A 144,179-nucleotide genomic window follows, 5' to 3' on the forward strand; every position below is an offset into this window, starting at 1 on the left:
CACATGAGCATCTCTTTGCCTTTCTGTTCTATATTTCAATTCACTGCCAAGACACCCCAATAAGAACGGGCATTTCCTCTCTCATTTTACTGATAGGAAAATTAAGGCATAGAGTAGGTGAGTTCGTTTGCTAATCTGGCAAATGAATGGCAACCCAGGGGATAGAATCCAGGCCTGCAATCCCCCACCCCAGGGCTCTGACCTATAAACAACACAGATTCTCTTAGATAAGGACTGCATGGTGCCTTGATGGAGAATAGAAACCACTATTATTAAGACCTCAAACTGAGATCCAAGTTTGGATTCTCTCCAGTGGGCAAGAGCCTGAAGACAGGAAGCATGCCCTGTTGATGCTCTCTGTGTCCCAAGTGGGACTGCCCAAGGCCTAAGGCTTTCTCCCACTACTCTCCAAACCCCTGCACCCACACTGACACCACACCCAGCCAGTCTTGTTCCCAAATGCAGGCTCCCTAAAACATACCCTGCCTTTGGTTGGAGAGAGGCCAGTAGATTTACAGTTTATCCTCTCCCAATGCCCCTTAGGGTACAGCCCTGCCCATGGCCCAATGAAAGGGGCAGGGACCCCAGACCCTAGCATGTGTGGCACCCAGTAGGCAAGAGAAGGAAGCCTAGAAAGAGAGGTGAGAAGAGATCAAGTGTCATCAATAGAGGGTGAAGCCAGTGGGAAGCTAGGGGGCTGAGGGTTCTCTTGGAACTTGGTCATTGGGCCCTGGCTGTTCACTTAACAGATGGAGATGTGACCTGCCAGGGTCACACAACAGCCAGAGAGAGTAGGAGTGAGTCCAATCCAAAGCCCAAGGGAATCAGTGGAAGACCAGGCTAGGATTCCAGAGCCAGGTTTCGTTCATTTAAAAAATACCCTGTGCCATCCTTGCTTACCAGATCTTTCTGTTCGTATAGGGCCAGAGTCAGTACGTTATTATCCTCAATTTCACCCCCTTGGGGGTCAGCGACCCTCATGGCTCAAATGGGAAAAATCTAGCAAGTCACAGGAGAGGGAGCAACTCCCTCTCCAGAAAAACGAACCCAATCTCCAATACATGAAACAAACCAATGGGCTGAGAGTCCAGGGATGTGTCCAAGTCCAAGGATCCCAGAGTCAGGAAGAGGCAGGGTTTGAGTGGCCCAGAAAGAGGGGTGTGCTATAAAGAGCTAAGAGAAAAACAGAAGTTCCCCTAAGTACAGTAAGCGTGCAAAGTGCTTAAGAAGTGGTGCTAAGCCCAGGTTTAGCAGTCCTCGTGGCAGGGAAGCATCCTTAAAAAGGAGGCAGAGAGGGGTTGTTTGGATGGGGCGAGTTGTGCAAATAGTGCATTTAAGTTCTGGCAACTGAAGACCAGGATGATGCTACTGGTACTTTCTGTAAGGAAAGGAGATGTCATTCGGGGATGTAGCCTCGAATGCCACAGGGAGCCTTTTAGGAAAAAGTACAAAAAGTATTGCCTAGAAGGAGACCTGTCCACCTGTCTGAGCTGGCCGATGACCAGATATTTGCTTCCCTGCTTCTGTGGGGTCCGAGCAGTTTCTTTGGAACAAAGCAGGAGAGGGGCAAGTGCTGGACAGAGAAGCTGGGGCATTTTACACCGTAAAATGAGCCCCTGTCACGCTTCTGCTGCTCTGGGTGCTGCAGGTGTGGCTCCTTCACTGCCACCCCAGTACCTCTCTTGTGAAGCAGCAGCTGAGGAGACTGCACACTGCCCGGGAGGCAAAGCCCCAGGAGGCAAAGGCCCAGGAAGGAGTCAAGCCTGAGAACCACCATCACCTTCATTTGGAGGCAGAAGCCTGATGGTTCCTTGGAGCACTGTGAGGTTAAGGGGCCTGCAGCACTTAGCTCACTAATGAAAGCCAGTCGCGAATGACAGGGTTTGTCAATGAGGCAGATCAGATTCTGATTTAAAGGGCTGCCAGTGGGCCCAGGAACTGAGCCTGTGGTCCAGGATCGAGTCCCACATCGAGCTCCCTGCGTGGAGCCTGCTTCTCTCTGCCTATGTCTCTGCCTCTGTGTGTGTGTGTGTCTCTCATGAATAAATAAATAAAATCTTTAAAAAATAAAAAAAATAAATAAAAACTGCAATCTGGGTGCATCACATCCTGACTCCAACGGCACAGCTTCCACTCTTCTTCCATTTCCCCTCCCCATTCCTTTATTGTACATCAGGTGTGTATGTACACAGGTGTATTCCATCTTTTTAAACAAAACAGCCAATGGTATGTTTCATTTGCTTTTCATATGTTTCATTGCTGTTTCAACAAAACAGCAAATGGAGGTGAGATGGGGAAAAATAATGATTGTATGAAAATAGCCCCTCTTTCCTTTAGTGGCCTGCTCCTGTGGCTCTTACCCTTTTACCCCAGTAAGTTCATTTGTCCTCATTGTTTAACAAAGAAAGAACAACATGTAAATTCTTACAGACTTTCTTCGACTGGAGAATTTTAATGTTTTTCATTTATCATTGTACAACCAAGGACAATTTTATAATTTTGTAAATTTTATAAATTATAATTTTTTGCATGTAGCTGTTACATGTGGGGCCACCGTCTTTAAGTAGGGATAAATTATTCTAAAAGAGGGATGCCTCAGTGGCTCAGGGGTTGAGCGTCTGCCTCTGGCTCAGGTCGAGATCCCGAGGTCCTGGATCGAGTTCGGCTTCTCCCTCTGCCTGTGTCTCTGCCTCTCTCTTTTTGTCTCTCATGGATAAATAAATAAAAATATTTTTTAAAAATTGTTCTAAAAGAAATAGATCTTAGTATCCTTTCAAGTCAAGTGTCTTGATGTTTAAATAAACTTTTTGTTTGAAAAAAAAAAAAGCAAAGTCATGAGCCTTCCATGCTTGCAAGCCCTAAATGAACTCCCATTGTACTTAGAATAAATCCAAATTCCTTAAATGCCACCCACAAGACCCAGTATGATCTCACACTGACCCTTCTCTCTCCCCTGCACTCATTTAGTGAAGCCCCACTGGCCTCCTCTCTACTCAAGTCAGCAGAGCTTTTTCTGCCTGGTACTTTATATCTGTGGCTCCCTCTGCTCAGAATGTCCTTCCTTCTGCCCACCTTCCCCTCTGCTGTAGGCAGGACTGGCTCCTTCTTGTGCTATAGGTCCCAGAGCCCAATGTGAACAGGTCACAGAAGGCCTCACCGTCCAAAACCCTTGACTTCTTCATCGCACTTAGATCACCTGGAAATCACCAGTTGTCTGCTTGCTTGGTATCCCCTCCCGAGCCCTGGCCCCTCCCACTTGTGGCTTCACCATCCACATTAGAATGTTCTAGAATGTTCCTTCGTGAGAGCCCTCGGAGCAGTAACTACAAGGGATGCAGTACTTGGCAGAGCGCTTGCCATTTGGTAACCATGCAGTAAATATTTGTGGAATGAATGGATGAATGAATAAGAGGTCTGCTGATTTGAATTTAAGTGACTGTAAGGAAACCCAGGACTCAAATTCCAAATGAGCAAAGATGAGAATCTTCAAATATTCCCTGTTGTTCCCCCTTTTCCAGTTGAGTGCCAGCACATCTTGCTCAGTTCCATCATCTCAGGTGTGTGTGGGGGTGGGTGAGCTGGACCAAGGGTCTGCTACCACGGTCTCCATGAGCTGGGACCCCTCTTGCTGTATCTGGAGGGGGGAGTGCAATAGCCTGGTTCCCAGTGAAAGGGATGCTGTCCTGCAGGAAAGGCCAGTGGGTGAGCTGGGGGACTGTACGGGAGCATGGGTGCTCTGACAGTGAGGGTCTATCATGCTTTGGAACCGAGTGTTAGGAGGAGAGGGTGGGAAGAGAGACTCCATCCTTTCCCCCTGCTGTCAACAACAGGCATGATTTCAGAGCTGAGGTAATGGATGGGGAGGGTACAGCGAAGGACACAGAGGAGGGCAGAGGAAGGAGGCAAAGCCTTGTGCAATTTCCTGGGGGAGCTCAGTGAAGGCTGCACTTGCTCCCCAGAGGCATGGGGAGTTGTGGTTGGCCCAGAATAGATCTGCTGACCCACTTCCGGGGGTCCTGGGACCCTAGAAACAGAGAGGAAGCCCTGCAGTATCTTCCATCTGCTGCTCTGCTTTCCCTGCCTCCTCCGAGGCTCCAGCACAGGCTCAAATGTCCCCTCCATTTCTGCCTTTCCAGGCAACTCAGTATTGGAATTAAACATATACTTTCCCTCTACCGAGTTACCCCTGGCAACGGGATTCCTGGGTCCCTGAGGCTGAGGTCTCAGGGAGGGGCAGAGCCTGGCTCTGGTGGGCCCTCAGATTCCCCGGGCCCTCCACCAGCAGGGAAAGAGGGTGCAGAAGCAGCCTTGCCCCAAAGCACAGCCCCTGCAGCAGCAGCAGCAGCAGCAGCAGCAGCAGCAGCAGCAGCAGCAAACAGCTTCCCTTGCACCTCAGGAGGAAGTGTTAATGAGGAGGGCCCTAGGGAAGGGGTGTGCCTGCCTGCGGTTATAACAGTTTGCTCTTTTCAGCTTGCAGGGACCGAGTCCCTTACAGGAGGTACACGCCTTCTTGAGGGTGGGACAGTTAATGCTACTAGAGAATGTGTGGACATTGGTTTGGGGTTGGTTTTTTTTTTAAGATTTTTTTTTTTTTAAGTAATCTCTGCACCCAACATGGGGCTGGAACTCACAACCTGAAGATCAAGAGTTGTCTACTCCATTGAGCAAGCCAGCCAGGTGCCCTGATTTGTATCAGTCAACTAAAGGAAAGTGCCCAGTGCAAGCATTTCTTAATCAAAGAGCCCTGCAGGAGGGCAGCTGACAGAATGGTGACAAGCAGCCTAACCTACGGGTCAGGGCTAGTGTTAAAGACTGAGCTTTGCCTCTCCCATGGTGGAGGTTCCTGAGGAGGACCCAGGCCCTCTACAGCCCCTGCCTTTGCACCCAGGTCCAAAGCAAAGCCCCTCCCATTTGTTTCCCCAGGGAGGGAAGCAAAGAAAAGCGATAAACCCACAGTTTCCTTTGGAGGCAGGGGACAGTCCTGCTTGAGCTCAGTCTCCGCCCATCTCGCAGCTCCCCCCCACCTCACACCCCCCCCCCCCCAGGAGCAGTATAGGATCCTCCTATCAAGCACCATCCCCGGGTTACAGTCCTGGCACTCTTCCCTTGGCCCCCATCTCACACACTTGCCTCATTCTATGGCACTATCTATGGGTTGAAGAGGACAGACTCCGGAGGCCTCCATCCAGAAACCAGAGCCAGGCAGGAAAAGAATGTAACAACCAGAGACTTGGGTTCAGAACCTACTACGTGTGGTGTGCACCCAAGGTCAGCACTAAAATAACAAGGCAGCAGGGAATGCAGGAAGGAAGAATCAAAACACGGTCCCTGCTCCAAGAGAGCTATGTCTAAAACGATGGGATGAGTAGAAAAAGCAGCTAACAGTAAATAAAGGTGGTGCATGGCAAGTCCTCACCAGGAACTGTATAGTCCTTGCAGCCAGGGACTGGGGGAGCCAGGGCTCGCTTGGCCACCAGCTTTTGTTTTGCTGAGGGGACATTATGATGACAGAGACCGGAGCCCAAGGGTTGAGAAGCTGAGAAGTTTGAGGAGAAAGAGAAAGAATCTAGCAACTCTGGGTGAGAGAAAAGTTTGGAAAAACAGAGAGATGTTTAAATGGGACTTAGAGAGGGGCACCTGAGTGGTTCAGTCCCTTAAGCGTCTGCCTTCAGCTCAGGTCATGATCCCGGGGCCCTGCCCTGGGATAGGAGCCCCACTCAGGGTTCCCCACTCAGCAGAGAGTCTGCTTCTGTCCCCACCCCTACTTATGTTCGTGCTCTCAAACGAATACATCAAGTCTTAAATAAAATCAAATGAATGGGACTCGGGGTAATTGGGCCCCACAGGCACTCTGTAAAGCTCTCTTCAACTTCCCATAAAACTTTCATAAAACCTACCTGTCAGTTGTTTTGGAGATGAATTCATGTCAGGGGCCCCAATAATGAATTGAAGGCGGCTCAGAAGGCCAGAGCTGGTGCAGGCCAAGAGGATTCAGATCCTCCTGCCTTACAGCAGGAAGTGGGGTCTGGGTTCCCGGGGAGGCAGGCAGCTGAGGGCCCAGGCAGCTGGGAAGGGAATGCTTTCTTGGCCTTGAATGAGAGAAGGGGGGAAGGCTCTGAGGGGAAGAACACTCTTATAAGAAAAAACTGAGATGATGCAAAACTGACAGAGAGCCTCAAGCCTGGACGAGGGAAAGGATTTTCTGGGGGACAGGGCTGGGGCGGGGCGGGAGGAGGGTAAGACGTAAGTCACTAATTCTAGTCTCTTCCAGCCTGTATATCAATGAATTTGACCTATCTCACAAAAGAACATAGAGTATGTATCATCTCTCACCTGGGCTGGTAAATAACCTCTAACCGGGCTCCTGCCTCCAGCCTCTCCGTCCCGCCAACATGTTTTCCACACACAGTGACACCAGCATCATCTTTTAAAAGTCCAGCTCTCATGGCTGCACTCCTGTTTAAAGTCCTTCAGTGAACCCTCATCACCCACCCAGCAGGATTAGCCTAACTCCTGAGCAAGGCCCACTGCACCTCAGAATCTTCCCAGCCTCATCTGTGGTCACGTCCCCCACATCCCTCACGCTCCATCACGCTCAACTACACTCAACTATGTGCAGTTCCTCTAACACAACTTGCTTTTCCATACCTCAGTGCCTTCGCATATGCGCCCCCCTCTTTGCCCAAAGTGCCTTCTTTGGCTCAACTACCAGCACCCCAGAAGCCTTCTGTGACCTTCTCTTCCCATATCTTATATTCACAGTCCTGCTTATAGGGCTCTGGGCTGGCACTGCCACGTTGTATCATTACCATGATCTTCATCCATTTATGTGTCAATAACTAAAGGACAGGACCAGACCCTACATACTCTTTGCAGCCTAGCAGCCAACAAAGGGCCCAGCTCATTGCTGGCATTCAGAAAATGTTCAGCAAATGACTGAACCCTTAACTTAAAAAGACCACACAGAAGCACCCTTTGCAGAGAACGTCTAGCTGACAAAGACCCCCTTTTCTCTGAGAACAGCCCCCAGATGTCAGCCGGAGCGAAGGTGGACATCTGACCTGAGCTGGGCCCAGTGTATTCCTCCTCAGGAAAGTGGAATTGTAGAAGTTTGTTTCTGGAACTACAACACGTAAACTTTAGAATTATAAGCTTTCTGAGGCATGTATACTCCACCGTTTGAGCTGTGCAATAAAGAAAGTCACTCCTAAAAGAAAGAAAATGAAGCACCAGTTAGAGGATTTCAGATGGCTTTCTGATTCCCAGGTGGCCCAGCCCTCTCCTGAGACCGTAAGAGATTCCTATCCCCAGGCTTTGTGAGACAGCCTGATTTCTAATAATCGGTCTTCTACTTTGTGTTTTAGCTTTACAACATTTCTGTTCCTGACCACATAAGCCAAACTTTGTCCTGGCAGAGTGGCTTGGGGCTTCTTTTCTTCAAAATCCTTTATTTTAATACATAAGCCATGCCTGGGCATAGATTAATCTGTAAATTAACATACATATGCAGAACTAGCAACATAATTTACAAGGCTCAGTGCAAAAAGAAAATGTGGGAATCCTTTGTTCAGAAAGTACAATAATAGGCCCTAAAATATAAAGCTTTTTCCTTTCTTCTGCAGTCTCTCTTTTGACTCATAATGGTACTTATTCGCTATTTAATGCCTAAGTAAATAAAGCCTAAAACTTTAAATCATTAACATGAATTTTATCATTTATCTTTTTTTTTTATAAATTTTTATTTACTTATGATAGTCACACACACACAGAGAGAGAGAGAGAGAGAGAGAGAGAGAGGCAGACACAGGCAGAGGGAGAAGCAGGCTCCATGCACCGGAGCCCGACGTGGGATTCGATCCCGGGTCTCCAGGATCGTGCCCTGGGGCAAAGGCAGGCGCCAAACCGCTGCGCCACCCAGGGATCCCTATCATTTATCTTTACATTGTGCAATAAGCGTATGGAGAATCACCTAAATTATGCACTCTGTATTTCTTGGCTTCTCCTGGAAGATGTCTCAAATTGACCAGAGAGATAAATCTAAGTCCCCCTAGGCACTGAGCTGTCTGATGGACTGGGATACTTTCCAGGACAAGTATAGACCCTCATAAAATCCCAAAGTTCCCAATCTGAGACTCAGGTCCTGCAAGCTTGACAAGTTCTGGGTCTTTCCTTCCCACCAGCCTCCAAATCTATGTGCTATGCCCTGGCTGGGGTCAGGGAAGTCAAGCCAAATGGCTCTCATTCTAGTAGCATGGCTGACCCCATCCATAGCAGACAGGTGAATCCTACGGTCTTTAAACTTCCACACTCAGTACGTGGTGGGCAAGAGACTCACTCTCAGCAAGTCACTTGCTGAATGTACCATGAAACTGCCATTCTGGGGCCGAGATGGCCGCCATTATGCCCAACTCTAAGACTCTGCTGAGTATGCACACATCCCTGACCCTCTCTGCATGCACATCCAGCCCTCACCAAAGGCAGAAGGCAACAATGCTGACTGGGTGAGGGAGGGGAAGTCTGGGTCTCAGGGCAGCAGCAAGCTGGAAAGTGAGTGGCCAAGAACCCATCCCATGAAGGAGGGTAGGCCATGGTAGTTGGTACCATGCATGAGCCAAGGTTCCAAGCTCCTAGCACATGCTCCAAAGTCCCATCAGTCTTCACTTATAAAACACATTTTCAAAGATAAAACTAAGAATTTCAAGTCATTGGCTACGGAGCATTAAACCCCAAATGCTGAGCTCTTTTGCACATGGAGCTCTGTGGGACTATGCTGGTTGTATGCCCATGAAGTTGGCCCTGTCACATGAAAAAGACCTCTAAACTTCATTAAATAGTGTAAGTACAGAAAGCGGAAGCAAAAGAAGGAAAACACATCTCAGGTAATATTAAAGAATTTTAGAGCAGTCAGAAGACCCACAAAACTTTAATATCATTCACATCTCAACCAAAGGACAAACTAAAGAGCAGATGTTTTTATTCCCTTCAACCTATACTATTGATTTGACCAGAAGATGTGGTATGTATGGATAAACCAGAATTAGATTTATAAGCATTTTCAGGTTTTATTCCAAAATATGCTTTTAGCTATTCAGAGGGCACTTCATGAAAGATAATAGACTCCTATGAAAACAACAAAGAGGAGGAAACATTACTAGTTTCCTTTGCCCTAATAACTTATGCTTTTAATGGCTTAGCAATTCAACATGAGCTTCACTTCACAGAGGCTTATATAAAGAACTTTCTGTTGGCATTGGCTCCAAACAATGCCTTTCGTATTTCAGGCATCTTTTGTTGGGCTAAGAGATCCAGTCGACTTTCTAGGGTATTGGAAACCTTTATTCTCTGATTGCCACTGTAGACCTCCACACCTCCAGCTGCATTCATAGACAGGTGCACCTCTTGATCAACTTGGACTTCCACACATTTTTGGGAGACTGCCATGTACTCAGGGATGGCTTTTAGCACTGCAGCCTCCACCAGGAGGAGGTCCTGTGGCCTGCAGCGTATAATTACCACGGGCTCCAGGAGCCGGAGCAGACCCTGGAGCACTAATTTATCCAGGAGCCCCTGGTAGACTTCTGGGTCGGCCACAATCCTGCTGAGTCTCAGCTTTGCATCATTCAGCAACTCTGAGATGAGGTCATCTCGGGCTCTTAGGACTGTCAGCCTTGCCTGATTCCTCATGGTGGACATCTGGATTTTCTTCTGCTGCTCTATTTGCTTCTCCTTCTTCTCATAATACTCCATAATCTTTAGTCGTTGGGTTTGCACAAGGCGTCCTTTCTCAATATTGAACTCTTCCTCAGACCTGGCATCTATTTCTTCTGCCTTTTCATTGGCTTCCTGTTCAATGAAAGCCATCATGTGCTTAATCTGCTTCTGTACGTCGCCATCACTTAGGGCCATGGTTGCTCCTGGAAAGGGAGGTAGAGGGAGAATTCGCGGGCCCTCTGGTTCCTTTGATTTAGGGCAGAATTTCAGGAATGACTTCAGAATGCCACTTCCTCAGCTATGGAGTGCAGAAGAGAGGAAAGGAGAGAGTGAGAGTCTAAAAGGAAGATCATGGAGACCATCTGTTCACTGCTCATTTCACAGATGAGGAAACTGAAGCCCAGAAAGGAAAAGCTACCTATCTGAGGTTATACCCTATAAGAACAGACGAAGAACAGTTGTGAACCCGGATTCCCTGAATTTTACTGCTCTTACACTCATCACTTTTTTTTTCATCATTAAATAAAAACAAAAAAATAGGGTAGACTTAGTCCAGAAGTTTTTTACAGTGATGGCCTAAGACTCGTATATCAAATTGAAGGGATGAAATGCCAAATTAATACAGAAATGGGAAGCGTAAGCCCATTTTGGGTTGGAGAGAGCTGGGGAGAACCCTAAGACACTCGTGGTCAGACAGGATTAAATCCAGGAAGGCTGTCTGAAGGCAGAAGTGTTTCAAGATAATTCAAATAATATAAAGGTAGGGGGTCCCTGGGTGGCTGGCTGGTTTAGTGCCTGCCTTCGGCCCGGGGTGTTATCCTGGAGACCCAGGATCGAGTCCTGCATCGGGACCCCTGCATGGAGCCTGCTTCTCCCTCTGCCTGTGTCCTTGCCTCTCTCTCTCTTCTCTCTCTCTCTTTCTGTGTCTCTCATGAATAAATAAATAAAATCTTTAAAAATAATAATAATACAGAGGTAGAATCCTGGTATGGTGGCATCTTGGAGAGAAGTAGGAGGGTTTATTGGAAGTGTTTTCCAAAACTAGGCATACATCTGAGTCACCTAGGGAAACTTTCAGAAATACAGATTTCCAGGCCCCACTATAGACTACTGATTTAGAATCTCTGCCATTAGGGTCTGAAAATCCATGTCTTAAAAAGCCTTCTTGAGATGCTTAATGAGCTCAGAAAAATTATACATGAATAAAATAAGACTAGCAACAGGGAAAGAAAATATTTTAAAAGAACCAAACAAATTTTGGAGCTAAAGAATATAACTGAATTGAAAAATTCACTACAGGAGTTTTCAACAACAAACAGTTTAGAGAAGAATGAACCAGCAAATTCAGAGACAAGTCATTTGAAATTATCCAGCCAGAGATACACATAAAAAAAAAAAAGGTAAGAAAGCCTAAGAGACATCTGGGATATCATTAAATGAATCAATATATATGTAATATGGGAGTTCCAGGGACAGAAAGCTTAGTGGAAGAAATAATGGCCAAACACTCCCCAAGTCTGAGGAAGGAGATGGACGTCCAGGTTCACAAATGAAAATGAGAAAGGAATCAGGCTGTGTCACTAAAACCAGTCAACAAAATACAAAGGAAAGCAGCAAGAAAGGAAGAGCGACAAAAAAATCTATTAGACATACAGAAAACAATTAACAAAATGGCAATAGCATGATTTTCCTTATCAGTAATCATTTTAAATGTAAATGATTAAACTCCCTGGAGTGGCTGAATAATTTTAAAAAATCAAATATATGCTTAGATATTAACTGTAGATTTAAGCACACACACAGGCTGAAAGTGAAAAAAATGGAAAAAGATATTCTGTGCAAATGGTAACCAAAAGAGAGTAGGAGTGGCCATACTTATGTCATACAAAATAGATTTTAAGTCAAAAACTGTCACAAGGAAAAAAGATATATAATAATAAAAGGTCAATTCACCAGGAAGATATAACAATCATAAATATATATATGCACCCAATATCAGAACACCCAAATATATGAAGCAAAGGGAACTGAAGAGAGTAGGGGCATCTGGGTGGCTCAGTCAGTTAAGCATCTGCTAACCTGGGATCCAGCTCCCTCTCCTCTGCCTGCCACTCTGACGACGTTCTCTCTCTCTCTCTCAAATAAATAAAAATCTTTAAAAATACATAAAATAAAATACTTTAAAAAAGGAACTGAAGAAGTAATAGACAGCAATGCAATAATATTAGGAGATTTTAATATCCCATTTCAGTAATGGATAGAATATCCAGACAGAGATCAAGAAGGAAACAGAGGTGCTTGAACAAAAATATAGACCAAATGGACATAACAGACATATAGACATAGCCAAAAAAGTCCACCCAACAGCAGTAGATCACACATTCTTCTCAAGTACACATGGAACATTTTCCAGCATAGGTCACATGAAGTCATAATACAAGTCTTAACAAATTTAAGAAGATTGAAATCATACCAAGTATCTTTTCTGACCACAATGGAATGAAACTAGAAATCAAGAGCAGAAGGAAAACTGGAAAATTCACAAATATGTGGAAATTAAACAACACACTCGAATAACCAATGGGCCAAAGAAGACATCAAAAGAGAAATTAAAAAATATCTTGAGACAAAGAAAAATAAAAACACAACGTATTGAAACTTATGGTATGTAGAAGAAGCAGTACTAAGAAGGAAATTTATAGCAGCCAATGCCTACGTTAATAAAAGATTAAAGATCCCAAACAATCTAACTCTACACTTCAAGGATCAAGGGGGGAAAAAAGAACAAACTAAGTCCAGAATTAGCAAAATAAAGGAAATAGTAAAGATTAGAGGGGTGCCTTGTTGGCTCAGTTGGTTGAGTGTCTGACGCTTGATTTCAGCTAGGTTTGTGATCTCAGGGTTGTGGGATTGAACCCTGAGCCAGACTCCACAGTAGGCATGGAGTCTGTGGGATTCGTTCTCTACCCCTCCCCATTCGCTATGAAAGAAATAATGAAATAAAAAATAAAAATAAAGATTAGAGCAGAAATAAATGAAACAATGGGGAAAAGGCAACAAAACTAAAAATTGATTTTTGAAAAGATAAAATTGACAAATCTTTAGCAGACAAAAAAAAAGAGAGAGAGAAAGAGAGAAGACTCAAAATCAGAAATGACAAATGAGTACTACTGCAGCCACAAAAATAAAAAACGATTATAAAAGACTATACTATCAACAGTTATATACTGACAAATTAAAAAACCCAGAAGAAATAAATGCCTAGAATTATACAACCCACCAAGACTGTGTTATGAAGAAACTGAAAATCTGAACATATCTATAACTAGTGAGGAGATTAAATCAGTAATCAACCCCCCCCCAAACAAAAGTCCAAGACCAGATGGTTTCACTGGAGAATTATACCAAAAATATAAAGTTTAATGCTAATCCTTCTCAAACGCTTCCAAAAAATTAGGGAATGGGAAGTATTTCCAAGGTCATTTTATGAGGCAGGCATTATCCTGATACCAAAGCCAGACACTGTAAGAAAAGATGACCATACGCTAATATTCCTAATGAACATAGGTACAAAATCCTCAACAAATACTAGCAGACCCAATTCAACAGCACATAGAATCATACACCATAACCAAGTAGTATTTATCCCTGTAATGAAGGATAAAAATCACATGACCATTTCAATATTTGCAGGAAAGCGTTTAACAAAACTCAACATCCTTTCATGATAAAAACGTTTAAAAAACTAGGAATAGAAGGAAATTACCACAATATAATACAGGCCATATATGAAAAGCCCACAGCTAACATCATACTCAACAGTGAAAAACTGAAAGGTACAAGTCTTTCCTTTAAGAAAGATTTAAGTCTTTCCTTTAAGAATAGGGAACAAAACAAGGATGCGCACTTTTGCCACTTTTATCCAACATATTATTAGCAATTATATAAGAGAAAGAAATAAAAGATTTCTAAATCAGGGGGAAAAAAGAGGTTAAATGATCACATATCTTATATCTAGAAAATCCTAATGTTTCTACAAAAAAAAAAAAAAACAACTGTTGGAACTAATTAGAAAATTCAGCAAGTTTGCAGGATATAAAATCAACATACAAAAATCACTTGTGTTTCTGTACAATAACAATGAGTAATGCAAAAAGGAAATTAAGAAAAAAATCCTATTTGGTAAAATGCTAAGTGAAATAAGTCAGTTGGAGAAAGACAAATACTATGCGATTTCACTCATTTGTAGAATTTAAGAAACAAAACAAGTGAATTAACAAAGAAAAAAAGAGTAAAAAAACCATACTCTTAAATACAGAGAACAAATTGGTTGTTGCAAGAGGAGCAGGTGGTGCCAAGATGAGTGAAACTGATAAAAGGAACAAGAGTAATTAGCACTGAGAAATGTATAGAATTGTTGAATTCTATATTGTACACCTGAAATTAATATAACGCTGTGTTAATTATACTTGAAGAATGAAAACTGAGTAAATAATGTATGCAAAGCACATAATAAGTGCTGTTATTATTTGTATTACTAAAAAAAGAAAAGGAAGAAAACAATCCCATTTTATAATATCATCAAAAAGAACAAAATACTAGGAATAAACTCAAGGATGCTAAATGCTTATACAATAAAAACTACAAAACACTCTTGCAAGAGTAACTAAATAAGATACAAGTAAATGGAAAGACATACTATGTTCATAGAGCAGAAGACTTAATATCAAGATGTCCATACTAACCAAAGCGATCTACAAATTCTCTATCAACGTCCAATGGAATTGTTTGAAGAAATAGAAAAAACAATTCTAAATTTCATACGGAACCACAAAGGGCCCTGAATAGCCAAAATAATCTTGAAAAAGGACAAAGCCAAAGGCCTCCCACTCCTGACTTCAAAACATATTACAAACCTATGATAATTAAGACAGTGTAGCACTGGCATAAAGACAGAAATATAGGGGATCCCTGGGTGGCTCAGCGGTTTAGCGCCTGCCTTTGACCCAGGACGTGATCCTGGGGCCCCGGGATCGAATCTCACATCAGGATCCCTGCATGGGGCCTGCTTCTGCCTGTGTCTCTCTCTCTCTCTCATAAATAAATAAAATCTTAAAAAAAATAAAATAAAGACAGAAATATAGACCAATGGAACAGAATAGAGAGCATAGAAATAAACCCACACATATATCATAACATGATCTTTGACAAAGGGGACAAGACCCCCAATGGGGAAAGGACAGTCTTTTCAACAAATGGTGCTAGAGAAACTGGATAGCTGAATGCAAAAGATTAAAATTGGACCTTTATCTTACACCATACACAAAAATCAACTCAAAATGGATTAAAAAACTTAAACATAAGACCTCAAGCCCATAAACTCCCAGAAGAAAACGCAGGGTAAAATCTTCATAATACTGGTCTTGGCAATGATTTCTTGGCATGACACCAAAGCAAAGGCAATAAAAGCAAAATAGACAAACGGGACCACATCAGATTCAAAATCTGCACAACAAAAGAAACAATACATTGATGAGGCAACCTACAGAATGGGAGAAAATATTTACAAACCATACATCTGATAAGGAGTTAATATGTAAGATATACAAGAAACTCCTACAACTCAATAGCAAGGAAAAAAATTTTAATGGGCAAAGGACTAGATGTTTCTCCAAAGAAGACATACAACATGCCCAGAAAGTATGTGAAAAAATGTTCAACTTCCCTAACATCAGGGAACTGCAAATTAAAGCCAAAATGGGATATTACCTTACACCTGTTAGCCATTTTAAAACAAAACAAAACAAAAACCAAAAAACAAAAAGCCCAAGTGCGCCAGGAAGAATAGAGAGAGATTGGAATTTGTGCGTTACTGCTGAAATGTAAAACAGAGTAGCAGCTATGGAAAATAGTAGAATTTCCTCAAACAATTAAAAATAGGACTCCTGTATGATCCAGCAACCTCACTTCTGGGTATTTATCTAGAAGAATTAAAATCAGGATCTTGAGGAGATATTAGCACTCCCATGCTAATCAGCATGGCAGCACTCACTATTCACAATAGCCAAGATATGGAAACAATCTAAATGTGCTTCCAATTAATGGATGAAGAAACGTGATATATACATAGAACAGAATATTATTCAACCTTTAAAAAAAAAAGAAAATCCATTGCAACATGGATGAGTCTTGACGATGTTATGTCAAGTGAAAGAAGTCAATCACAGAAGGACAAATACTGCATAATTCTGTTTACGTGAGGTATCTAAAGTAGTCAAACTTGGAAGCAGAAAGTAGAATGGTGGTTGTCAGGGACTGGGGATGGGGAACATGGGCAATTATTGTTTAATGGCTATAGAGTTTCAGTCATGCAAAATGAAAAAGTTCTAGAGATTTGTTGTGTGACCACGCAGATACAGTTAACAATACCGCATGATACACTTAAAAATTTGTTAGGAGGGTAGATTTTGTGTTATGTGGTTTTTTTTTACTACAATGAAAAAAAAAAAGAAAAAAGACAATGCTGTCCCAGAATGATGCACTTCTCACCGAGCTTGGAGGTAAAACAACCCAGCACTTGTGATAAAGACCAAGATTTTGGGTTTGAAGTCTTAGGCGAACTGTCCCCTTGTTCTAGAATGTAATTTTTCTTAAAAAACTGCATTTAAAAAAAAACTGCATTTTTTGTCAACAGAACACAATATTCTCTGCTCCTAAATAAGACAATTAAATGGGTGGTTTTTTTAAAAAAGTCTTCCTAGGTAACCCTGCTTGGTTACCAGCTTGGGGAGCCACAACATCAGAGAGTGGGAGAGAATGGGAGATCCGGGAAGCCCCAGGTTGTGTTGGAGAGGCAGAAGTGTACCAGACAAACCCTTACCCGGTGTCCTGCCAAGGGCCGGCCTTTGCTCTGGCGCCGGGAGTCTGCGCACGGAATGTGGAACTTGGAAGGCACGCTGGAACCTGGCACTGTTGCCTCCTTCTCTCTGCAGAAGACCCTCACAGCCAGACCCTGAGACTCGAATCCAAAAAGCCAGGCTGTCACTGGGGAAGACTGGCCAAGCCTGCCAAAAGGAGGCCAAGAGGGATTTCCTTGGCACACGGACAGGCTGGGGGCTACGCTCGCATCCTCGGAATCTCAATGAAGTTGGCACACGGCAGGCTCCAGCCCTGGGGTGGGCTCGCTTCATCCGGAAACAGATATGTGTGTGAACCCAGGCAGTCTGCCTGTTAATTGACTAATGAAAACTACAGCTGTCCTGTTGGCAGATCATGACCTTCTTTCCCTGTATGTGGGTCGCACGGGAAGCCAAATCCAAAGGTCGTTTCATAAGAAATCAGAGGAAGCAAAATTTGCCAGATGCTCTTTAAGAGTGCCACACCCACCACAGGGACGCTGGGCTGGGGTCAGGTCTGGGTCTGGGAGGGAGACATCCTTCCCAAGACTAGACGGGGCCTACGTGGGCACCGCCAGCTTCCACAGCTTGGGTGCTGGGGTCAGACTCCTGGAATTTAGATCCTAGTTTGGCATTTACTACTTCCGTGACTTTGGGGAAGCAGCTCACACCTCAAAGCTCCTGTTTCTTCATCTAATAGAAATGACAAGAGCATCCATGTGGTAGGATCATCGTGAGCATCAGATGGAAGAAGCGGATGTTGAGCCTGATGCCAGCTGCGGGGCTCTTCTTCATGCCTCCTAGTTGTCGTTCTCATTCCTACTACTGTTATCACTAGCTCTTCTCTGCTTTAGGCTTCATGGTCATCACAGTCACTCTTTGTGTCTATGTATAGAGTACTTAGGACTGATTTGATTTCCACTCCCAAAGAAAGTGCAAGCACACGCACGTCTTGCCTCCTGGTATTAAACTCAGTAGACCCGCCTGGAGCTTGGGAACCTCCCAACACTCTGTGGCCCCCTTATCCAGGTCTCAGGTGACCAGCCATAACCTTGGTGATGGTGGTGGAGTTCCGAATTCCAGGGCTCTTTTGGGTGTTGGGGGCAATAGAAGTCATCACACAGGCCGGCACCCAGGACCATCCCTGAACCTGCTGTCCCGAGTTCCTGCCTGCCCCTGCCCTGCCACCTCAAAACAGCTTGTCCTCGCTGGGCCTGACAGCAGCTGCCGGGTGGGGCAGGGCTGAAAGTCAGGGATTGAGCAAATGTCTCTGCAGGAATGCGCGTGCCGTGTAAAGTGTCTGGCAGATACAACTTCCAATCTGTCTGGGATGGGGATTATGAGCCCACATGGGCCTGTGGCTGGAGCTAAAGGACAAAACAAACCAAGAAATGTGAACCACACATGTCTGCTCTTGCTGAGGACACAGAGCCCTCCACTCCAACAAGGCAGGCTCACTCTGCAGTGGCGTCCACCTGGCCCATGCTTGGGGCTGGGGGCTGCATCCGGGGCTCTCCTAGCCAGTCCTGATCTCGTGAACCTGTCAGCACCAGGGTCTCTCTATCGGTCTCAGTCCCACCTAACAGCCTTCGATCGCACCCTTCTCTTGCCTTAAAAGCCCTCCTCCGCCTTTCTCTGAGTAACCTAAATCCCACCTGTGTCTTCAGGCCCAGTTTGAGCCCCACCACCTCCTGGACCTCTGGACTCCTCAAGATAATGACAGCATGGCCTATTTTCCAGATATAATTCAGGACTGGAGTCAGTGTCTTTGGTTGCTCCAGTTATTTTCTTTCTCCAGGAAATTCCTTGAGGACAAGAAGTGCCTTCTCTGGCAGGGGCTAGATGAAGACAAGAACTGGTTAAACAGGGATCGATTGGATTGAGGGCTCAGGAGTGGAACACAGGGCTGGAGTGGGGAGGACTTCCTTCTTTGTTTTTTTTTAAATTGTGAAATATAACACACATTCAAAAAAGTATGTGAAATTGTGAAATGTAAATATATGGCTTAATGAACTGTTATGTGGCAGATGTCCTGTAACCATCACCCAGGTCAAGCAATAGAACCTTGCTCACACCCCCCGACAGCCCTCCTTGTGACCTTGGGGAAGGAGACATTTTCAGAACTGATGACTTCGCATCCGTGGGCACGGAAGGGGTTCTTAGAGGAAGTGTGCGCTTGGAAATCTCTCTTCTCCAGCCCTCGCCTGTGTGGCCTGTGTGTACCCCGTGAAGTGCAGCATCCCCAGCACAGTGACACAGAGGAGGGGGAGGCAGGAACGCTTGGTGGGCAAAATACGTCTGTTAGTCTGGAGCCTTGCCCAGACCCTGGAGCAACTGTTCTTCATTCCAGCTGGAGTTTATAAGCAAGTCTGAGGGAAGACGTATCTGGGTGTGGGCTCCCGACTGTAGCCAAAAGAGAGGAAGCGCCAAAACTTGGGCCTCCAGACACTTAGAAATGACAGTGAGGGAGGAAAGGAGCTTTCCAGAGCTTGGAGCACAGGGTAACTTGCAGAGCCCAGGAAGCAGGTGAGGAAATTTAGAAGAATAATTACTGCTTTGGGGAAATTTCAAATACTAAGTAGGTGGGAAGGGGGCATTCTCTTTTTTTCCTTTCAACAAATATATGTTGAGGCCATATTGTGCCAACCCTGTCTCCCAAACCCACGCTCTAAAGGGGAAAAGGAACAGGTAAGCAGGTCCCCACATTACAGTCTGGTGTGTTAGGAATCAGCAGTTGCAAGAAAGTTAAGTGAATGAGGGGCTGTGATCCCTAAGCTCCCCTTCCAAGCTCATCGTGTGCTCTTCTCTAACATGCCACTCTTGAGACAGGTACACTGGGCAGTGGATGGTTTGAGACATGCCATCAGTGACCACAGATACCTCATTTTGGAGGCAGGTCCCCTGGAGAGCATAGCGAGTTGGTAATATTCGTTACGGAGATTTTATCCAAATAGATAAGAATTGCTCAAGGCTGCATGGACATCCTATTCAAAGCAACACCTTGAAGTTTCCAGAGAGGATCTTGGCTCAGAAATGTAGAGAGGTACCTGGCCCCCAAAATGAACTGGGATGGCAGCCAGGAAAGGACACGGGCTGCAGGCTTCAGCTGAAGGAGCGGTCCACCAGGCAAGGGCTCATCCAGGAGGGAGGGGACAAGACAGGCACAAGACAGGCACGAAGGGTGGACCATTTCGATACACAGAAAGAATGAGATAGTCCAGAGTGGGAGAAGGCTGTGCGCGAAGGCACGATGGAGGGGATGTGCAGGAGGAGTGGTTCTGGCAGCAGCAGACAGGTGCACGGTGGCAGTGGGAGTGAGCAGTGTCCAGAAAGAAGGTGGAAGATCAGCTGGGGGAAGTTTGAAATGTCCATTGCCGAGCGCTGGAGCATGGGGTAAAGTAGACTCATCACAGGCTTCTGAGCAGGGCTGTAACTTGGCCCAGCCTGGGTTTAGGAAGGTTAGCCTGGCTGCAAGCCAAACGCCGGGGCGAGACCACGTGGATGAGCGCTCAGACAAGAACACAGGGGCGGAGGTTTGGGATGGAAGGAGCCGAGGAAGAAGAGCCAGCAGCTTTGACGACTGGAGGGCTGGCCCTAGTGGCATCTGCTGCAGCTCCAAGCATGGGGCTGAGCCGCTCCGCTCAGGGTAAAGATGTGGGAAAGTGGGCATTATGCATGGTGCTCCCTCTGAAGCAAGCTGGGGGCAGGGAGTTGGGGGGAGAAAGCAATAGCCAGAGTTCATTTCATCAGAAAATAAAAGCAGACACCCAGAGAGAAAATCAGAAGTGGCCATTAAGCTTTATCTCTGCTTCAGTGGCTGAGGAATGATGGGCCACATACGGTCTTATTCCAGGAACGCCATCCCAGTGGCAAGGCAGGCTCTGGTTGGGGCCGGAGAAAGCGAATGCCAACAGGAGCCAGGCAAGTAATATGAACGAGAGAACAGGGCAGGATAAGAAGCATTCCACCCCAAATAATTTACGTTACGAATTCACAACTTAATTTCTCCTTTTTAAGCACCTGCCGGAAGGTTTCTTCAAAGCAGTCAGCTTCTCCCCAAGAGCCATCTGCTTCAAAGGTGCATAGCTAAAGGTTTTCAGTGATAGTTTCTCCCCCAAAGAGAAGCCCTTCCAATCCATCCCTGACTGAAGGGTGCCTGTCATCCTTCCCTCCTAGAAACACACTCCTTGAGCTGCCTGTGGGGAGGTAGGCACAGGAGAGTAGTCTTAGCCCCAGAAAGCCTCCCCAGGACCTGAGGGGGAGTATGAGGTCAGCGAGAAGCCTGGGGCCACAAGCACTTCTAGGAAGCGGGGTGGCCAAGCCTCCGGCCTGTGAGCCATGGTCAGGGACAGTCTCGAGAGAGTGCAGGTGCTCTGCTTGCCAAGAAACATATGGGAACAACGTTTGCTACCAGTCCTCTGCTCAGGGGACATATTCAGATGGCAGGTGCTGCTTTAATATTGATTTAACTCTCACTGTTACAGGTCCTGACCAGCCTCAGCCCTGCTGTGAGACTTAGCTCAACCCCTGCCCCAGGGGTGTGATTTGCAAGGAAGGGAACTATCCTTCCAACTCTGTCCCTCCCTCACCAGGCACAGATACTTGGACTCTGTTGGAGAAAGTACTGGTTCTGAGTGCCCCCCACTGGACTCACCTTAACCCTCCCCACAGAGTCCAGTACACAGCAGTAGGTTAACAATAATTATTTGTTGGACCCATAGATGAATGATGGATGATACGATATTGTCTCCCCCAAAGATTGTCACTAGCACAGGATTTGCAACCCTCTTTCAAACAAAAGAGAAAGGCACGTGAAATAGGGAAGAGGGCCTGCAGGGGCCCACCCCAGAGGGACACCTCCTTGTGTCCTGTCCACATTTCTGGAACACAAAGCTCAATAAGAAATTTTAAAATCAAAGTGATTTAAAGTGTGCCCACGGTCCTCTGTTTGAGTTTATTCTACTCAAACTAACCAACCAGAGTGATCCTGCCTCAGTTGGAACAGGGTCTTGAAAGACCTCTGCTCTGCCCCACATGAACTCTTCAGATGTTGAATCAGGAGGTCAGAGGCAGCCAGGTAAAGGTCTAGAGTGATGGGGGCAAGGTGGGGGCATTCAGGGCTCTGAGGGGCATTTACCAACCAACATGCATTATTTTAGGACATTTACAACCAGTTGGGCCCTGCCCCTTGGTATCTACTGGGAGCTCACAGTTCAGGACACAGCTGCTGTGTTGCATGTTCTTTTTTATTTCCCCAGTCTTTTGGTCTCTGTGTTTCTGTCTGCAGAGTTTCTAGTGCCATGTCTTCAATGCAACAGGTACTTTCCTCTACCATGTCCCATCCGATGTTAAGCCCAGCCAGTGAAATTTTCATTTCAGTTATTGTAGCCTTCAACTCTAAAAGTTCAGTTTGGTTCTCTCTCTCTCTCTCTCTGTCTCTGTCTCTCTCATCTGTTTCCTTACCCCCCCCCATGTTCACATTTTCCTTTAAATCCTTATATATATTTATGATGCCTTTTTAAGTCCTCATCTGCTAATTTCATTATCTCTGTCATTTCTGTGTTTGTTTCCATTGACTGATTCTTCTCCTGATTACATTTCCCTACTCTTCTGCACGTCTGGTTATTCTTGACATTCTGAACTTTGTGTTGCTGAATGTCTGTATTTTGTTGTTGTCCTTTAAAAAAAATCATGAAATTTGTTTCATCTAGCAATCATGGTCATACTGGGTGAACTTAGTTTTTATGGGGCTTGTTTATAAACTTTGTTGAGGGGACCTCTAGCCCTTTTAACTCAATTCTAATTTAGCCCTTCTACTCATGTATAACTTTTCTGGAGTTTCTACTGAATTTTCTGGGCATTCAACAAGGCCTCTCCACATTGGCTGGTTGAAAGTCGAACATGTTTCAGCCCTGTGTGAGTTTGGGGAACCAGCCCATGCTGCCTGGAGGTTCCTAAGCTAGCGTTGAGGGGTTTCACTGTGCGTATGCGCAGCGTAGTATCAGTAACACTCCCAAGAAGATAGTTCTGGAGATTTTGTTGCTGTTATAGTCCCTCTTTTCTGATACTCTGCCTTGAAAAATCTTCTTGGCCATCTCCTCAATTCAGCAAGACCACTATGGCCTTTAGATTCCCCTTCATTGTGCTGTAATTCACAAGGCACTTCCCCCAGAAATTTAGGGTGACCGCTGAGCTTGTCCCATTTCTTTCTTTCAGGAACCACAATCCTATGCTACGTGCTGTCCAATATCTGAAAACAGTGATTTCATATATTTTGTGCAATTTTTGGCTTGCTTACATTCAGAAGGTATTAGAGGCTGAGGGTGTCCACCCTAATGCCTAATGTGATGGTGCTAATAGGAGGGGACTTTAGGAAGTGACTGGTCATGAGGCCACAGCCTTTATAAAAGAGTGTGCACAGCTGTCACTCTGTACCAGGAACTTAAATATACCACAACCACCACCACTACTGCCTACCCTTAGGTGCTGCTTCCTCTGTCAGGAACTAAATTGTGTACCCACTGCTAAGCTATAACCCCTGTGCACAGTGTGCCCTGTTTTTAACTCTAGTTGCACTAGCTCTGGAGTCTGACAAGGAAAGCAAGAGTCTGTCATTTTCAGCCTCTCTAAGGGATGATCTTTTCTTCCCACCAAGACTCATGAAGTGGAGGATTCCTCCAATTCAAAATGTTGTTGTGATGCTAAGTAGCCCAAACATCCACCATGGAGGAACTACCATTAGTGAGTCTTGGATGGCTTTCTGGCACCCTTAGTACTGAAGCATGGAATAAAATCAGTGGTTTCATTTCTGGAAGAGGAATCTATGATCCAGTCCCCTTTGGAGCTTCTGATAGAGGGTCACTCCCAGATCATATGAGTATTCCTTACCAACAGCCTCTAGGGAAGTGTCCTATTCTATAGTTCAGCAATTGGTAGCAACACCATCAGTTATAATGACTGGTCTTCTGACCTCAGGTTGCAGGAGAAGACAGGAATACAGATGGCAAAATATTATTAATGGTTCTTGAACCAAAATTCTCAGAGACTAGGGCATACTTTTGAGTTCTTGGTATGTAAGGATCTGGGAAAAAAGGAATCTAGATGTATTCTAGGAGTTTGACGAGAAATGAAAACCAAGTGAATCAGTCTTACTGAATTTATTTATTGTTCTGATCATTAAGGACCACAGACCTTTAACAAATGCTGCAATGTCTAAGCCATTACTAACACCTTAGCTAAAGAAAATGATAACTGTGCGAGGTACATTATATCTAAGTCTTAAGAAAAAAGGATGCTGATAGGAGGCTTTGGTGGCAGGAAGGAAAAGAGGAATCGGTAGAGCATATGACATGATGCTGTGAAGTTGGGCCAGGTGGAGTCTGGGAAGCAGGTGAGCCCTTGGGAGAGAAAAGGCTCCAGTCTGAAAATATTGGGCATGTGTGGAGGAAAGTAGCAGAATAGAAGACAAGAATGGCCCAGGTAAAAGGACGATAACCATTCTACCTCCTTACCAATAATTCTAAGAAAGAGGTTCAGAGAGTAGAAGAGTAACTACTAGCAGTCAAGAATTAGGGATTCAGAGTGGGCACAGATTTATATGTTGACAAACCAACTCACCAAAATCTGGAACAATTGACTTGGATCCTTCTCACTTCCCTCTTCCCTTGAATTTTGTTTCTCCTAAAGGTCTTTATTTCTAGTGTATCTTGGGGATGCCTAGGAACTTGGGTGTATGATAATCCAGATGGAATGGAATTGCCCATTGCCTCTCCAGTTCACATCCCCTCCCCCCATACTTGCCACTTATTGTGTGGGAATCACAGAATCTGAATGGGAGCAAAATTCTGGCCTTTGGTTGGCCCTGATGGGCTTGATCAGTGTAGTCCCCCTTGTCACAGCAATGGTTTTAGGGATGAGCAGTAGCCCAGATATAAGGCAATAGCCATCGACATCATGCTGGCCACCATGACTGGTTCAGGGATGAACTAAGCTGATCTGATCAGAGGAAATCCAAGACATTTGTGCAATGAGTGAGTCAAGAGAAACTCTCTCTCCTCCTAGGCAGTATGGTGTAATGCCTGGATGACACAACAATTTGCCTTTTGGGAAAGAAGGCAACTTAAGTAGGAAGTTGACCCAAAGAGAAAAGAAAAACTGAGAGAAGTGTAGAAAAAATGGAACCAAGAGTTTTGATCAGGCCATGCCTGAAGCTCGAGCGACTTCTGGATGTTTTGACTTCTTTAGAAGTCCATATACTTCCTCTGCTGGTGAGGCCAAATGGGTTGACTTTCCTGTTTCTTACAACCCACAGAATCCTAGCCACTATACCAAATGATCTCTTGGAATCCATTTTTTCATTTCTGGGGTAGATGTGAGGGGCTACAAACAAAATGACTACAAAATGAATATATTTTAGAGCTTTACTGTCTTTTGGAATTCTACACTCAGCTTGGCTTAGGCAGCTGGTTGCATGGTTAGGAGTAGGAGATGGGAAAGTTGTTAAAAGTGAGCAAGAAAGGAGGAGTAGAGAAAATAAGAACAGGAGATTAAAACGCAAAAGAGAGGGAGAAGGCCAATGTAAACATAACATAGAAGCCTCAGAGTTACCTTCCTCTTCTGCATGCTGGGTCACCAAGCCCAGGGGATTCTGTGGTCTACATATCCCTGATCCCCACGGCCTCCTCTTTATTATCATAGCAATGCTTAGTTCAGACCTTCATGACCTCTCTCCTCATGCTCTCTGCCTTTGCTCTCATGCCCTCCAAATTCATTTTCTATACCACCGCCAGAGTGATCTTCTCAAAAGGGAGCTCTAAACTTGTCATTTTCCCACTGAAAAACTTTTGATGCTTCCCTTATGTGGAACGTGGGAAATAGCTGAGCTTTGAAGACAGATCATTTTGAAATCTATCCTTGCCACTTACCAGCTGTGTGACTTTGGGCAAATTTCTTCACTTCTCTGCACATCACCCATCTCAACTATAGTAAGAGTCCTTTGGTTACTAGTGACAGAAAATGACTCCATACTCATCAGGCAAAAGAGGAAGAGGAGCTCATTAAGTCAAGTGACCAGCTGAAGAATAGTACAGCAGAGTCCCAGGGATGACTAGAAAGAAGAACTCCCAAATAGCCAGTATTGTCTCTGCCCTTTTTGGCGGGTGGTGGTAAAGAAAGATTTGTATTTCCATTTTTGCTTCTTTTTGCATTTTTTAAAAGATTTTATTTATTCATGAGAGACACACAGATAGGCAGAGACACAGGCAGAGGGAGAAGCACGTTCCCTGCGGGGACCCTGATGGGGGACTCGATCCCAGGACTCCAGGATCACACCCTGAGCTGAAGGCAGATGTCTAACCACTGAGTCACACAGGCATCCTTCTCTCTGCGTTTTAGCTTTATTTTCTTGGATTGGTGATTTTGTGAACGATGAAACATGAAACATGAATGACAAAGCACTTCCAGGCTCACATCTTCTAGTTGAGTTAGCAAAGCAGGGGAGACTCCTGTTTTATTTTATTTTTTTTATTTTTAAAAAAGATTTTATTTATTTATTCACGAGAAACACAGAGAAAGAGACAGAGACACAGGCAGAGAGGAAGAGGGAGAAGCAGGCTCCATGCAGGGAGCCCAACGTGGGACTTGATCCCGGGACTCCAGGATCACACCCTGGGCCAAAGGCAGGTGCTAAACTGCCGAGCCACCCAGGGATCCCAGAGACTCCTGTTTTAAACCCCAAATTCAAACCTCTCAGGAAGGGCTCTGACTGTCCCATCCTGGAACAGGCACCCAATCAAGGCTAATCAACAGGGGTCAAGGGCAGGATGTGTAAGAAGATGGCAGCTGCTATTTAAAAAACATGATCACAGAGCATAAATTTGAGAGAACATTTAGCAGACGCAAATGGTACTGTTCTGGAGAGACAACCTAATAGATGTTCTCCACAAACTTTATCTTGTGTGGTTGTTTTGGGGGCCAAATAAGACACCCCACATAAATGAGCACCAAGTACTCACACAATACCTGGGCACAGTGCACAGCTCTGCAAATTCTCAATTAAATTCCCAATTCAAAAATTAATTAATTAATTAAAAAATAAACTCCCAATTCAATACAAACCAGTTCCCCTGCATCACTACTCCTGTACTCTGTCCACCCTAGATGGCTCCCCAATCCCAAAAAGTTGTGTACTGTTTCTTTCTACGCTGTGCAGGGCTCTTTCCCAGCCATTTTTATCTTGCTCCTATTAGCCTCTTTTTTAAAAACTTTTATTTATTTATGATAGCCACAGAGAGATTGAGGCCGAGACACAGGCAGAGGGAGAAGCAGGCTCCATGCACCGGGAGCCCAATGTGGGATTCGATCCCGGGTCTCCAGGATCGCGCCCTGGGCCAAAGGCAGGCGCTAAACCGCTGCGCCACCCAGGGATCCCCTCCTATTAGCCTCTTAAACCCCAGGCCAGTGATCCCCTTCTGCAAATCCCTCCTCAGCGCACCTAGGGCTAGGTACCAACAGCCTTCTCTGCGCTTCCAGAAGGCTGTTCTTTAGCTTCCAGTACAGCACTGACCGCATTATATAGTGATTACCTGTTTGCTCATCGGCTTGTTTCCGGCTCCCTCTCCAGTGATCGTGGCTTTCCAGCTCTTTGTCCCGCATCCAGGAACAAAGCCTGGCATCCAGTGGACCTCAGTAACTACTTGTTAAATGAAACACTGGATGAATCAATGAAGAGGAAGTAGAGGGAAAAGAGGAGAAGGCGAAGTATAGATTTCACTGTTCTCACACAGACCTGTGTGTGTTCTGACATTTGCAGTCACAAAGGGAGAAAAGCAAGCCCAGAGTCTATGGGACGCTTAGAAACAAAGTTGCTTCTTGTCCTTCCAATCCTGGAAATCAAAAACTGTTTTTGGGGGTTTTTTTGTTTCGTTTTTTTTTTTTTTTTTTTTGTATTTTTGTTTGTTTTAACCACTTAAGGCGTTATCTTCTTTGCTCATAGGAAAGTAAGCTTTCCGTTGAGATCTGGTCCTTCCAGCTCACCCATCCCGTTGACCTGTGCATCCAGGATAAGTCCCACCCACCCCCCTTCCACATACACACTGGTGGAATCAGCCCAGAGCTCTAAGTATTCCTGGCAGTCAGTTTTGGTTTTTCTATGGGCCAAAGGAATGAGGTCACCATTGCCAGTGAAGTCATCAGTGCATGATTCATCTGACCTCGGTTCCCCACTTTGAGGTCCTCTGACTTTCCCAGAGCTTGTGCCAGAGCATCCAGAACGTGGGATGCCATTTTCCAAGGTTCTGGAGCTGATGCTCCAGTTCCTTGGATCCCTAGTAAGTATCTTGGATCCCTAGTAAGTATCTGCCCCTCTGAGAAGTATTTTAAGAACTGAGACGAGGGACTCCTGGACAGGGTAAGCTTCTCAGAAGCTTCTCTCCTCCAGTCCTAGACTGACCTCATAAAGGCCTTCCTCATGTCTGCAGCAACTGCTTCTCCCCTTGTCCCAAAACTTTCACCAGGATCTCTCAGGACACATTCTGAAGGGCTCCAGAATTCTCAAGAGTGAGACCTGATTCCACCCTTATGGGTGAGCTCGCATTTATGGCTGAGAAAGCTGAGGTCAGGAGAAGAGAAGTGATATGCCCAAGGGTAACACTGTTACCTAATGTCAGAGCTGGGACACATGCACTTTCCCTGCTGGGGGTACTCTGGTAGCTCCTTAACCTTTTCTGATAGATCTTTCTTTTAGAACACTAGTCTCTATGAATGTTGCCTAAAGAAATGGTCCTGTAGGCAAAGGGGACAAGACAAGTCCTCCTTTCTTTCCCTCTCACAGGAAGTGGCAGGCACTGGCCTTGAACCAATACCTGACTTCAAGGCACTGTACCGCCTTCCTTAACCTGTCATTCAGTGCACACAAAGTATCTTCCAGATTCACCACATAACGCAAAGCAGTGGGGCAACGCCAATACCCACACTTAGATCCAAATGCAGAGGTCCTGTGAGATGTTCGGTGTGATTCCACGGAGACCTTCCAATAATCTAGGAAATCTTTCTGGGACAGAGGAAATCAGATTTGAGGTTTGAGAGTTGAGGCCTGGGAAGTGAGGCATGGAGGCAGTCCCCAAAGTGTGCTCTGCGTCTTTGCCAGAATTAGCTGGAAGCCTTTGGGATAACCACGTTGCCTCTCTAGGTCTGTTTGCTTACCTACCACCTCAGGGAGAGCTAAGGGAGATGGTCCAGTTGATCTCCGCAAAGCCTCTCAACACAGCATTTTCCAATTTTGTGAATCAATGAAAACAAGCAATTTCTCACATGTGGGGGTGGGTGGGGTGGGAAGGAGGAGGGGGAGGGGCGTGGTGTCATTGTGGTGTGTACCCACCCCACCCCCCCATGCCTAAGGATCAAAGCATCACTAGAGGCTGGCGAACGGGACCTGGCCAAGCTTGGCCCAGGCAGGGGGCAGGGGCATGGGCAGGGGCAGGGGCTGCCCCCCCATCACATGCGGAATCTCTGAGCAAGAGTGTCACTCCTCTGACATCACAGCCTAACACCTTCGAAGGACAGTCTGGGCCGCAGGGGGACCTCAGAGAACGGTGCGAAGCACGGGATATTTGCCGCATCCGGAGCCCGTGGGGTCTCCCTTTGCTGGCTGGCTGGCTGGGGGTTGCTTCGGAGGTTCAAGACGCCGTAACTCCCTTAGTCACCGGTTTCAAAGTAGATGATTCAAGCTCCGTGCGGTGAACAGCCCGCGGCGGTGGCGGTGGCGGCGGCGGCGGTGAACCAGGCGAGAAGCCGCGAGTCCCTGCTCGCAGCTGTGGGACCACCGCCACCCTCCCCCACCGCCCCGTGCGCCTTAAAAAAAAAAATTTTTTTTTTAACCCTTTCTCCCTCCCCGATTTCTAGTTCTCTTGTGCACTTAGGGCCCGATAGGATGGATCCTGCCTTCCGGGTGCAGTTTAAATATGTGTGCATAATTCTGCACGACTATTGCGTCACCGTTGAAGTCGTCGAGGTTCCCCGAGAGGCCTCCTCGGCTTCTTCCAAGCGCCGGGGCCTTTGGACGCTTGCGGGCGCTGCGGGCACTTGCGCGACGAGCCCTGGGCTCCTCCCGGGCGCCGGGCTCCGGGCCCCGCCCCCCGCTCCCCGCCCCCTCCCCCTCCCCCTCCCCGGCCCGCGGCTCCGCCCCCCGCCCCGCGCGGGGAGTCAAGCTAGGGTGAGCGGGCAGGCCGAGCGGCGGCGGCGGCGGCGGCGGGCGGGGCGCGGGAGCCGGGCGGGGCGCGGGAGCCGGGCGGGGCGCGGGAGCCGGGCGGGCGGCGCTCGGGGAGGCGCCTGGGCCCGCCCTCCTCCGGGGCGCAGCCGGGAGGGGCCCGGGCGCGCGCGGGGCGGGGAGAGCCGCCTGGCCCCTCCCCTCCGCCGCCCTCCCCAAAGTTGCCGTCTCCCCCGGGGCCGGCCGGTCTTATGATCCAGCGGATCCTCCGGGGGAGGCCGGGCCGGGGAGCGCGCGGGCGGCGGGCGGCGGGCGGCGGGCGGCGGGGGCGGCGGGGGCGGCGGGGGCAGCGGGCGGGCGCGGCGAGCGGGGCCCGGGCGGGGATCCGGGCAGCGGCCGAGGCGGCGGCAGCGCCCCGGGCCCGCCGCCCCCTCCGCTCGGCGGGGGCAGCCGCTGCATGGGGCCGGGGGGGCGGCCCTGCTGCGCGGAGCGGCGGCGGCGGCGGCGGCGGACCCCCCAGGCGGGCTGGGGCTGAGCCGGGGGCCGGGGCGGGGGCTCCGGGGGGACCATGCCCGGAGGCCGGCGGGCCGCAGCATGGCTCACGGGCCCGGCGCGCTGATGCTCAAGTGCGTGGTGGTCGGCGACGGGGCGGTGGGCAAGACGTGCCTGCTCATGAGCTATGCCAACGACGCCTTCCCGGAGGAGTACGTGCCCACCGTCTTCGACCACTACGCAGGTGAGGCTGAACTGCTGACTAAGGGGCCGCTCCCCGGCCGGGAACTTTGGAGCAACTTTGGCGGAGCCCCCTCGCCGCCTCCCCCGAGCGCGCTCCCCCCGCCCGGCCCCGCGCCGCCTCCCGGCCGCACCCCCGGGCCTCGGGGCGCCCGCCGCGGGGACCCCTCTCCCCGCCGCCGCCCACCCCGCCCGCTCCCGGCGCCCCGCGCCTCCCGAGCGCCGGACGCGCTGGGCCGACCTCCTTGACCTTCCCACGGCCTCCCCGCTACGGCCCCAAGCCCCCTGGGGGAACGCTCGGGGCACCGGCGGGCGAGCCGCGGCCACGGGTGGGCAGCTGGGGCCACAGCCCGGCCCGGCCCCCCGCCACCCCACGCGGAGCCCGACACTAGGGAGGAGGGTGACATCTCCCGGGAGCGCCGCGCGCCTCCGGAAGGATTGACGGAGCGGGTCCTGGTGGGGAGCGACAGGGCCCCAGACCCTGGATAATCCGAGCTTCTCTCCCCGCCCCCGCTTCTGTCCTTGCAGTCAGCGTCACCGTAGGGGGCAAGCAGTACCTCCTGGGACTCTATGACACGGCCGGACAGGTGAGTGTCTTGGCCCCCGGCCCACACCCCCTTGCCTCTCCTCAATTCAGGCTGGCGGCAAATGCACCCTGAGGTGTCTCGGAGGGAGGGAGGGTGTGTCTTCGAGGGGCCCCTCTGGATCAAGTCTTTATTTCTTTTCTCAAGTCAGCAGATTAGGAAAAGGAAAAACACACACACACACACACACACACACGCAACCCAACAACAAACCCATCCCAGCCCACCCCGTGTGAACCCCTGGGCTGTGAAAGTTTTTGCCTGTGTGTGCTTTCTGTATGGTGCCTGGTGTGTGGGTCCCAACTCCTGTTGCAAAGTGGCAGCGGCCAATCATGAAGCGCCCTTATTTTTAGTCGCCGATGACCAGGTCTCCCCCTCACAGCCTCTGTCTGGTCCCTCATTGGTGAGTGGTCTGCCTGCCTGAGGAGCCTGATTGGTGCAAAATGGCATCATCTAATATGATGGGAAGGCATTTGGTCCTGGTTATGTTTATTACAACATCATTGCACTCTGGGACTCGAGTCCCTGCAAACGTAATTTGTGGTGTTACCAGAGGACCACAGGGGAAAAAAAAAAAAAAAAGAAAAGAAAAGAAACAACAACCATCCAGCCACTCCCTGGGGTAGGGAGGAGGAGGAAGGGTTAGGAGTTCAGTATGAATCTTGGAGGAAGAGCCCCCCCCACCCGCCCCCACCCTTCTCTGGGAAGGCCAGGTGACTTTGTCTGGGTTTTCTTTGAGAGAGATTATTGTGCAGAAAGAAAACGGCACAGTCCTCCTGGCAGCCTCTGACCATTAGCAAATCAGAGGTTGGTTCTAAAGGATTAAAGTCTCCTCTCTGTCTCTCTTCCCAGGCTCACTTTTGCTGTGGGGCTGGGATGATTACCTATAATGAAGTTTTGCAGAATCCAGCCCTGTGATTAGACGTGAAACCTTGGGCAGAAGTTTTTCACGTGTCATGCAGACTTGAGTCCTTGAGGACGTGTAACAGCTGAGGGCTTTAGAGAGTGCCTTGGGGGATCTCTGGGAGTACAGTTTCCTTATCCATAAAATGGGCTTCAGAAAGTTCTCTGTTCACATATTATATGCCAGATGCTTAGCACTGAATCTGGCACACCCAGGGAGATGCTCAATAGAAGGGAACTATTCTTTGCAGCTTTTCTAGATTTGGAGTTCAGAGTTGTGGTACCAGGTTGAATTGAAGACTGTCTTACAGAGGGTGTCTGGATGTGGCTTCTGGCTTCTAAACTGTTAAGTTAGAGGAGCATCTGAGGATAGAGAAACTGTTGGCAGGGCCAGGTGGCAGGGGCTGTCCCCTTTCTCCAAACCGACCCAAGTCAGTACAAGTTCTTAGCTTGCCAGGGCCCCTTTTGGGTGCCTGCCCTGTAGCTGTTACTTTATTCTATCAGAACGTGTGGAGGGCAAAAGGCAGAACCCAGTCAATTACATAAGACCCGACTTTTGAACAGTACAGTTGATAAATGACAGGTTGAAGTTTGGGATTGAAAAGGAGAGAAGTTTTTAAACACCGCCTCTAATTTTAACGTCTCTCACTACCGCCTCTTCCCCTTTCTCCGTTAACTTGTTACCATGACCATTCATTTGACCACGAGCCCTATTCAACAGGATGTGTATATGTCAGACCTATTCTGTGCACATTCAAATCCAACTAATACTTACCAAGTTCCTTCTGCATGTCAGGCATGGGGCAGCCACATGCAAATACTATTTTCTCCAAGAAGCAACCCCATGAGCAAAGTGATACTGTCTTTGCAGATGGGGAAACTGGGGCTCAGAGAGGCTAGGTAGCTGACCTCAGGTCACATAGCCAAGGACAGGTATTGCTGGGACATGGACATGGGTCTGAATTTGCTCTGGTTTGAGGTGATTATACACACAGGAAGCCACTGGAAAGGCTGAGATGCCACTTGGGTTGATTAATCCAGAACCCTGTGGGTCTGTAGACCTGGGTACCTGGAATCTGGACAGCCATTCTCTGAGTGGCAGTCATGCACTACCACTACAGTGGAAAGAACCCAGATCCAAATCATCACCCAAAACTGGACCCACGCACAAAACCAGGGCTTCCCATAAGTTATTGTGATTGCTGTGTCCAGTGGAGATGGGAAGATACATACCAAATGGTATCAAACTATTACTAAGGTTCAGTTACCCAATGATGTGACACCTACTCTATTGGCCAAGATGTGTTGTAGGGCCCCTTGGTGTTTGTCCTAGGGTCTGGAACTTTTCCTTTTAGATCAGTTAGTGATAATTCATCTTTCAGCATTTAAGGGTTTATTACTAATAAGCAATCTTAGCAATGTCATCATCAATGAGATGAAGCGAGGAGTGCCCAGTGTATACCGACCACCGGACAAAGAAAGCACCTGGGGGGACAAAGAAAGCACCTGGGGACGACAAAAGAGTAAATTTAAGATAGGGATCTGCCGTGGCTGATGATAGCATGGATAGAAGTATCTGAACCAGGTATCTGTTCATGTGTGCCAAATAGGAGACTCCTGCGTTGTACTTTGTCATTGAGATCTCATGTCCCTATGAATCAGCACCAGATTAATAATAGTAATGATAACTAGACACACAGACATGCATACACACACACATTACATATAGAGAGACATTTTTAAGCCTCACAGACAGCAGAGAGAAGCCCACAGGCTTTGAAACCAAAGAAGCCTGGGCTCAGATCTCTACCTTGTACTAGCCATGTGATTCTAGCTGTATTTAACCTTCTTTGGGCATCTGGTACAAATGTGGACAATTAGAATCTATGCTGCTTACTGTATGTGAAAGCAGCTGTCACCTGTTCTTCACTCATAGTAAATGGGTAGAAATATTACAAGAAATTATTGTACCTCACTATGGGCAGTTTGGCTGGGGGGAGGGGGTCACAGATGGAGGAGGATAGTGTATTATGTCTGGAGTTGATAGAAACTCCACTAGATGCCAGATCCTAGAACCTCTTGACCAGAGGAATGGAGCCAGCTTATACTTAAGGATTCCCATCGTCCCCATCACTGGACCCGTGGACGCAGTCCAGAGCTCCCTGCACCGGGTGCCCTGTGGTATCAGAGGGTGTCCTTTCTCCGTCAGAGCCTGTATGCCCAGGGATGTAAGAGAAACTTAGAAAAACTAAGAGTTCAGTGTACACGTTGAGAAAAAGTGGGGTATGTAGTAGGTTTCTGCTGGTTGTGCTTTGGGAGGTAAGACAGGTTTGACGAGGAAGCAAGCAGCACTGGAAAAAGTCACTTTCTTCCGATAATCTTTGCTTAAAACGGTCACTCACTGTATTTGAATAACAGAAATAGCGCCTCCCCTGGCTTGGAACTTCTAATCTGTGTGCTCACTCTTGGTCTCCTTTTTGACCCCAATCAAGTTCAAAGCCAGAAGTAACATTAGCCCAATTTACACATTCAGGAACATAAGACCTGACTGTAGTAGGTGATCTTTTGGCTTCCAGAGGAGGTTGCTTCCCCCTTGGCCTCTGAGACTGTTGGCAGAGAGAGAGAGAGAGGGAGGGAGGGAGAGAGAAAGAATGAATGAGTATGAATGTGAGTTTGTTGGGTAGCTGTAGTCTCCATCACGTGCGCTGCCTGGGCACATCGCTCCACATCCCCACCACACTTGGCCCAAGGGAAGCCCCCCTCTCTTGGCCGAGCCGGGAGCAGCCTGACATTTCGACTGCCCAGCACTTTGGAGTGGAAGTTGAGGGCAGAGGTGGCTTCCTCCTCCCCGGGGGCCTTGTGAAGGGGTCTGGCTTCCGGCCTGGGCCTCTGTGGAGCTTCTCTTTTCTTGTCCGGCTTCCAGGACTTCAGCGTGTGCTCTGCAGCAGCAGCCCCTCGCTCAGGGAGGGACTGGACAGGCAATATGCTCCCTCAGACCTCTGTGCTGTTTGGAGCTCAGGGGAAGCGGGAAGAGCTCTTGCTCTCTGAGCAGAGGAGCTGGTGGGGAGCTGCCTGGCAAGCTGCTCTTGAGCTTCGGGCTGCAGGCTGACCTCTTAATCCTTGGCAGGAAGGCAGAACTTGATACCCTCACCCGGGAAGGACTGACGCCCAGTTTATCCCAGGTCCCAGAATACCCACGCTCAGGAGGGTGTGTGTTGAGGGTTGCGTTTAGGTTCCCTGAAGTTCCAGATTTAGCCCCTGCCTCGGTGTATGGAAGTCCATATGGATGCTTTTGGGTGTGCTGTTGCTATGTCTGTTGATTTAAACACGCGCAGGTTCAAGGATGCATATACGAGAGCTATAAATATCCTTAACTTAGGTGTCCCTGGGGTTGGCTTTTCAGTGACAAGTGAGATCTGTTTCTTCCTTGACATAGCGCAGCAGCTGTGGCTGCCCTCCAAGCCCTCTGGGGAACCAGGGAAGTATTTTCCCTCCAGAAGGGAATCTCCAGGGGAGGCAGCCTTGGAATGCCCCACCTTCTGTGTTTCATGGGGTGGCACCTTAGGGCCTCCTAGAATGGGAAGGAGCCGGGGAAGGGCCAGAGTTTGCCGCTCATCAGGCTCCTCCCTTCAGGCAGCCATCCTCACTGTACCTGTGAAGGTAGACTTTTGCCAGATGGGGAAATTGAGAGTGAGCAGGCCTATGGAAACTGGACAGACATGTAATTAGGAAAAAAGATTTTCTTACTTGGCAGGGGAGGGCCCGCAGGGAACATTAGTAGGGCTTAGGAAGCACCCACTCGCATCACAGAGACCCCAGGTGCCAGCAGCCCCACACTGCATCCCCAAAGAGCCCCGAGAGCAGAGTTTGGGAGGGGCTTCAACAGGTGAGCTGCTGGCACCGAGCATCCTGGTTTCCCTTAGTAACCTACTGTAGATTTGTCGTCTGTGCGTTTTCCCTAACCTTTTTAGAAGCTATTTATATCCCTAGCCTGTACCACATTACACAGAATGCTGGTTTCCTCCTCTGCGTTGGGAAGGTGGACAGCCTTCGGTGGGCTCCAAAACCTCTGCAGTGACTGAATGCCCTGTGCACCCCTTCTTGTCACTCCAAAGCGGGTTTGGGATCTGTCAGCACAGACCGTGGTCCAGCACGCGGGAGCTTCAGAGTGGGGATGGTCTATGTCAGCTCTCGTTGGTTCTGGGTGTGTGCACATGGGCCCTGTCCCCCTCCCTGGCCCTCTGATCTGGCTGGCTCCTCCACTTGTGTCATGATTCTCTTGAGGTTTACTGACGTTTACACTCCAGGAGCCAGGGCTTCCCAGCAGGTGTATCAGAAGCGGGTGTTACAGGTGTGCTCAGATCCCATCCTCTCAGGCTCTGGGAGGGCCGGGGTAGGGGTGCAGTGTTCAGCCTCAAGGGGCCTGAGCATATGTTGTCATTTCTGTGTGTGCCAGGATGTGAAAAAGATGGGAAGCATTGTTTCACAGCTCATGGGTCAGGGGCCTTTTGGGGAACTGGGTATTCGCGGTTTTGTTGTGGAATTTGGGGTTTCGGGAGATGAGCCCTAACAGTATTACAACAAGACAAAACAAAGCAGCTTTCCGTGGGGGTATCAGTTTCTAGCAATGACACATGTGTTGGCAGCAGTGGGTACGCCAGGAGGCCTCAGATACAGAAGAGCAAACTGCAGGGAGGAGGGAAGAGAAGTTAACAAAGAACTAAAACCAGAGGCCACATGTCTTTAAAAATTAAAATTTGAGAGCCTCAGCTGGATTTCCTTTCACTCAGAGGGGCTTGATTTTGCCCTAATTTGGCAAACTTGGATCAAGGAGCAGCTTTCCTTGCCCTCAGCAGTTTGCTGTTCCTCTTTTAGTTTCTGGCAGGCAACTGCTTGTACGGGGAAGCGCGCAGAAGTGCGGGGAGGTGGGCAGCGGGGTGGCCTGGTGGTGGCTGGTGGCCTGTGGCCGCTTCACGCGAACTCTCCCGGGCTCCCCAAGTGGGGGTCTCCCACGCCCACTGCCTGCCGGGCCCTCCGGGGCCAGTTCTTGCTCTCTGAGCTCTGTGAGGGCCGTGGGCTGTGACTTTCCCCCACAATTCCAGCATTTAGTCTGGTGCCTGGGGCGTGCAAGGCGCGCAACAAATATTTCTCAGATTGAGCTGATGCCTCTTTGGCTGTCAGCTCATTTCTCCTAAAAGGTTAACCAAAGACTAAGCTTACAGCCCTTTGATGATAGCTTCCGGCACAACTCATTGCTTGGAAAAAAACTTTAATACGGTAGAAGTGTCCAAGGCCCGGAGGAATCACAGCTCGGAGAGAGACAGCAGGCATCAATTATACCCCGACCTAGAGCCTGGGGGCTTAGTGCTCCCCAGGGTTATTGGTCACCCCAGCACCATCTCTCAGGCTCAAGCCTCCACAATGTTCCCGAGGCCTCTCACATCTAGGTATTCCGAGGAGGAGGCAGCCTGGGTTTTGGATCTTGCAGACCAGCTCTAAGGCCCTGGGCCAGCTGCTCCTCCCTCCCTGCACACTGGGGACACAATGCCTGCTTCCCAGGGCTGCCGTGAGGATTAGAGATGGTGTCTGTAGTCACCCCGCGTGGCCTGGTGCTCAGTCCATGGTAGTGAGGGCGATGGTCCAGGCCAGCTTAGGGGCTCCCCAGCAGTTCGGCTCAGGTAGCGTTGATGCAGGGCCCGCTTTGGGTTCCGCTCTCCTGTGGGGGAACGGAAGGGTCAGATTGTCTACATGGCTGGGAAAGCTCATCCTGTGAAGCTGAGTACTGCGTGGTCCCAACTGAGAAGAGGTGGCGGGGGTGAGCTTTGTGGAAGACATTGGCTTTCAGGAAGAGGTGGGAGAGAGTAGGGTGTACTGGTGGCTGCCCCACTGGCCCCAGCACTACACTGCCAGGGCCCACTTCCCAGTGAGGGGGTCTTAACCTCTCAGAAACTCAGTTTTTCTCATCTGTAAAATGGGTACACGAGGATATACCTCCTCATGGAGTCATTGGATCCAACCAGAGCTTCCCAGCTCTGGGGCTCAAGGCAGCGGCGTAGGGCCTGGGCCAGGGATCCCTGGGCTTGGGCTGTCCCTTCCAGCGGGGGCCATCCCACCTCAGTCATTTCACTGCTGGCCCCTCCACTCCACCATGTGCAGAACTCATGATCTCTTCTCTGCTCCATGAAGTGAAAGCTTGGGGGCGTTGGATTAAATGAGGTCATTGCAGGCAGGGTCACGGGAACTCACATTCGAGGTGGGGAGGAAGAGCATGGGGAGCATAGACATGGGGGAGTCCCAGATGTGTCTTCCTGGACCCCAGATCCCTGGTATCAGTGTCAACTTGTGGAGCAGGGCTGATCCCTAAATTATGGAGTGTTTGACCTGGTAACTGACATCTCAGTAATTAGAGAGATATTAATCTGGCACAGCGTTGCTTCTTGATTTTAATAGAACAGAAAGCAGGGGGAGGGGGAAGGGACTTTATTGTTGTCACTGTCTGTTTTCAAATGACTGGTGGGAGTAGGGAACCAGCCGCCTCTCTCCCAGTCCCCAGACTTGTCAGCCGTGCCCAGACTCAGGGTAGAATTTGGGGTTTAATAACAACACACTCCCCACTGAGTGGCATTTTTTCAGAGTGCGAAGCATGTTGCCTTCGGTACCTCCTGGAGGCCTCTCACCCGCTAGGTGAGTAAAGGACGTAAGTGGTATTTGCCTCCTTTTGCAGGTTCAGGGAGGGTAGGTGACTCGTTCCAGGCCACGGAGCTGGGAAAAGGCAACAGCAAGTTGACAGGCAAGCTGTCCCTCCCCATGTCCTGGGATTTTTACGTTAAAGTTCTCACGCAAATAGCTCCATGGTGTCAGGTGTCTCTTTTACATCGCATATATTCTGTTGTTGCACGTTTCATGCAAAAAGTAAATTCCGAGCCCATCATTTTTCTAGCGAGAAGAGCTGCGGAATGGTGTCTGTAGGTGGAACAGTAGGGGCTGTTGCTGAAGCGGCTCCTCCACACACCGCGCCCCGGAAGTTAAGGACGCTTCGTCCATCTGTTCATTGACCTGCACTCTGGCTTCGAGAGGCCTCCCCCTGGGGGTGCAGGTGGGGGCAGTGCTGGTGAGGGTGTGCAGAAGCTCGGTGCTATTTGCTGCATACAGGTGTAGCCTTTTCCTGGGAAGGGGGGACCCAGAAGGTTCTGTGTTGACTTAAGCTGACTGTCCTCCCGCTGAGGAGGCAGGACGCCCTCCCTACACCTTCGCGTCTTTGCCCTGGCTTGGCCTGCTAGCCTTGACTTGACATGACTTGCTATTTGGGGGCTGCCTGTGGGGGGGGGCAGCTTCGGCCTGCCAAGGTGCCTTACCTGCCCCAATAGGGGCAGTCCCGGGCCTGCCTTCCTCCCTCTAAGGCTTCTTATTTGGGTGAAAACTGTTTCCAACGGAAACATTTCCAATCTGTCCCACTTACAACTGAACATTCCCTGTTTCCAGCCGCAGTCGGCCTCTCCCACCCGCTGGTGATTTGGCTCACCTTCCTGAGCGGTCCCCACGGGCGCCGGGCGTGGACTCCCTTTCCTCCTGCCCCCGGTGCACACCCTGGGCTGCCCGGACGTGATGAAAACATTCGCGCAGTCAGTCAGCAAACAGTCCCCGAGTGCAGCATCTGGATGGGGACCCGGCGAGGGGCAGGCCTGCCCCTGGAGCTCCCAGGTGGCTGAGGGATGGGCAGCCCCGAGGGGCCGGGTCTGTCCTGATCCGGGTCCTCCAGGTTGGCCCGCAGGTGGAGGGAGTGCCCAGATGGGATTCGCACAGGTGCTGGGTGCTCCGCAAAAGTTAGAGTCACTGCTCTGGTTCCCCATGCGCTCCTCGGGCCACAACCCAGCTCCTGGGAACTGGTGAGAAATCCAGTTTCTTAGCTCTGCCCCGGGTCTGCTGAATCAGAAGCTGGGGGATGGCTGTGTCACCGCAGACCCTGCGGCGACTCTGGTGCCGGCTGGAAGGTCACAGCCCCTGGTTCAGGCACGTGTAGGTACTTACTGTCCTCTGGTAGCAAGCCGCCTCCCCTCCGCCCCTCCCCGGCCTCCCCACTCCCCCCTCGATCCCCTGCCCCCCACCCCCCCGCACCACATTACACCACACATGTGCACACCACACACACACACACATACACACCACATATACACCACACACAGATACACATACCACATACACCCCGCACACACTGCTTATACACCACACACATACACACACCACATATGTACACACATACTATATTACATACACATTGCACACACACATGCTATACATACAGCCCATATACACCACACACACACCACACATATACCACACTTACACCACACATACCCGCCTGTAACTACACTTCACACACACATACACATATACCACATGCATACTACACGCATGCACACACACCTCATACACACACACCCTGTACACATCACATATACACCACACACACACTGCGCACACACAAACTGTACACACAACACATACACACACACAGACATCACACATGTACACCCTTACCTTATATATGGTTCCTGGAGTGCAGGGAACATTATTTATTCACTTTTTAACCCCCACCCCAGCAAATGCACCTCCACACACCCCATCTCTCGTTCTTCACTCATGGCTGGGACTCTCCGTATTCGTTGGAATGAATCGAAGCTGCTACTTAGCTCACCTGGTGCAGATGGGGCCAAGGGCACTATCAGAAGAAATTTGAAAGGGAACTTCCTCAGCTGCCCTTGGCTCCCTTGATGTGCTGTCTGGCCTGGGGCTGTGCACACAGTAGGCCCCACTGGTATTCCTTGATGAGGTCTAAGTCCCAAGGCATATTTTTTCTCCTGTGCATTTAGTAGCTAGACAGGTTGGGGCATGGGCCCTGCTCTGGTCACTGTAGCTGAGGTTAGCACTCTGGGTGGTGACAGACCTGTCCCTGAGGACTATGCCAGTTTGGTTTGTACTAAATTAGTTCCAAAGCAACAGATGGGCTGTGACGTCCTTTTGTATTAAAACTCCCCAGGCAGGTCACCAGGAGGGGTTGGAGGAAGGGCTGTTACTCAGACATGCTTCTCGGCAGTCATTACTCTGGCTGACCAAAGCCTTCTGTGTGAGTGTCCTTCTCGTCCATTCTCCTGGCCGGCTGGCCTCCCTCCCTCCCTCTCTCCTTCCCTCCCTTCCTTCTTCCCATTCTTTCTCTCTCTCTCTCTCTCTCCCTCCTCCCACTCTTTCTCTTTCTTTCCAAAATAATTTAAAAAAAAAATTCATGAGAGACAGAGAGAGGCAGAGACACAGGCAGAGGGAGAAGCAGGCTCCATGCACCGGGAGCCCAACGTGGGACTTGATCCCGGGTCTCCAGGATCACGCCCTGGGCCAAAGGCAGGCGCTAAATCGCTGAGCCACCAGGCTGCCCTCTTTCTTTTTTTCCAAACTTATTTCAGCATAGAAAAACTGTCCTCTTTCAGATGGCATGATGGTTGGGATTATAAATGTGTTGGCTCAAAGTATGCCCCCTCTAAGAGCTGCCAGTGAGAGAGAACATTTATTCCTGATTGTCCAGTTCAATTAAAATGCCATTTACCCCAGCTTACTTTTCAAAGGGCTGTCCTCCCCCGTGAGCTGACTCAGAACTCACATTTATTACCTTAAGGTGTTTCTAGTGGGCTCTGGCTCTGGGGGAGCGGGGGGGGGGTGGTGTCGGGAAGGGGCTGGATGTGAGGTGGAAGAGGTGAGAGGTGGCAGGGTCCCTTCCTCCTTCAGTCTGGGGTGTGTGGAAAGGCTGAAGCCTTCATCCAGGTCTTTGTCCAAGCCTGAAGAAAGTGAGAAGGTCCTCTTGGTTGAGGCACCCTGTGACGTCCTCCTCTGTGACTCCAGCCATCTTGCACTTGAACCCCTTCTTTGAATTTCATCAGAGAAATTGTCCATAGGCCACAGTCTAGCATTTGGTCTTACTCATGTAGAAATCTTTACCCAGCACCCAGATTTTCAGCGCCCAGAGGGGTGCTGCATGTGCACAGCATTTAGCACAAGATTGGGGGATCCCAGTAGGGGCTAGATGAGTGTGGAATTTGGAGGAATCTGTCAGAAAGTTTATTCTGGGGATCCCTGGGTGGCTCAGCAGTTTAGTGCCTGCCTTTGGCCCAGAGCGTGATCCTAGAGTCCTGGGATCGAGTCCCATGTCGGGCTCCCTGGATGGAGCCTGCTTCTCCCTCTGCCTGTGTCTCTGCCTCTCTCTCTCTCTCTCTCTCTCTCTCTCCCTCTGTGTGTGTGTGTTTCATGAATAAATAAATAAAATCTTTAGAAAAAAAAAGTTTATTCTGGAAAGAACCTTTCCAATCACAACAGTGCATCTTAAAGGGGATTCTGATCTGTCTGGACATTATTCAAAGTCCTTAAAATCAGATTATAGGTGGTCATTCTAAAGCATTGCCCATTTAAAGCATTAATAGAACTCATTTCTTAACTCATAGAGCCCATTAGCAGAAAGGCCGCCAGGTCTATTAGGAGAAAATATTGACCAGGATGTGAACTGTTCTCCAGCGAGTCTGGATCTCTAGGAGTCCTGCAGTGTGTTTTATGTCAGTCGTCCCTCCAGAGTGTCCTGTGGCACTCTGTTCAAGGTGGGGGGGGATGTGGGGGGAATGGGGGGGTGAGTGGGCTGACTTGTTCAGCTTGGCCTTGAGAGGAGGGGAGACCGCAGTGCTGCCTGCTTCCCTGCGGGGAGCTGTGCCATCCTGCTGTCCCACCTAACAGAGCAGTGTGGAAGCACCACAGCTGGTGTTGGTATAAGGAAACTGAGTCCCCAGAAATTCCTAGTGGACCAAGCCATTTGGGGTATAAGTTTTACTTTTCTTTCCTTTTCAAAAATTGAGATATAGGGACACCTGGGTGGCTCAGCCGTTGAGCACCTGCCTTTGGCTCAGGGCATGATCCCGAGGTCCGCGATCGAGTCCCACATCAGGCTCCCTGCAGGGAGCCTGCTTCTCCCTCTGCCTACGTCTGTGCCTTTCTCTGTGTCTCTCATTAATAAATAAATAAAATCTTTTTTAAAAATTTAAAAAATAAATAAAAATTGAGAGATAATTCACATTCACTGGATTCTATATATTTACAAAGTTGTGCAACCATCACCACTGTTTAATTCCAGAACATTCTCATCATCCCCTCAAGAAACCCTATCCCCATCAGCCATCACCATTCATGCTCCTGTCCCCCCAGGCCCTAGCAACCACTAAACTGCTTCCTATATCTGTGGATTTGCCCGTTCTAAACATTTCATATAGATGGAATTGTGTGATATGCAGCCTTTTGTATCAGGCCTCTTTCACTTGGTGTAATGTTTTCAAAGTCCTTCCATTTTTTAGAATGTATCAGTAGTTCATTCCTTTTTATGACTGCATAATCTTTATCTTTCCTTTTTATTCCTTTCGTTCAGCCTTTATTACACAGACACTCTGCCCCAGGCTCTGGTTACCAGCTTTTGGTGCCGAGGCAGAAGGTAAAGCTCTGCTGGATTTGTGCTGCTGGTGCTGTCTTCACCTCTGCCTCAGGGAGGGGTCCCCCTTTCCCGCGTTCTGGTTCCATCTCTACCTCTGTTCATAGTCTCCCAAACCACCCCCCCTCCACACACACACCTTGTGTCTTTATTCACCAGATATAAGAGTATCTGTTCAAACATAAGTGGGGTGAGGAATAAAGACTCATCAGGTAGGAATTTAGATCCCAGTATGAAGCGAAGATGTATACAGGTGACCAAAATGCAAACGCAAGTAGAAATGTGATGTGTAGAAAGAAGGAGAGAGAGAGAGAGAGAGAGAGAGAGAGAGAGAAGAGAAGAAAGAAGAGGGAGGGGAGGAGAGAAAAAAGGAAAAGAAAAAAGAAAAGTGATGTGCCACAAGAAGGTGACAATGGTAAAACGTGAGGGGTGACATAAGGGTGTCACATTGCTTGGCTCCTTGCCCAGAGCCTCACAGATAGTGGGGCCATTGAGATTCAGAAACACGATCCAGGCCCCCACGGATCAGTGGGTCCATGGGTCTGATTTGTGTTAACTCGTAAGAGATCCAGATACAAATGAGGTTGCCAAAGGCTTAATTTACCATGTGGTCTCGGTGGAAAAATAAACACAAGACATAAACCTAAAGCTCCCAAAAGAAGAAAAGCATGCAGTCTCCCCCCTCGTCCCTGGCTTTGCTTCAGTTACCTGTGGTCCACTGCGGTCCCGCGCACCCTCCTTCTGACATGTCGTCAGAGGGGCCACAGTCTCCTGACATGAGGTCACAGTGCTTATGTCATTCACCTTGCTGCATCTCCTCTCGGGGGCATTTTAGCGTCTCACAGCATCACAAGAAGAAGGGCAAGTACAGTACAGTAAGATATGTCGAGAGAGGGACCACTTCACATAACTTGTGCTTAGTAAAGTATTTTATTATTGTTGTTCATCTCTTACTGTACCTAAGTTATGAATTTAACTTCATCATAGCTGTGTGTGGATGGGTCTAGCACAGGGTTCAGTGCTGTCTGCAGTTTCAGGCACCCATTGGGGGTCGTGGAATGTATTCCCGTGGATAAATGGGGACAACCACAGCCAGCGATCATGCAATATGCAGAGATATGCAAAGAAAGCCTTTTTCTTTTACTTCTCAAATTGGACAAGTTGGGAAAAGTTGATCCCCAGGAGTTAGGGAAGCTGATGCTCTGTGCACCATTGCTGGGAGTAAAAATGGGCCCAAACTGCTTAGGGGTCATTTTGGCAAAGATCATTTTGGTGATCCATTTCTACAAATTTTCACCAAGGAAGCATTCAGAATACACACAGATTTACATAAAACTCTGTTTTTCACAGTGATTTTTATAATAGTGATAAACACATTAATGCACAGTATAAAGGGATTTGTTGGGACGCCTGAGTGGCTCAGTTGGTAGGGCCTCTGCCTTTGGCTTGGGTTGTGATCCTGGGGTCCTGGGATTGAGTCCTTGCTCAGCCGGGAGCCTGCCTCTCCCTCCACCTGCTGCTCCCCCTGCTTGTGCTCTCTCGGTCTTTCTCTCTCTCTCTCTCTCTGACAAATGAATAAATGAAATCTTTTTTTTTTTTTTAAGGGATTTGCTAAAGGGTGGTCTGGTGTGAGGATAATCACAGCTATTAAAAACTGCTTTGAAGGGGTGCCTGGATGGGCTCACTCAGTTAAGCATCTGACTCTTGGTTTAGGCTCAGGTCATGATCTTGAGATTGTGGGATCAAGCTCTGTACTCAGCTCAGAGTCTACTCTCTCTCCCTCTCGCTCTTTCTCTCTCTCTCAAATAAACAAAATCTTTTAAAAAGATTGCTTTCAACAAATACCTAAAGATATGTGAAAAAGCTAATGATGTGTTGAGAAAAAGCAAAACTCAAAACTATATATGCAGCATGATCACAGCTTTGAGAAATATGCATATATGTCATATGTGAAGGAAAAAATTGGAAAAAAACTGTCAAAATGTTAGTATTTGGCTCTAGGTGGTGATATTGAATATATTTAGAAATTTACTTTTTTATACTTTATTCTGTTTTCCCCCAATTTTTAAAAAGTCATTTCATTTTTATTAAAGTTGTATAGGCACACAGTTTAAAGAGCCAGCATTTCTGTGAGATCCTATTATGGAGAAACAGGAGATTGCTGTCCACTTTCCCTCCAATTTAAACTCTTAGCTGTTTATTTTGCTAAAAAGTACCCTCTTTTGACTTCACACCATGAATGATGAGACTTTAGCTCTTTCATAGATGCTTTCCACTTCCCAGCCACCCTTTCACAGTAGCGAGATCGTAGTTCTGTTTCCATCATTGATCAATGTTTAGATTTTCATCACTGTGTTGGCACAGCTGAGCCATGTGGTGTACTATAATTACTCTTCCCTTTTGTGCCACTTTTTGTTCCCTGAAATTAGTAATTATATTGCCTTTTTCACTACATGCTTCACTGTTTCACCCCAAACTTGCCTTTCCACACAATCAGACGTATCAGACTTTCTACCAGTTTCTTCTTGGAGTCCTCCCTCATGACACTTCTGATGCGCTCCTGTCTGGGCTGGTTGCCTCCAGCCTGCTGCACAGCTTGGGATTTCCCTTCATCGTTTTTGGACTCCCTTGGGCTCTTTCTCTTGAGTTAGATCCCTATTTTATTTTTCATGTCTTCTTGGTTGATTCCCTCATTCTGCGGGAGCATATGTTTTATTAGCTTCCCGAGAAAAGGTGCATTGTAGGCAAAACTTTGGACATCTGGCATTTTTGAAAATCCTTTTACTTCCTTCAGACCTGATTGACACTTTGAAAATAGATTGGAAACCTTTTTTTTTCACCTGTCAGCATTTTGAAGGCATGGCTCCATTGTCTTCTAGCTTCTGTGTGTGCTGTTGAAAAGCCTGATGCCAATCTGATCCTTGATTTGCTGTCAAGAACCTGGTTTTCCTTTCTGGAAACTTAGGATCTGCCGTTCTAACCTCCTGAAATTTCACAATCATGGGCTTTGGGGTAAAGTCTAGCTGGTTATTGTGGACCCTTTCAATCTGGAAACTCATGTCCTTCGGTTCTGAGAAATTTTCTTGATTTATTTCTTTTAATCTCTTCATTTCCAGTTAATCTTCCTTGTTACACTAGAATTACCAGTTTTTAAATATTGGAGTTCTTGGACTGGTCCTCAGTTGTTGTTTTTAAAATATTTGCTTCCTCTGTGTTTTTGCTCTATTTTGGGGAGAGTTCCTCAATTTCATCATCCACCCCTTCTATCACTTCTTTAAATATGATACTATTTTTAATTTTTAAGAGCCTTTTCCTGTTCCTTTTCTTTTTTTCTTTGGCATCTTCTAAGTCTGGATTGTTTTCCTTTTTTGATTGTCTTCTCTAATTCTCAGAGGATAATGATAGTTATTCAAAGCTTTTGCCTTCCTGCACAGTATCACGTTTTGAGCTCTGTCTTTCCTGGTTATTCCTCACAGGTCCACTCATTTTTGTAAGAGTGGCCCTGGGGCATGTGAGCAGCTCTGTTTATGAGTGAAGCCGGCTGACTCGGCCCTTACTAAAAGTCAGGGTTTCCCCATCTCTGCACTATTGATATTTTGGGCCAGAAAATTCTTTGTTGTGGGGAGCCATCCTATGTATCATAGGATGTTTAAATTTTTTTTTTTTGAAATATTTTATTTACTCATGAGAGACGGCCGGGGGGGCGGAGGCAGAGACACAGGCAGAGGGAGAAGCAGGCTCCATGCAGAGAGCCTGAGGTGGGACTTGATCCCGGGTCTGCAGGATCACGCCCTGGGCTGAAGGCGGCGCCAAACCGCTGAGCCACGTGGGCTGCCCTCATAGGATGTTTAGCAGCCTCCCTGGCCTCTTCCCACGAGTTAGGTGCCTGTAGCACCTCACCCCACTCATGACAACCAAAAATGTCTCCAGACATTGCCAGATGTTCCCTTAGGGCAACATCACCCCTCACTCTCCCTGGCACCCCCAGTGGAGAACCATTGCTAGAGGTGATCTCCCAGGGCCTTTTCCCTGGGGAACCTTTCCCCTTGGGCTACTCATATTCCTTAGAAAAGAATCTTCCACCCTCCTGTCTGAGGGGCACGTGCCAAGCTGCCACTGTTCCAGGAGGTGAGTGCAGGAAGCAGAGTAGGGGTCTTACTGTTTGGTGTGCGTCCTGGCCTTGCGTTCAGTCTGTTCAACTGGACCTTGTGTCCCCCCATCCAGGGAACCCTCTGCTCTACCCTCTCCAGACACTAACTACCTCCCGCCTTCTGTCAGGGTTGGGGAGAGTGCTCCCCACGACAGTGCATGGTTCGCTCTGGGATTTAACTCCTGCGTAAGTAGGCTGACCTCATCCCTGGGTTTGTGGGTCCGGCCCACGTGCAGAAGAACACGCCGCTATACTTCCCACACCTGCACGGGGTTCATGGTGCAGAATAGGTGCTTCCTACCTTTCCCCTCATCACCGGCCCCCTGAGGCTGCGAAGGCAACTCTCACTCGTTCTTCTGCCTCCCAGCTTCTAAAATTGTTTTTGCTCTTGTCTGCTTTCTTTTTTGCTTTATCCCTGGGGCTTTATGCCTTTTTTTTTTTTTAATTACTGTCACATTAGAGGATTTTGGAGCCATCAGAGATAACTGCATGTGTTCAGTTGGCTGGGATTTAACTAAAGTCATATCCATTTTTTTATGTAACTAGAAAACAAATTTTAAAATGAAGTTATAGTGATGGCTGTTCTTTCCGGGGCCTGCTGTCCAGTGTAGCTGTCCTCAGCATCAAGGGACTTGGGAAGATGAATTCAAAAGAGGCTTGCTGGGGATGGAGGCTTTGGAGCACGCAGTGTTAGAAATCTTGGAGGAAATGTGTATTTTATGTGGGTTCTGAATCCCTATGATGAACGTTTCCTTCCGCACGAGACGTGGCTTTCTAATGAACAGGATCGGCGTGTCCACCACATCCAGCATCTGAACCGTTGGCAGAGCTAGGTGGACACTGATATCCTAATTGTGAAATTTCTCCTTTGCTAGACTTTCTGTAGAGTCTCTATAGACCATGACTTTCCAGTTAACCTGTTTTTCAGCCAGGCCAAGACATGCTGTATTAGGTTACAGCTTTCCTTACTTAGGTTTTAGTTCCCTTGATTGGATTTGGGTGTTTTCCAGGGTGACCCACACTGCAGATGACTAATACAGTCACAGTTTGATTTGCATTAATCTCATTCTCAAAATGTTGCCTTATGTCAGATTATTAGGGTGTCCTACCATAGTTCCCCTTGATTTAGTAACCCTACCTACAGGTATTAATGACAATGGGAAGGAGCACTTTCAGCTCTGGGGACAATGGTAAGGGGAGGGTCTGGACAGTTTTCTTAGGTGAGAAGATGGCACGGCACATGTATGTGTAGGGTTTGGGGTGAGGAGGGGGCACAGTTAGGATAAGGTATCCCGGGTCAAGAGAAAACACAGAGGGAGGCACACGGGAGAGGAGCAGACTGTCTCCATTGGGTGGCCACCAGGGAAGCTGGTAAGCAAGGTAGGGAGGGCATTTGATGTCAGCTGTGGCTAGCCTCCACCGCCAGGCTAAAGGATTTGGACTTTCCAAGGGGTGCAGTGGGGAGCCAGGGACATCTTCTGAAGATCTGTGTCCTGGTGGGAGACTAACAGAGAAACCTTAGGTCATGTGGATTTTTCCACGCAGCCTCTTATAGTCCTCAAGGGTGGACCAAATGTCTCCCCACTGAATTTCTGTGCCACTGAGCACATGCATTTCTTGTCATTAATTTTATGCCTACATTTGAGGCCTTCTTTGGACTTGTTGATTTCATTTAGCTCTAACAATGACCTTATGAGGTAGGTGATACTATCTTCCCGTCTCACATTTGTTTTCTTAATAGATGAGAAAACAGACCCAGAGACACTGAAATAACTCATAATAATTCTTACGGGTTACACGGATGGCCCATGCGCGGCACATCGGCTGGACCTCAGACCAAGCCCTGTGATTCCTCGTCTGTAATTCACTATTCCAGGGCCCTCCCCGTGTTGCCAGTGTCTTACTAGATGGCCTAAGTCACCTGTGCCCTCCGAAGGGACCTGTGTGCTGTTTGATTTTCCAGGCAGCACATGACACGCTCAGTAAAGGCATTGACCTGCAGGACTGCGGGCTCCAACAGGTCTCGCCTTAGTGGGCAATGGATGGGGCCAGACCGGAGGGCCCACACCTCCAAGATTGAAAACCACGCTGCCCCCATCCCTTCCAGCCCCCCTGACCGGCCCAACTGCTCCGGCGACTGTCCCCACCACTTCACCTAGTGCCCTGTGCTCCGGTGCCCAGGAGGGCGGGATCACAGCACTTGGCCCCGCACCACCCCCAAGCTGTCCAGAGGATACACGAGAGAGTGGACACCCGAAGCCACTGGAGTGACTGTGTTTCTGGTGCTTTTGTCACCAAGTTTCATTGTTGCCATCTTCCTGGTCTGCCTGTAGCACTCCGTCCCTTTGATTTCCTTTCCCCAGCTCTCCATTTGCTTCCAGACTTGTCCCAGCCCCCACCCAGCCAGGTTTGTTTGTTTGTTTGTTTGTTTGTTTATATTCATGAGTGACACACAGAGACAGAGACACAGGCAGAGGGAGAAGCAGGCTCCCTGCAGAGAGCCTGAAGCGGGACTCAATCCCAGGACCCCAGGATCACGCCCTGGGCTGAAGGCAGACGCTCAACCACTGAGCCACCAGGTGCCCCCCAGCCAGGTTCTTTGCGGAGGGAGGCCCCGCTTCTGAATTGGCTGAGCCTCTTGGAGCACGCGGATTGCAGGTGCAAATGTGGGTCTGCTTAGCACCTCACGGCCAGCACTGCGAAGTGCCGGTGGCTGTGTCCTCTGCGAGCCTGTGGGGGCCCCCCCGCAGCCCTGCCACCGTCCACGTGCCCACTCGTGCTCTCCCGCCCTCATGCCTCGTTCACCTTCATTTTACAAAACATATTTGAAAGAAGTAAATAGCATATTCGAGGTGTATTGGTGCAATTCAATAAAACTCCCGACTTCAGTCCTTGCCTGCCACAAGCATGGGCATTTCCAAAACCAGCAACACCCCTCAGTGTGAGTTACAAAGTCGACTTTGCCCTCAGCCCTCCTTTGCCACCTGTCTATTCCTCTGCCCCGAATTGGCTGAAACGGACTGGAGGTTGCTGGGCCTGGGCCCGAGCTAGCAGCCACCACGTGGGCCAGGAGCCTCCTGTACTGTATGCGGCTCCTTCAGTCTTCCCAGTCTTCCCAAAGCTTAGTCCATTTGTAGAAAAAGGAAACAGAAGGGGGAGGCAGCTTGCACAGGGCCACACAGCTAGTAAGCCTGTGATTCAGAGATTCCACAGGTCTTTGTCCAAAGCCAATGATCTACTGTCTGGTTAAAACAAAGGTTCAGGAGGGGTCTAACCTAGTTCTTGGGACTGCATTCCTGCCTCACCTCTGTGCCACTCTTCTGTGCCTCTGGACGCCTGATGAGCTGCTTCGAGCCTCGGCTTCCTCCTCTGTAGAGTGGGAGCTGCCCTCTCTCGTAGGCTAATGGTGCGCGTGCAGTGGGAGAGCTGGAGTTTGCATGAAAACAGGACCAAGCTGCTCTTCTTGGCACTGGGAAATGAAATAAAGTTGGAGCAAGGTGGTGCAGTTGTGTGTTCCGGGCCTGGAAGAGCTCCGTTGGGAACCTTCCATAGTACAGAGCTGGAGGGGGGACAGGTGGAGTGGGGGTACAGAACACTCACCAAGAAGGGTAAGCCGCACTCAGCGCCATGGAGCAGGGTCGTGGTGATCCAGCTCAGGTCCCGAGGAGTATGAAGCATTGGCTGTTTCTGGTCTGTGCAGCGCCTTTCTGAATTTCAAATAAATCTCTGTGAGAGCATATGTGTGTCTGTGTGTATGCACGTGTGTGTGTGTGTGGGGGGGGACACACACAAGGTCCCCTCTTTGCAGACTTGTGGACCTGTATGCATTTTTTTTAAATTAAGGTGAAACTGACACAACATAAAATTAATCTTTTTTAAAAGATTATTTATCTATCTGAGAGGAGAGAGAGAGAGAGCACGAGCAGGGGCAGAGGCAGAGGAGACGCAGGCTCCCTGGGGTGCAGGGATCCTGACTCGTGGCTCAATCCCAGGATGCTGGGATCACCACCTGAGCTGAAGGCACACACTTAACCGACTGAGCCACCCAGGGGCCCCAAATTCATCATTTCAAAGTGAACAATCCAGTGGCATTTAGTACATTCACGCTGTTGCACAACCAGCACCTCGATCTAGTTGCAAAACTGTTCATCACCCTAACATAAACTGCATGTATTTTTTAAAGGACCTCTTCCATGAAAGTGTGTTGGTGAACTACATTAGGTTGTCCTGATTTTAACTGCCCGCCCAGAAGTCTTCCTCATCTCAGATGGCAGATGGCACTGTATGTTTGGCCAAGGAGTGTGGTTCAAGTACTCAGATTCCAAATGGACATGTTAGTCATGGTTTAACTCCTTCATGCTGTTTGGGGGCCTCATCTGGGCATGGAGAAAACCAGCATTTCAGGCTTAATCAGAGTGTAGCTCTGGGCGTTCTCTCTTGTTGCTTGGCTGCTCGTCTTTCTAGTATATTAAGAGCCCAGGGATGCCTGGGTGACACCGTGGGCCAAGCATCCGCCTTCGGCTCACATCACGATCCCGGGATCAAGCCCTGCATTGGGCTCCCGGCTCAATGGGGAGCCTGCTTCTCCCTCTACCTCTGCCTGTCCCCCTGCTTGTGCCTCTGCTTGTGCTCTCTCTCTCTCTCTCTCTCTCTCTCTCTCTGTCAAATAAATAAATGAAATCTTTAAAAAAAAAAAAAAGGCCCAGGAAGAGTAAGTATATATGTAATGAGTGTCTTCAGGCTTGTTAGCATTTTCATGGCCTCAGAGGCAGAGAAAGGCAGGTGTTAATGCACAGCTAAGGACAATGGTGTTGCCTCTGGATTTGGCTCATGCATAACTCCCAGGTCTGGGTGGGTTATCTGTGTTCCATGTGTGGTCCCTCCAGTGCTCACTGTGGGAAGCCCAGGTGACCTGTATCCTAGAGGTTGAGGGCTGCTCCCCTGGAAGTGTCAGCCCTGATACTCCCATAGGCCTCCCACTGTGTAGCTAGCCCTGGGGTAGCACCTACTCCACTGTGACACACGGACCACAGCACTGGCTGATGTAGAGCGGAGGCCCCAAATCATTCCATGAGCTGCAGAGATGGGGCCAGCAAGTGGCAAATCCTTATATACTGAGTGGGGTGGATGGGAGGAGGGTGAGAAAGAAGAAAAGCAGCAGAAGGAGAAGACGGATGAGGGGTAGCTACCTCATTCGGATCAGACTTCTTAGGTCATGTGCGCATCCAGGCACCAATGACTATGGCTCGCGGGGCAGGGAATGAACCCCTTGGAAAACCCAGGGACTACTCCATCCTGATTGGACCACTTAGGTCAGGTGCCCACTCGGGAACCAGTGGCTTTGACCGGACAGTGGCGAATGGAACTCCATGATTGGCTTAGTCTAACCGGGAATTCTTTTAGCTTGAGTATGGATGGACTCCGGGTCCCTGGAGGCATGTGTCTGGGTGGAGGAGGGATGGGTCTGAACTATATCAGTTTTGGAAGAGAGGAAGTGGGAGAAGGGTGCTGGGCGAGCAGTGAACGATTCAGGGAGTCTGGAGGATACTGGTAGGAAGAGAGGCAGTGCTAGTACGTGGAAGACTTGAGGTGGCAGGAGGGGCCCAGGGTGCCCGGGAAGCACAGAGCAGTGCGCGCTTCATCTGAATTGTGGGTGCGGAGAAGGTTTGTTGGATGCAGAGATTTTTAGACCAAAGCCTGGAAGATGAGCAGGACTTGCCCAGGTAAAGAAGTCTGGGAGGGGAAGGACAGTGGGCCACTGGGCAAGGGGCTGTCTTGCTGGGTATCGGGGATGTCTCGGGGTCTGGCTCGGGCCTGATGAGTGGTGATATCTTTTACTGAGATGGCGAATGCAGGGGGAGTTGCAGATTTGAGGGAGAAGAAATGATTGTAGTGCAGAAATGTCAAAATTTGGGATGCTTCTGATCCAGGCAAAAGGAAGCATCTAGAGCTGGGTGTGGCACTCAGAAGGCAGAGAGCTCCTCCACATACACTATTCTGACCTCGTACTTGACATCTCGAGCTCAACACGTCCAACCCTGGCCTCTTGAGTTTTCTCCCTCCTGTGCTTCTCCAGCCACAGGTTTCATCATCTCTGTATAAGACATTATCCATTCATCCAGCGGCACAAGCTGAACCCTGGATTCTTCCAGAGATGTCTGTGACCTTCAGCCCCACATCCAGCCCATCACCCAAGCCTGAGTCCCTTCCCGAGGTGGATCTAGGAGCCACCATTTCTCCAGCTGCCAGCTGCTACCACTCAGGTCTCACTACCATCTTCTCTCACCTGAATCACAGTACCCGCCTTTCTCCAGGACTCCAGCCTGAATTGCCTTTTTTTGTTTTAAATAGATTTTACTTATTTATTCATGAGAGACACCGAGAGAGAGAGAGAGAGAGAGAGAGAGAGAGAGAGAGAGAGAGAGGCAGAGACACAGGCAGAGGGAGAAGCAGGCTCCACACAGGGAGCCTGACATGGGACTCGATTCTGGGACTCTAGGATCAGGCCCTGGGCCAAAGGCGACGTTAAACCACTGAGCCGCCTGGGGATCCCCCTGAATTACCTTTTTATTTTTCAAAAAAAATTGACATGACTTTTTTTTCCCCTGAACCTTTCAAGAACTTTCCATTACAGTAGGCTTCGGTCCCGGAGGGCTGCCTCTGCAACCCTGCCTTGTCTGTCACTCTGGTCTTTCTCAGGACCTCAGTATCTGTCGGGGCCATTCTGCCTCAGGGCTTTTGCACACACTGCCCTTACACTGTCCCCCGCATCTCAGGTTAGATGTCTCTCCCTCCAAGAGGTCTTTCCTAACTCCCAGACTGAATCTGGTCTCCCTGGTTATTCTCTCTCCCCCATCCCTGGCTCTTGGGCTTCATAACAACTATCCCGATTTGCATTTCTCACCACTTTTCGGTCTCATTTTGCTAAATGCCTGGCTCAGTGCCTCAGCTCTATCAGACCCATTTCCCTTTTTTGTAACAAACGTGTCTCTTTTCCTTATCCGCAGAGGCAATCTACAGGAGGTGTACTCTGCACACATCACTTTAAATCAGTGTAACATCTTTTGATACGAAGGAGAATAAAAAGAATACTTTCTTTTCACAATAAAAATAGTTATTTTGGTATTAAATTCATAAGCTCCCGGGCTGAGTCCTCATAGGTCACAATGAAGTAAGTAGTCAGATGCCTACACCTACAGGTGGAATTGCCATGAATGCCTAACTAGGATGTTGACGAATGTAATAGCATTTTATGGGTTCCACGCTAAGGGCGACGTTGCCAGTGGCGTGCGGTTTTCTACAATGATAAGCAACTCCTATAACGTTTTGAGCAAAATAAAGTACAGTCTTCCTTTCTCGTTCAATTTGCGCTGAAATGACCTTCCTAGAAAATTCACAAAAACAGTGCAACGAATACTTGGTGCTTTTATACGCAACACAGTTAGGTCGTAGATTCAGGTAATTATAAAAGGATCTTTCGTGTTCATCAACGCCTGGCAGATGTCATTTTTTGTTATTTCTTGAATAGTCCCTCACCATCATGTGGGACCTGGGACTGTTTTTAATAACACAGGTTATGTAGTATGCTGGCTCCCATCCCTAAATGCCCGTAGAGGTCCCCCATTCATGTTGACAATAGAACCCCCTGCCAAAGACATCTCCAAAGATCCCACAACATGGAGCAGTAGTGCTGTATTTGAGAGGCACCTGCCTTTCCTATTATCCCGTGAACTCGTGAGGGCAGGGTCCCTATCTGTTTTTCATTGTAGCATACTCAGTGCCCAGCACCTAGCTGGTGGATACTTGGTGGAATAAATGAATGAACAAATGTTCCGCCAACATGAAATTTATGTCAAGAAAATTAGAAAAGGACTATCCCGCATGGAAGTGTGACCTGGCATTTACCTTCTTGATGCATGCCTTAGGCCAGCTGACCTCCCTTTTAGTGAAAGAGACGTGTAATTATAGCTGCAGACAATGCCGAAATTCAGCTCTAAACCCTTTACAACAAGGGAAGTCGTCTCGCTGTGCACAAAAGAAATCACACAGGCTCTGAAGTTGTGGTTTGTCTTTTTTTGGAAAGTCAGGCTTGTGTGTTGAAGAGCTCAAAACACTTGACCAGCTCTCTCATTTATCTTAACATGTGTATGCTATATTTATTCTCCCGTCACAGATGGGGAAATGAAGCTTGCCTAAGGGCCATATTTAGCTAAGTCTTGATCCTCTGCCTTATGGGGTCAGGGCAGATAAAACAGAACCCTAAAGCTTGATTTTTAGCCAGTAGTTGAAACTTCCTCCCACATTAAATCTGTTACTAGGGCTGCCCACAAGGGTGAAAAGTATTAGTTTGAGCATTTTTAACCATGTGATATGGCCATCCAGTACAAGCCTCTCCTTTTGGAGATGAGAAAATGCTGGATCATAAGGACGTGGTCAGACAGCGGCAGAGCTGTTCTCCAGTGCACTCTCTGCTGCCTCATGCCTCGTTTTCTCTCCTTTTTCTCCAGCCCATCTGAACAGGACTTATGATCATTCAAGCAGGCAAAAGGAAGGTAGGGATGGAACAGAAGCCAAAGATCCGGTTCACTAGCTCTCAAGTAATTGTTAAATTAACTGGAAGACCGACTTAACTACAAATCAACACACATGAAAATGACAGTTGCCAAAAGTTAGGAGCTGAACCTTCAGTTTCAAGAATTTTTTTTTTTTTTTAACAGACAGCTACTCAGGCCCATGACCTATAAATAGCACTTCCCAACCCAACTAAAGATCAAAAAATAGGGGCACATGGGTGGCTCAGTGGTTGAGCGTCTGCGTTTGGCTCAGGGCATGATCCCAGGGTCCTGGGATCGAGTCCCACATCAGGCTCCCTGCAGGGAGCCTCCCTCTCTCTCTGCCTATATCTCTGCCTCTCTCTGTGTCTCATGAATAAATAAATAAATAAAATATTTTTAAAAAATCAAAAAATAAGTGATACAGCCAAATATTTGGGAACCTTTTGAAACATTGACCTCTAATAAAATTCTTTCTCCTCCCCCAGTGCTCTTTAGTTCAAGGAGGGGGTGGCCAAATTCAATAAACTCATTACTGATGTTTGATAAACCAGCTTCTTAAAGTGCTCCCCAAAGGGGTACACAACCCAGCTTCCTTAAAAAACAGATTTTTTTTTTACTATTGTATTTATTTATTCACGAGAGACACAGAAGCAGAGACATAGGCAAAGGGAGAAGCAGGCTCCTTCCAAGGAGCCTAATGCGGGACTTGATCCCAGCACCCCAGGATCAAGCCCTGAGCCCAAGGCAGATGCTCAACCATTGAGCCACCCAGGCGCCCCCCCCCAAAAAAAACAGCTATTTTAAAGGGGAGTGAAAAAGTGGTATTTTAATTTTGCAGAGTTAAATGCAAAACGAACTCAAAGGTGATGCAAGCACTTGACAAAGGAGACAGGGACTCACAGGCTACTATTATGGTGAATTACAGCAGAAGTGTTTATAAGTTGGATTTATGACAAACAGCTTTTCATCTTCAGAAGCTAGCTGCAGTGCACGTGGCCTCTTGGCTTTAGGAGAGAGCCCTTTGTGGGGTGGGGCGTTCCAAGAGCCATGCCTGATACCTATTTTGGGCTTCTTACTAGAAACAGATGTTGGGTTAGAGATTGCTACTGTGCACTTTGGAAGGGACAGAGTTGCTCCTTCATGTTCCACAAGCCACCAGTCTCAAGAGCCATTCTTACTCGGTCGACATACATTTTCTCTATTCCTTAAAGGAGTCAGAAACTGCTCTACGCTTAAGACATCTGGGGCTTGTCTGTTAAAGTGTTATTCTGCTGTGGTCCCACTTTTTCTCATCATAGGTTGTTACAGAGGAAGACTCTTGTAGGTTTTGATAAATGACTATTTTCTAAATTGAAGTAACAGCCTGCATTCTTGGGCGGTATAGCATATTCTCAGAGCACTTTGCAGCCTTCTAAGCATTTATCCCTGACACTCTCCCAGTTTGTGGACAGAGACACTGAGACTCTAAGAAAGAAGTGAGCTGACCAAGGCCACGTGGCTGGTAGGTCGTGTATGTGCCAGTCCTTTCCATTGGGTAAGGCACGACTCAGATGCTGGCTCTCCTGAGTCTTTTCTTAGCATCACCTCGTTACCGTAACTCTTAGTATTTACCCCATTTGGCCTGTGATAAAGTGTTCGCGTATGTCTGTCTCCCTTACCATGAACTGCCTCTGAGCAGAGACTGTTAGAAATGTTTGTGTCTCTCCTTCCAGATTCTTCCTCTTTGCGTGCCCCAGTCTCTTCTTCTAGGCTGTGGCCTGGAGGTCCACAAAGCCCTGGTGAGGTGCACAGACACGTCGTGCATACCACTGCCTTGTGAGCTTGGTGCCTTTTCTTGGACACACAGATATGAGAGCACTTGGCACGTGTAATAAGGTGTTTTACAAATCGGATATGATCCGAATCTTGTCCTTCACTTCCCAGATGATTGCACTTAGCACCATTCTGGGTACGTGGTTGGTGCTTATGAATGTTTCTTGGATGAAGCGTTTATCTAGTTCACCTACTCTAGTTCACACTTCTTTCGTTCATTTTTTTTTTTAAGATTTTATTTTTAAGTAATCTCTTCACCCAGCGTGGGGCTCAAACTCACAACACTGAGATCAAGAGTTGTACGCTCCACGGACTGAGCCAGCCAGGCACCCCACAACTATCATTTTGTATGTATACATCCTGAATTCCCAACTAAACTACAAGCTCCAGAGGAGACAGTTCCTTCCTTGTGTGTATGTACTCCTGGTACATCGCCCATGGTATGGGCTCAGTGAATCTTCGCTGAGTTTAAATGATCAGTGTGTGATAGCATGCCCGCTAACAAAGCATGGCAAGGCCTACACCGTCCACTGTGCGTGGTTTTGCTTGAGCTGTATACTTTGGATATGTATTTTAAATAGGCACACACATCCTAAAAGCATGCATTTTACCCAGAATTCCCAAAAGTAGGAGGGAGCCCAGGTCCACAGGAAGGGGATAGAGGTGGTGCAGAAGTGCTCATGGGCACTGACAGCTGAGCTGTAGGTGAAGAGCTGTCTCCCAGCCGAGGGGTGTTTGCTGCACGTGAAGACCTCTCTTTTCCCGTCAGAGCCCGATTCTTCAGTGTCCTCTTGTTGGTGGATTCTGGGCAGGTTGTAAGAGTATGATAGTTTTTAAGGGTCAAGGTTGTCGTCACAGATCAAAGGCTCCTGACAGGAATGGAGGGCCTCTTCACGAAGCTATCTGAACACCCTTTTTAAAAAATTGATAGTTCTGGCACTTTGCCAGTTGGTTAACAAGCTGAAGATTTTACTAAGCCGCCCAACAGTCCTGTTGACTGAACTTGCTGTAGGTTTTCATGTTAAGATAGTTGTTTTTAAGTTCTCTACCCCCATTGGGAAATATTTAAATATCTGCCTTTTTGGGGGTCAAGATTTATTTATTCACAAGAGACACACAGAGAGAGGTAGAGACACAGGCAGATGGAGAAGCAGGCTCCTCAAGGGGAGCCCGATGCGGGACTCGATCCCGGGACCTTGGGATCACGACCTGAGCCAAAGGCAGATGCTCAACCACTGAGCCACCCAGGCGTCCCTAAATATCTGCCTTTTTAAAACATTTGAACTAAAATAGAATTGATTGGGTTAGGAGGATGCCAGAGAATCGGCTTGGAGGATCTCTGACTTCGGTTAAGTGGCTGTTTAAAATTAAGGGCTGTTGCTCCCTTTCTTTGTGATGCCAAGAGTTTCAAATGTAAAGCTGGAGATGAAAGGTTCCTTATGTTTCAGCTTATTTATCCCCAAATCCAAATCTTCACTGCACCGGAAGTTCACCCGGGACACCGCACAGTGGGGGTAAACAATGTCATATGGCGATGCAGGGTACAGTATGCAAGGGGGATAATTTATTTTTTAAACTTGCTATCTGTTATTGGACATCTAATTACTCAGGCTGAATAGAAGCAGAAAGGTCTCCTTCTTATAATAACTGCCAGTTATTTAGCCACAGATTAGAGGCAGAAGTTCATTTTCAGTAGTTCAGACAGAAGAAGTAACACTGCCTTCCAAGGAGTTCTAAACATACTTGTCTTTGTGAGTTTTTTTTTAAATAACCTCAATCCATCACAGTTTAATTATTCCAACAAAATCTGCAAGTTAACAAGTGTCTAGAAATGATTAATTTCCTTCCTATGTGTCTGCATGTATCTCAGCGAGGAAAGTCTGTATTTGTTATGGTTATGAAAGGCATCTGTACCACAGACCTGTGTTCTATAGAATGTTTGCATTAATGTTATTAAGCATTTCTAGAGAACTTCGCACTCTTTATTTCTTGTAATCTCCTTCTAGAGAAAGTACACGTTCTATTCCCCTGATGAGGTAAATTTGCTTGAAAAGTAAAATTTTCATTACAGAAATCTAATTTGATTTTTTTTTTTTGGTCACATTTTAGTCTTAAGGCTCTTGAGTTCCAAAATGACTAATTAGGACAATGATGATATAGCATTCTCTTTCATTGATCTGAAAATTATACTGTCCTCAAGGGACCTCAGTTTGTTTTGTGTATCTTGATGCCAGAGGAGAAAATGTTACTTCTCCCAAAAGAGCTTCTTCTCTGCAGTGGGAGAGACCTGCGAAGCCAGCCCCGGTGGGAGATGGAGGGCCCGCTGCGTGGATTTGCAGAGGAAAAGGAGAATCGGTGTCCCGTGGGATGAAGGATTTATGTTACAGTGCTAGAAGAGGTCTTGCATGTGCCTGGCACTATGCCCAGTGCTTTCGTCGCATGATTTCATTGATTCCTCAGAATCCAGGGAGATCGTATCCTTGTTTCTCGTTCTGTGAAAATTGATATCCAAATATGGACAAGGAGAGATTTTTAACAAGAACACCCACCCCTTCACTGCCTGACCGTGCTGAGCACACGTTTGCTCAGGAACCCAGAGTTGCCAGGTGGAATGCTAGGATCAGCGCTGACCCTGCTTCCCTGCCGTGGACGTGCAGTTGGAAATAGCAGAGCAGAAAGTGAATTTAGTTCATGCACCCAGTCCGCTGGGTAACGCTCAAACTGAATTGTGAAAACCTGTTATAATTTTTAACAGTAGCCCTCTTAAAGTGACCGGCAGGGGCACAATGTGTTCCGCACCCAGGCTACCGAATTTCTTCATTAATTAATGCCATTCATTGATGCCCTAGCATGGCTTTATTCAAAAGCAGTTAGAGGGCCCCTGTTTTAAACAGGAAGGGTAAAGAAGATTGGAGATGGCATTTCCCCCTCGGCCTGTGGCGGCCAGCACCTGAGAAACCTTGCGCTGCCCCTGGCTGCAGGCTGCAGCTGTGCTTTCTGAAAGCATCACAGAAAAACAGAAGGGCTGACTCCCAAGTCAAGAATTTGAGGCTTGAACACACTTGCGTTGAACATTCTAGTAAGGAAAATGTCAGAAGGTGACACAAAAGGAAAATTGTCCCACAAGGGAAATGCTACTGCTCCTGCTGAGCCACGAGCGCAGGGAGTTTTTAACAGGTTCCGCGTTCACACGGTTCTGGTCGGGAAGGGGTGGGAGGGGTGGTGGCCGAGGTGGAGAATAAAGTTTCCCTGAAACCAGAGGAGAATCGAACCACGGCAGAAATGGGAGTCCTGACGGTTCACTCATCAGAATGGAAATAAGCAGAATATCTGTGGCATAGAAAGGAGTCTAAGCAAAACAGGATCTTCTGCCTTTTGCTATGGAGAGATCCCGAAACAGCCATCGGCAGGCCAGCCCTTCTGCGGAATTCTAAGCAGCAGTTTAAAATTATGTAGTAGTCCAGGTGCCTGGGTGGCTCAGTGGGTTCAGTGAATGACTCTTGGTCTCAGCTCAGGTCATGATCTCAGGGAAATGAGATCGAGCCCCCAGTCGGGGTCTGCACTCAGTGGGGAGTCTGTTTCTCTCTCTCTCTCTCTCTCTCTCCCCTCCCCCCGCCCTCGGCCCCTCCGCCTGCTCTCTCTGCCTCTCTAAAATGAATAAATAAATCTTTACAGAAAAATAAAATTATATAGCAGCCTAATGTTTTCCCACGTGGAAAGATCTCCGGGAGATACTGAAGGATGCAGAACAACACGGATCGCTTGATCTCTTCTACGTACGGATGTTGGAATACGTACAGTTGTTGGTTTACACATGAGTAGAAGGAGAATTGGGAAGGTACATCTGAAAACACCTACATTTGGGGAAGGGAATGGAAATCGAAGAGGAAAGGGGGATCTTTGTGCGTTCACTCTATGTTTCTATCTTTAAACTTGCACGCACGCATAATTAAGAAAACAGTATAAAGAGGGCAAACAGATATTCAAGGCCTCCGTGTGATGTACAGTGGTTAAGGCGTAGGTTCTGGAGTAACACTGTCAGGGGTTGCATCCCGTCTCCTTCCCACTGTTTGTGCACCTTGCACAGGTTATTTCACTTCTGTGCCTCCTTTCCTTCCAGCGGAACACAGGGTAATAATAGTACTTACGTCATGTAACTCTTAGGAGGATGAAATAAGTAATGCGGGGGAGGGCGCCTGGATTATATCCTGACACTCCGTAAACATTCAACATCTGGTAGCCGTTATAAATTAGGATCATCAGACAAGGTGTAGCTTCAGTCAATTCTTTGTGTAAATTTTGCAGTTTATCGTGTTTCTAGTGGTGGCTTTAGTAATTGCGATACATTTTCTCCAAGTTTCACTGTAGTTGTTAATGTTTTCATACCGTTGGTAATCCCAAGAGGAAGAACAAACCAATGGAATTATCTTGATTTTTGTAGAGTGCCAGACATTGTGTTTGTGGAATTCTCCTGACTTTGCTTCTTCGGCCACGTAACCTTATATACCTGCTGTTGATAAACTAGAGAAATGGGAATAATGAGGTTTTTCTCTCTTCCTTAGGAAGACTATGATCGTCTGAGGCCTTTATCTTATCCAATGACTGATGTCTTCCTTATATGCTTCTCTGTGGTAAATCCAGCCTCATTTCAAAATGTGAAAGAGGAGTGGGTACCGGAACTTAAGGAATATGCACCAAATGTACCCTTTTTATTAATAGGAACTCAGGTATGCCTGCTTTGATGTTACCCAGTTAAGAATAGTCTCTTTGGCCTATCTCGTGCTGTTGCTTTCAGAGAAATAAGGTTTAGCAAATGATATGCATGTTTAATTTCAATTGCAAGTTGTAAAAATACTATTTCTTATAGAAAAATAAGAATTTGGTCAAAGTAAAAAAAAAAGAATTTGGTCAAAGTAGTGCTAGAGGAAAGCAATCATACGGGTTGTTTTTTTTTGTTTTGTTTTTTTTAATGAGTTGGTTTTAAAAGTGAAGTTCATCTGTTTAATCTTCATTTGGTATGTGGGACTAAATGGGACTACATGCTTTGATTTCTCTTTAAAGATTTGTAACATTATGGTACATTGTTGAACTTTCTTGATTAGATTGATCTCCGAGATGACCCCAAAACTTTAGCAAGACTGAATGATATGAAAGAAAAACCGATTTGTGTGGAACAAGGACAGAAACTAGCAAAAGAGGTAACAGAACCTTTATGAAATTTAAAAAGAAATGTCAAAGCAGCTCAGGTAATAACTAACATTTATTGTGCATTTACTGTATGCCAGGCACTGTGCTGAGTGCTGTACGTGTATTACCTCATTTACTCCTTGCACCTCTACTCAGGTGGGTCTGACTACCACAAACGGGGACTTGGCGATGGCAGGTAACTTGTCAGGTCCCATAGGTAATAAATGGCAGAGCTGGGCTGCAGGAAAGGCCAGACCACAGAGCCCAGGCACTCGCACCTGCACGACAAAGCCAGTGATATTTTCCTAATAAGTTACCTGAAGAAAGAGGCATCAGAAAAAGCCCTTTTAAATCTCTTAAATGTTTATACTGTGCCAAAGCAGACTCTGTCTTCTGTTAAGACCCATAGAATTGAGGGGGAATGGCATGGGGTGAGTTTAAATCTGCAGTTAAAACCAAAAAGTTATGGTTTGAAAAGAAACGTGTTGAGTTTTCTTCCAATCTTTATGAAACACAGAAAATATTAGCATTCTAAAAAATATACAACTGTGACGTGCATAAAACTTTTAACTTCTATTCTTCCTCGCCCTGAAGTTAGGCTTACTTTTCTCTCTTTTTGGCCCTAACATTATTGGATTCTGTTTTTTAGATGTGACTCTAATAGGACTTTTGTGGAAACAGAATCTAATAAGGCCTTTTTAAATGTACTATTAGGAGGCAGAAGAAAGCAAGAAAACTTTTTGGAGGACGGTTTTTTCCTAAAACAAAAGACAAATAGCTTCACTAACAAATCGCCTTAGAAATTCCATGTAGTAAATTTCATAATCTCAGGGAGAGAAAGAATTTCTAAAACTTCATAGAGGTAAAATTGGCAAATGAAAACATTGGTGATTTAACTACATAAAAATTTGATACATCAAATGCCAGAAACACAATGGGAAGTCATGAAACAAACTTGATATGTATGGCTGAAAAATGGGTTAATATACTTAGTATACAGGAATTCCTTGCATATGAATTAATCAGAAAAAGACATTTATTACCCCAACAGAAAAATGGACTTAGAACCTCAATGGAAAATTTACCAAAAAGTACAGATTGCCATTGCATATAGGAAGTGTGTTCAGAGTCCTCAGTAGTCCAATGTAAGTTCAATTTACCCCTATTAAATTGGCAAAAAAAGAGAGAAATTAATTATAATAGCCACTGTTCCAGGGGTGTAAGGAAATGGGCACTCTCTTGTTACCGTTGGTCATTGAGGAAAAGCAATCTTGACAATATGCAAAAGCCTCAAAGTCATGCACACTTTTGATCAGGCAATTCCATATGTAGTAATTGATCTTTAAAAAATTATTACAGGGGCACCAGGGTGGCTCAGCGGGTTAAGCATCTCCCTTTAGTTCAGGCCATGATCCCAGGGTACTGGGATTGAGTCCTAAGTTGGGCTCCCTGCTCTGTGCGGAGTCTGCTTCTCCCTCTTCCCCTGCCATTCTCCCCAGCTTGTGCTCTCTGGCTCTATCATCTGTCAAATAAATAAAATCTTTTTAAAAAGTTATTACAGAGATGGCTACAAAGTTGCTGCCTTGTTTCTAATTGAAAAACAAAACAAAACAAAAAAACCCTGCTTCTATTAAAAATTTACAGTAACACATGCTGAGATGTTTGTATTTATTATGTAGTTTTAGGGGAAAAAAGTGGTTGCAAAACACCAGCACCCCACTTATAGGCCTGTTGGCAGCAGAATACTTTCACCTGGCCCCCTTGCAGGCCCTCTCCTGGTTCCGTCCCCTGGCAATGGCCTCTCCTCCATGTCTCCTCTCCCAGGCTCCGTGCTGGATGCCCAGGGATCGGCACTCAGCTTCTGGTACAGCCTTTCTTCTGCAGCTCCCCTCACTAGGCCTAGGCGAGCTGCTGTCGGGCTGGCAGTTTGCAAAGTCTGCCACTAAAGATGCCCAGATTTCTATCTCCAGCCTGACCACCTCCCTGAACTCTTGTAGACTTGGTTATCCAGCTGTTCCCTCACCAAGTCCATCTGGGTGGCTAAGCATCTAAAAATTAACATGTCCAAAACGGAATTCCTAATTTTATCCTCCGTGCCTGTCCTCCTGGTTACTCAGCTCAGAAACCTTGAAGTCACACTTGATTTTGCTCTCGCTTTCCTCCTGTCCCAGCAACCCTGGGGCAAAAACCTACCGTTCTGCCTTCAGAATACATCCAGTATCCAAAGTATTCAGAATACACCCACCATCTGCTCCTCTGAGTCTAACTGGGCCCCTCCATCCCTGGCCTGGATCACTAGAACGGCTCAGACTTCCCTTTCTGCTTCTGTCTGGGACCCCATGGCCATCTGTTCTATGTTGAGAACATAGCAGCCCGAGTGAGTCTTTAAAAACACAAACTCCACCAGGTCACTGCTATGCTTAGAATCTTCCAGTGCCTTCCCAGCTCGCTCACAGGGGCCAGAGTCCTCACACGTGGCTGGCTGCATGGCTGCCTCACTGCTTGTAGGGCAGGCACATGGCCTCCTTGCTGTGTCCCCAAAGTCTTGTACCTCAGGGCATTAGTACTTTTCCTCCTCCATCCACCTAGAGTGTTGCTCCCCGTGCAACAAGGAAGTATTTTCTCACTCCTTCCAGGTCTCTGCTCAGGTACCACTTTCTCAGTGAGACCTTGCCTGGTCTTGGCCCCACTCCCTGTCTTCCTCCACGCCACATGCTACCCTCTGACATTCTTCCCCTAGCAGCTCATGGTCTTCTCCCTGTAAAATAGAAGCTTCGTGAGAGCAGGGCAGACTTCATTTTGTTCTCTGCTGTATTCTCTCGTCTGGCAAATAATAATGCTCAGTAGATTCCCAGTGACTGAATGGAGCCTGTTTTAGAGTAGAAGCCAAAGTCCTTACCCTCTTGGCCTCAGGGCTGCCTCCCTGGCCTGCCTCGTGCTGTCCAGTCCCTGCCGCTCGCTCTCTCCTGCCATTCTGGCTTCTTTACCATTCCCTGAATGCTCTGAGCAGGCTCTCCTGCATCAGGGTCTTTCCATCTATGGCTCTTTCTACCTGGAACCTCTCCCCGTAGGTATCCCTCAAACCACTCTCTCGAGAAGCTTCCCACCCGTGCACGACACATCTCCCCAGCTCTTTTGCTCTGAGGTATGCACCACCATCTGCTCTTCGCTCTCCCAGGAGAATTTCAGCAAATGTGAACATCACACAGCAGGGAGTGTGGTCTTTTGTTCAGTTCTTTCTTTGACATTATCTCTAGCACCTAAAACAGTGCTTGGCATATGGTAGGTAACCAGTAAATACTTGATGAATGACATAAATTTTCATGGAATAAGTGTGGAAGGATATTTGCTTACTTTTGTGTGAGCTACCTCTGGGTTTCATGAATATGGATGATGATTTCATTCCTTCGGCATAGCTGTATTTTCTCATTTTCCTTTTAATGGTGTGTTGTGTCATACCAATTGTATAAAAAAGATTTTATATGTTTGTGATTTTTTTTTTCTCCCTCCCAGATAGGAGCATGCTGCTATGTGGAATGTTCGGCTTTAACCCAGAAGGGATTGAAGACTGTTTTTGATGAGGCTATCATAGCCATTTTAACTCCAAAGAAACACACAGTAAAAAAAAGAATAGGATCGAGATGTATAAACTGTTGTTTGATTACATGAGAAACATCTTCAGTGGCCAACAAGACTGTCCATTTCTCTCAAAAAGCATATGAAATGCTACAGCTATACCCAGACCTCTTTAAATAATGAAGCAGTTTAAAACTTGAAAGAAAAAAAAAAAAAAAACAAAAAACACCTTGTCCTCAGAATTCTATAAAATTCATTAAGAATGTTTCTTAAAGGTCCAAGAAGCAGCAAACAGCATCTGAAGCCACAATCTATTATAAATACTTTATTTCAACTAGAAGGTACAATCTCTCAGGGGTTTCATAGTTTAAAAAGCTACAATCACATCATGTTGTAACTACATAAAAAATAGTGCTGTAAATGGAACTGCCTGGCTTAGACCACATACATTTCTGCACAGTCTTTATGGAATCTGCACAAAGAAATCTCTTCTCCCTTTGCTCCAATTAATTGTTCTTGTATGTAAGTTGCTTTCTATTCCAGTATATCCAGAGTGGGGAAATCACAAGGCCAGCCACGTAGCCAAAGGTCGCTCCAAGCGTGCAGGAGATGGGCCAAACCTAAGAAGAGAATGTAGGAGGTCAAAAAGAACAACTGTTTTTATTAATACTTGAGCACAATTTAAGTGTAACGTAAATATTTCTATATTAAAGCTTAATGTGCTTTCTTAAAGAATGCCAAAAGTGTAATAAGGTCATAACTGCATTTATCATAAACACTAAAAATGTACACATTCTAGTTACTGTACATTCGGCTGTAACAAGGCTTCTGGCAACTGTAGATTTAGTTTGATGCTGCCCAAACTGCATGAGATACACCCTACAACTACAAATTAAAATCCTGGGTCAGACTTTGTCATAATTCTGGACTTGATATAGCTGTCTGAAGTAGTTGACAATTTTGTCTTTTAATTTCCACCTTGGCTTATGTATCAGATGACATGAGACGTGTGTATGCTGACCAAACTACGAGAAACTTTACATAGCGCTGAAGAGAGCAGACCTAGGATTCAAGCATGTGACATAGAATTTATAACGAAGCAACTGGTTCCATAATAATACTGATGTCACCTTTCAGACACAGGTATTGGAACCATAGCAGAAGTTCTAGAACTACAACTTATGTACACACCTAGATAGAGTGTCAGTTAAATGAAATACTGGCTTCTAAATACCCATTTTCTCCAACTGTATTGCATTTTGCAATATTACATCAAGCAAGCCAGAAGTAAATAATGTTCATTTCTTTCATTCACAAGCAGTGCATGCTAGTCCCTAGGTGAAAGGCCCTGCTTTAAAAAAAAAAAAATTATGTGCATCCGTGAAGCTTATTTGGTATACTGGAGCCATTTCTAATTTTTCTCTGGGGGATCACACCATAGAACTGTGTTAGAGGTGAACCATCTTAATTACTAGTTCCGTAACCTAATTAAGCTTCCTTGTTTGGTCTGCTATGGATCTGCTTTGTTCCAAATGCCATGCTACAGACAATAGTGTTAGAGAAAGTTTCAGTTTGAATAAATTAATGCAGTTCAGAGAAGCATAATCTAACCCATAAATTTTTCTCCAGCCTTTCCTACATTTAAACTTGCTGTTGACTAAATTATGATTTATTTATGTCTTTGGTGAGCTTCTGTTAATTTTCATGACTTGAGCTAATAGCTGTGTCTACTGCACAGATTGGGTAATGGAACACTAAACTTTTATACTTGAAAATGACAGCCTTAAATGCTCATATCAGTCACAAATCTAGGATGTACTGTCTTGTATGTGAGCTTTGTAGAGATTTTTAAAAATATAAGCATCATCTTCCCCTTTGAAGAGTGGAGAGTCTACTGAATAACTAGTCAGGATCTTTCTTTCTGAACTGGACAGTGGATGTCTTCCTTCTCCCAAAAGCGATGGTTCACATTAAGTACCATGGCCTTATGTATGCTTAAATGGAATCTTTATATAACTCATTTAATTTGGGTCGATTAATTAGATTAATTAGTTATTTTTAGATAGAACTGAAAGGAATTGCATAAATCAATTAGTATATTAACTAAGCTGTCCAACACATGGTATAAAGGAATTAAGACAGTAAAGTATTATACATTTCCCACTCGCCTTTGGGAAATTGATGGGGATTTTTTTTTTTCCTCAAATTCACCTCTGAAACTTTTTCATACTTGGTTTACTAGACAATAAAAGTTAAAAATCTAGAATTTGATCTGCCCTAAGAGAAATGGACTAGGAATTGGGAAACACAAACTCTGGTGTCCTTCTGTTTCCTGCCTGGGCCTCAGTTTCTTCTTCATCTATAAAACATGGGAGGTAGAACGAGAGGACCTCCAACATCTCTCCCATTTATCAACTCTTACGATTCTCTTCTTTCTTATTCACAATATTCATTGTTGGACATTACCTTTTCAGCTGCACATTCTTAAGATGGTAAAAATCCTGTATATAGATTATTAGAACTCTAAGCAAAGATGATTATATCATCTGAACCTGAGGTGCCTTAGGTACTCTATTGACCTTGATGGGGTTTGGAGTTTCCCATTGCTTATTAAGAGCCTTTTCATTGCTTTGATTCCTTCGTATTTCTTTTTGCTCTCAATCCTTCCCGCCACCCTAACTAAAAACCAAAGATTTGTTTTCTATTCATGAGCAGATTGTAGAAAAATTTGCCTTATTTTCAGAAGCACGTCTTCATTAAAGACTTATTATGTTTCAGCAGAAATTGAGACTAATCACTGGAAGAACTAGCTCAAAGTAGCCAAATATCTGGGAAATACTTCAGAAATATCTTAGTGACATGAATTTTGCTAGTCAAAGCAAACACACTGCTTCAAATAAGGTCATGTATGAATGAACTTAAAAGAAATGTACAGTTAATTTTTTTGCATATAATCAATTCTGAGGTTCTTAAAATTTTAGGGGCTCCCTGAAATCTTATTTAATACTTTGCTGACGTGTACCCTTATTCTGTCTCTACAGATACATTTTAGGTTAGCCCATGTTGAATTATCTTATTTCAAGTAGAGCCTGAATGAATGGTTTTTATTGTGAACTAGTTACTTTAGGCGTTGCTTCCATTTGATTTTTAATTATTACTTTTAAGTACCAAATTAAATACTGGTTTGTTGGTTGTTGCTTTTTAAGTGATTGTTACTTTAACAGTGTCCCATCTTAACACATGGGGTTATAAATAAAATAATATGCATAGTTTACTACCTATGTAAAGCACTGAACTTCTTACCTTAGTAGTTTTTATTTAACACCCTATGTAAGCATTTGGGATAATACTCATTTCTCTGTTTCTCATGGTGTGAGTCTAATCACCAGCCAAGTGTGAGCACCTGCACTTTGTTAAAAAGCGCGTTGTCAGAGTGTAGAAAGAATAATAATCCCTCATGAATCCCAGCCAAACTCCAATTTGGGTCACTAAGTTCTACTTGAATCACTTTGTAATTTCAGCATGGCTCTTTGTTTCCAAACACTCACGTCCACAGTCACACTCATGCTCTCTGAACAGCTGCCATACTGTACCTCCAATGGAATGCCAAAGATGAGCTATCAGTTTAAAAGTTGTGTCTAATGAGGGGTTAAGGCTCAGAGCATTTGCTATTTATTCAATTCTTAAGAAATCCATGCCATCATCAAGTTGAAATGTTGGACTGGCTTTGAAGACTAGTTGCTAGTGAAGGATCCAGCTTTCCTGCTGGACTTTCCTGAAATAAGTAGCCCTTAATGGTGACACATTTTTTAAAGGAGAATTTCTTCGTGTAAGGGCAACCTTTCTGATTTTTTATTCCCAGGATACGGAATGTCAAAAGGAGTAGCTGAAGGGAATTGGGGGAGGCTGCCCACTAAATCACCTTTCCTCTAAGGTTCTCATGATTGAATTTCCTACTGACCTTACAAATGCTTTAAAAAACTTAAAACTAGGGAATTCCCGGGTGGCTCAGCGGTTTAGCACCTGCCTTCAGTCCAGGGTGTGATCCTGGAGTCCTGGGATCGCGTCCCACATCAGGCCCCCTGCATGGAGCCTGCCTCTGCCTCTCTCTCATGAATAAATAATTAAAAAAAAAAAACTTAAAACTACACAATGGCAATAGATCTCATATTGACTTATCGAACCATCCTAGCTTCATCTCGCATCGTCATACTTAACATCTTGGGGTTTTTCATTTAAAACTAGGTACTTACACACAGAGCTGTTTCTACTTAACATTCTTCATGCCACAAATAGGCTTATCATACTGGTATCATATACTGAACAGACAATCCAACTGCAATGCTACAAACATTTCTCCAAATTATGGTCATCTGAGATGGCTATATATAATTATCTTATTTTGTTTAAGGGAAATAGAAAACTCAAAAGACATTCATGTAAAAGGAAGTCATTCACAAATGTTTGCCACCAAAATGACCATCGTTTTTTATCCAGTTTTTTTATAAATTAAAAATGTTTTAATCACTAAAACATTCATTTAAAAATGAATAGCTACATCATGTGAACAAAGTGTTTTGTTTAGAGTACTACTATTATCCTTTCTCTAAACCAAATGACTTCTTGTATTTTCACCACTTAAACCAAAAAAAGGTCAAGTGTTTTCTTAAAATAGCATTAAGAAAGGCCGGATATTATAAGGTCCGGGTACCTGGTACCAGCAATAAGTTGTGTTTTTCCCAGAAATAAAACAATTTTACCCTAATAAGCTAAAAACCAATTTCTCAACAATACAGATTTAACTTTGTATGTTTTCTCTGTTAAATCAATGTTGTTGCTGGTTGAAAGACATTTCAAAATTATATAAGCTTATTTCCACCTGAAGACCCCACTGCTCTCTTCTGATCGAGCATCACTGATGTATCTATGTACTGGGACTTTTCAAAGCATGTTCTAAGTAGTACAGAATAATGATTTAAGAATACTAATTTTTGTATTAGATTTATTTGAGTCTTGGCTCTGCCATTTATTAAATATGTGACCCTGTGCAAGTCACCTAACCTCTCTGTAACTCGGTTTCTCATCTGTGAAGATCATCATAAAACCCACCTCACAGGGTTGCTGTTAATGATTAAATGAGAAAATGCACTATGTGGTTCTTAGAATGATACCTGTAACAGTATCTGGCACAAAGTACATGTGAGTTATAAATTGATAATAATCTTTTAGCTCATATTCCTAATAGGCACATATAAGTTGTCATTACAATCCAGAACACCATCATTCCCCAAATACACCATCTCTAAAGCTCAACCTATTAAAAAAATTCCTCCTCAAAAATTTTAATATACTTTAAAAATATGTTTTAAAAACTACATCTAGGGATGCCTGGGTGGCTCAGTCACTTAAGAATTCAACTCCTGATTTCAGCTCAGGTCATGATCTCAGGGTCATGAGATTGAGCCCCGCATGGGGCTCTGCACTGAGGGTGGAGCCTGCCTAAGATTCTCTGTCTCCCTCTTCCCCATCCCTCCCTCTAAAAAATATATAAATAGAAAATAAAAACAACATCTAGCAGAATTCATGTTTCCTTCTTGTCAAATGTGATCCATAGATTTTATACATATATATCCTATCATTTCAGGGGCTCAAAAACCCCCTCATCTAGACTCCTGGTTAAGAATCCCCTTATTCAGGATGCCTAGGTGGCTCAGTGATTGAGTGTCTGCCTTCAGCTCAGGGCATGATCCCAGAGTCTGGGATCGAGTCCCGCATTAGGCTCCCTGTGAGGAGCCTGCTTCTCCCTCTGCCTGTATCTGCCTCTCTCTGTCTCTTATGAATAAATAAATAAAATCTTAAAAAAATTAAAAAAGGATCCCTGTATTCTTCATCACTTAACCCTAACAAGTATTTTTATTAGCCATTCTAGTTGGTCAAGGTAATACAGTGATGCTCTATATTTTGGTTCAGAATTTTAAAGATCAATTTCTTTTCTTTTTTTTTTTTAAATAAAGATTTCATTCATTTCTCTTACAGAGAAGAGGCAGAGACACAGACAGAGGGAGAAGCAGGCTCCCTAAGGGGAGCCCGATGTGGGACTCAATCCCAGGACTCTGGGATTATGACCAGAGCCAAAGGTGCATGCTCAACCACTGAGCCACCCAGGCGTCCCAAGGATCAATTTGAATAATGTAGATGGCATCTGTTTGTTATGTGCTTTAATAGTAAACAGCTTATATAATTAAAATTAAATTTTAATTATAATCTACACAGTATTAATATATATTAAGTACAAGTAGATTTTTAATCTTGTACTGTCACTGAAATGATGTCCACTGGCTTTTGATCCAGGTAGCTAGTTTGGTATATCACTGAGTATGGTGGTTTATGAGCTACTACAGGTTTCCTAAAATGATCATGTATTTGAAATTAGAAGATGATTTCTTCTGAAGTCTGAGGTTAGCTTCAGATAATCAATGAAAGCTTTAAGACAGCTGTATAAAAACGTTAGGCTACTTTAAAAAATACTTATATTTCACTTAGGAGTTTTGTTTTTTGTTTTTTTTAAAATACTCTTCTGGCAAGTAGCACAGTCAATGGAGTGAGAATGATCTGAGCTGTGGAGCCAGGTCAGCCACTTACTGGCTGTGTGGGCCTTGGCCAGATCACTTACCATCTGAGCCTCGGTTTCCCAAGTTCAAAACGGGTAATAGTACCTCTGATACTTAAAATATGGGGCTATTTTAGAATTTGTCACCAGAGCTGTAGAGTACCATGCATCAGTATAACTTTGTACATTATATGTTTTAGCTTGAAAAAATGAAATTTACGTGACCACTGATTGTTTCTTAAGTAACTGACACTGCTAGGTGATAATTAGAAGCTGTGGTTTAGAACAAATTAAATAGTTCGTGAGCAATGTTATACTATACTCTAAGAACTATTCCCTGCCCTGGTAATCCTCTTTAATACATGCCATTCTTCACATGAAATGTCTGAGGAGTATAAAGCTTACAAGAAAACCCTCAAAAGCCACACAACACAATGCATTATATCAACCATATGTACCCTCACCTCAGAAATAGAAGCATAATTCCTGCTCCTCGCTGTCATTTTTCACCAACTTTAAGAAGCATCAGTACAAAAGCTGATTTTAAACTAACCACTCAGTAGATAATTTGTGTCATTTTTAATAGTCTCATATGAATGACTCCATTCATCAAAACTATTGAGCTCTTACTCTGAACCAAACAGTTAAATTGAAACTAAGATTACCTGATTTGGGATATTTAAGAATAAATTCTTAAAAATATGTGCTGCGATATAATTACAAGTTTTGGAAGGGTGTATGATGTCACAGATATAGGGAAACTGATCTGTCTGCAGATCAAGAAATCTAGAAACAGAACAACTCAGTCATTAGGATTAGTGGCTTTTTCAGATAAAAAAAGGAAGCTAGCTCTAGGCAGCTAGTTCTAAATTTCTCACAAGGTACTTCTTAATGTTTATTGTGCTTACCACAAATGTGTGTTTCGTGACAGATAGAATTCATCTTTCAAAGTTTGCTGACACTTCTACTGGCTTTAAATGATAATTTATATTTTCCTCTGTATCTGGTTGTAAGTGATGTGCTTGTCTAAATGTCCTAAAGCAAATCCATTGTCTGATGTAGGACTACCTTATAGACAAATCTATTCATCCGGATACATTTCTCTGGTTGTAAACCTGCACCAACCCAGGTATATCCTACCACTCTCCTATGAACAAGAGCCCAGATTAAGGAAGAGCTATTTATCCAGAGGTATGTAGTGTAATCTGGGACTTTTTGTGAAAGTGAAAATACTTGGTCAAAAGCATACAAATAAGTTAATCTGGTTAGCATTATTCTTTCTCACATGGAAGTCCTGCAAGCAGAGCATTATCAGCACGATTACTCTACAATGAATCCACTTTTTAAATACAAAACCATTTTCTGTCAGTTAAGTGTTACAGGCTTTTTCCCATGCTTAAAACATAAATCATATTCATGTAAATTAATATTTTATTTTGGTCTATAACACTGTATATTACCTTTGATAACAGAAAAACCAATTAACCTAAAAACATACTACTCTTCAATACTTAAATCCATAATCATAGTTTTATCCCTTGTTCTAGAAGTATTTCCAATAACCCTTATAACTTCTAGCTTCAATTTATGAAAGAATTGCCCATAGCATCTGTGGCTTTAGAAAATTAATATATATTTTTCACAAATATTAGATTTTTAACCTGATAAAACTAGAGAAAACAAAGATTTTAACATATAATGATGCCTTAATTATCTATTATGGAAATAGGTACAAGTACTTTTAAACAATTTTAAGTTGTTTTTTAAAAATCTCAATTTTGTTTTTTAACTTTTCAGGCAATAAGTATACTCAGAAGAGATGTGACTAACTGTCTCAATTCCATTTGGAAATAGCATTAGTCAAGTCCAGAGTTTAGGGCAGTTGTGGGTTTTCTAGGCACAAAAGCTTTGCATATTAACTTCAAATTCTCTCCTACAAATGTATTAAATTTAATGGTCTAAAATACATACACCACCAGTGGTCATGGCATTGATATGAAATTCTTATGTGTGGATAGAAATGCAATACAATAGCTACTCAAGCTTTCCCAAAGTGATCTAAACCATGATGAAAGAAAGGAAAAGGAAAAGGAAAAGGAAAAGGAAAAGGAAAAGGAAAAGGAAAAGGAAAAGGGAAGGGAAGGGAAGGGAAGGGAAGGGAAGGGAAGGGAAGGGAAGGGAAGGGAAGGGAGGCAGGCAAGCTAGGTTTCAGAGTTCCCAGGAAGGGAGAGAATCATGTTTGGTTCCTAAGACTTCCTCTTAGCCCAGTAATGTTGAGCAAGATGTGTACTCCTCTCCTCACACTTTGACTTTCTTATATGTAAAAAAGGGAATGAAACCCACCTTGCACTATGCTTGTTTGGATTAAGTTATTCGTGTGACAGTGCCAAGCACCATGCCTGGTATATACACAGAAAGATGTACACATTTTAATTTTCTTTCTATTGCCATCTAAAAGTCAGACAGAACTGAAAATTATGTGACATCCAAATACCCTAAATACCAAAGAAGAAAAAGATGAATTAAACAATTCACTCCACCAACTGAAGGACTGCTGGGCAGAGTAAATAAATATCATAAGGAGATAATCAATGTACTCTCTAACACTTTGAGAACCCAAATGACGGAATTTACATTTTTTTTGTAATACTAAAAATACAGTCATTAAACTACTTTTATAGGTCACAAATGCCTATAACATTAATTAAGCAGTGACTATGCGTCAGATGCTGAACTAAGTACTTTAGAAGGATTATATTATTTAATCCTCGCTAGTAAGTGGCAGAGCCAGGATTTGAACCTAGTAATCTGAAGTTAGAGCTCTTAATCATCATGATATCTGTTTACCTAGTAATAAAACAAGTGGGTTTAAAAACCTTATGGTGGGACTCCTGGGTGACTCAGGGATTGAGCATCTGTCTTTTGGCTCAGGGTCCTGGGATCAAGTCCCGCATCAGGCTCTCTGCAGGGAGCCCGCTTCTCCCTCTGCCTATGTCTCTGCCTCTCTCTCTGTCTCTCATGAATAAATAAAATATTTAAAAAATAAAAACCTTATGGCAAATTGCCTTTGCTCAGAATAACCAACAACATTTCTTAAACTTCTGTTGATTTTTATCAACATTAAATACTGGCCTATTTCTGATAAAGGAAAAGAATTAAGACATTTTTTTCCAGATGAAAAGCTCATAACTATTCTATAAAACATTTAGAGCACATTAAATCTGAATCTTAATAATTATTATCAAATAATTAAATTCCAGTACTGTGTAATAAATATCTGCTATACTTACATTGAATATATGCTTTGTATGCAGTAAGAACTTAAATACTTTCTGATTAGCTATTTAGTTACAGCAAGTAATTATAATGTACAGAGGTTTTCCACAGTCAAAATGTTTATTTTTGTCAGTAACTATAAAACTATAAGCATTTTATGGGAATGAAGAAGGCTGTCTGAGTTATAGGCAACTTAAATGTTTATTTTCTTGCTGATATTTAAAGGCAAATCATTAAGGCAGGGAAGAGAGATGTCTTGCAGATACTTTTTTTAAAAAAACAACAAAAATAACCAATAAGGGTTCTGGGTAGCCACCCTACCATATTCTCTTTAATCAAATCCTCTTGCTGCCTCCTATAAAGGAAAGGCTGCCTCCAACTATAAAGGTGTGCCTACTATCTTTTGTCACTTGTCATTACTTAAAACTATTTAAAATTCCTATTAGTAAATGAAAAAACTATTTTCACTGAGATTATATATTTTCAATGGGCCTTTCTAGTCATTTGGTGATGAAATGACACAAAAAATATAAATAAGCTTGAAATTGGTCAATACAGAACTCACATCATTATAAGTTTATGTTTGTCCTCTGGAACTTTATAGAAAGCCAGGTTTGAGTTCAGAGTAGAGAAAACTCAACTAATACATGTAAACGTTTGTGTGGGTTGCATGTCTGTTTTTAAAGAAGAAATACTTGCTTAACCAGATACTCTTGTTTTTCTGACTAGAATATAAACAGACTGGATCCCAATCCAGAAAAGCTTGCTTTATTACAAACGTATCATTTATCTGTGCAAGGAACAGAGAACTAAAATGTCCTCTTTATACACGTTATATTTTAGATAATATTAAGAAAATACAGTGTCTCTCCTCATGATATTTCGCTCTAGAAAAATCTCCATTTTGAGGTAATGCCATATTCCTTTCCCAGGATTATTGTTACTCCGGCTGATTCTGTCAGTATCATGAGCCATACCGAGTACAGACTAGGTAGTTAACTCATGAAAAACAGAACAAAACAAAACATCTTGTTTGTGGAAATTAAAAAGTGAAAGAAAACAGTGAAGCCTCATCATTTTCCCTAGTTCATCAGTAAATAACTGCTGAAAGAGAGGGGCAGGTGATTATTATATGAATAAAGATGATTAATTATACATTAGTTCTATCATGCTACCAACAGCATGTATCATAATTTTAAAAGATTACAGTGAATGAGTAGGTCATTAACTAGGAACACTCTGAAAACAACAGTAAAGACAATTAAAGAACCAGTAATAACAGTCCAGTTGAATCAAACATTCCTAATGAAGACCAACACTTGTTACATAAATTAGATAGCTAGAAAATATTTTGAAAAGTCCATAATTCAAATGGAAACTTCACATTAATTTTAAAAAGTGACCCCAACAATTTAGATCCAGCGTACCTCTCACTGTAAACAAGCACTGAGGTAGAAAAGTGCGAGTCAGTAGCTAAAAGCCTCAACAATCCAAAATGGATAAATGGATTGTAAATCATGAACACCTGTATTTTCTATGCAAGCCTAAACCCAGATTTGGTTACATCTAATCCCCATAATTCAGTTCCTACTTCTACACAGTCTTATAAACTTATGATTTAGACAAGTGCAAAATATCAAACATTTACACTCTAAAATATTCCATCTGTATACAAACTGACACGTTAATCACACATTACCCTACCAACTCATTAGAGCCAATGGCCCACGGTGCTTTATATACCAATACTTTGTATTTAGACTTAATTGTATGTATCTGAAAGTAATGAATTTAATGATTCTGAAAGTCCTGCTCCAATTTAGAAATCACGGACACTCTTAAATGACATTAAGTTTCATAAGATGGTAACTTGAGTACAAATGAATCTCCATCTCCCAGTGATCACGGAGATGGCCAAAGAAATACAAAAGAAACCTTTATCAGAACTAAAACCTTGAGAAGGAGGGATCCCTGGGTGGCGCAGTGGTTTAGCGCCTGCCTTTGGCCCAGGGCGCGATCCTGGAGACCCGGGATCGAATCCCACGTCAGGCTCTCGGTGCATGGAGCCTGCTTCTCCCTCTGCCTATGTCTCTGCCTCTCTCTCTCTGTGACTATCATAAATAAATTTAAAAAAAAATTAAAAAATAAAAACCTTGAGAAGGATACCAGTGACACCCCAAACCTCCAGGGATTTCTGTAATATACAGTAGATGAATATAACAGGGAAGGGCAAACCCACCAGACTTACTGAATGTAAAAGAACAACTTGTCTACTAGAAGACAAAACTGCTAATAGAAAGCACAAAGAATGGACTTTAAAAGTAGGCACTCAGGGGCAAGACACAGAATCTGGATCCTTAAAAAGTCTTTGGAAAGTGAGGTACATATCAAAGATTTATTTTTTTTTCCTTTTTAAATTTTTTTTTATTTATTTATGATAGTCACACACACACAGAGAGAGAGAGAGAGAGAGAGAGGCAGAGACACAGGCAGAGGGAGAAGCAGGCTCCATGCACCGGGAGCCCGACGTGGGATTCGATCCCGGGTCTCCAGGATCGCGCCCTGGGCCAAAGGCAGGCGCCAAACCGCTGCGCCACCCAGGGATCCCCATATCAAAGATTTAACCCAGCTATTATCTAGGAATTATACCAGAGAAAACTAGACAAATATGCAAAGATGCATATTTACATATGATAATCACTATAATTAATAGTAAATCAATAATTGTGAAACTAAATCTAAATGTTCATTGATAAGAAATTGATATATGATTTTACCCAAATAATGGAGTATTACTTTTATGTAAATTTTCACTGACAAGGAATGAGCTCCATAATATACTGCTGAAGGGAAAAAAAGATTAAAAATGACATATATACATCACTCTTCATCAAGGATATGCAAATCAAAACTACAAAGAGATATCTTCATACCTGTCATCATGGCTAAGGTCAATACACAGGAAACAATAGAAGTCAGCAAGGATGTGGAGAGGAAGGAATCCTTGTGCAGTGTTGGTGGGAATGCAAAGTGGCGCAGCCAATGGAAAATAGTATCAAGGTTCCCCCCAAATTAAAAACAGCATTATCCTATAATCCAGGAATCACACTACTGGATATTTATCCAAAAATACAAAAACACTAATTCAAAGGGATACATACATCCCTATGTTTATAGCAGCATTATTTACAATAGCCAAATTATGGAAGCAGCCCAAGTGTCCGTCGATAAATGAATAGCAAGGAAGATGTAGTATATAATACAACAGAATATTATTCAGCCATAAGAAGAATGAAATCTTGCTCTTTGCAACAGCATGGATGGAGCTAGAGAGTATAATGCTAAGTGAAATAAGTCAGAGGAAGACAAATACCTTATGATTTCACTCATATGTGGAATTTAAGAAAAACAAAGGAAAAAAGGAGAAAGACAATCCAAGAAACACACTCTTAATGATAGAGAACAAACTGACGGTTACCAGAGAGGAGAGGATGGGGGGGATGAGAGAAATAGGGGATGGTAATTAAAGAGTACACTTATTATGATGAAAAAAAATTTTTTTAAATGTGCATCAAGCAATTCTACTTTAAGAATTTATCTTAAGGAAATGATAGTACTATTTTCCAAAAACTTATAAATAAGAATGTTATTTATAATTTAAGATAGTGGGGACGCCTGGGTAGCTCAGTGGTTGAGCGTCTGCCTTCGGCTCAGGGTGTGATCCTGGGGCCCGAGATCAAGTCCCACATCGGGCTCCCTTCAGGAAGCCTGCTTCTCCTTCTGCCTGTGTCTCTGCCTCTGTGTGTCTCTCATGAATAAATAAATAAATTTAAAAAAATAATTTAAGATAATGGCTAACATTTCTTGCAAGTGATCTCATTTAGTCCTCACAACTACCACTATTACCTCCATTTTACAGTTAACTTGTTCAATCCCATAAAAAATGGAAAAGCTGGATCTGAATAACATATACTACACATCTAGCAGAAACAAGATCATAGAGGCCTTATAACCCATGCCAAAGGGCTCAGGCTTTATTCAAGGCAAGCAGTGAAGAAGCCACTGGCAGATTTTAAGCAGGAGAAATGACAGGATCAGGGGTGTATTTTGGTATGTAAATAGTTTGTAGGGAGGACATAAATGAGATGAGACACACTTATACAAGTTACAGAATTAAATGTAAATGGGGAGAAGACAGATCCAAGAGATTAAAACACACACACACACACACACACAAACAACAACAACAACAAACTAGAATCAAAAGGGCCAGTGACCAGTTCGACCTAGGCTGTCAAGAAGAAGGAAGTATATCAAGGATGACTCGTAGGTTTCTGACTCAAGCAAATGGATAGATGATAGCGCTACTTACATTGCAGAGAAACAGCTGAATTTTAAGCACGTTAAGTTGAAGGTGCCTCCAGAGGAACACCCTGCTGCATTGATGACTCTGGGTCACATCCCAGCAGGAGATAAAGATTTAGGATTCAGTAGCCATATTTTAGTTGTAATTGTGGCCAATGGAGGAGGTCATGCAGGGAAAGTGAGAGAACAAAGATGTCAGAAACCAAGGGAATGCCCTGTTTCAGGAAGAGGTGATCCAAAAGAAGCTCACACAGGGAGACTGAGAAGGAGAAATCAGAATAGTAGAAAGAAAAGCAGTGGACGCTGCTGTTGCAGAAAATTAATAAAAGAGTCTGAAGCAGGTAAAGTGTGTGTTTCCAGTGAGTTAATGGTCAGAGAAGCCTTGATAGTAAGGTCTAAAAAGTCTGTCTTTGATTTAACAATAAAGTGACTGTGGACAGGGTGGTTTAAAAAAAAAAAAAAGACACATATATTATACTTATGCACATGAAGAAGGAACTGCACAAATTATCACCAAAATACAAGTGAAAGGAGGGCTGCCTCTGGGCGGTTGGGTATTTGACAATCTTTACTTATAATTCCTTATAATTATTAATGATGCTTAAATTTTCTTTTTTTTTTTAATTTTCTAAATAAATATGTACTGGCTTTGTAATAGAAAAACCATTCTCTTTGCATTGAAAAAAAGTATATTTAGTTTTTAATACTACAATTCCCTTGGGAGAAATTATCTTGAGAAAATTATTGGAAAATACATGAAAATACAGATTCAAAGGTGTTTACCTCAGCACTGTCCATAATAGTGAAATACTGGCAATAACCTAAATGAACAGTAGTGAATCTGTTAAATAAATTTGGGGATAACTATATAACAGCATGCTATGGAAGCCATTAAAAATGAAGACAAATATATATTCATTACTAGCTCAGTGACCTTGGAAATATTATATATCCTCCAGGAATCAATTTCCTCATCCGTAAAATGGGAATAAAAAGAACAGTTACCTCATAGTGCTTTATCTAGCTTATTAACTATATCCTATTGTAATCAGAAACAACCTGATGTTCATGAGCTTCCTCCAAAATCACGTACTATTTCAAAACTTACCTTGCTACATGCTTTTAAAAAATACTTCAAAATCAACATTTAACTTGGCCATAAATCAAATTAAGAAGATATGAATCTAAGACCACAAAGGAGGGACACCTGGGTGGCTCAGCGATCCAGTCCCACATCAGGGTCCCTGCAATGCTTCTCCCTCTGCCTGTGTCTCTGCCTCTCTCTGTGTCTCTCATGAATGAATAAATAAATCTTAAAAAAAAAAAAAAAAGACCACAAAGGCAATGAGTATCAAAGTTGAAAACAGGAAATTTCTGTAACTTCTACTTGGTTTTTTAAAAGCTTCCATAAGTATTCACAAACTAAGCTTATTTATTTACCTGTACATGTAGATAACATAATGCCTGGAAGAGACAGAACGGGGCTGATCCGGATGCCTATGGGCCAATAAGAAATCGCCTACATCCCTACATGACAGAGGAACTGGCATTCCTACTTAAGTGAACAACAATACAATTTATACAGACGTACTGGTTAGCTTCAACAGTTTTACCACCACTGTACATTTATTGTGTTGCTTTAAGCAGCTGAAACCAACCTGCCATGGTCTTTCCCAATCGAGTGGAATAGGAAAGGCTCCAAGCCACGTTCCTATAAAGCTAGAAATTGTAGTGATCTGAAGACTGTTCTCCCAAATGGATGTAACTCTGCAAAACACAAATAAGTAAATCACCAGTGGTATAGATCTTCGCTGCTAGAGAATCAAACAGTAATGCCAATTAACGTTACACATGTATGTTTTGTTCATTTAATGATCATCTCAAATTGACATTATATTTACCCTGAACTATTAATAAGATGATATAAATGTTTTCTAGTTGGAAAGGTAATATGTGCACACGGTCAAACAGCAGGAAGGAGCATTTGCAACAAAAGTCAAGTCTTCCTCCCACTTTTATCAGCTCTGGTTCCTCTCCCCAGCAATAGAGTACATATCCTTCCAGAAATATTTTATGCATGCACAAATATGTTTTGAATGATATATGCACGCATGTACACATCCTTTATCAAAACTCAAATGCATCATGTTATATACCCAGTTTTGCTATTTTGTTTCCCCTTGGTAACAGCTATACTAGTATTCCATGGCATGAAGGGACCATCACTTATTCAACTGGTCCTTTCTATGTCACATTTCATTTAAACAAATCAACACTATTTATTTGGTGGGGGATGAGTAGAGAACAAGAAACAAAAGATTTCAAAAGATCCAGCAATTTCGCCTACCGTTCTTAAGTATACATCTTGGAGTATAAAGGTGAAAAGACATAATACTGCCATTCTCTGAGTAGGTCTTGCTTTTAGCCTGCCCCTCAGAGTGTGGCCACTCAGCCATGTGGAGCATGAGTCTGGTTACAATCGAGTAAAACCCCACCACAATGCAGTAAGTAGGATTCCAAATATATGGCTGTTTAAAATGCAAGGTTTAGTCATTACAAAGTTTATGAAAAATAGTTTCTTCCAGCTAGCATGAGAATAACTGAAGACATCTGTTTTGTTAGAGGATTTCTTTCATTAGAAACCATCCATTACACACAAAATATACACTGAATTAAAGTAGCCCCAAATGACAAGTCCGTTTATAAGCCAATCCCTATGTCATTTGTCCCTCTTGTGACTCTTCCTCCCTCACCCTACACAAGATAAAAGCTTTAGCTCTTGAAATAGATTGAAAATCAGGAGTGGAAGAAGGCTGGAGCCAATCTCTATAGATCCAAATTCGTGTTATTTGCTGGGCAGCTGTTATCATTCTCTTTTATTTTATATAACACCTAAAAATGCAAGTCAATTCCTTCAGCTAAGCACTCAAGACAGAGGTCTGTCCCAACCTTGGAGGGGAAAAAACTGATGAGTGGATTGTAAAGAGGTAACTATACTGTTCAGGCAATTTAAAGGATCGTCTACGGTTAATTTTTGACCATCTGTGGCTAATGTTGGCTAGTTTTTGCATAACACATAACTCCTCTATGTTGCAATACATTAAAGTGATGTGCCCAAAGACATAAAGTCTGGAAGAGGCTGAGGGTAAGGTTTAGTCTCTGCTGGGAGGGGTTTACTTCTTCCATTTTATGGGAGAGGAAGTTCCCCCAGAACTGAAAGGATAGGTGGCATTTGGGCTCGACCGACCTGGAGAAAAACCTGCACTGCAGGTAGAAAGAACAGAAGTGAAATTGGTTGAGGCTGAGTGGAAGAATGGGAACTAAAGCTGGAAAAGTAGGTTAGAGTTAGGATATTTAAAAATAACACCTTCATTGAGTACAGTGAAAACCTGCCTCAGATAACCCTTTCACAGCCATACAATTCACTCACTTAAAGTGCACAATTCAATGTTTTTAAGTATATTTAGAGTTGTGCAACCATCATCCCAAAGCGACACTCTTACCCGGTAGCAGTCACTGCCCATTTCCACTCTGGCCAGCCCTGGGCTGAGGACAGCCATTAATCTACTTTCTAGCTCTATAGTTTGCCTTTTCTGAACATTTCATATACATAGAATCATACAACATGTGGTCTTTTGTGACTGGCTTCTTTCACTTAGCATAATGTTTGCAAGATCCATCCATTTTGCAGCATACTTCCTTCTTTTTTATTGTCATACAAAAATAATGTTTTGTTGTGTGGATATATCACACTGATTTTTTTCCATGCATCAGTTCCTGGGACATTTGAGTTGTTTTGACTTTTTGGCTACTATGCATTATGCTGCTATAAATATTCATGTGCAAGTTTTGTGTAGACATATGTTCCCTTTTTTGGGGGGGATATACGAAGAAATGGAATCACTAGGTCATATGATAACTATGCTTAACCTTTTAAAGGAACTGCCAGACTGTTCTCCAAAGCAGCTAAGCCATCTTATGCTGCCACTCAAAATGTGTGAGAGTTCCAATTTCTCCCCACTCTTGCTAATACTTGTTATTATTGATCACAGCCATCTTAGTGGGTGTGAAGCAGTAGCTCATTGTCATAGATTTAGGGCTAGGATTTTAGAAAAACCTGAAAAGTCACGCTAATGGACCCACTGAAGGTTTTAAATCAAGGCAGATATGATCAGAGCTATGTTTCAACAAGGGTTACATACATGGCTTATCTAAGTTCCAAGTTCCTTGGGTTAAGGGGCAAGATCCATGGCTTCACGTTTTTCATTTTTATAGCACACTGAGGCCATCTGTTACAAAATGTGCGAACATGCAAGCGGTTGTCCTCTATTTTGTTTCATGCATCCAAGGAGGTTTATGATCTGCCACATAATAAATATAGGAAAAAATGGAACAAGGACCTAGTTTTAAAAATAGAAAAACTCTGCAGCCTATTTTTGTAAAATTGAAATTTTATATTCATCAAAATCATAATATGGATAAACACCTTCAAGGTCCCAGATTGCACCTAGAGGATAATATCTACTACCAAGCCCTCCCTGAGTCCCTCTGCACTCCTGATTTCTGCTCCCCAGGCAGACATTGTAAACTCTTCACCATTTCTTCTGTGTAGCTCAAAACGTAAAGGACATAAAGACTTTTCAAGACGTAGTTACTCCCTGCTTTCTACACCGGAAAAAGAGGACTTAGTACGATTTTCCCCCAAGCCTCCCATCCCCACACACTCATTTCTCCATGACTCACCATCCCCTCCTCAATGGTAATATCTTCTCCTCTCCGCTCAATCAACAGCATAGTATCTACACCATTATGGTTATGAAAATGTTCATCGCAGCTGAACCACACAAACCAGTCACATTCCTTTTCTTACTGCAAATTTTTCATTTTCTTTGGATATTAAGAACTGCCTCTGTTTTATTCTCCATTTACTAATGTACCTGTCACTCAACCATCCTTAAATATTCCAAAGAAACTAAACATCACCTCTAAATACCTGTGTGCTCTATTCTCCTTCCTTTTTGGAGGCAACTCACCTGCTCCCAGCTGGACTGGTTGCTCTCTAAGCCTGAGCAAAGCTATCGTCCTGTAAGCTTCCTACACCATCATCCCATGAATTCCTTTTGCCTCCCTCAATCACTTTTGGGTCTCCTGCTGCCTGGATTCCAAGATTTTCTTGTACTTTGCTTGCTTGCTTCCTTACTTCCTTCCTCTCTTTCTCTTTTCTTTTTCTTTCTTTCCTCCTTTCTAAGTAACTCCTTCAGTAGATTCCTGAGAAAGGATAAAATAGATTTTACAGACTATTTAAAGTCTAAATAGGACTTTACTGTAATCATTGGAAATCATTTTGCCTCAGAATTTTGAAGGCATTGCTTCCCTGGCTCCCAGAACTCTCTAGGTAAGATGTTCCCCCCCACCACTGCCCTCTCTGGTAGCCTTTAGAATTTCTCTTTATTCTTGGTTAACTAAAATTTCACAATCGGTTTGTCTTTGAGTGGGTGTCTTTTCAGCCACGACGCTGGAAACCCATGGACCTTCTTAATCTACAATGTCAAGTCTTTTGGTTCTTGACATTTTCTTCTTAAAGATTTATAAAGATTTGCTTTCTCTGCCCAGATCCCTTAAGAATTTTGTTTTTCTTACTCTTTTGCTGGAAATACTACCATTTGGAATTAACCCTCTGTTTTGTTTTGGGTTTTTTTAACCCATTTTTTAACCCATTTTCTGTATTTTTGCCTTTTGTTTGACTAAGGGAACTTTTTAACTTTGTCTCTATGTTGAATTTTTTTCTCATATTTTTTCACTTTCAAGAGCTTTCTCGTCTGAATATTCCTTTTGACTACTTCTTGTTCATGTTTAATGGATATAAAACAAAAGACATTTTTAAAAGTTATCTTCTGGTTTTTATATCTTTGTTTCCACAGAGTTTTTTTGTTTTCATCTCTGCATTTCACTTTAGAGGTGTTCCTGAAATGCCCACTGACTGTTCATTTCTCATCCTACTTAAAAGTAAAATACTTTATATGAAATGTTCAGAACAGGCAAATCTAAAGATACAGAAAGTATTTTAGTGGCTGCCTGGGAGGGGGTGAGGGGGTGTGCAAGGGTGGGTAGGAGGGGGACTGCTAATGGGCAGAGTTTCTTTTTGGCATGGTAAGATGTTCTAAAATTAGATTGTGGTGATGGTTACAAAGCTGTGTCTATACTTAAAAAAAACACTGACTTGTATACTTTATATGGGTGGGTTTTATGGTATGAAGTATCTCAATAAAGGTATGTTTAAAAAAAAACAACAAAAAAGTGAAACACTAAACCGATGATTAGATGTTCACTATGTATGAGTAGCACGATTCAACTGGTGGGCTTCACTGTACCAGGGACTGAATAGGAAAGCTTTTAGAGAAGCCCCAAATTGTCAGTATCTTTAAGTTTTTCTTTGCTGCCATTTTTTCCCTGAAAGAAGTATTTCTATACCCTCTCTAAATAGCATAAGCCTACCTGTCAGTATTCTGGGCCAAGCAAGGGAAAAGGACTCGGCAGAAGGTGAGAATTCATCATTCAATACATAGAGTTTCATTTAATCCTTATTCTGTGAAGGGATTGTACTAAACAGGGACGCCGGGGTGGCTCAGCAGTTGAGCATCTGCCATTGCCCCAGGGCCTGATCCTGGAGTCCTGGGATTGAGTCCTGCATCAGGCTCCCTGCACAGAGCCTGCTTCTCCCTCTGCCTGTGTCTCTGCCTCTCTCTCTCTCTCTCGTGTCTCTCATGAATAAATGAACAAAATCTTAAAAAAAATAGCCAGAGTAGTTGGGGATACGGTTGTATCTTCTCCATCTTCCCTTCCCCCGCTTTGTAACTTCTATTGCTTATTTTTGTAAGTTTATATTCTGTCCTCTGTAATCCTAATTTACAACCAGTTTTTTAATGCAGTGAGTCTCCTTAATGTGCAAACTGCACAATTCCTGCATTTGGGGAAATGGTCTTCCATCGTACTTTGAATTACCTTCTGTTTTGTTATTTTATGGACACTAACTGGTCTTAAGCTCGTCTCCTTTGTTCTCTGCATTTATCATTTCTTTTCTAACTGCCTTACTCTTCCCTACCCCCTCATTTGTTTTGACTGTTTCAAACCTTTCTTCCAAGCTAGAACTTGATTTTCTAGCTTATCTGTTTCTAATTTGTGACCTGTGGTGGTGTGGTTTGTATTCATTTTATTTAATTAATTCTGTAATGTCCTTCACTTCATTTTTTTCATCATCTTATCTTTTGAGCTTTTATTCAATTTATGCTCTCAGTAACATTCTTCTATGATAAACTGTGTAGAGTTTGTTTTTGTTCCTTGGGTAGTATTTTCTTCCAGGCTGGATTCTTTCGTCTTCCACATGTCTTTTTCTTATTATTCTATAATGTGTTTTTAGGGTTGCCATGCAATTTCTTTTCATCTTGCCCACACTTCTCATGAACAGACGGCCCATACTACGTGTTTGCTCAATACAATGAATGAATTATCTTTAAAACTGTCCTCCCATCTTAACTAGCACCAATTTTTCTTGTCTTGAAGCTTCTTGAGGACTTCTACCCAGTTTTCTGTAACCTGAGGCAGAAGAAAAGAAGGGAGGCAGGGAGGCAGGATAAGGGAAATGCAATCCTTGCAATTTAATCCATCATATTCTGCTAAAATTAATAAATGGTTCGACAGATCAAAGTTTCAAAAATTTCTGACCAGAGCTTATGCATCCCATTAGAAATCAGAGGAAGCTATAGCAGTAGCAGTCTGCCCCCGTGGCAGCAGCCCTCATAGCCCTCATAAACTGATAAAAGGTAGGGCAGCTCTGCTGGCTCAGTGGTTTAGTGCCGCCTTCAGCCCAGGGTGTGATCCTGGAGACCTGGGATCGAGTCCCACATCGGGCTCCCTGCACGGAGTCTGCTTCTCCCTCAGCCTGTGTCTCTGCCTCTGCCTCTATCTTTCTCTCTCTCTGTGGCTCTCATGAATAAATAAAATCTTAAAAAAAAAAACTGATAAAAAGTAAATAGCCCTGATTGGGATTTAGGGAAACAGGCACTCTATTGGTCAGTAAATTCATATTCTTCAAATCAGAACTTTGGTTTGGCAGGCACTGTCAACTTCTTTTGATTTAGAAATTCTACCCCAGGAATCTAGTCTATAGAAACTGTTGTACAAGTATATAAAATTATATGGTACAAAGATGTTTATAATATCATTATTTATAATCCTGAAAATTTGAAAATTATCTTCAATAGGAAATGAAATAAACCATGGTACATGGAATGCTTGCCCAACGCTCATCTATCTCATCCCTGATGATCAGACTAATTACATCATAGTGATCCCATTCTCTCCCAGTGATAAGCTTAGGGAGATCAAAGGGAGAGGAGCTACTGCCATCTCACTAACAGCCAGAGGATAAGATCCAGGGCAATCAGTGAGAAGCATAGCTGTATCTTGGCTATCTAGCTCTATCTCTATGTCAGATAATCCTATGTCAGATAAAAGTTTCCTGATTGTTCAAACCAATGTAAATGGAAGTATTCTTACTTAAGGATGAAAATATATACTAAGGACATTATGTAAAAAGAGGTAGATTACATCCACATACAGTTAGAGATGGTCCTGTTAAGTTAAAAAAAAAAGTTATAAAGCAGTGACAGTATAACCATTTTTGTTTTTAAATTGCAAATATGTGATAATGTGTGGACAAACTTAGACTAAAATCTGTCAGTAATGGTTGTTTCTTTGATAGGATTACTAGGATCTTTAACTTTCTATATTTTTCTATTATTTGAGTTTTTATAATATATACTCTTCTGTAATAAACAAGATAAAAAAATAAATTCTATTAACTAATTTATAGCAGCAGTGATGTTGGTTTATTCCCCTTTACTAAGTTCCCATAATAAAGTCATTCAAATTCTATGGTTTGGGGCTAATTTTTTCATAGTTAAAGAATGTATACACATAGTCAAGAAGGCTGAGAATAAAATAAATGGCTCCTTGCTCTGTGGACAAACTTAAAAAGTTAAAAAGTAACTAAAATATTACAGATCGGGATGCCCGGGTAGCCCAGTGGTTGAGCAGTTGCCTTTGGCTCAGGTTGTGATCCCAGGGTCCTGGGATCAAGTCCCTGCATCAGGCTCCCCACAGGGAGCCTGCTTCTCCCTCTGTCTATGTCTCTGCCTCTCTCTGTATGTCTCTCATGAATAAATAAAGTATTTTAAAAAATAAAAACATAAAAATTTAAAAAATAAAATATCACAGATCAATCTTCATGACAATGAGCGCCAAGTAACAGTCTATATTATTTGCCTCCATTGGAACTCATCATGTCAAACATTAATTGAAATAAATAGACCATGTTGAATGCCTACTATGTGCCAGACACTGTATCAGGTGCCTGGGGTAGCTAAGGGTGAGCACTGTGGCTTAGACAGGCTGTCATCAAAACAGTGCTTCTTTAGATGGAACTGATCTTTTTAGCTATTTAGCTCTTCATACAGAATGGACCCCACACAACAACAACTGGTGGCTAAAGATATTTTACACAATTTCCCTCCCCTACTGAATTAATATTAAAGCTAGTGCCTCTTTGCCACTAAATTTTTATGCCCTTATCAAGGCTAATTACCTATTTTTTGCAATGTATTAATATTTGGTCATTCATTATCTTTTTATTCTTAAATGTCTACAGTGTTTTTTTTCCAATATAAAATTGATTTACAAAGATGACCAAAAATGCCTGCTGTCTTTTTCTACACAAACAGTTCTTACTTACTTGGCAAGGTAACTACAAGTTCAGGAACCTCTCTCCAGAAATTCAAGTTTTTCAGTTCACCAAAAGTGGTCAAATTCTGACTTAAAACATGCAACAAACATTATAAAATAACAGTAAGGCAACAAACTGATTTCTACTAGTACACATTGAGTATATTTAGTAATAAATACCAAATAGAAGTTGACAGAAGTAAAGAAACCAAAATATTTTTCTACCTTCAAATTTCTTTAAAATAGAATTCCTTTGTATTTTTTTTTCATCTAGAATAACTTCACAGACCTTAAGAAAAAGTATTGTTAAAACAGTATCATTTATGTCATTCACGTAAGTATTAAATCTCAATGGTATCAGAATTGGTCCTTTACTCTTGGGATATAATTCTTACACGGTTCTCATGATCAAAGCTTGTGTTTCTCAGTCTTTATCTGGTTATCATCTACTCAATATTAAACATGCAAATAGTACTTATTTTGCATAAAGTAGTCTAAAACATTTATACTGATTCCATACTGAGAGCGATGCCAGCCCAGTTCAAAACTGGCCTGTTGGTTCTGAAATTTTAGTCATATTTCAATCATACTAAAACAAAACAAAAAACTCTTCCATGTTTTATATGCTAAGACAGGGTAAATGATAAAAATATTTATAGCTCTAAAATCTCCAGCCACTGGAGGGTATTATGCTGAGTGAAGTAAACCAATCGGAGAAAGACAAACAGTGTATGTTCTCATTCATTTGGGGAATATGAATAATAGTGAAAGGGAATATAAGGGAAGGGAGAAGAAATGTGTGGGAAATATCAGAAAGGGACACAGAACATAAAGACTCCTAACTCTGGGAAACGAACTAGGGGTGGTGGAAGGGGAGGAGGGCGGGGGGTGGGGGTGAAAGGGTGACGGGCACTGAGGGGGACACTTGACGGGATGAGCACTGGGTGTTATTCTGTATGCTGGTAAATTGAACACCAATAAAAATTAATTTATTAAAAAAATAAAAAATAAAATCTCCAGCCAATAACGTATTTTATGCACTTTTAATGAAAGAACTACAGCATAAGAATTTCAAATCAGAACTTTAATTTCTGTTGTAAATAATTATTGGGTAGAAAGAAAAATGTATTATTCTTGTTAGTAATAACCTCCCTAAATAATAATGGAATTCTCTGAAACCAAAGTTGTGACTCAATGTAAATAATGCTAACTGTATATTGAGACAATTCTGAAATAATATACAAGTTGTTTTTGTGGGTATTTCATATTATCAATGCAGAACCTCCAGATCTTTGCATTTTTAAAATATTTTTGCCTAACACTGAACATTTAAGAAGGCCAACTCTAACATTAAACAAATTAATCTATTAAATGAATTGGTCCCTAACTCTTTCAAAAGTTGACGTGCTTTTTATGCTAAATTCTTAAAGTGTGATAAAAATACTAGGGCAGAAAGGGAGCTATCGCTAAGGGATGGTAGAGACATGAAGACTTAACTTGCCCTCCTATGACAAAGCTCAAATTAATGTTACATTAAACCAAATGAAAAAACTTCCTCATTTCTCCATGGTTGTCCATGCCCTGTACTTCTAGGTCTGCTACCTAAACCAACATGGGTACTAAGACAAATGGCAGCCAGGATTAGAAGTATGAAATATAAAATGCTCGCTGCCGTTTGTTAATCTATTCAACAAGCATTTCTTAAGCATTTGCTATTTGATTTCACTTATCTCCCTCAGGTCTCATAATAACACTGCAAAGTGCATATTAGTATTGTCTTAACAGTATTACCTATGAGGATCTCTGAAGTTAAATAGCTTGTCTAAGATCATTTGGTCACTAAGTAGTGGAGAGAGGGCAGGAACCCATTTTCTGACCCTTGGTTAGTGTGGTCTTCCAAAACCTTCTGTACCATCAAATGATCTGCATTCAAGCCCCAGTTCTACTGCTTACTGGCTGGCTACTTGAGGGCTTGGGCAAATCACTTAACCCGTCAGCTTTCTAGTATCTTCACCTAGAAAATGATGAAAATTGGGGATCCAATTTAGTGCCTGCCTTCGGCCCAGGGCATGATCCTGGAGTCCCAGGATCGAGTCCCACGTTAGGCTCCCTGAATCGACCCTGCTTCTCCCTCTGCCTGAATCTCTGCCTCCGTGTGTGTGTGTGTGTGTGTGTGTGTGTGTGTGTGTGTGTGTGTGTGTCATGAATAAATAAATAAAATCTTAAAATAAAAAGAAAGAAAACAATGAAAATAGGAGTATATCACCAGACTGCTGTAAGAATTAAATGCTATAAGACACTTGAAAGTGCTGTAAAAGTTGTTACTTTTGCATATTACTATTTCATGTACTGCCCTCTGGAATGTTAACTGTTTCGTATTACAAATTGATTATTTTTAGTTACAGAACTCCAGCAACTGAGCTATTATCTTGTAAGCTAGAAATTTTCGAAGGATATTTTTGCAGCCTACCAAAGTTTAGGTGGCATCAGAGAAATCTAACAACTTCTTGATACAGGTCTAACTTTCTATATTCCCCAAATAAGTTAAATATTGGCAAAACCTAACCCATTATAATTTTCATTTTGACTAAGTATATACTAATAGGACTTAAATTTCAAAAGACACCCAAGGGTAGTTGGTGGAAAGTCTTCTAAGCTGGCCTGCTAGCATCTCAGACCCCCTCCCAAGAGACAACCAATATTTTTTATCAGTTTCTCATGTATTCTTCCAAAGATATACAGGTGTATCTATTCTCTTTTGCCCAATTTTTACATAAATGGTAGCATTCTACACACATTTCTTCACTTTCCTTTTTTCCACTTAATAGCATATAAGTAACTAAAGAATTGGTTAGGTGGTTGTTTTTTATAGCCTCACTAAATTTAACTTAATCCTCCCCTTGTTAAAGGACATTTAAGCTGTTTTCAAAGCTACAATGAATAATCTTACACATTCAATATTTTGTAGGTATGAAAATATATCTAGTGCATAAAATCCTGGAAGTGGGAATGCTAGGTCAAAGATGCGTATTTTTAATTGTTATAGATATTACCAAACTGCCCTTCACAGAGCTTGAAACAATTTATATTCCCATTGGCACTTAACTCCCCAAACCTTTAACACTATGTATTATGAAACACAGATTTTGTCAGTTTGCTAGCTGGAAAATGGTATTCCCCTTCCAATTATTTTTAGTTTTACTTTGTTATAGATCTTTCTGAGAAGGGATACAGTGCTGATAGGTACAAAAACAAGGTGACAACAAATTAACTCTGCAAATCTCAAAATATTCAAGTCAAATTTTATAATAAATTTTTAAAGAGCTCTTTTTAACCCAGCAGAAAATAATAGGCATTACTGCAAGGTATATTGTTCAGGCTAAATGCAAAAATAGGGTTAAAGCAGAATCAGAAAACATATACATATTCAATTTGTGGTAAGTTACTAAAAGAAATTAAGGATAGTTTCTCTGTTTCCCTTGAGTTTTTAAGTTTGATTTTTTTTTCAATTTAAAAATATTAGGGATTTTTATATATAGTCAACACTGCTATAATGCTTGTTTTTGAATATATGCAAATTTGTTACAATTTGACTGAAATATTAGGGAACAACATGAGCAACTTCCTCTGTGAGAAACACTATGTGAACAAATAAAAACTGCACCCAATAGCATCGAGCAGTGTATGCATCTACAAAGCATGCACATCCTTCAAAAATCTACCAGATAACGACAACAGGGTGGTACTGACATTAGGATAGGCATACAGGTCAGTGGAAAAACACTAAAGATCATGTGTTTATGATCAAGTGATTTTTGACAAGGGTGCCAAAATTACTCAAAGGTGATTTTTTCAACAAATGGTGCTGGGACATCAGGTGAGCCACATGCAAAGAATGAAGGTAGATCCTTCCTTCACACCATATATGAAACCTAATACAAAATAGACCAAAGACCCAAGTGTAAAACCTAAAACTGTAAAACTCTTAAAAGAAAACATAAGAGTAAATCTTTATGACTTTGGATTTGGCAATGGTTTCTTAGATAGGATCCTAATACATGCATAAGCAACAAAAGACAAAAACTGATGAATTAGATTTCATCAAAATTAAAATCTTTTGTCCTTCAAAGGACACACTGAAGAAAATGAAAAGACAACCCACAGAAAGAAAAAAAATGTGCAAATCATGTATATGATAAAGGATTTGTATCTATAATAAGTAAAGAACTCTTACAACTTAATAGTAAAAAAGACAAACCCAATTAAAAAATGACCAAAGGATCTGAAGAAATATTTCTCCAAGGAAAATACACAATTGCCAACAGGCACATGAAAAGATGCTTGACACCATTAGTCAGTAGGGAAACACAAATAAAAAACACAAGGAGATAACAAACCACACCTATTAGGATGGTGATAATCAAAAAGCCAGATAATAACGACTGTTGGCAAGAACACAGGATGACTGGAACCCTCATACATTGCTGTGGGAATGTAAAATGGTGCAGCAATCTTGAAAAACAGTCTGGCAAGTTCCTCAAACAATTAAACAAGTAACAATAAGATCCAGCAATTCCACTCCTAGGCATATACTCAAAAAATAAATAAATAAAAGCATTATGTCCATACCAAAACCTGTATACAAATGTTTACATCTGCTTAGTCATAACAGCAAGAAGTAGAAACAACCCAGATGTCCATCACTTGATGAACGGATAAAAAAATGTGGTACAGAGTCACCCAATGGAATGTTACTCAGCCATAAAAAGGAATGAACTACTGAATAGATGAACCTTGAAAATATTATGGTTAAGTGAAAGAAGCCAATCACAAAAGATCACATATACATGATAACATTTTTATGAAATGTCCAGAACAGGCAATCTATAGAAACAGTAAAGAGATTAGTGGTTGCTTAGGGCTAGGGGAGAAGGGATAAGGAAGTGATAGCTAAAGAATATGGGGTTTCTTTTTTGAGATGATGAAAATGTTCCAAACTTGACTGTGATGGTGGCGGACAACTTTTGTGAGTATACTTGAAACCACTGAATTGTACACTTTAAATAAGCCAAGTGTATGGTATTTGAATTATATCTCAATACTACTTAAAAAAGTCCATCTCCCTGGGTTGCTGGAAGGGAGGGAGGCCAGGGGGATGGGCTAAATGGGTGATGGGCATTAGAGGGCACTCGTGATTGAGCACTAGGTGCTGTATGTAAGTGATGAATCACTAAATTCTACTCCTGAAACTAGTATTACACTATATGCTAGCTAACTGGACTTCAAATAAAAACTTGAAACATAAGAAAACAAAAACAAAACAAAACAAACCAAGCCCCAACTCTCAGCTCCCTTAGCTTCCTTCACATGTATGAGTCACGCCTTCCACATCTGGTCCTTAATTTCCCATCAGATCTCCAACAACCCTCTGTTACCACTTCATAATAAGTTATGAGTGGCAAACTCTTCCCTCACTACTTCCAAAAACAGATTTCAGGTTTTTTTCCAAGGAAAAGGACCATATTCCTTATAATGTTTTTCAATTTCTTACCTATTTAACATGTATAAAACTGTACTACCATTTTAATTAAGTTCCCATCTTTTTTATGTTACTGTCAAGGTTTTTGTGTGTTATCCTATCTTTCCTAGAGCCTCTGTATTTTTTATTGACTAATTTTGCATAGAGTAGGGATTTCTAGAAATGCATATGCCATACTATGGGAGAACTAATTGCAGAATCAGATTATACACACACACACACACACACACACACACACACACACACACACACCATTATCAGAAACACAGTTTAAAGCTGGATAAATAAAAAAAAAAAAAAAAAAAAAAGCTGGATAAATCACCAAGCCAAACCTATAACGTTTCAACTGGTTTTCACTGCTTAAAAATCTCAAACTAAAATGCTAAAAGAAATGAATGCCATTAAGGGATACTATGGTAACAATGTGGGAAAAAGTTTTCAGTGATTACACTTTTGCTTTCTAGAGACATTTATCAACACTGTAAGATGGTTCTGAAGGGAAACGATATTCATTTCAAAAGGAAGGAGTCAGTCATTTATAGAGCCTAGCTACTAGCCAGCATGCATCCTCTGTACTACTTGGGCTGTTCCCTTCCAAATCACAACAAAATACCGCTTTCATTTCAGTTTCTTTGGCTTTGTTCATAGGGATGTCTTTCCCTTTCCCCTTCATCTCACCAAGTCTCACATTCCTGATCCAAATCCTTTATAGATCACTGCCCACTCCAGCTCATTCGTTAGTGGTTTCCTGCCCCTCCAAGTTCCAACAACACTTACTATCTGATTTACACAATCTTAATCTCATAGTTTGTCCATTTTATTTTTATCCCTTTGAACAGACAACTTCTCAGGGAGAGAATCATGGCTAACATTTCAGAATGCACACAAAGCTCCCACAGCATGGAGCCAGCTTGCACAGCATGGAGCCGAGTAAGAGCTCTGGACGTTTTTGCTACTGGGTGATAAAAAGGACAAAATCACCAGCATCAAATAACCTCCAGCTTTCTTAGATATAATTTAACCATTTTTTTCCTGATACGAACCATTTCAATACCTTTCAAGAAGCTAAAATTTTAACTTAGCTGTGCTGAATTTATTTATGGCTGCTAAGGAAATAAAATCCTATAAAACTTGCACTCAGATGTCTTACCACAAAAGAGGCTAAACAAGAAATTATAGTTGTCACCAAGCATTTTTAGATTGTAGACTTCAATTCTACCTTATAAGATGTATAGAAGCAATTTTATCTGCAAAAATTTTATCACAGTAACAAATCATCCCTGAAAAGTGGTTTTCAAGGCCCTTTTTGAAAGCAGAAACCTTTCTCTTTTTTTTCCCAAACAAAAGGCTAAATGGAATCCTACCATACTGAAGAATACCAGAGCTGATCTTGCTAAAGTGGAAGGAGAAGCCTCTAGATCTACCTGCTTGAGTCCCCCTCAAATGCATACAACCCATTCCCTACCCCCAGTCCCCAACTGCAGTGGGTCCCTAAGGCATCCCTTAGAACCACAGAGTTTTGAAAATTACTCTCAGAATAATCAGAAAGCTGCCATGGGTAGAAAAACACTACATTAATTTTTTAAAATTTCAAACCACTAAAATATAAAATTAAAACTTACCCATTTCTACTGAATACTCTTAGCCATGCTTTGATGTTTGGTCCTAACAAACACAAACACGGTACAGTAGTAAAAGTAGACAAAATAACTGCAAATAAAAATGTTTCCAACACCAACCTAGGGGAAAAAAATTAGCAATTTTTAAAAAAGCATTAAAGGCATGTACACACATAATCTTGGTTACTTAAACAGATTTAACATAAAAACATTTTCATATACTTTACTTTGAAAGGTAAGATGCATCCTACTAAAATGATAACTACAAAAAAGTTTTACTACCGAAAATACAAGCTATAAAAAACAATCTAGCAAATATCTGCCTTTAATGACAGAGTTCAGAAGTGTTAAATACCCTCTGATCCATATGAGACTCTCCACTGCAAGAAACTCCATTTTTAGATAATTTTCTTTCTGAATAGTCTCTGGAAATTTCTCTGCAACCACTGGTTTAACTCTAGCTTATACTGGAGACACTTGGAAAGCTAGAGAAACTAAAGATTGAGGGGCTGCACCCCTAGAGTTTCTGAGGCCTGGGAATTCACTTTTGATAAAATGCTGATGCTGCTAGTTTTAGAACCATTGTGCAAAACATTCATTCCATTCTAAAATGGATTAAATAAAACCATTACAAAGGTCTTGTCCTCCCCTCTCTAGAAAAGAACTAGCTGTTAATTTAGTATGTGTATGTATATAATTATGTGTAAATATGTATAAAACTACATACATAGCTATATGTGTCACATCACTTGTTTCACCGTGATCTTAATCACTGCTAAATGAAGTTTCTCAATTTATGATGAACATTGTATTAAAAATATTCATGAATTTAGTTTTTTTTAAAAAAACTGGTCAGCTTTGAAAAAGTGTTGAGTTAAATTTAAATTTTGCCTTTAAACTATCAACATTAGGTTATAAATAATTAAAAACAGGAATCTATTGACTTTTTTTTAACAGGTTTTATTTATTTATTCATGAGAGACAGAGAGAGAGAGAGAGAGAGAGAGAGAGAGAGAGAGGCAGAGGGAGAAGCAGGCTCCCTGTGGTGAGCCCCATGCAGGACTCAATCCCAGGAACCCAGGATAACCACTGAGCCACTCAGGAGTTCCTCTATTGACTTTTCTTAAGACAAAATATTTTCAAGCACTTAGTTACTATTTGTAACTAATTTATACATATCATTATAAGTAAGTTCCCTTAGAGGTTCTAGGGGCCACACATTTATTGGTATAGTTTCTCATCTACCTACCCGCCCCCTTTCCACATGCAATGGGGTAATAGAAGGCTAGGTAATAGAAGTAGTTAATGAATTGAGTTATTCTTATTATTAACTAATAATAATTAAGAATTCAGTTACTCTTAATATTGCTATGAAGTAACGTTACTAAGAAAGGGCAATGATGTCAGTATCCTTCTGTGATCCAGTAATTAAACACACCATGGTTCTTCTTTCACCCCCAACAAAATCAGTGCTTTGTTTAATAAACAAGTGTTTTAAAATATAATCGCCTTTAGGTAAAAATTTCAGACTTACTCTATGAGTGGTGCTCCATATAGAACAAAAATTACATGAAAGAAGAAACATGACATAAGAAAGTAGATACAGCATTTCAAAAATCTGGTTACCTAAAAAAGAAATGAGAATGATCTGAAGACTCAAGACAATGCCTAGAGGACAGCAAATGCTTCCACTTTATCTACAAATACAACTTATTCCCATGCGTGAAACAGTTGAACATTCTTTACTTCAGGCAGCCTGACATCAGATCCCATTTCCTGTTGCAGTCAGGTATGCAGTCCTCCAGAGAGCCCCATAAAACAACCTACAAGTCACAAACCATCCCCTATATTCCACCCACCCAATCAGCACTAGAATCAAAAACCATTTCTGTTTCTACGGTATGTATTGAGTATGTTACTACTCAGTATTTAGAAAATATTTTACCAACAACAGAACGCTATGATACAAAAAACACACAGTCCTTATTATGTGACACAGGACATTTTTGCAAGAAATAAATGCTATACTTTTTTTTTTCATTAAAAACAAAATCCCTAAGAAAACTGTACCCAAAAAAGCACTATACTAAATAATTCCCCAAATTATATTCATGTGATTATATGATGCACATGAAAAAAAGACCTGAATGTCTGCAAGTCAGTGCAGGACTACTTGATTTGGAGCTTAAGAAGATCTAATTATATAACAAAGAGTGAGCTTTTTAATCATAGGGCAGTAAATGTGTTTTAAATTACCTAAGAGAGCTTACACATAGTATTACATAATGTTAAGTGAGGACTCTATTAATTTAAAGTAATAGCCAAGTGTTCTACAATAGTGAATATTTCAAAAAACAGATTTGATATATGAAAACTTTAACACCGTTTAGTCAAGGAAGGCCATGTTCAAAACAAAGCTACCACAGAGACTTATCTTGTAATTTTTTAAAAACCCATTAAGTTTCTTTCAGAAATGGAAAAAAATAAATGAAGATAAACTGAAATGTCTTACAAAGTAAACTTTATAAAGATATGATTGCTACATCATGTATTTATCTTCAATGGTGACCTAAGACATGACTATCTAGGTTCATAATGCTGTAATATCTACCAAAGACCTAATTCCACAACTGATGCATGACAAGGATCTATCCAAACATTGTGGGCAACCTTCCAGCAAGGACAGGCTACTGATTTGAGAAAAAAAAAAAAAAAATCAGGTTCTCTTTACTCACTGTAAATAACTACATGAGTACTTGACTTATACTTTATTCTTGTATTCAAAGAAACACCACCTCTATCTAAAAATCAATTACCAAGAAATAAGGCTTACCTTGTATGATACTGAACTTCTTTTAGAGGATGCATTTGGTTTCACTATTAAGTATAACACTAGATTGACGGCAGTTACAAAAACAGAACAGATGCACAACCATGTCAAGTGTGTTTCCAATATTGAGAAATTCTCCAAGAAGAACGATGGAATGCAGATGCTTAGGATAATTGAAAATATGCACAAAAGATGGGTATACAGTAGTCTCTTGATATCAGTATCTTTCATGGTGTTTTCTCGAGACGCTATCTAATGAAAAACAAATTAAGAGCATATCCAATAATGATTTTTTTCCATTGTCTAAATGCTCCAAGGCCTAAAAGTAAGCATGAACAAATCAATTTTCTATGCGCAATGAGTTTCAGAATATGGGAAGATGCATACGTATAAATATACATGTAGACTAGTTTGGCTCAAAAAGGTCTTAGAACCTAAAAAGGCCAAACTTAGTAATTTCTTAAATATTTGTAACCAGTTTCTGTAAGGGGGTCATGTACTAAGACCAATTAAGGGATTCGTTTCCTTTTCTTTTTCTTTCTCTTTTTTGTCGAAATCACAACGGTGAAAACAAACACGCAGTGATTAATGATTTGCTCTGGTTGGAAATATAAGCTATGCATTCTCCGATCCATGGATACACTCTGACTAAACTGCCTTTTTTTCTTCTTCGAAACCACTAGGGACCCTTGTCTAACATCACAGTAGTTCACCTCTTCTGGCAAATGACAAGCAATACCAAGTGCACACTTCAGTACTCAAATGGTGGCCAGTGTAATAAAGGCCAAAGAACATTATGCTAAACTAAGGGATTCCCAATGCTCCAGAAATACCGAAATGACAATGTCCGTTACAGGTGCTGGGTTCCAATCAAAAGTAGGGCATAACTAGAAGAAGAAAGATCTTTCTTTCTCTCTATAAAATACACATCGTGGTATGTATAACATATATGTTTATTTATAAATTACCTAACACAGAGCTTATACATAGTCCTGGCTAATATCAAAGTAACAGTCCACATGTTACCCATGTTACACCCGTGGTGAATATTCCAGAAAAACAAAAGGGCAAGTCAAGGCCTTATCTTTACAGCTCTGGTCTAGCTCACATTATAATTTTCCAAGGCAAATATTCTACTGATAAGGAAACAGGCTAAGTAAGGCACGTTGGGAGACATGTCCAAGGTCCCAAGCTCCCAAGCACTACAGCCACGTCAAACCCTCGCCTCTTTGACATCAATCTACACACCAGGGACCGAGAAGAGGATGAAGAGCAGGAAGGGAGGAAGGAAACCTCTCTGGCAGATCCGCTGACCAAGGGGCAGGGGCGCAGGATCCGGAATACACCGTCTGAACGGACTATCCCTTCGGGGATCTTTCTGGGCCGCTCTCAGAATCCCAAGTGATATGGGCAGATGAGGCTCTAACACACGGAGCAGCACCCAACTGCTTACTGAATGAATGAACGAACGAGGAGAAGAGGGTGCGCCAAAGGTCTGCCCCCCCCCCCCCCGCGAAAGCAGCCCCGGGGGTGGGCCCTAGCGAGCACACCCCGACGGCCAGGGCCCGCGCCCCCGCCCCCGCCCCCGCCCCCGCGGTCGGACCCGGCCCGGGGCCACCGCCCTGGAGGCTGCGGAGCTTACCTGTCCCCGCAGCCCCCCGCCAACCTCGGCCGCTCGGGACTCTGCCCAAGCCTCACCCGGCGCCAGTGTGAACGGGGGCGGCGCGCCGAGAGCAGAAGCAAAAGGGCACGGGCGCGGAGACCAAGCCAAACGGAGCGCCACGCACAGAAGGACGCATCCGAGGGCCGGGTCCATCGGGGCTGCCCCGGGTCGCGCCGGAAGGGTGGCCCTCGGACGGGCGGCGGGCGGCGGGCGCCAGCGGCCGGGGGCACAGACGCTCGCGGTCACGTGGGCAGTGGGTGGGGGCCGCGGGCACCCCGGGAGGCTCGCGCGCCGGGCGGGCGCCGCTGCGCTTACCTAACTCTCCCGCCAGCGGAAGAGAAGCGTGAGCTACTACCTCCCACCATCAGGTACGACTCGCCGCCCTGGCCAACGCGCAGGCGCAAGCCTGTGGGGCGGAGACCCAAGACGGCACAGCCAATTGCAGGAGCGGAGGGGCGGGCGATGGGAGAAGCCCCGCCTCCCACGGCCTTTCAGGTGTGGGATGGGCGGGGCGGAGGGCGGGGCGGCCGGAAGCGGATTTTCGTAACCCGGAAGGGGACGTCTGCCCCGGCTGTTGTGTTGACATCCTCGAGCTGCTGCTGTTTCTGCGGCCGGGGGAAGCGTCGGGGAAGGATGGTGTGCGAGAAATGTGAGTTAAGGGGCTGAATCTTTGGGAGGAGGCCAGGAGAAGCTAGCAGGAGTTCTCCGGGGACTTCGCCTTTTCTTGGTCTTTTCTTTCGGCCACAAGTCTCTGATTCCAGCCTTTGTCCTTTATCCCTTTGACCGTTCCCGTTGGTTTTGCATTCGGAGTGTTCTCACTTTTGTACTAATTTGTCTATTTCCTTTGCCTCCCCCAGCCCCACCCCGGGATTTCATCCCATACAGCTTTTGACTGGCTCCTTAGCCTCACAGACCCTCAGGATTGGAATGGATCTTAAAAGTCATTTTTACAACACCCAGAGTTTCCAGATATAGCAGACATTTAAAAAATGAATACTTTTTTTTTTTTAGGAAAAGTATATCCCATGCAATATTTGAGACTTGTCTTTGCTTGCAGCTCCTTAGTACTGAAAGTGCTTTGGCTTACCTTTAGGACATGACAATACTAAAACACCATTCATTGTTTATTTGAAATTTAAATTGAACAGGGCATCCTGTATTTTAACTAGCAACCCGAAGTTAGCATCCTTAAATGTTGGCTTAAATGTTCTTTGCATGAATACCTGAGGTCTTGAGGCAGGGTTCAGAAAGCGTCACTACCTTCAAAACAGTCTGCGTAGATGCCACTGGCTTTTAGAAAGTTCCTTCCTGGGCAGCCCGGGTGGCCCAGCGGTTTAGTGCCGCCTTCAGCCCGGGATTGTGACCTGGGGTCCCACGTCGGGCTCCCTGCATGGAGCCTGCTTCTCCCTCTGCCTGTGTCTCTGCGGCTCTCTCTGTGTGTCTCTCATGAACAAATAAATAAAATCTTTAAAAAAGAAAGAGAGAGAAAGAAAGAAAAGAAAAGAAAAAGGAAAAAAAGAAAAGAAAGATCCTTCATCCCTACAGTTGCCAGGCAGTGATTCTAATGCAAACCCTTGATGTTTCTGGAAAGTATCTTAGGATTTCTTTGATGTCACAGACTGTCTGTATGTTTTAAAACGGCTGTCATATCCCTAAGTCTCTTTTTCCTCAGGCTAGACTTTTCTGAACAAGATTTCAAGTCCTCTTATCTGGATTAACATTAACTTCATCAATTCTGTTTATATTCTCCCCTCCCCCCCCCAGTAGATAAACCTTTGAACACAGGCACCCATGAGTTTGAATCACAGGTTTTACATTATGTAAAGGAATAAGCATGGTGAATTGCCTAATATTTCTTGGCTCCAGTTTTCTCCTCTGAAAAATGAGAATAATACATAATTTATGGGGTTTTGTGAGAATTAGATAATGCAGGTAAAGCCTGATATAAAAGTGCCTTAGTGTATACTCAAAAACTGGTTATTCCTATCATAACTCCCAGTATGTGGCACTCAGCATTAAACTCTGCTCCATTTTATGAGGAGTAGAGTGGGACTGATATTTTCATTTTTCTATGCTTTACATCATCATCTCACAGGAAGCTTTTAAAAGATTATTGCAGTTCTACCAATTGACATAGGTAGAAGTCACCCATTTAAAATGTGCCATTCTGTTATTTTTAGCGTATTCACAGGGTTGTGCGACCATCACCACAATCAATCTTAGAATATTTTCATTGCTCCAAAAAGTACATTAAGCTGTTTGACATTGACGTCCTTTTAACTCTACTCCATCCAGTACTTATGAGGCTTTTGGTTTTGCTTGTTTGAGTAACTGACTTACATATATTTAGGTTATGCACCTTCTCCATGTCTTTTCTCTTATGTAGGGTAGTTCCTAAACATGTAAATTAGCCTTCTTTGTAATTTGTGTTAATTCGGTACATTTTAACTTTAGAGGCCTGGCATTCTGACGGGCTTAACTTGTTTTGTGTGATGTTCTTTAACACCATAAGTGCTTTTTTCCCAGGAAAATTGAGGATACTGGGCAAATTGTGAGAGGTAATTTCCTAAGACACATAAAAATTTTGAGAACCCAAGATCGGATGTGATGTTAAAATACACATAGTTTGGCTCTGGGACGTGATATATGTCATAAAAGGTCATTTGCTTTTTACTTCTCTGCACTTCTGAAAGTCTGTATTATTTCTTTGCTCTAATACCTTTCTACCTTCTATACCATCTTATTCCCCAAATAAAAATAGACTCTTAATTCAAAGACCTTTCTTTCAGTCCCTTTCTGCTTCTCTGTGACTTTGAAACTTGATCTAGATTCTCTTTGAATTTACTTCTCTTCTTCTTTACCATTATAATCTCCAAGTATTCTTATTCTCCCTCTCCCTTAAAGTAGATATTTCCCAGTGATCGGTATCTGCCCTTCTTTTGACTCTTTGTTTTGGAAATATCTGGCTTCAAGTAGTTTATCCATGCCAGTGAATGTCTAATCCACATCTCCAGCCGACTTCTCTCTATACCAAGACCAATAGAAGAAATTTCTCCAGACAATACTGGGAGCCTTCATCTGGTTGTTACATAGTAGTTTAGTACTTCCAAGACTGAATTTGTCATCCTGCTTTATAAATCTGTAACGTCTCTTCCATCATTTAATGGCATGGCAGTCCTCCCCGTCACCCATTCATAAAGCCTTATTCATCTCTCATTCGTTCTGGTATCCCTTTGTCAACCTGCATCCAAACACTTGCCTGTCCTGCTATTGTTACTTCCATTCAGTAGCTCATATTTTTCCTAGCCTCTCATTTACCCCTTAAATAACCTACCTGAGGTCCCCATCACTCTTTTGAGTTAGACTAATGTGATCCCCTCCCAGCTCCTTTCTCTTCAAACTGTGCTCTGTCTGCTTTTGCCTCTTCTCTCCTTAAACTGTCCTGCATGCATGTGAAGGCCACTGGGGAAAACTCATAAATGAACCAATTGGTACCACTAAAAGTGTATAATTCCTATTCTCCAAGATCTTTAATACTATTCATTGGTCTTTTTTACTTATCTTTAGTCAGCCCTCTTGCCCTTTGTCACTAGTGACTATTCCAAACTCTCTAATCCCTTAAATTTCCCCCACCTTCATCTACCTCATCCTCTGTTGACAAATACCTCCTTATAGGTATAAGACAAGCAAGATAATTAAATGGGAACATCGTCAACTTCTTTTACGATACCTGTAAACAGATCCACATCCATACTCATTTACTTCTTTCCCTTTCTTTTTCCAAGAAAAATTCTACTTGTGTCCTTGTTGCCATCCTTCCATACCTCTTTATTTCTCACTATATCCTTTGGAATGTTTAATCAGCTCCCCTTCCATATAAAAATGCTCAATTAAACCCTGACTCCATCTTTCATTCTTGCATTTTTGTCACCTTTTCTTTTCATTCATGCAACAAGTATTACATTCCTACCAAATGCTAAACAGTAGGACCAAAGGATAGAGACTGTGTCTTACCATCCCTTCATCATTATGCCAGGGCATGGTTTAGAGTAATCACAACAGGCATTTGAATTGAACCTAAATATAAGTGCGCTCTATCATTTCCTGAATTTAAAGCCTTTAATAAATACTCAATGTGCAGAGAATAATTTGGGGTTTTATATTTGGAGCCCGGATTCAGGATGACCCTCCACAATGAGGTCTCAGCTTATCTTTCCAACTTTATTTTCACTTACTCTTACCTTCACTCTGGCCAAACCAAGCTACTTTGCAAGACCACATGTACCCTTAGCTCTCCATGCCTTCATTCAAGATACAGCCTTTCTCTAGTTTGCCTTTATCCTCTCTCCTCTGTCTTCACAATCCTATTGCCACATCCAGACCCTCTTCCTGTCTCCTCCAAAGGCTTTCCTGGATTTCCCTAGCTCAGGTTATTTCTTCCCCGATGGTATTTCTCCTAGTACTTTAGCCATCCATTACTATGCTTTTTATTTTCTAGTTTATATTTTGGTTTGAATGGTTCTTTTTCAGAGGTCTCTGACCTCTCTAAAAATCTGATGAAAGCTATGGACTCTCTTTTTTTTTAATTTATTTGTGCACTTGAGGGAGCACAAGCAGGGGGAGGGGCAGAGGGAGAGGGAGGAGCAGACTCCACGCTGAGTAGGGACCCTGAGATCATGACCAGAGCTGAAGGCAGACACTTAATTGACTGAGCTACCCAGGTGCCCTGAAAGCTATGGACTCTTACAAGAAAAAAAATGGATATACAGTAGTTTGGTATACAGCTTCATCCTGTCCACTTGTCTTCTGAGGTCTAGCCATGGAACCCAGACTAAGGACTTCTATTAGAGAAAATAGTATGTTGATATATTCCTTGAAACCTAGAGCTTTATCTTATTTATCATTTTATTTTTCTCTGAACTCTCTATAGTGGTTTATATATCATAAGTGCGTAGTAAATATTTATGGAATAAATATGTGTACCAGATTTGTTTAGATTTTTTCAGATTTATTTAAAGCATACATATACAGGGAAAGCCTGCCATTAGCCACCATACTGTACAGATTTTACTGGGTCAGGTACCCATTGCCCACAGTTAGTATCTTCAGTCTCAGTTCGCAGCCCGTACCCCAGCATGAAAAGGCTCCTACTTCAAGACAGTGGTTGATACACTGAACTTTAGGCACAATGTAGTGTATTTATTAAATAGTAAATCCAAATTCCCCTTACTTTTACTATCTTGTTATAACAGGTGAAAAGAAACTTGGTACTGTTATCACTCCAGACACATGGAAAGACGGTGCAAGGAATACCACAGGTATTTTTCCATTTGGGAAAGAGAAGTTGAATCTGGTACTTCCTGTGACTAATGTTTTAGCTTTTACATTATTTGTAAAAAGAACTTTTTTATGTGCAAAGTATTCTATATTTTTTTAATATTTTATTTATTAGAGAGAATGTGTATGCAAGCAAGATATGGGGGTGGGGGGGACAGAGGGAGAGGAAGAAGCAGACTCTCCACTGAGCAGGGAGCTCAATCCCAGACCCTTGATATCATGACCTGAGCTAAAGGCAGCTACTTAACCAACTGAGCCATCCAGGTGCCCTCATCTCCTAAATATTAAAGAATTCCAGATCCCCTAACAATTTAATCTTTTTTTTATTTGTTAGGCAAGAGATAGCAAAATCATGAAATGATTTTCAACCAATGAGTAGATCATAGTAACTGATTTGATTCCACTTTATTAAAGTGTGTATTCTTCCCTCTTCACCTGACTTTTATAAAAATTCATGAACAAATCATTCACACATTTACATTTTCACCATCATATCATTATACATAGTTGAGATGTTTCTAAAGGGAAGGAAAAGAAACACTTGTACTGTATTCAGGGTCTTTGGCACCACAGTAGTGACTTCAAGATTTTACACTAGATAAATTAAATGTAGACCCATCCCTAAAGTCCTCTTGAGTCTGAGAGTCTGAGAAATAAAATGATTATCCACAGTTTTACTGTTTCATAATAAATGTTTCCTTTTGAAGTAATGTCTTAAAAACCTGGCTATTAACTGAGGATTTTTGAAAATTTTTATATAGGATATTCTAGTGGTAGGAGGTCAAAGAATGAACTCTTTGTTAAATGTTAAATGTATATGTTATAGTGAAATGTGCAGAAATAACCTACTAAAATACATGTATATCTTGATTTAGAAAGTGGTGGAAGAAAGTTGAATGAAAATAAAGCTCTGACTTCAAAAAAAGCAAGGTAAGTATAGAAGCAGCCACTCCACCCGCAGGCATCTGACTTTCCACTCTTTTTGGTCTTAAGCATACCAGAATGAATTGGGTATGCATCATTTTGTCATGATAAAACTGGTCAATAGTTCCTAGCATGCAAAGCCAAGCTATCTGTTATAACCTGCTGGCTTTACCCTGCTTCTCCTCAGTGTATCAACATATGAAGATATTAGAGCTATATTTTTTCATATATATAATTTCAGCAGAAAACATGACTTTTAGTTTATCTTGTTCTTTTTTTTCTTTTGAAAACTGGTTTCTTGCCTTATCCCTAAAATAACTTTGTAGTTTCATTCAGGTGCTTCAGTGTGGTATGTTTTATAGGACTAGTTTTAGAATAATATTGCTTGGTTTGGTTTTATTTTAGGTTATTTTATCTAGTTCTTAAATAACATACAAATCGGAGGCAATAGATGTGGACAGATCAGAAGCTCTGAAGTCAGCCTTAAATTTGAGTTTAGACTGTCCCTGTCTAGCTCTGGGACCTTAAGGAAGGAAGTGAAGCAGCCAGTTTCTTGACTTTTTTGAACTTTACTTTTTCATCTAAGAATGGAGATAAAAGTGTCTCCCACCCTAAAAACCACTTTTGAACTCTATGCTTTATTATTTCCAGTCTTAAAAAAATCCATGAACCCTTCCAGTGCCACCCCATTTCCTTGCTTCCCTTCACAGCAGAAGTTTTCAGAAGCCTTATCCAGATGCTTTCTCAGTGTTTTTAAAGTTCCATTCTTGACTTCAGCCACTCCAGTCAAGGCTTCAGCCCCACCAACCCATGCAGCTGTTCTTGGCAGGATCACACCTAATGGACTTCTCTATTCTCATTGTATTTAACCTTTGTAATGACTTGCATTTTTGCAACCTTCTATTCTCTCTCTCTCTCTCTCTCTCTCTCTCTCTCTCTCTCCTCTCTCTCTCTCTCTCTCTCTCTCTCTCTCTCTCTCTCTCTCTCTCTCTCTCTGTATAAACTCTACCCCCAATGTGGGACCTGAACTCAAAGTCTCAAGATCAGAAGTCACATGCTCCATTGACTGAGCCAGCCTGATGCTCCTGCAACCTTCTATTCGCTTGGCTCTGGAATACCACACTCTTTTTTCCTCCCAACTCACTGTTCCTTTTCAGTCAAGTGCCTCTAGACTCAGTCCTAGACCTTTCTCTTTTTTTTCTGTTTATAAATGTATAATCTCTCCTCAAGTGACTTTAGTCTAATGGCTTTAAATTCAAACTGTATGTTAATGACTCCCAGATCTATACCTCCTGTCCTGACTTCTCCTCTGAACTCCAGAAATATATCCAACTACCTACTTGACTTATCAATTTGGTGTCTAACAGGCAACCTCTTGTTCCTGCAGTCTTCCAACCAGATTCTTATCATCTACTACTGTCCAGTCCAAGCCTTTCAAGCCTAAGACCTAGAATTCTGTACTGATCCCTTCGTTTTCCTCACTTCCCTTTCATCAGCAAGTTCTTTAGCTCTGCCACCAACATGTAACTGAATCCACCTGCTTCTGTTTATCTCACTATTATTACCCTCTTCCAAACCACTGGTTATTTCTTTCTTAGATGCCGTAAGATCTTTCCATCTTTCTGCTTCCTCTCTAATTCTTTAGAGTTCGGTCTCATAGTAGCCAAAGAGGTCCTTTAAAGGGCACATAAATGCTTTTCTCAGAACCCTGCATTGCTTTTCTTTTCACGTAGAATATAATCTAACCCCTCTTTCACTTGCAAGGTTTTCCATGATCCCGCCCCTCCCACCTCTCTGAATTCCTGTTGACCAAATCCTGCATTAAATAGACCAAGCCTACTCCTACTGGAATTGGTTCATGCTTGCTGCTCCCTCCTCCTAGAGCCCGTCCTGCAGAGCTTACTGTAGGGAGTGGGTCCCTAACCAGCATTTGAATTAATGTCTTCCCTCCTTCCCCTCATGTCTACCACAATATCCTGTTTGAATTTTCTCTACAAGGCATATCACCACCTGAAAAGCATGTTTGCCTTTATATACTGTCTTATATACTGTCTGTCCTTTACCTATTGGTCTTTTTTTTTTTTTAAAGATTTTATTTATTTATGAGAAATGCAGAGAGAGAAGCCGAGACACAGGGAGAAGGAGAAGCAGGCTGCATGCAGGGAGCCCGATGTGGGACTCGATCCCAGGTTTCCAGGATCACTCCCTGGGCCGAAGGCAGGTGCTCAACCACTGAGCCACCCAGGGATCCCCTACCTATTGGTCTTATTAGAATGTCAGCTTAAGTAGGGCAAGAGGCTTTGTCTGTTAGATTCCTCTTTTGTATGAAAACAATGACAGGCTTATGGTAGGCACTCACTATATATTTGCTGAATGAATAAATACCCGTTTCTTGACATTATCCCAAGGATTAGAAATAATAATAATAATAATAATAATAATAATAATAATATTTTTACTGCCTGTAGTGCCTGGCACTTAATGGCGCTTATTAAGTAATGGATATAAAACAGCATAGTAGACTTAATCTTCAGTAAAGCATCATACTAAGTATTACTCTGACTTACCGATGTCCCCTATGACCGTTCAGTTATTAACTATGTCATAATTTTTATAGATTGTACAGTTTTAGATACTTCCAGTTCCTTTATGTTCCCAGCCTTACTCCAATATCATTAAGAAGTAGCTATTACTTCGGATACTCTAAATGTCTCACTTTGGAAATTGTACTATTGTATTACATGAATCTAAGATACCACATTTAATAGACATGTCATTGCTTTAAGAAAGGAAAAGCCCTGCCAATTAATTGTAAGATTTCAGACATACTAAAATGGGCACCTTAGAGATTTTATTTATTCATGACAGAGAGAGAGGCAGAGACACAGACAGAGGGAGAAGCAGGCTCCACACAAGGAGCCTGATGTGGGACTCGATCCTGGAACCCTGGGGAGCCACCCAGGTGTCCTAAATGTGCACCTTAGAATAAAATGTGAAGTGAAAGTAGTCATCCATATGGCTACATACAAATCGAGCTTTCTAAAAAGAGTGCACAGTAAAGTGACATTCTTTTGGGTTTGGAAAAATTAACCTTTGAAAATGAACTATTGTATTATATCCCAAGAGAAGAAACCAGGTCTAGGACAGTGTTGGTATTCGGTATATGAGTATTGTTACAAAAGTTATGGCCAATTTAGGGGAAATTATCTTCTACTCCATTCACTATAAAGTGGCATTTTTATGTAGTAGAAACTCTTTTATGCAAAGGAATCAGGTCAATTAATGGAAAATGTCAGCTAAAGGAGGCAATTATTAAACGATACACTTACTGTAAGTCACAGCACATCACAGCACATGCATTCATCAGTCATTTGGCACTGAGACAGGCTTTTTGAGTATGAGTCTACTGATAAGAGCTTTCTTCATCATTTACCTTACATAAATCATAACCAGAAGGCTCATTTGCAGTATCTTTCAAGCGGAGCAAGAACTGACATACTTGCAAAGTGCCAAGTCCTTCCACTTACAATCTTACCCCTATTTTGAAGTTGCCTCACCGAATTTGGTGGCAGTTCAGTGATTCACACTTATCTAGCCATCCTAAAGCATTCTCATAGGTTTTTTTAAATTTTTTATTTATGTATTTATTCATGAGAGACACAGAGAAAGAGGCAGAGACACAGGCAGAGGGAGAAGCAGGCTCCACGCAGGGAGCCTGATGTGGAACTCTATCCCAGGACTCCAGGATCACACCCTGGGCCAAAGGCAAGCACCAAACCGCTGAGCCACCCAGGTGTCCCCATTCTCATAGTTTTTAAGAGAATTGGTCACTCTTTTTGCACCCACATTTCATCAGTTTCCATAGTATGTAACTATATCACACAAATATATGGGCAAATACAATTCATAGAAACAGGTTTGGGATTAAGTAACTGACTCTTCATAAGCATGCAACTCACATGGAAGGGGCAGCAGTGTGCAGGTGCGGTGAGAGGAGCCAGCTGCAAGTGTGCCTGTCAATTGTAGAGTTTGACAGAGGGAACGAAGAGCATGGATTAATCCCATTTGTTGCTTAAGGGAGGTCATTTAAGTGTTCTGTTCTATTATACATCTTTTTTCTCTTAAAAACACAACTCTAGATTTGATCCATATGGAAAGAATAAGTTCTCCACTTGCAGAATTTGTAAAAGTTCCGTGCACCAACCGGGTTCTCATTACTGCCAGGGCTGTGCCTACAAAAAGGGTAAGTTTCTTTCGAAACCCATTTTTTTCTATTCATATCAAGGAGTAGCCATTCATAGATTCTGTTAGTCAAGTGTTCTTTTCTCTAAGGCAAGATAAAACTTAGAACTTGTTTCTAGTTACAGGTCTGTGCTTTCTTTTGCTCTACTCTCACACTGTTAACTTGCATTTTAAACTTTAGGAGTGACTTAAATAAACCAACTGTTGATAATAGATATTTGATTGGTATTATTAGTTGGTATTATGATTTGATTGCTTACATGTTTGTTTATTTGTTTTAGGCATCTGTGCAATGTGTGGAAAAAAGGTTTTGGACACCAAAAACTACAAGCAAACATCTGTGTAGATATATTGATGACGTTTCTGGCTTTCTACATGATTTTACATTTTGCTTTGAATTTTCAAGACATAACATAGGTGTTCAAGTTACAAAATAACACATTTTAAGACCATATCAAACCGAGGAAGTTGGTTGGTATTCATTTTTTTTGCTCTTAAGCAGTTCTAAAAAAAAAGTTCTAAACAACAACGGAATAGTTTCCTGCCATAGTTCTTTTCCTCACAAACATCCTACTGAACTAGAGTAACTGGCAAATTTAATGAAAAATATTTTCCTGTTTCTGTAGATGCTTTTTATTTATCATTGTTCATATAATTCTTATCCTCATCACTCTGCTTCACAGGGCATTGAAATATCTGAGACCATTATAGCTGAATAGTTCCTTAGTCATTAGCCCAGACCCAAATCGCAGTTGTATTTATGATACCTTTTATTCGTTCTTGAAGCCAAAGTGTCAGTACCTTTTGTCTGAGAATGAGAACACAAGAGTCACCCCATGTGTGTCCAAATGAATACACTGAATTTCAAAAAAATATATTTTATGTACATTACCTTGAACTGTCATGAAAGCTAAGAAAACAGTGCTCATCCATGGGAATGTGTAATGAATGAGTTACCACTCTTGAGAAAAGCTCCTTGAAGCAAAAAACAAACTTTTTTTTATCTCCCCTCCCACCCACCAAAAATAAATAAAACAAAACCAACATTTTGGCTCTTCTTTTATATATAACACGACTGCTAAAAGATTACTTTGAGGTCAAAGATTTTTTTCTTATGCTGCCTTCAGAGGTTTAGGACTTCTGCTTTTGAAGCTTGCAGCCTACTATGGGAAACCAAAAACATATTTCCTATTGCCAAGTGCAGTAGGTAAAAATACACATCATTATAAAATATATAGGATAAATAACTGTGATATACATGTATAGATACTACACTTCTATTTGTTTTTGAATTATGATGGAAAGTACTTAAAGTTTTAACTGTTTCATTTACCTGTCATGTTTTTAAAATAGTGTTTCTCTAGGCTACATTGCTATTCTTATCCGCAATGATCATAAGGATGATGCAAAATACAACAAATATAGCTCTGGGACCAGGAAGTATCTTCTCACATTTTAATCAATTAAGGTTGTTTTGTTTTGTTTTGTTTTTTATTAAAATCAATACAAGGGGGACGCCTGGGTGGCTCAGTAGTTAAGTGTCTGCTTTCGGCTCAGGGCGTGATCCTGGAGTCCCGGGATCAAGTCCCACATCGGGCTCCCTGCAGGGAGCCTGCTTCTCCCTCTGCCTGTGTCTCTGCCTCTGTGTGTGTGTGTCGTGTCTCTCATGAATAAATACATAAAATATTTTTTAAAAATCAATACAAGGAACCTGTAATAGAATCCAGTTAGAGAGTGGTCCAGATCCATTGGGTTGGTTGACTCTGGGAAAGTACAATTCTCAGGTATCAGCTGGGATCTAGACTTCCACAACTCGTATTTCATATTCATGCCTTGTATAACTCCCTTCCAGAAGTGATCTACTGGCCCGACTCCAGTTCTTCTGCGAAGATTTTCATTAGTTTTATACTCAGGATAGACTCTTAAGTGTTACAAATCTTCATATTATTGAAACAATAATATAACTGCCATAAATTGAATAAAATTTGTTAAATGAGAAGGAAAATCCCCAAACAAAATGTGAACATAAAATTTTTTTTTAAAAGGAAAGCAGAAAAACAAACTATAAGGGACATCTGGGTGGCTCAAGTTAGTCGTTCAACTCTTGGTTTGGGCTCAGGTCATGATCTCAGGGTTGTGAGATCAAGCCCCATGATGGGCTCTATGCTAGACGTGGAGCCTGCTTAAGATTCTCCCTCTCCCCCTCCCCCATCTCTCTCACTCCGGGATCTAAGAAAATAAAAAAAATATATAAGACGACAGAATTAAGACTAGCTTTTATCAAACAAAATGTAAAAATGATAAAATAATGTATTTTTTAAATCTCAGATTGTATTTAAAATATACGTGTTAGAAACAAATGCCAGTAGAACACCTTTAAGTACATTCATTCATAGAATATGCAGCCATCAAAATGATGTAAGAATTACACCTGTGCAGGGATGCCTGGGTGCTCAGTGGTTGAGCTTCTGCTTTCAGCTCAGCATGATCCCACGGTCCTGGGATTGAGTCCCACATCAGGCTCCATGCAGGGAGCCTGATTCTCTCTCTACCTTTGTCTCTGCCTCTCTCTGTGTGTCTCTCATGAATAAATAAATAAATAAAATCTTAAAAAGAACAGAATTACCCCTTCAGAAGCTTGTGTGCAAATACAAAAAAGATAGTTTCTCTGTGGAGTGGCTGAAGGTTGAGAAAAGAGACAACCATTTGCCCTCATGCCAACAACCTAATACATTTTAGTTCCTACCTCACTTATGTAAGAGACTACTAATTATACTGTCCTAGATATAATATTTATGTGCACATGTATGTATATGTTCTGAGAATTTTAAGTAGAAGAAACCCACATTGTTCTGCATTTTGGCTCTTAATGTTTCTCATGTTTGATTTACCATCTTCTCTATGTCTCATTAACTATTTTTTCTTGACCTATCTGACAGTACATTGCAGACCTATGCTTTTGCCTTTAACATTACAGATGTCCTTCATGAGAACAAGCACTCTGAGTACAGTTCTCAAATGCAGGCATTTAACAGTGCTATCACTGTTACTTTCATCTACAGCCCCTATTGCAATTTCAGTTGTTCCATTGGTAATTTTTTTTCAGCTACAGAATCTAGTCCAGGATCATATGTTAGATTATCATGGTTCTGTCCTCTGGAACAGTTCTTCAGCCTTTGCCTTTTGTGGTATTGACCTATTGAAGAATGCAGGACAGTTAAAATACAGATTTTCTTTCAGTTTGGGTTTTGTTTTTTCTTTCCTGTGGTTAGATTTGTGTTATGCATTGTGAGCTGACACGCTGTGAGTGATGTGGCCTCCTAACATCACATCCGGACTCCATATCCCTTTGCCTTGTATTAATGTCCATTTTTATCAATTGGGTGAGATCTTATCCAGTGTCTCTACTGTATAGTTACTATTTTTCCTTTTGCAACTAGTAGATAATCTGTGAGGAGAAACTTTTGAGACCATGTTGATATTCTGTTCCTCATCAAACCTGCCCCTTGTAGATTTAGCATCCTTTGATGATTCTTTTCTGAAAACATTTTTTACTGTGATGTTTACAAAACTGATTTTCTAACTACATCATTCTTTCTTTATTAACTAATTGTCATCCTACACTAAGGAAGAGATTTCCCTTTATCAGTATAGATAGCTATATAGAATATCTATATAGAATAAATGCTTTTTTTCTGACCATCAGAATGTCAGTTACAGATATGATGCCCTTTGACCACAAATACTTAAGTGTATATTTCTTAAGAATGAGGATATTTTATTGTACAACCATAGCACAATTCTCAAAACCAGAAAACTGACATTAATGCAATACCATTACATAATCTTTTCCATAGTTCACTCATTGTCCCAGTAATGGCTGGCCTTTGTTAAAACAAAAAATAAGTCCAGGATCCAAATCAGGATAGCACAGTAAATTTAGTTGCCACATCTCTATTCTGTCTCCTTTAATCTAGAACAGTTCTTCAGTCTATCTTTCAAAAATGTCAAGGTCATGAAACACACAGGTCAATTATTTTACAAATTCTCAGACTAAGATCTGAGTATTTCTGATATTTCTTTACAGACTGAGTTCACATGTTGTTGGCAGGAACATCATATAAGTGATGTTGTGGCCTTTCAGTGCATCTTATTGTATCGGTTGTCCCATTACAAGGAGTTAATTTGGACCACTTGTTTTAGATGGTGTCTGCTAGATTCTTCACTGTCAAGTTAATATTTTTTCTATTAAGCATTTTGTAGAGAGATACTTGGAGACTGTAAATACTCTGTTTCTCAGCAAAGTTTCACACACTAATTTTAGCATCCAGTGATATTTTTTGGCTGAATTAATTGTTACCCTGAGAGTTGCCAAATGGTTTTCCAATTCTATCATTCCTTTGACGTTTATTAGTTGGCATTCAGCTATAAGGAAAAGCTTTCTTTTTCTAACTTTGTATGAATTCATGGATTGCTATTTTATTCAGGTCTGTTACTCTCATTTGTTTTAATGTCAAGTTGTCCCAGATTTGGCCAGTGGGAGACCTTTCAAGGTGGCTCCTGGGTCTTTTAGACATGTTCCCATCCTTTTTTGAAGACTTTCTTACTTTCTAGCACAAGATATTTTCAAGTTTATCCTGTATTTTTTTCCTACCCAGCCATAGAACCAGCCATTTCTCCAAAAACCCCTAGTTTCTTTTAGTGGAGAACGGTGTTTGGATACTAAGATCTGTGCTTGCTGGGTTGCCATTGCATCTTTGAACAGAAAGAGCTAAGAAACACAGATATTAGAAACCACAAATTTTAGTAACACCTCAATTCCAATTCACCCCCACTGGGTTTTTTCTTGTCTTTCCCCATTCCATATTTGTATCTTCTTCCACAGTGAGAATGCTGGCTCCCAACATTATCCATACAGAACGCTGAATTTTTTTTTATATCAGTCATGTATTTTGCAATTAAAAAGAATCTTAGGTAAGCCCACAGAAAAATTACGCATGTGAATGTCATTCATCAGTCTGGTACTACAAAAGGAAAAAAAAGGGTGGGAAACATGCATATGCTATCTCCCAGATACATCTGGCAAATGAATAAATGGTACTAAATAACTACTTTCAATTCAGCTAACATTTACTGAACCTCTACTTTGTTCTCTGTTTGTCCCTAATTAGATTGCTGTTTCTGGTTCCAAAATGATTTCTCATGAGCAAGAACTTGATAAGCAACTCGTAGAATCAATGTGAAATTGTAAGGTGTGACAATAGGAACAAGGAAAGTGTTGAAAGAATGGTGACTATAGAGAGGGGCTGGTTCAAAGGCAACAATCCTAGCAAAGTAGGAAGTAGATTTAGTTGTAGGTACCAGGAGAATGGAAGTGAAGGGACAGATTAGAAAGACCTGATAAAGGAAGATTTTTCAGGATTCATTGACTAAATGGGGAAGTGAAGAGTGAGTCACAATGGATCTCATTTAGATATGGTAATAGTAGGTCTCTCCACCAGATGGCAATAGTGTTCTTGGTTTTTAATTTTCCATCATGCTAAAAGATTTGTAGTTTTAACAACTTAAAGATCAAACAGATGGATTTGAGTTTCCAGCAACACTGTGAAGGATTAATACAGTATGGTACCAGCACAAAGACAGAAACAGACCGGGAATGGATGAATCCCTATATGGAAAGGTTGCATTGTAAATCAGGGGGAAATTCTTCAGTAAATTCAAACTCCATACTTATACACCAAAGTCTATTCCAGAAAGCGTACACTTATCATTATAAGCATGCAATAATGTATAGAATTGTTGAATCACTATATCGTACCCCTGAAACTAATATAACACTGAATGTTAACTATACTCAAACTAAATTAAAAAAAAATGTTTTTAAAAAGTCAAACCCAGAACTTAGATGGGAAAGGAACTCGTGAACTCCCTGTTACCCAATATCGGAAAACAGTTTTCTAAATCTTGTCCAGTTTTCTGGTTGTTTAGAGCAGGAAGGTAAATCTGGTCCCCACTAATCATGGTTATAAGTAGAAGTCAAATATAGTTTTTTAGAGTTTTCTTCTTCATACAGAGTCTCTTTTTCCAGTTGCTTTTTTTGTTTAAGTAGCTCTATACCCAGTATGGAGCCCAACGAGAGGCTTAAACTCACAACCCTGAGATCAAGACCTGGGCTGAGATCAAGAGTCAGGCACAACTAGCTGAGCCACCCAGGTTGTTTTTATCTGTTTACCAGTTGTTTTTATCTGTTCGTTTATATCCCTGCCTACCTTGTTAGAAGTCTTCCTCAGTTACGTGGCCATTTCGTTTTGTTTTGTTTTCTGCTCTCTTAATGGAGTAGGAGACTTTTGGAAACGTTGCTCGTGTGGGTGGGCTAGTTGACCATGAATTTCATGTAAAGCAGAGTTTATCAACAGTGACACCACTGACATTTTGCACTGGGTAATTCTTTATTGTGAGAGGCTTTCTTGTGCATCGTAAGACACTTAGCAACATTGCTGGCCTCTACCCATGAGGTGCCGATAGCAGCCCCCTGCCACAAGGTTTGTGACAGTCAAAAGTATTTGCAGACATTGCCATATGTCTCTAGTTGAGAATCCCTAAAGATGACCTATCTAGGCTGTGAGAGGGCTCTTAAAGTCAGTATCTTTAGATATTTCCTCTTGAGGTGATCATATTATCCACAGAATTGTCCTTCAATTTCTCTTGCCTAAAGGAGAAAGTGGGGGAAGAGAGCAGGGAGCCTTCAATATACATGCATTCACTTACTCTCCTGATTGAAATACTTCACACCCACCTTCAGCTGTGCCTGGTGTTCCTTCATTTGGAAACCATCTGTTTTCCCATCTCTGGAACCTAAATCTCTAGACTTTGGCCAGAGCGTGGGAGGGACTATCAGCCAGTGATATGGAGTGGGGGGAGGGGAGATCCAAAATTGTCCTGATCCTCAGCCTTCATTCAACCAGTCTTCCTTAATACAACATCCCAATTCCCTCCCCTTTCACAGGTGCCACTGATCCTTGAGTCTTTTGAGGATTCTGGAGTGCATATTGAATTTGTTTTTATCTTTACTTAATGTCAGTTGACAGTTTGGTCTTTCAAGTCTGCCAAGTCCATTACCATTTGTCTGCTTTCTACCCTCTAAAATTTAGTTCTCTGGTATCCTCTTTCATTCTCTGTCCTTGGGATTTATGCCACCCCCCAAAATATCATTAGTTTATGTGGGTAGGTTGAAAACGGTAAAAATTAGGTATGTGTTTCATTCTGTCATCCTCAACTGGAGGCTTCAATTTCATATACTTTTGATAGTTTCGTTATGTTTGTAATGGGCACCAGACATTAACTATTACTTTGGAATGTGGCTGTCAGGAGGAAGGGGACAGATGTGGCCTTCATTTCCTTCCTACTCCTTCTCTTTCTTACCGACAATATTAGATTTCTATTTTTTAGAGATAATATAGATTTTGATACAGGGAGGAGGTATTCTAATTAATAGGAGAAATGGTGAGATTGATGGAGGATGTGGGAGATTAACCTAGCTAAAAATTGAAGTTCAGGTTGAAGGGTATGAGAAATACAAATATAATAAATAGATAAAGTGGGACCAGATTATGAAGCCTAAAATATTGGTTTGAAGAGATCAGACTGGATCCAGAAGGCAGTAAGGAAGCATTTTAGACTTTCTGTCTGAGAAGTGATTGCTGAAAGTAGGTTTGTAAAAATTAACAGCTCTGACAACAGATGGACAAGAATAGGGAATGAATAGAGGCAAAGGAGCTTTCTAGGAGACTGGGGCTGACATCCAGATATGAGTGATAAGGTAGGAGGCCACAGTGGAGGGATGGGAATGGAAAGGACAGATTGAAAAGTCATTGACAAGGAGAATTTGATTGTATTTGTTATGAGCAACTGGTATAGAAGTTAAATAGATCACAGTCAAACCCATAGAATTTTACATTCATGGATGGCAGACCTAAAATGTGTTAAATACTACTTTAGTTGTGGCAGGAAATGTGCCCCCTAGAGTACCATGTGATTTAGTTATTGAGAAAAGATCCAATGAACACAACTCAAGGGAAATGGAGGCTATTGTAAATCCACAGAGGGGCCTGACTGGAATATAAGGATTCCTGATGAACAGACAACTCTTGCGGATCACAGAACTGGAAAGAAACTGAAACCCTTTCTCTAGTTCACTTCTGCTTTTTCAGTGAACACATCAGGGGCTTTTACAAGGCCCACGTGGGGGCCCTTCCAGCCCCTGAGTCCCATATAACCTTTCTGGCTACATCTCTGCCAACAACTGCATCTTCCCTCTTGTCTCAGTTCAAATGCACCTCAGAGAATTAGGAGACAGCTCCACCTTTCAAGTCAGGGCACAAGTTGCACATATCCGAGCCACCGGCTGTGACAGAGGCTGGATCAGGAAAAGAGTGGTTACACAGTGATGTCCACTCAGCAGCAGCGATGAATACAGCAGGAGAACCGACCTGCTCTAATGAAACAATTATTTTAATGAATCTGAATTGGAGCAGAAGCTGGAACCTTTTGGTGTCCAACCTTACCTCTTGAAGGTGCAGTCAGATCCAGAATCCCCCTTGATACCTCACAAAGCCATCACAGGAGGCAAAAGCGTGAAGACTGTGGGATTGGCGTTGTGTGCTTGTTCCATCTGTGTAAGTAGTTTGCACCTCAGACTAGCGACTCTTCCTACGAGTCATCTGGCCTTTCTGACAGCACCAGACAGCCTCCTCCAGACCTCCTTATGTGGTGTTTATCAGTAAAGGGCACAGTTTGCTGGCCTCATTACATATCCCCACAGAAATCCGTCTGCTGCAGAGCTCCATGGAACTACAAGTTTTCCCAAAAGAACTCAACAATTTTTTGACATCTCTGTAGTTGTTCAAGATGAAAGATCAGCAAACTGTGGCCAACTGGCCAGTCACCTATTTTTGTATAGAAAGTTTTAGCCATTCGTTAACAGATTGTCTGTGGTCGATTTTGTGTTCAATGGCAGAGTGGCAAGCCTAAAATTTGTACTGTCTATCCCTTTAAGAAAAAGTCTGCTGACCCCTATTCTAGATAGCTCTAGAAATGATCAGCATTTTTTTCGATGACCTCAGGTTGATGTAAAAGATTAGTAGCTACTCAGGAGTGGGACCCTTCCTTCCCGTGCCATTTCTATTGTTTCCTAATTCCATAATCACTTTGTGGACTCAATTTTGGGCCAGAAGTTACTCAGAGTCTCAAAATATTATCTTATTGGCATAAGCAAAAGCACATATTATTGTACATTGATGAATTAAACAAGTAATTTGATCTAGATCACTGTTTATAGTTTTACACACACACACACACACACACACACACACGTCTTTAGCCCGTTCTGGTTATTTACCCAAGGATTATGTTTTCTTGCTACATTCACTCAAAAATAATACTATGTGATTATTTCCTGCGTGATCTGGAATGTTGGGCCTTTCTCCAAATGCAGTCTTCTCATTTGTTTCCATAACATGGAGTTAACCTTTAGATGATGTGGTTGAGTTTCCTCAAACAGGGTATTAATTTTCACTCTCACAGCTGGAGAAACATAATCCTATTTCATGAGTTAGTGGGCCAAAGAGCCTCCTACCTTCTCATACTATCCTCCTTTTAGGAAATAAATGTTAACCTGGTATCTTTAGGGATCATCTGCAATAAACCTGTATTTTTAAGGGCCATTCCATACTCAGATGAGCATACTTAGCTAAGGCAGCCCACTTGGAACACATGAGCTTTAGCCAAGCAGTCAGTGATAAAAATACATTGCGGCAAAAGCTCTGATTTATCACTCTGGTGCCTCCTACATGGTTTGCCAACAAACTCTTCTTTGCCTGAAATATAGGATCTTTAAAGTCAGCTGCCAGTCTCTCTCCAAGAGGAGAGGGGGAGAGAGTTTATTGCTTTTGCCTTGTGAAGGAACCTCCACCCCCGTGTTCCTCCCCTAGGCTCCTGATTCAAACAGCACAAGTTGAGAAACAGGAAAATAGAATCTTCCTGCCTAGTCATGCAGCAGTTAGCTCTTTTGAATGAGAAAAATGTGTGTTCATAATTACCAAATTTGAAATGTATAGCCATCACCGCTTCTGGAAATTTGGGGCAGTTTCTGAGCCAGATGAAATGCTCCCCTAGCCTCCTCCCCTGTAAGCGGCATCTAGCCTGAAGCCCAGTCCAACCTGTCAAGCTCACCCTGCCCGCAGCGTCCTGGGGCCCCTCTCAGGTTCTACTTCCCACTCCACTCAGAAGCCTCCTTTGACACCTCAGCAAGAGACCACCTTTTGCTTGTCTTTCCTTTAAAAAAAAAAAAAGATGTTATTTATTTATGAGACACACAGAGAGAGGCAGAGACAGGCAGAAGGAGAAGCAGGCTCCCCGCAGGGAGCCTGATGCGGGACTCAATCCCAGATCCCAGGATTAGGACCCGAGCTGAAGGCAGACGCTCAACCACTGAACCATCCAGGCATCCCTCACTTGTCGGTCCCTGGGCAACTCCCTCCCCCAACTAAACTATCAGGTCCTTCAGTGGAGAGGCCATGTCTTTTTCTGTTCAAAAAGAGACTTAGGTAAATTGACCAAGACCAAAGTAGGATTACTTACTTGTTCCCCAGCACACAGCTCAGCGTAGAAAGTCAGTGCCTTTGAGTGAATGTGAGTGAAGGGACTTCAGATCTGCCTGGAGCAGGAACATCAGAGTTAGAAGAAGCCAATGGCCCCAGAGGCAGGAAAGTTCTAGAAAGGGTGTGAGTGAGAGAGCCTCAAGGTGTGCAGCTGCTGCCGCTTTCTTCCTGGCTCCCCCAATACCCCAGTCTGACTGGCCGAGAGACCTCCATGTGCCACTGTGGAGCGCATCATTCACGCCATCCTTAAAGAAGATCCCCTTGTATTTCAGTATCATGTCTAAGAGTCACTTAGCTCTGGATCCACACTGCAGAAAATGTGAAGCACCTATAGAAAAAGTGCCCTGGTGCTGGAGATCTTATTTTAATTATTTCTATCAAAGTTCACTTTTTGCTCAGTATCTGATTTCATTTCAGGCTGACTTCCTCTCTTCAGGCACTGGACCCATGAAAGCTATATTAATTTATTTATGTGGTCACATAATATCAGCAGATCCCTTTCCCCTCCTTCAGGCTGCTGGCCTAGCTCAAGGCTCTTATCTCAGAGGAGGGATGTGACAACAAGAGGCAGAGAAATAAGAGTGTCTTCCTGGCTTTTGGTTCTAGAAGCTACCCTTAGGAGAAAGAAGAAAAAAATCCTAGCAGCCTAGATAAAATATTTGGAAGAAAATCTAACAGGAATAGAAAAAAGTTTCCCTGTGCCTGAGTGGATGAAGTAAATTTCTGGGCAAATCCCAAGAGCAAACGTGTCAATGCTGTGTCCTTTATGTTACTCCACAGGTTCACCTAGGGAAGGTGGAACAATCCCAGATGTTTTTATGGGGCCTGGGAATAGAAAGGACATGATCCTCATACCCTCAGCAGAGCCTCAGGAAGGTTGCAAGACTTCAGAAAAGAAATGGGTACGTGGGGGTCCAAGGCTTGCAAAGTCTTCAAGGCCACAATAAGAAATGGAAGCACTTCTCCTTGTGCCTGAGAGGATACCACAGAAGTGGAGGGTGCTGGCGAACCAGAAGAGGTCATGAAACAGTATGGTTCAGTAGATACCAGTGGGGAAGGACGACATGGGAGCCAGGTTCCTTACTCCCTCTACTGCTCGCCCCACCCCACGTCATTGTGTACCTTGGCACCCCATAAGGCCCTGCCAGAAACTAGACGCAATCCCAGGGAAAGAAGAGATGAAATCTATAAGCGCACTCAGATTAAATTTCTGATAATGCCAAGAGATGGCAGCTAGAAATAAAAATTAGCTTATATTTCTTATAAATTTGTGGCCTAATTAATGTACCCACTGCTTATAGTTTATATTCCCCCCAAAAAAACATTTCTCAGAGAGGAGCAGTGCTCAACTAACCACTTAAATGTCTTCCTAACAGGTTTTAAGGTTTTAGCAACCAAATTGTGAATATATTATCCACATATGCCTTCAAAGGAAAGGGTCTCTCCTAATGATAAGGTGTCCATATTCTCTGAACCAGATTCAATTCAAATGATCTGACAAGTGTGAAGGCTGCATTTCAACACCAAGAATTTTTTTTTCTTAAAGTTAAACATGAATCTAACTCTAATTTTAGTGTCAGCTGATTAAGAAACTATGTAACAAAAGGCTAAGATATATTTAGTAACATTGTAAGTTCATTTCTTTTATTCATTGCAACATTTATGCATATTTGAGATGCAACCCATGTGGATGAGCACATTTTTCATTCAGTCTGCAGACAGAGCACATGCACATGGGTGTGCACATCCCTTGAGGTGATTCCACAGCTCCCAGGGGCCTGAGGTCCACAGGTTGGGACCTGCTGAGCCAGTGAATTTGAAATTGGTCTTATTTGGAAAACCCAATATGTATGATGGCAGTGTCTTGCAGAAATACCTCTTTTAGTATTCCAGTCTGTGGGCTCTGGCAGAAATAATAGTTTGCTGCAAAACAGATCACTCTTTTTTATTTGCAAAGTCTTCATACCAGCTGAATCACAGCTTGCTTTTCACTTCTCGTAACACCTTGCAACATCGCAAAATATTTGCTGGCGTTTGTGAAGGGCGGCTGCAGAATTAGTAAACTGAAAGGAGGCCTGCCTTTCCTCCCACCCTGTCAGCACCTTCTGTTCTAGCAGACCGAAAGGCAGCTTGAGAACTCTGATTGCTTCTCCAGATTAGGACAACTCTTGGCACTGTAGCCCGGAGCAAGAATGGAAGCAAAGGAAACGTTAGGGAGTTTTGCAGGTGCCAGTACGGAATATTGTCACTTTACAGAATCAAATTTATAAAATGACTCCATGAAGGTGCATTGCTATGGTAACCAGCCTTCTCAACTTTTAGATCTGTAAGTAAAGATGGTGTGGGCCATTTCTATTTGGGAGTATATAATCTGAGTTTAATGAATAACTACCCATGCTCTAACTCCTAGTCATCTAAGCTCATATAATACTAAACTAGGAAGGAATCTTAGCAATTACCTGGTTCCACTTCCCAAGTTTATAGATGGGGCAGTGAGACCCAGAGAGGTGACACTACACAGCTAACATATGTTAGACCACAGCCCATGTGGTCTCACCGAGTTGTCCAGTGCCCTTTTCTATATACCAGGCTGCCTTTCTGAATGGACTCCCCCAACTTCCACCCAACTTATCCACCCAAGTGGATAAGAGAAATACAGCCACAATTAGACATGGGACATCATCACTTCTTATTGAGATGACAAAGTATTATCAATATGCCAGTGTCTAAGTAAACATCTTTCTCCATCAGAGTTAATCAGAAAGTCCACATTCTGGCAACTTTGATTTACCCAGAATGATAGGTAAGAAGGGCAATGGGGTGCGGGTGGGTAGGTATGGAGTGACCTGATGATCCAGTATTATGGTTCCATCATATAGCATACACAGGTATGCATTACATCGAACATAATAAGGTAAACTTCCTTTACTAATTTGATTCAAAAAATACCCTTTAGGATTTTTCAAGGCCTTTTGAGCAATTCTCATTGCACAAATACTTGCAAAGGTGCTTTGGATAAGAACTTTCTTTCTAGTTAGCAATTCACCAGGCCACAGAAAATTTAGCTACTAGGAATCTCCTTAGGTTCTTATAGAGAACAGCAGAAGTTTAAGAATATTCAATACCATTCTTTTAAGCAAACCAAAGTCCAAAATTAAAACTAAACCATGAAATTAAAGAGTGTTTTAGAGTATTACTTCATCTTAAAGGGACATATAAATACAAATACTTAGTCCCCCAAAAATCTTTAATGTGTGCGAATCATCTGGAAAGCTTGTTAAAAGGCAGATTCTGGTTCATGAGGTCTGAAGCCAGACCAGAGATTCTGCATGTCTAGCAAGCTCTCAGCTGGTGTCAAGCCTGCTGGTCCTTGGTCCACACCTTTTATAGAAACGGACCAGTCGACTAGCTGCCTATCTCCCAAAATGCATTTCCTGTGAAGGTCAACCCTGACTTTGAGATCTGTGACCACCCCAGTCACAGGAATCCTTTTGGCCTCTGAATGCCTAGTGTCCTTACTGTGTATGTCTCCATGAGGCACTTGCGTACCACAGTGTATTATGTCCCATGTGGGCGCGTCTTATATGTCCAACCAGATCATAACCCTGTGTGTGTAACACAGATGCTGAATGGAGAACTATTGATGGTTGGTTGATAAACTGAAGATTATTTCCTCCTTCCTCAGGACGCTACACCTAACCTACCCATGAGCTTAAGACTTAAATCAAACCTCTGGTCTAAGAAGCATTGAGTCTGTTCTGTCGGTCATCTCCCCTCCCTGTAAGCTGACCTCTAAGAAACCAAAGGTTGTGTGGATAGTTCTGACTGGACATGTAAAACAACCAGCTGTGAGGACAAAAAGGGAGGTAAGGATGGATACCTATCACAGTGGGAAGGCTGTTCACTGGAGGAGCAGCACTGGGGTACGCTGGAAAGAACACAGGCTTGGAGGCCAAGCACACCCTGGCGCAGAGCCTTCTTCTGTCACCCACAAGCTGTGCATCTTTAGAAAAGTTACTTAAAATTACTGGGAATTTATTACTTCATCGGTAAAATGAGATACTCTCTCCTGTGGTTGTTGTCAGAACTGTAGAAAATTTGTCGTAAAATTGCCTGCCATGATGCTCAATGAAAGACAGATGTTAATCCAGCATCATTGCTTCCAATTTAAAATGGAAATTGAGCACTGGGTGTTATTCTGTATGTTGGTAAATTGAACACCAATAAAAATTAATTTATTAAAAAAAAAAAAAGGAAATTGAGTTTGTCACCCACCCTCGATGCGAGAAAGCCCGCTGGAGAGTTTACCAGCAGGGTGGCAGCGCCATCTAGTGGCATATTGCTGCCTAACCCTCCTTCCAGGATTCGGTCTTCCCCCCCCACCACCACCACCCCTTAACACCCCAGTACCTTTGATGGTCATTTGATTCATTCATTCATTTCATTCCATTTATTGAACGCCCAGTGTGTGCCAGGCACCGATTTGGCTGCCAAATCTACAACAGTGAACAAGATAGACGCGGTCCCTGCCTTCAGGGAGTTCGTGACCAGATGGGGAAGATAGAAATTAAATTTTGAATTCAGATTGTAAAAAGTAGAATGAAGGAGTATAGGACCCTGTGACTTTGTAATACGGCTTCCCCAGGGAATTGCCATGGAAGGCAAAAAGAAGAAGCCGGAGAAGAGACCACATCAGGGACATTTCTCTGGGTGCCTCGACTCAGATTTAGGACCAGAATCCTGCCAATCCCGGGGCGGGGGGGGGGGGGGGCTCCAGTCTCGAGCTATGGTATCTTCCATCAGCCACTGAACGTCCACCATCCCACTCCCTGCGAATCACTGTGCACACATGGTCACCACGGATCTTCTCATGTGATCCTTTTACAGACAATATTCAGGGGGGTTAAGTAACTTGCACAAAGATATAAAATGACATGTCAAAGACAGGATCCACACCCAGTCTTTCTGCCTCCAAAGCCCACATCCTTTCTTCTACTCATGCGGTCTCCCTGATGCCAAGCCCAGTCTCTTTATTCTGCTGCTTGCTTTGGGCTGAAAGGAAATCATTAAGAGGAAGTGTTTGGGGAGAATGAAAACGCAGAGGGAAAATGAAATAATAGCTTGATGGGTCATGTGTGAAGGGCAGAGAGGAAACTGCTAGCTTATGTTCCATCAGTGTGCTTTAGAAAAGTAAACCTGAGAGATCTCCTCCATCCAGAAAACAAGATTTCCTAATAATGTTCCTTATGCTCTTTGGACTTAAAATGTGATGCAGCTGCTGCTAAATTAAGATGCTTTGAGGGATCATTTGGAGAGGAGAGGTTATTCTCTGGATTTCTAGATATCTATGGATTACCCAGCAGCAAGAGCAAAGCTTCACTGGGTCAGAGAGTGGCTGCAGGCTTGTGCAGTGTGCAGGGTAACCAACCATCCTGGTTTGCCCAGGACTGAAAGGTTTCCCCTAGGACTTTCAGCTTTAAAGCTGAGGCATCCCTGGGAAAACTATGACCATTGGTCACCAGAGAAATGGGTCTGATATAGCCATGGAAGGTAGGCCAAGGCAGTTATTGAAACCTAGGGTCCAGTGGAAGCCTTGGTCATAGCCCAAGGCAGAAAATGTGGGACAAAGGGCAAAGGGTGGTGTAGGACTCTAAGCAGGATACTCCTGTGCTGAGTCCCTGGGTTACTGGCCCAGAACTCCTGCTCCAGGACCTGGGAGCAGAACTGGTTGGCCTATGGTAGAGAACAGATATGACAGCAGAGTCAGGCTGGTCTGTGCCTCAGTTTCCTCAATGTAAAAATGGGATGGAAAACAGTACCTACCTCCTAAGACTGTATAGGAACTGTAAAATGCTCAGAGCAGTGCCTGGCCTTTGAGAATACATGACCTGTCTCCACTGAATTCTCCAGGAGACAAGCTCACATGCAGCCCTGAATTTCCATAGCTCAGTTTCCCTGTCTTGGTAAAGTGGAAACCAAAAGCACTGCCAAACCTTTCAGAAGAAACAGAACAGGACACAACCAAAAAGAATATGGATAGTGGTTAGGAATTTGTACTATGAAATAAAATTACCTGGGTTATATCCAGCTCTGCCATTTAGATGGGCAGAGCTGGATATACTCAAAAAACACGTATGGGCCAGCCACTATTCTGTGTTACTCAACAAACACGTATGGGCCAGGCACTATTCTGGGCACTTTATAGATAACAGGGCACTTAATTCTCATAGCAGTCTTATCAGGTAGAACCTGATATTAATCCCATTTTACAGATGAACAGACTGAGGCACAGAGAGGTTATGGTTTGCTCAACTCACACAAGAAGCCAGAACCTTGGACTAGTTTTCCTGACATCTCTGTTCACCTCACTCCCCCAGAAAACCAGGGATAATAAACTATGGTACCTACTTCATAGGGTTGTTATGCAGATTCAGCTCGATCAGCTATATAAAGCACTTAACAAAGCATCTAGAACATAGTTAGCATTCAATACTTAAACACAAAGTGCCTTACTACTTAATTAGGAGTGACAATACCTATATTATATGCCATAATTATCAAAAATATAACTGGCAGTTGAAGAAAATGGCCAAATGGCAAAGTAGTAAAAGTCTGGGGTAGAGCGAGATACATACAATATCCTGAACTTAGGAACAGGAGGGAAGCCTAAAAGATCCTATTTGCATGACAGACCTTATAGGGAGAGGTGGTGAAAAGGACATTTTGGATTCACGATTGGTTCCTAAACTCCAGGCTTTACTTTCCTGAACTAAGAGGGACAGTAAGCAAGTCCTTGTCTCTGGGAAGAAGTCCTAGAAGCCCCAGATAGGAAAGCTGAGGTATCTGGAGAGGCCCACACCTGGGCCTGGGGTTTGGATGGCCAGGGAGGCCTTATAAATAATGCCACCTTTTCTTGCCAAATGCCGTGGAAAGCCTGGGCAGGGTCATGGCTCCAGCCCATGTTCCAGATTTCTCTCATGACCATACCCCTGCTTGCCAGCCTGAAACCACTGTTGTCCTGGAATTACCTCCCTGGCTTCATCCTCTTCAACCCTCATTTTTGACTCACAGGACCCAGCCCTCTTCCTTCACCTGCTCTGTTTTTGATTTGTTCTCCTGATTCCAGGGAAGACACAAGCCCATCAACCCCAAGTAGGGGGACCCTGAGGGCAAAAAAGACTGGCCAGGGACTGGTGAGGCAGGAGGAATATCTCTGATGAGAGATGTGGTGATATTGTGCACAAATAGCTCTGGACTCCTGGCAAAGTCCTAGGAACTCACCCAGGTTCTTCATTAGAGGGAGTGTTAAACTTCACTTTGGAGACCTAGTAAGAGTTTTATGTAGCATCAGTGAGAGAACAAGAACTCTTGTCTAGGGTGAGTGCCAAAGACAGTAAACATCGAATGGACACGGGCTGTTCAGCCAAGTCACATTCATCTCTCCTTCTCCCACCTCCTAAAAAGTGATTGGAGCTGTGCTCTTGGGCTCAGGGAATTCTCAGCTGTGCTGCTTTGCCCCCAGATGGATCTTCTGTCTCTCTTGAGCTTTTTCACATAGACAGCTGGATTGGATGGTACCTGGTTTGCATTTCCATCTGTCCCCTGGTTGCTGCCCTCCTCAAATCACTGGCAAAAGATTGGCAAATTCTGTCTCTCCCCATTGGGTGGATGCTAATCCCTGCCCTAGGCCAGTATCTCCGGCCCCTTGGCAGGGGAGTGGGGGGGAGGGGTGTGTGTGTGCGGGATTTGGGTGATGGCTGCGCAACCTTGGTGCCTGGCATTTCAACTCTGCCTTCTGGGGCCTTAGGTTGTGGGTAGGAAGCTGCAGAGTAGAGCCACCCTGTGGCAGAGAGGTGCACAACAATAGGGAGACTACCCAAGGTGATCTGTGGGAGGAAATGGGCATCTGGGGACCCTGCTGGTCAAAGGCGATGGCATCCTCTCTCACAAACTGATGTGCCTGGGGAGATGTAGCTAAAGTCACCACCTAGCTTCCTGCTAGAAAAGCTTCCAAGACTGGAATTGGGCTCCAACTGGGTTTGAGGGGTGGGCCACCCACACTGTGCATTTGAGTCTGCATTCAGTGGTCCCCTGGTCCAATTTTGCTTAACAGTAACACATTCTTTTTCCACGAATGTTCTGTTTTGTTCTACAGATCCTACAGGAGATAGCATAATGATAAAACCTCTGTGCTTCCCACTGCTGCTACAAAAAAACCAGATTAAAATTTTATGACACTTTTGTTTTTGTTTTTTATGTATGCTGTATGTGAAAATATCTATTACGCAAATCAAGTAGTCTGCTTCCCATTGCCAAGCATCTCTGGCACAGGAGCTGTAAGAAGAAGTGTAATGAACATAAAACAGTTTTTAGAATCCCTAATTTGGTGGCTGGTAAAGGAAGCTGGCAAGCCCCTCTCTGCCAGTGCTGCCAAAGACTGTCTGTTGGGCATGTCCTTGCTCAGCTCACGATGCTGCAGAGGAGGGGAAGAGGTGGCTGTCCTTGGACTTCATCCCGAAGCAACCCCCACCTTTTTAACACTCCCATTCCTGTCCTGGGGAACTAACCAGTGTCCTGCTTGCTGCCCTCCAAGGATCTGTGGGCTGCTCAGTTGTCACTGGCCTCCTTACTTAATCCAATGCCTACAGATGGCATTCCAGTTCTAATCCTCGCCAGAGAAGAGAACATCTTACTCTTCTCTTGTGGTCACTGTCATCTCCCTGATGCCTCTCCTACTTTAGCACATTTCTTCTTTTAACTGGGAAGAGAGGCTCTTCTGATCTTTCTGAATGGTTCAGCCCTTAAAAAAAAAAAAAAAGACTTCTACAAACAATCATAAAAGAATATTATGAAAAACGATATGCCAACAAATTGGACAACCTGGAAGAAATACATAAATTCCTAGAAACATATAAACTACCCAAAACTAAAACAGGGAGAAATAGAAAAATTTTTACAGACAAATAAACAGCAAGGAATTTGAGTCAGGAAAAAAAAAAAAAAAAAAACCTCCCACCAAACAAAAGTCCAGGACCAGATGGCTTTACAGGAAAATTCTACCAAATATTTAAAGAATTAATACTTATCCTTCTTAAACTACTCCAAAACAGAGAAGAGGAAGGAAAACTTCCAAATTCATTCTATGAGGCCAGCATTACTCTGATACCAAAACCAGATAAAGACTCCACTAAAATAGGAAACTATAAGCAAATATCCCTGGTGAACACAGAGGCAAAAATTCTCAACAAAATACCAGCAAACTGAATTCAACAATATATATATTTTTAAAGCCTTTATTTATTTATTTGAGAGAGAGAGAAAAAAAAATGAACAGTGGGGATGGGCAGCTGGAGAAAAAGAGGGAAGCAGACTACCTGCAGAGCAGGAAGCTGGATCAATCCCTGGACCCTGCGATCATGACCTGAGCCAAAGGCAGATACCTAACTGACTAAGTCACCCAGGTGCCCCAAATTCAACAAATATTAAAAATATCATTCCACGATTAAGTGGGATTTATTCCTGGTTTGCAAGGGTTCAATATTCACAAATCAGTCAATGCGATACATCACATCAGTAAGAGAAAGGATGAGAACCATATGATCATTTCAATAGATACAGAAAAAGCATTTGACAAAGTACAACATCAATTCATGATAAAAACCTTCAACAAAGTAGGTTTAGAGGGAGCATATCTCAACATAATAAAGCCCACTTATGAAAAACCCATAGCTAACATCATCCTTAAAGGGGAAAAACTGAGAGTTTTTCCTCTAAGATCAGGAACAAGACAAGGATGTCTACTCTCATCACTCTTATTCAACACAGTGCTGGAAGTCCTAGTCATAGCATTCAGACAATAAAAAGAAATAAAAGGAATCCGTATCAATAAAGAAGTAAAACTTTCACTATTTGCAGACAAAATGCTATTCTATGTAGAAAACCTGTAAAACTCCACCAAAAAGCTGCTAAAACTGATCAATGAATTCAGTAAAGTCACATACAGGGGCACCCGGTAGGTCAGTTGGTTAAGTGGCAGAGTATTGGTTTTGGCTCAGGTCATGATCTCATGCTCTTGAGATCAAGCCCGGAGTCTATCTCCATGCTCAACAGGGAGTCTGCTTGAAGATTTTCTCCCTCTACCCCTCCCCACACTCTCTCTCTCTCTCTCAAATAAATAAATCTTTTTTTTTTTTTAAGTCAAAGTTTACAAAATCAATGTACGGAAATCTGTTGCATTTCTACACACCAATAATGAAGCAGCAGAAAGAGAAATTAAGTAAACAATCCCATTTACAACTGCACCAAAAATAGTAAGATACTCAGGGAAGAAACCTAACCAAGGGTTGAAAGCCTATACTCTGAAAACTATAGAACATTGATGAAAGAAATTGATGATGACATAAAGAAATGGAAAGACATTCCATGCTCATGGACCAGAAGAACAAATATTGTTAAAATGTCTATAGCTACACAAAACAATTCACAGATTTAATGCAATCCATATCAAAATACCAACAGCATTTTTCACAGAGCTAGAACAAACAATCCTAAAACTTGTATGGAACCACAAAAGACCGCAAGTAGCCAAAGCAATCTTGAAAAAGAAAAGCAAAACTGGAGGCATCAAAATTCTGGGCTTCAAGTTATACTACAAAGCTGTAGTGATCAAAACAGTATGGTATTGGCACCAAAACAGACATATGGATCAACAGAATGGAGTAGAAAATCCAGAAATAAACCCACAACTATATGGTCAATTAATCTTCAAGTCAGGAAAGAATATCCAATGGGAAACAGTCTCTTCAACAAACAGTGTTGGGAAAACTGGACAGCTAGCTACATGCAGAAGAGTATAACTGGACCTCTTTCTTACCCTATACACAAAAATAAATTCAAAATGGATTAATGACCTAAATGTGAAACCAGAAAACATAAAAATCCTAGAAGTGAGCATAGGCAGTAACTTCTTTGGCATCAATTGTAGTAATTTCTTTGACATCAGTTGTAGCAACATCTTTCTAGATGTGTCTTCTGAGGCAAGGGAAACAAAAGCAAAATAAACTATTGGGACTACATCAAAATAAAAACTCCTGCACAGCAAAGGAAACCATCAACAAAATGAAAAGGCAACCTACAGAATGGGAGAAGCTATTTGAAAATGATATATCCAATAAAAGGTTAGTATCCAAAATATATAAAGAACTTACAAAACTCAACACCCAAAAAACAAATAATTCAATTAAAAACAGGTAGAAGATATGAACAGACATTTCTCCAAAGAAGACATCCAGATGGTCAACAGAAAAAGATGAAAAGATGTTCAACGTCACTCATTATCAGGGAAATGCAAATCAAAACCACAATGAGATATCACACCTGTCAGAATGGCTAACATCAACAACACAAGAAACAAAAGGTGTTGGCAAGAATGTGGAGAAGGAACCCTCTTACACTGTTGGTGGGAATGCAGACTGGTGTAGCCACTCTGGGAAACAGTATGGAGGTTCCTCAAAAAATTAAAAATAGAACTACCTTATGATCCAGGAATCACACTACTGGGGTTTTACCCAAAGAATACAGAAACACTAATTCAAAGGGATACATGCAGCATTATTTACAATAGCCAAGATACAAAAGCAGCCCAAGTGCCTATTGATTGGAGAATGGATAAAGGAAGATGTGATATCTGTATCTATAGATATAGATATAAATAGTGGAATGTTATTCAGCCATAAAAAAGAATGGAATGTTGCCATTTGAAACAACACGGATGGAGCTAGAGAGTATAATACTTAGTGAAACAAGTCAGTCAGAGAAAGACAAATACCATATGATTTCACTCGTATATGGAATTTTCTTTTAAAGATTTTATTTGAGAGAGAGAGAGAGAGAGAGAGAGAGAGAGAGAGAGAGTGTGTGTGTGTGTGTATGTGTGTGGGGGAGAGGGAGAGAGAGAATCTCAAGCAGACTCCGCACTGAACACAGAGCCCGACGTGGGACTCGATTTTGTGACCCTGAGATCATGACCTTAGCAGAAACAAGAGTTGGATGCTTAACCAGCTGAGCCACCCAGGCGCCCCTCATATGTGGAATTTAAGAAGCAAAGCAAACAAAGGGGAAAAAATAAGAGAGAGAGAAAGCTAGAAACAGACTCTTAATTATAGAAAACAAACTGATAGTTATCAGAGGGGAAGTGGGTGGGGGGAGGGGCTAAATAGGCGATAGCAATTAAGGAGTGCACTTGTAATGAGCACAGGGTGACGTATGGAAGTGTTGAATTACTATATTGTACGCCTGAAACTAATAGAACACTCTAAGTTTTAATTTAATTCCCTAACTGGAATTAAAATAAAAACTATTTTATTTTCATAAAATAATTAAAATAACAAATTAAAACATAAAAATAAAATAATTATTTTAACTAACCCTAATTAAAATAAAAACTTAAAAAAAAAAAAGTTTCCATGATCCGTACCATCAAATGAACTGTGTGACCTGGGGCAAGTCAGCAAACCTCTCTGGGCTATAGTTTAAACACCTATAAAATCAGGAGGCTGTTCTGGAGGGATCTGAGCTTCTGACCCAGGCTTTAATTATCCTTGTTCTCAAAGAAGGACTTCCCCCTGCCCAGCTCAAATCTCTCAAGAACCTAAATCATTCTAACAGGAAATAAATGATTAACACGCATGGCATCCTAATCAGGAATACTTCAAGAGTTTCCATCCTTTTTCCTGCCAGGCAGCAGTCGTACGCCCTGCTCCAGCTCTCCTAAATCAGGATCTCTGAGTGGGTTGGAGGATGAGAAAGCACAGTGCTAAAGGGTTTCTACCTCACAGCTCCCCGCCACCGCCTGCCTGCCCCAGCCTCTGGAGCCAGTGTGCCTGGACGCCGCCCTGTCACCCTGAGCAGCTGCGTGTTCCCCCACAGCTGGCTGCCAGCACCCCGGGAAGGGCGGGGACCGGCCCTGCTTTATCCCCCAGCAGGCCCAGCCAAAACAAACAGGCTGGATTTGCATGACCTCCCCTGCAGCCTGAGAGAGCACTGCCCATGTGGGGGAAACAAGATAATATTTATGAGAAACAATAAAGTCGAAATGCAGCATGTGCACCTTGAAATTCTAGGAACCATGAGTTGGAGGAGCACTTCCTGACCCCCTGTGCAATCTGTACTCGCAGGGCCTGGGTGGGGGGAAGGTCATGTGCAAGGGCACACACATGTATGTATATTGACTGTCTCCTTGGCACTTGCTAAGCGCTCACTCGAAGCATCAACAGCCCTAGGAAGCTGTACTTAGAAACTCTAATTCCTCCGGAGCTTGCCAGTATTCCAGGGTCAAGTGCAGACTTTTAAATAGCTGTAAACTAGATTCTGACCTCAGAGCACAGGCTGGGCAGAGAAGGGCCCAGGGATGCCGGGGAAGCTGAGCTTAGGAGGGAAGCCAAAGCCTGCTCCTTACCCTCCCTATGGTCCCCTCCTCCCCAGCCTCCCAAACCCACCCCTAACATACACACCAAGAGCATTAAGTCTCAGAGTGGGCAATCGGGGAAAAGAGACACTGTCTGAAGCTGTGTGTGTGTGTGTGTGTGTGTGTGTGTGCGTGTGTGTGTGTGGCTGTGCCCAGTACTTGATCTGGGGATGACCACAAGAGGCAGTGTTATAGGGATCCCTGGGTGGCGCAGCGGTTTGGCGCCTGCCTTTGGCCCAGGGCATGATCCTGGAGACCCGGGATCGAATCCCGCATCGGGCTCCTGGTGCATGGAGCCTGCTTCTCCCTCTGCCTGTGTCTCTGCCTCTCTCTCTCTGTATGACTATCGTAAATAAATTAAAAAAAAAAAAATTTAAAAAAAAAAAAAAAAAAAAGAGGCAGTGTTATAATTTAAGTCAAGTTTTCTTTGGCACCTGCGTGCATCTTACAGCTTATCCTCTTTGTTCCCATCCCAACCCTCCTCGGGCACCCTTCCAAGTAGCTCTGTGCAGTTCAACTAAATTTATAGGACACTCCTCCACTCAGCACTGTGCTGAGAAACACAAAGTCATTCTGGTACCAGGTCTGTTGCAAGCCCTGTGACCTTGGGCTTCTCAAGTGACTGTGTTCTTGCTCTACCTTGGAGAAACTGGAACAATGCAAGAAAGATGACAAGGAACTCATGCCCAAACAAAAAGCCTAGCCTTCTCATCCAAAGACCGGCAAATGAACCTATATTTGTATGTTTTAAGTTAAAATAAGATGTTGAAGACTGGGGTATTTCATTGTCTTATCTGCTCTAATCAATTTTTTCAAGTAATCCATCCATTATAGTCCCAACTGAATTTGATGAAAGCTTCTGTGATAATATCTTAATTCCTAATGTTTTTGTTAATGTTTACAGTGTGTAAGGGACAACGGAGACACTGTACTAGGGCCAAAGGGAGGATGTCCTAGAGGGGCAGGGCTTCAGCCAGGCACACTGATGCCTGTGAGATCCATCCATACTCACGTGTGTAGCTGTTGTTCATTTTTGCTGAGTGAACATAACAAAACTTACACGTTCATTTAGTGTTGGTGGATATTTGGGTTGGTGTGTGGCATGAAACATCCTTGTATAATGTCTCCAGGTATAGAGACATAAATGTGGATATGATATAGATATGGGGAGAGAGAGAGAAGGTGAAAGAAAGGGGGAGAGGGGGAGAGAGAGAGAGAGAGAGAAAAGACTGACTCTAGGGCATATACTTGAGTGTGTAGAATTGCTGGGTTTTCAGGTGTGCTTACTTTGCCCCTTACCAGGAAGTGCCAAATTGTTTTCCTAAACTAGGACCATTTTATACTCATGCTGATAAGATAGGAGTTCTGGTTGTTCCACATTCTTTCCAGCATTTGTTATTATTGGACTTTTTAACTTCTGCCTATCTGGTGGATATGAATTTGGTAGATTTGATTTGTATTTTGTAAATCAAAGGTTGAGCATCTTTTCACTTGTTCATTGTCCATTTGTGAATGTCCATTTATGCCTTCTGTCCCTTTTACTATTGAGTGTGTTTCTCTTTCTTCTTCATCCATTTGTGTCCTTCATATATTCTAGCCACTAATCCTCTGTTAACGTATGTTGCAACTATTTTTTCCCAGACTGTGGCTTGCCTTTTCACTCTTGTTAGAATGAATCCAGATGAACAGAAGTTTAAGATTTTAATGTAGAAATACACATTAATAATTTCCTTTATGGTTTCTGCCTTTTGTGGCGTATTTGATATAATCTTTCTTACCTTGAATTTATAAACTTACTCTGTAGTTTCTTCTAAAAGATTTTTAAAATTATGCTTTTTACATTTAAATTTCTATTCTATCAGGAATTCATTTTTGCAGTGCCTGGGTGGCTCAGTCAGTTAAGCATCTGCCATCTGCTCCAGTTCTGGTCTCAAGGTCCTAGGATCAAACCACACATGAGGCTCACCACTCAGTGGAGAGTCTGCTTCTCCCTCTCCCTCTGCTCCCCCACCTCCCTTCTTGTGCACACGCTCTCTCTCTCTCTCTCAAACAAATAAATAAATAAATAAATAAATAAATAAATAAATAAATAGATAAATAAATAAATAATCTTAAAGAAAAAAAGAAATTTGTGTTTGTTTGTAGTAAGGGTCCATTTTTTTTCTTTTTTTTCTGTATTAATGGACACTAATTTTTGGTACCATTTATGGAATGGCCCACCATTACCCTTGCCTATCTGTTGTAGGTATATGCAAGTATATGTCTGTTTCTAGATTCTTCTATTCTGCTGACCTATTTTTATATCCTTGCACCAATCACACAGTTCTAATTTTTATCACTTAATCAGAAGTCCTGATATCTGGTAGGTATCTTTTCTTTTTTAGAAATGTCTTATCTATTCTTTCCTCTTGTCTCTTCCCTATAAAAAATTTTAAATGGTTTGTCAAGTTCCCGAAAGAACCCTAGTAGGCAGCGTCATGGGTAAACAGAAGGAGTGGGGAGGAACATTTACATGTAGAGCAGTGAGGGCCATTTGGGGTAGAACAAGATCCAAACCATGCAAGGTGGTGCCAGGGACCAGACTGTATCTGAAGTCCAGGGGTCAAGACTACCAGGGCTTTGACCAAGACCACCTGGCATGGGGACACTTGCTAATGTCAAAAAATGATGTGAAGCTGTCCCTACCTGTTTCTATCAGTCTAGTGGCCCAGGGATATCATATAGGCACTAAACCTCTCTCATAAATCTCCTTTGGGGGAGTTTATAAAGGAACTGGAATTATTTATTATGGAAAAGAAAAACTAGGAGTGACTCAGATGTTGAGGACTTTTCCAGACTAAGGAGATAAGGGAAAGTGGAAAAAGAATCCAGAATTGGAGACTCAGAATCACAGGGGTTAATTAGTGCCACAAAGAAACAAACCTAGCTGAAACCATGGCCCTGGCCTGTTTTCTCCCAGAGAGGATGTAAATGGTTCTAGTACAAATCTGTGTCCATTGCTTGGTGAGTTGGTTGGTTTTTTAAGTAACACTTCCTGAGTATTTACTATGGGTCTGGCTCTCCTCTAGGCATTTACCAGGTATTAGCTGATTTAAGTCCTGCCCCCTCCCCTGACCCAAATCAACTCAGTAAGTAGCTCACCGATGGCTGATCAGTTGGCACCTTCCCACAAGGAACAGACCCCTGAGGGAAGATGAAGAGTTCCCTGTGTGTAAAGACCTTTGACAACCACTCCTCAAACTGATTTTTTGAATATTTCCTAATGGATCTTGTTTATTGGACATAACTGGGAAGATGTAAAGCCAGGAGACAGGTTACGCAGTTTAAAAACAAAGAGGAGGGGATCCCTGGGTGGCTCAGCAGTTTGGCGCCTGCCTTTGGCCCAGGGCATGATCTTGGAGTCCCGGGATCAAGTCCCATATCAGGCTCCTTGCATGGAACCTGCTTCTCTTTCTCTGCCTGTGTCTCTGCCTCTCTCTCTCTCTCTCTCTCTCTCTCTCTCTGTGTGTGTGTGTGTGTGTGTCTCATGAATAAATAAATAAAATCTTTAAAAAAAAAAAAAAAGGGAACCGGATCCTGGTGACCACATTTTCTTTCTGGAAGCAGATGGGAGGAAGGGGATGAGCAGGAAGAGGGTATTCTAGAATGCACTGCCTAGAGTAGTCATTATACCCTTCACAGGGGCTGTGTGAACAAGACTTGGCCCCTTGCTTCAGCTCAGAAAGTCCATGGTATCAGATGCCAAGTATTGGCATCAAGGGCTTTCCAACAAGAAGGCAGTGCCTCAAATCCTTTGTGGAGCAAGACAGGTTATAAATAGATCTATAAATTTTTTTTTAACTAGAAGGCAACAGGCTTAGCACAGCTATTCTTCCCTTTTGGTTCTCCTCCCTGCACCGCTTTGCCTATTAAATCCCTGCTACCAGGCAGATCCACCTGCCTCCTAGCCAATCCGCTGCAGCAGCCTCAGGAGAGCCAGGATGGAAACTGGCTTCTATTTCGACTTCAGGTTGTGACCTTGCTTGTAGAAAAGAGTAAATCTTCCTATCTTATCTCCGGCTAATTGGGCAGGAGGTAGAAGAGACCAAGAATTTATTGTACAATTTGCCACCTGCTGACTAGAACTGTAATGTATCCATTGTAGAGGCAGGCTCTGATTTTAGCGACAGGCTAACAAGAAAGAGCATGTGGGCTGGATTTCTGGAACATGGAGTGCGGGCCTGCTCACAGAGCTTTTAACTACAAGATCAGAAGACCGGTATTTTACTGGCTAAGTTATATGTGGCTTGTAGTGACGGGGGTAGAGAAGGAGGGTAGGGGGAGAGAGAGAGATTGACTTCATCTATCCTAACAGACCCAAAGGCATATGAGCATGCAGGGACTTAGAAATTCTTTGCTTAGTGCATCTCAAACTTTGCTGTACATCAGAATCACCTAGAGGCTTGCTAAAGCTGATTGCTAGGTTCCACTGGCAGAGTTTCTGACTCAATAGTTCTGTGGTGAGGCCTGAGAATTTGCATTTCTTATAAGCTAACAGGTCATGCTGATGCTGCTAGTCAGAGGATTAGACTCTGAGAATCACTGATTTAACCTCATCTCCTGATGCCAGAGATGAGGAAATCTAAGCCCAAAGGTTAATGAAAATAAATGTCCAAGGGCCCACAACTGGTTATTGACCAGAACCAGACTGGAACAGACTCCTAACTCCTAATCTGGGGCTTTCCCCACCTCTTCAGGCTGATACATGGCCAAAGTGTCAGGGAGGTGCTGTTCTAATAATAGACATGTTCTCCTTTATGGCTGAAGATGACCAGTCTCCTCGTTGCTTCGCTCTTCCCTCTTCCTCTGCCTTCCCCAGACCAACATCACTGGCCCTGATGGCTCAGTACATAAATAGCCCAGGCCAGCCCGCTCACCCTACCATCCAGTGGGACTTAGAATTAAGTCCTGTTCCCACAGTCAGGAATAGCCCTATTGCCTCTTTTACTCCCCTCGTGTCTTTTCTGGTCAATATGTCACAGATCTAAGGCCTCTGTGGCAACCACTGGTCATGCTTATTGTCTCTGAATTTTAGCTCTTCCTATCCTCCATGTTCACCAGAACTTTGACTGTGGTGTCTAATATCTAGCCCTTTTTATCCTACCTAGCACACAAGGTCCCCTCTGAGGCTGGAGCTCTACTCTGACTGACCATCCAATGGTGAGGGACTATGCTTTCATGGATCCCATTCCTGAGCTGGGGTGTTGGCCTATACTCAAACCTGGTTACTGGGTTCTGTAGCCCACAAGCAAGTCTACATCTGCCCCTCCAGAGGTCTTCTGAGCACTGGCTGCGTCTCCAATTCCCTGAGGCTGTGTGTTCTGTCTGCCAGAAATACCAGGCTTGACTTGGTATGAAATCAAAGGTGAGATTTTTCATGGCCTTGGGATGCTCATCTGCAAAGGATTAGTTCCCCAGCCCCATCTCACCCAAGCCATATTACTTCATTTGCCCCTGTGAGACCCAACATAAAGATGTCCTAAGGAGGGCAAGTGCTTCAAGTGGTTTTCTCCCAGTACGGGGAAGGGATACAGTGACCCATCCACAATGGTACTTTGAGGCCTCTTCTCATTTGGAAGTGATGATCCAAAGGCATTGTCTGCAAGGAGACAAGAGTTGGCTAAATTATCCTGCATAAAGAATCAGTAGATATTGGAGGAGAGGGAACGAATACAAGAGAAGATGCTGGAGAAGGCTGAGGTAGATTGACACAGCAGAAAGCTGGAACCTAGGTGAAAATAGCCAATTAGAGAGGCTCCCTATGTGTAATGGCCGGACGACTTCTGCTATTCAACTCTAATTTGTCTGCTGTGGGACAGACAGTAAGACCTTTTCCTTGCTCCAAATTTTGATACGCCTATGTAGCCTTTGTGGGGGTGACCTGGGGAGAGAGTGGGACAATATCCAGAAGTGTGTCCTGCTCTACTCGCTTCTGCTGAGAATCATGTGTAGCTGGCAGCATTCCATCTAGATTCTAGGTTATAATCTGCTGGTTCCAGGTGGCCAACACCAGAAGGGTGAGCAGGGACTAAAAGTGGGGCTGGAAGAAGCAGGGACGAGTCTTAGACACAGAAACAACTGCCAGGTGGACAACTTGAGCAGGAATATGAAACATACCCCGTCACCAAACATACTGGAGGATTTAAAAGCAACACTTAGGTGGGGGTGCTGGGTTATTCTGGGATTCACTGCTACTACACACTAACCATTTGAGAGAACTAGCCTGATATGAGACATACTAGATTCTGTTAAATTTGGATCCAATTGACTTAGAATCTGTGCTCCCATGGTCAGGGATTTGGGGGAAATGATCTTTTTCTTATCTATGAAGAAAGAAACCAGAAGTAGAGAAAAAATGGTAGGAAGGATGTTTCACCTCTGTAAAGGAACAATTTATTCTCACATTCTAACAAATGTTCATTGCTCTAGGAAAAAATAATTAGCAATAAATGCATTGATAACTTGTAGGGGTGTATGGTTCAAAAAAAATTTTTTTAAACCCTCAATCCTTTTTCTACAATTTGGTTTGAGGATAATTCCAAACCTCTTGCTAACCACTCCTTCCCCCATAATTTATCTCTTTATTTCTCTCAAGCAGACTTTGCATGGTGAAGAGATGCTATGGGAAGCCAGGTTGTCCTTTTTAACGGCTCCCCAAAGCATCCTGGAATGGACAAATTTTCTTTCTCCTCTCCAAATCGTGTCAATCATCAGGGCTGGAGTGGATAGTCAGGATATGGCAGTGGGAATAGAAGGGGAGGAAAGGGAAAGGCTCTTGCCTAAACCATTCCCTTTCCTTTATTTGTTCCGAGTCCAAGAGCTGCTGGAAAGTGTCTCTCAGAGCACACCTTGGTCCTTTTCCTGAGTAAGCCAAACTTGGAAGTGGCTAGCAGGCCTAATTGTGCCTCTGTGGGATCCAAATTCTGGAAGGAGACAGAGAGGTCTGGAGGCCTCTGACTGGAGAGCCTAATGGATTAAATCCAAGCCTCAAGCAGTCCCAAAAAGCTGTCAGG

The 144,179-nt window shown here is 43.1% G+C and overlaps 4 protein-coding genes across 7 annotated transcripts; 2 read left to right on the forward strand and 2 right to left on the reverse strand.

The window, feature by feature from the left end:
- Positions 1-9,185: 9,185 nt before the first annotated feature.
- Positions 9,186-9,938, reverse strand: ATP6V1E2 (ATPase H+ transporting V1 subunit E2). 2 transcript variants are annotated; one of them, XM_055329395.1, is made up of 2 exons: positions 9,632-9,938; positions 9,186-9,541 (listed from the first exon to the last, which is right to left on the reverse strand). In XM_055329395.1, the coding sequence occupies exons 1-2, from the start codon at positions 9,904-9,906 to the stop codon at positions 9,226-9,228; spliced, it is 591 nt and encodes a 196-aa protein (XP_055185370.1). In that variant the 5' UTR covers positions 9,907-9,938; the 3' UTR covers positions 9,186-9,225. The 2 variants fall into 2 exon arrangements, with proteins under 2 accessions (XP_055185370.1, XP_055185369.1); XM_055329394.1 differs by having other exon boundaries at positions 9,186-9,938.
- A 20,401-nt stretch (positions 9,939-30,339) lies between these two features.
- Positions 30,340-70,093, forward strand: RHOQ (ras homolog family member Q). Its single transcript, XM_055328002.1, has 5 exons — positions 30,340-30,547; positions 31,072-31,130; positions 62,619-62,783; positions 63,159-63,254; positions 66,757-70,093. Exons 1-5 carry the CDS (start codon positions 30,406-30,408, stop codon positions 66,910-66,912), a joined length of 618 nt encoding a protein of 205 aa, XP_055183977.1. The 5' UTR covers positions 30,340-30,405; the 3' UTR covers positions 66,913-70,093.
- On the reverse strand, positions 67,130-102,954 carry PIGF (phosphatidylinositol glycan anchor biosynthesis class F). Of its 3 annotated transcripts, XM_055328001.1 has the most exons (7): positions 102,481-102,549; positions 102,087-102,290; positions 100,842-101,090; positions 99,543-99,634; positions 98,012-98,128; positions 82,729-82,837; positions 67,130-67,439 (listed from the first exon to the last, which is right to left on the reverse strand). In XM_055328001.1, exons 3-7 carry the CDS (start codon positions 101,067-101,069, stop codon positions 67,326-67,328), a joined length of 660 nt encoding a protein of 219 aa, XP_055183976.1. In that variant the 5' UTR covers positions 101,070-101,090; positions 102,087-102,290; positions 102,481-102,549; the 3' UTR covers positions 67,130-67,325. The 3 variants fall into 3 exon arrangements, with proteins under 3 accessions (XP_055183976.1, XP_055183975.1, XP_055183974.1); XM_055328000.1 differs by lacking the exons at positions 102,087-102,290; positions 102,481-102,549 and adding an exon at positions 102,817-102,954; XM_055327999.1 differs by lacking the exon at positions 102,087-102,290 and having other exon boundaries at positions 102,481-102,807.
- Positions 102,955-103,062: 108 nt separating this feature from the next.
- CRIPT (CXXC repeat containing interactor of PDZ3 domain) lies at positions 103,063-114,048 on the forward strand. Its single transcript, XM_055327783.1, has 5 exons — positions 103,063-103,150; positions 107,754-107,819; positions 108,714-108,768; positions 112,902-113,005; positions 113,286-114,048. Exons 1-5 carry the CDS (start codon positions 103,135-103,137, stop codon positions 113,348-113,350), a joined length of 306 nt encoding a protein of 101 aa, XP_055183758.1. The 5' UTR covers positions 103,063-103,134; the 3' UTR covers positions 113,351-114,048.
- Positions 114,049-144,179: the final 30,131 nt, after the last annotated feature.

Source organism: Nyctereutes procyonoides, unplaced genomic scaffold (assembly GCF_905146905.1).
Source record: "Nyctereutes procyonoides isolate TBG_1078 unplaced genomic scaffold, NYPRO_anot_genome, whole genome shotgun sequence".
In the NCBI taxonomy this organism is placed as follows: domain Eukaryota; kingdom Metazoa; phylum Chordata; class Mammalia; order Carnivora; family Canidae; genus Nyctereutes; species Nyctereutes procyonoides.

Excerpts from the sequence above, each read along its gene's own strand:
- CRIPT (XM_055327783.1), top strand. Across the intron at positions 107,820-108,713 it reads CGGTGCAAGGAATACCACAG|AAAGTGGTGGAAGAAAGTTG; the intron begins GTATTTTTCCAT and ends ATCTTGATTTAG. Across the intron at positions 113,006-113,285 it reads GGGCTGTGCCTACAAAAAGG|GCATCTGTGCAATGTGTGGA; the intron begins GTAAGTTTCTTT and ends TATTTGTTTTAG.
- ATP6V1E2 (XM_055329394.1), bottom strand. The coding sequence starts at position 9,906 with ATGGCCCTAAGTGATGGCGACGTACAGAAGCAGATTAAGCACATGATG.
- RHOQ (XM_055328002.1), top strand. The coding sequence starts at position 30,406 with ATGGCTCACGGGCCCGGCGCGCTGATGCTCAAGTGCGTGGTGGTCGGC. Across the intron at positions 30,548-31,071 it reads CGTCTTCGACCACTACGCAG|TCAGCGTCACCGTAGGGGGC; the intron begins GTGAGGCTGAAC and ends CTGTCCTTGCAG. Across the intron at positions 31,131-62,618 it reads TCTATGACACGGCCGGACAG|GAAGACTATGATCGTCTGAG; the intron begins GTGAGTGTCTTG and ends TCTCTTCCTTAG.
- PIGF (XM_055327999.1), bottom strand. The coding sequence starts at position 102,654 with ATGGACCCGGCCCTCGGATGCGTCCTTCTGTGCGTGGCGCTCCGTTTG. Across the intron at positions 82,838-98,011 it reads AGAGTATTCAGTAGAAATGG|AGTTACATCCATTTGGGAGA; the intron begins GTAAGTTTTAAT and ends TGTGTTTTGCAG. Across the intron at positions 67,440-82,728 it reads ATTGGGAAAGACCATGGCAG|GTTTGGCCCATCTCCTGCAC; the intron begins GTTGGTTTCAGC and ends TTCTCTTCTTAG.